This window comes from Pleurodeles waltl, chromosome 6, assembly GCF_031143425.1.
Source record: "Pleurodeles waltl isolate 20211129_DDA chromosome 6, aPleWal1.hap1.20221129, whole genome shotgun sequence".
NCBI classification, from domain to species: Eukaryota; Metazoa; Chordata; class Amphibia; order Caudata; family Salamandridae; genus Pleurodeles; species Pleurodeles waltl.
This window is the reverse complement of record NC_090445.1, coordinates 597,839,005-597,983,183: the sequence shown is the minus strand read 5'-3', so window position 1 is coordinate 597,983,183 and position 144,179 is coordinate 597,839,005.

The following is a 144,179-nucleotide window of genomic DNA, read 5'->3' as shown; positions in this document are numbered from 1 at the left end:
GCATCATGTATAGTCCAGGACAATGTGGTACCACCAACTCCTACACCAGCATTCGTCTTCAATCCTAGGCAAGACAAAACTCTATGTAATAACCCCCTAGACGCCACTAAGTACCAATGGACATCTAGCCCAGCGTAACTACCCATCCTGGACTCAGAACTGGTAGCAATCGCAGAACATTTAGAACAAGAATCTCAGGAAGATGGCCCATTCTGTCAAAGTCCAAAACTTCACTCATTCCCAACGTACAACTGTGAAAAAGAAGAACAGGACCTCTGGGATATAGAACAGGTATCCATAAACGGACCAGCAAAAGCAGAAACAGTGACAGCCGCACAGAAAGCCCCCCATAAAACAACATTAAACAAAGTACTACCAAGTGATAATCAAGAGCCCGACTCAAAATCCCGAGCCCCAGGGGCAGTCAGATCAGAAGAAATGTGGGCCGCAATCCTAAATTCAATGCAAGCAACGGTCATGGCGCTGCAATTTCATTCAAATAAAATGGACATTCAAGTTGACCTGCTAAACACCCTGGCAGTATTTGTCTCCGGGATCGACAGTAAGTTGGAAAAATTAAACGCACTTATAACAAGGGCGCAAGTCAATCACTCCAATGACTTTACAATCTGCTCCTGTAAAGAGGTAGTAGAAAAGATATCCTAACTGCCGCAAATCTTAGAGGGAATACTTCAAGAAATCCGCTCCACCAGGAAGGATGAATATACATGTATTAAACCGCTCGCCACCATTCTGAAACCCACCCCGAGGGAGCCGAAACAAAAAGAGCAGCAGCCCCTTCCCTCCCTGGCGCCCGCTCCATCAATTTTAAGTGAGGAGAGAACTTTGTCTGACAGCCGCCAACTAGCAAGCGCTCGAATGGAACCTATGGTGAATCATCCTCCGCTACAGCCCATCAATAAGCCCAGGAATCCTGAGTCTACCACAACCCGGACCCTCTCAAAAAGAGAACGAAAGCGGGCAAGGGAGGGTAGGAAGTCCGCCCAACTTTATCAACTCAACTCGTCAAAGGATCCACCTAAAGACCAGGCGACGTCAAATGGTGGTTACAATAGAGACATTATCACCCACATAAGTACAAACTCTAACACAATAGTAGATGGGATAACATTCCCCGCCTCAGCAGACACTACCCACTTAACAAAGTCCCCCCGAGACCACACGAAACAATTGGCACCACAACAAACATAAGACCTAGCCCCACAAGGGGTCAGCAGAGCAAAAAATTAAAACCAATTGCGCCTGCGCTGTCCCCCCAATTAACACTGGTCAATGTGGACAGCAAGACTGCAATTAGTCAGAGAGAAGATGACTATAAGGTTCAAGACCGGCACATAGAGCAAAATCAGTCACTTATAACAGACACGAATACCCTCCAGTTACTCTGGATTCCAGAATTCACCTCCAGGTCCTCCACAGATGTTCTTAATCGATCTTCTATCTTAAGAATCATAAAAGCCTTACCGGATCTTCAGTTTGTGGCCTCGAAGGACCTCACAGCTATCAAATTTATTCAAGCAAGAGGCAACCAACACACAGATCAAACACTTACCATCTTCTCGGCTCCAGATATCCCAAAGCGGATCATGAAAAAAAAGGACCTTTTGAAAGACTGGGGCATTGAGGTAACCATCTACAAAGGACACCGCTATCCAACCCCGTTACTAGCCCCACAATACCTGGGAACCTCCAAAGGCGCATGGTCGGTTCTGAAAGGAGTACATCAGGCCAGCAGACCCATCGAAGAAAGGTGCAGTGAGGAGAACCCACCTACACACCCGCTGACAGTCCAAGTATGGAGAGAAGAAGGGAGGGAAAGAGTGGTTTTGGGTCAACAAAAGTACCCAGAAAGGGAACGGGTAGCGACGGTTTTACCCCCAAGACCGATGGGCAACAATCGAATTGGTAAGGATCAACCCGCACACGGCATTTTATCCATCTGCTCCTGGAATATCGGTGGCCTTCGGTCAAAACTGGAGGATCCCGCAGTAATACATTTTTTCAGCACTTTTGACATCTTACTCATAGAGGAATCCTGGGCAATGGAATCAATACCGATAATCGGATTCATGGAATATCATAACCCAGCAACGAAAACAAATAGGCCCGGTAGGCCAAAGGGAGGCCTTGCCATCTACATTAGTACCAGCCTTTTAGTAAAAATCTCTGAGCGTAAGGAGGAAAACCAACCTTTCCAATTTCTCCAGCTAGACGATTGGGGGAAAAACACACAGGAGCCATTGATTCTGGTCAACACATACATCAATCCTAAAAATAAAAAAATCGAAGCAAATACATTTTTAACGCAACTATTAAGGATAAAAGGTACAGTAAAATCAGCATTCTGGTTAATATCGGGCGATTTCAATCTCGGCTTATTTCACATCCCCAGTGAGGATCACACCCAAACAATGGCAAGAATGCCTAGCCAAACCCTCCCCAAAAAACTCAGGAAAGACAAAATAGGGGAGAGTTTTATACGCACCTGTGAATTAGTAGGCCTCTTCGCGCTAAACGGACGGAAATGCCCCGATATCCCACCGGCATGGACAAGATTCTCCGGGAAATCAGTCTCCTATCTAGACTACACTTTAGTGTCCCCTGCTTTATATAAGTTAGTAAACACCTTCACCATCATAGACCACACGGAAAGCGACCATAAGCCACAGGTATTGGGGATCTGTGCATCACCGCAAAAACCGGAGAAAGTGGCAGCCTTAAACGGGACACTAGGCACCGAAAATCTAAAGCGACTCAAATCGTCCTCAGACACCATCAAAACCCAGGCAGAAGAGGCCCTACGAAACCTAGAATCAAATACCACAAGTGGGGCAAAGCTGACAACAGTCTGGGAGAACTTTGCCCTAGATCTCACTAAAAAAGATTCCTTATGTAACACAAGAAAGGGAGCGCAATTGAATCATCGCCAAAGTTCACTTCTACCGCTGCCAGTGCGCAAAAGGAAAGCAGCTGTAGGGAAACTACTAAGGTCTCTACGTAAATCCCCAGATAATGTATCAATACTAACTGCCCTGAGAGCGCAAAGGAAATTGTACAAAAGGGATCTATGGACCTTTAAAAAAGCCCAAAAAGAGGTCTTGTGGGCCAAACTACATTTTGCGACTAAAACATCTGATTCCAAAAGATTTTGGAAAATCATCAATATAATAGACAATGGCGCAAAAGCAGGCAATAACGCAAACATAACAGAGGAAGTATGGGTATCCCATTTAAAGTCCCATCTAAAAGAACGGATCATCGAAGAAGGCCCTCAAATTCAGTCGCACATAATTAGCTGGGATCCCAACATCCCGGAACCTTTGAAATTTACGGCACCAGAATTACTAAAAATCATTGGGAAGTCACGAATGGACTGCGCTCCCGGCCCCAATGGCCTACCGCAAGCACTATTTAAACAAGAAACAGAAAGATGGGCCAATTTCCTGGCAGCAATGTTTAATGACGTGATCACAACAGGCAACGTCCCGGCATCCTGGAAAGGCTCAGTAATCCACCCCATATATAAGGGTGGGTGCGTGCTCTCCCCAAGCAACTACAGACTAATCTCTCTTTTCGACGTTGACCTAAAATACTTTTCCTGCTGTGTGCTAAAACATCTAGAAGCCTGGATCACAGATAACAATATTCTACCCTTCAATCAAACCGGGTTCACCAAGCACCAAGGAACATTAACAAAGCTTATGGGGCTAGGCTTGATTATAAACAGAGCAAAAGCAAAGGGGACTCCAACCTTTTTATGTTTTGTTGATTTTAAAGCTGCTTTTGACTGTGTCTCCCTGTTAGGGTTTGTGCACAGCAAAGAGCATGTCCCCTCTCACTGCACTAGTGGGTTCTGTAATAGCTCCCTTTTAAACTTACTATTGAAAGCCTTTCTTGTTATCTCACCTTCCCCCCCCCCTAGGCTTCTGTGTATGTTGTTTAATGTGCAGTTTTGTTTACACATTGGGCCTTGCTTTTACCAAGGCTTCTTTAAAACACTCCGCTCTAGGCCATGTGTTAATTTAACTCATTTGCATAATAACTGAAACTCTGCACACCTTTCAAGAACATGTGCAGCATGTGAGGACCACACCCAGCTCTTCAAACCACACCCAGCTCTGCACACCTTTCAAGAACATGTGCAGCATGTGAGGACCACACCCAGCCTGTCTATAAAAGGCAGCCCCCAGCCTCACCCAGTGCTTGTGCTCGTCTACCTCCCGCTTACCTGAGGACAGATCCCTCAGCGCTGGCACTCCTGCTCTCTACAGACTTTCATTGGCTTCAATGGGCGCAGCTGCTGGCTCTTCCTTCTTCCGGTTTCCGGTTCCTCCTTGCCTCAGCCTCTCTCCTACAAGCAACCTGCAAAAGAGAAAGAAGACAAGGTTAGACTGATCAGTATCTCTTGCCAGCAACAAGTAAGTGCAAAACTTTTATTACCTGAAAGAACTTTGACAACAATTTCTGGATTCGTGTATAGACAATTTGAAACAAGATACCTTCCACGAACATTGTGATTCAAACTCTTTGTTACAAGAATACTTTGCGGAACTTTGTGAGGCAAACAGTAAATCAAGGACTTGCACAAATTACATGCTGTATTTTGACGTAAAAGTACAGTATTTGTTTTATAAAAGATTCTGGAAATATGGGAAAAGTGAGTCTGCTATTGGGAATTTAGGCTTTAGTTATATTAAGATGAATGTTTGATATTGGTAATTCTGATAACGGTATTTGTTTAATGTTTTAGAAGCTTTAGAGTAATAGAAAGCACATCCCAGAGCAGTAACACATTCCAAACCTGGAAACTAGAGACCAGGATCCAAGAGGTACTTTTAGAAGAACATTTTTAATAAATAAAGGGATAGTCAGGAACCCAGTTAGGAATAGGTTGTACTTATCTGTTCTTTGTTTATGTTTCATTAGGCACTAGTTTCTACAGAAGTCAGAGAGGGCCGCAGATTTGTGCAGCACTTCAACAGTGGAAACGCAAGAACGGTGTTGTCTCTTTATTTTATTTTATCCACTTCCCCCCTTCCCTTGAGCTTCTGTTCTTAGTGCACTGTTTTAAAAACTAGTGTGCTGGAACAAGCAGTTTCAGGGTGGGGTCGGATTGTCTTCAACCTCCATCAGAACTGAACAAGGACTCAGGTGAGCTGGGCTTTGACAGAAGCACAAGCCTTTAAAAAAAAAATTTTTTTAAAAAAATTCAGTTCTGGTGGACGATGAATATCGGGGAAGAAATAGAGGGCATTGATGTCACGGATATGGCGCAGGCCCTAAATGAGGATTTGGTTCATAATGAATCAGTGTCTGGCATCTTGCAACATATGCAAGAGGAAATAGAGAGATTAAAGATGGAGAATACCTCTTTAAAACAGGATTTAAGCAGGTATAAATTTAGGGTATCTCAGTGGAACACAGCTTTTACGCCTTTGTTTAAAACCTCCTCAGAGACAGGGGCGCCATCAAAACATACAACTTTGCCTCCCCCAGTTGAGGTCGCTGTTAATCTTCCTAATGCTGTGCCCTTAGCAGCACCTGAACGTTTTCATGGAGATAGTAACAAATTCCATGTTTTTATCAATCAATGTCAATTACACTTCGTTTGTAAGCCACAACAGTTCCCTACTGATGCTACGAAAGTGGCATTCGTCTTGTCTTATTTGGGTGGCACAGCAGCCAATTGGTCAATTCCTTTCGTGGAGAGAGATGATCCCATCCTCCATAATTGGAATCAATTTAAACGTACCATGACCAGCCTTTTTGCAAAACACACTTTCATGCAGGCAAGTGATAATGAGCTTTTAAATCTTAAACAAGGTAACAAGGATTTATTGACCTATCTCACTAGTTTTAATCGTTTACTCACCGAGACACAGTGGCCAGAAGAAAAGCGTGTCTCCCTTTCCTATAAAGGTTTGAGAGACGAGTTAAAAGACGCGCTGGCTCATATCGTTGATTTGCCAGAAGACTATTCGGACTTTGTAGATTTAGTTGTGAAATTAGAACATAGACTAGGAGAAAGAAAGGGAGATAAATACAAACTGGAATCACGGTTAACTTTTATTAGACACGAGAAGAAAGACCCAGATAATAAACTCCCTGAACCTGAGCCTATGCAAATAGGGACACTCAGAGGTCCACTCACATCAGAGGAAAAAGGAAGAAGGAGAAAACTTCAATTATGTTTATATTGTGGAAGGGCAGGTCACTTTGCCAGAGAATGTCCAGTAAAGCCTAAAACTCCACGAAAGGGTGCTGTTTCCTCCACCTCCTTAACTGAATCGGGAAACGATTAAGCTCGACAAGGGGAGAGGTTACTTGTTCGAGAAAACATCTTAATCAAACCTCTAATGCTGCAGCCTTCATGGTACCGCACATACCTAGACATTTCATAATTCAGGTCGTTTTAATTGTTACTACCCAAGTGAGGCATTCTCTCCCTGTCCTACTAGACTCAGGCGCGACAGGAAATTTTGTGGATAATAAGTTAGCTGAAAACTTAGGACTTCCTATGTGCCTAAAGCCTTGTCCAGAAGCAGTATGTGCAGTGGATGGGTCAGAATTGACCTCTGGATTAATCACAAAACAAACAAGTCCACTTGTTATGGTCTGTCAGAACGGGCACACAGAGGTGATTAGCTTTGATCTGATAGATACTCCTAATTTTGGTTTGATTCTCGGGGTACCCTGGTTAACAACTCATAACCCAAAAATTGATTGGGTGAATAGAACTGTTACTTTGGATTCCTCTTTCTGTAGAACCAATTGCTATCAAGAAGCAGGTACAGAACAGAGCACAGTATTACACTGTGCTAGTGTTACACAAGATGAACCAAGTCTCCCTCCTGAATATTCTGACTTCAAAGACATCTTTGATCCAGTAAAGGCTAGTGCGCTGCCCCCACATAGGTCTTATGACTGTCGTATAGATCTTATCCCAGGGGCCCCTTTACCTAATAACAGAGTATATGCTTTGACTGACGAAGAAACCAAATACTTAAGAACCTACCTAGATGACCTACTACAGTCTGGGTTCATCCGTCATTCCACATCTCCGGTGTCATCTCCACTCTTTTTTATCCCGAAGCCGGATAAATCCCTGTGCGCGTGTATCGATTATAGAGGACTAAATAAGGCTACAATAAAGAATAAATATCCTCTTCCTCTAATACCTGTGTTGTTGGATCAATTAAGACATTCTACTGTATACACTAAACTAGATCTGCGGGGAGCTTACCACCTGGTCCGAGTAAAAGAGGGGGATGAGTGGAAGACAGCTTTCAAGACAAAGTTTGGTTTATTTGAGTACACAGTAATGCCCTTTGGGTTATGTAATGCCCCTGCGGCCTTTCAGTTCTTTATAAATGAGGTCCTACACGAATTCCTGGACGTTTGTGTCATAGTATACATAGACGACATCCTCATTTACTCTAAGAACTCAGAAGAACATACCCAACATGTTCGTGCAGTATTATCAAAGTTAAAAGAAAATCATCTTTTTGCTAAGTTAGAAAAGTGTACTTTTAATGTCAGCAAGGTGGACTTTTTAGGATACTGCCTGTCACCTCAAGGAATAACTGTGGATGTAAAGAAAATCAGTGCTATTGCTGATTGGCCAGAACCATCCTCTGTAAAAAATATTCAGAAATTTCTGGGTTTCGACAATTTGTATAGGAGGTTTATTGCACATTTTGCAGACATTGCGGCCCCAATAACTACCTTGTTGCGGAAAGGGCAACGATTTCTTTGGACTGATGAGGCGGCACACGCCTTTCAACTCCTAAAACAAAAGTTCACTTCAGCCCCAATTCTGAAACATCCTGATCCTGACTTGCCTTTTTTTGTTGAAGCGGATGCTTCACAAGTAGCTTTAGGAGGAGTTCTCTCTCAACGAGATGCAGTAGATGGCCAGTTACATCCTATAGCCTTCTATTCCAAAAAGTTATTACCAGCTGAACAAAATTACACTGTGGCTGAAAGGGAACTACTAGCTATCAAAGTAGCCGTTTCAGAATGGAGGCACCATTTAATGGGAGCCAAGTACCCAGTTACAATCTTTTCTGACCATAGGAACCTACAGTTTTTTGGATCACTTAAAGCACTAACACCACGTCAGATGCGCTGGTTAAATTTTTTTAGCACATTTGACTTTGTAATAACCTATAGACCAGGTGCACAACAAATTCAATCTGATGTGTTATCTAGATACGGACATACCTCAGACATGAAACAAGATAAAATAGGAGAACCCATTATTCCTCCCCAAAAGTTTTTGGCACCAGTACAACAGAAGGATTTCATCACAGATCTATATAATGCACACATGCAAATAGCACCTCAGGATTGGTTAAAGGATTCCCATAACACAATACAACGAGGTTTATTGTATCACGACAACATGCTGTTAGTGCCCACCTCTGAATTACAAACACAGGTGATAATTTGGCATCACGCCTCACCATTGGCAGGTCATCCTGGTTGGGTAAAAACCCTGGAAAATGTGCAAAAACACTTTGGGTGGGACACTATAAGAAAGGACATTAAGCAATTTGTCACTACCTGTCCAATTTGTGCAAGACATAAATCTTCTCATAAGGCCCCTGACGGCTTGTTAATACCAATGCCAACACCCAAACAACCTTGGCACACTGTGAGCGTAGACTTTATTGTAGGTTTACCACCTGTAAAATCTTTCACAACAGTGTTGGTTATAGTGGATTTTTTATCTAAAATGGCACATTTTGTACCATTACGGAAATTACCCACGGCGGCAGAATTTGCAGATATTTTTATAAGGGAAATTGTGCGTTTACATGGTTTGCCAAGCAAAGTGGTGTCAGACCCAGGGAGCCAGTTCAACTCTAAATTTTGGAAAAAATTATGTAAAAAACTGAAAATAGATGTGGCATTATCCACTGCTTTCCACCCAGAGACAGATGGACAGACTGAACGACTGAACCAAACCTTACTTCAAACGCTACGTTGTTTATTGGCTGATTATTCTAGTGAATGGTTGTAAGCTCTCCCTGTAGTGGAGTTTGTCTATAATAATACTGATCATTCAGCTCTACTTTGCTCACCATTTTATTTCTTGCAGGGGTATCATCCAAGAGCTATACCCATTTTGTTAGAAGATTCTCTGTTACCTACAGTAACGGATAGACTAACGAGGTTAGGTGACATACAAGACAAAGTCAGGAAACATTTATTAAAGTACAAGGAAAGCATGAAAAGACAAGCAGACAAACACTGATCTGAGGCCCCAATGTATAAAATCGGTGACAAGGTATGGCTCTCCACAAAGAACCTAAACATAGAGGGATCCCGAAAGCTGCAACCACGTTTCATTGGACCCTTTAGTATAACTGCCATAGTAAACCCGGTAACAGTAAAATTAGATTTACCAAAAGAATATCCAGTACATACTACATTCCATGTGTCCTTGCTTAAGCCGTACAATCCAAAAACCCGACCTGAACCACCACCTCCACCCATACCAATTAAGGGAAATCTAGAATATGAAGTGAAAAGCATAAAAGACTCAAAAAGAATTAGTGGACGTCTGTTTTATTTAGTAGAATGGAAATGATATGATGAATCTGAGAATTCATGGGAACCAGCATCATATGTACATGCCCCACAACTGATTAGACGGTTTTATTTAAAAAATCCAGGAAAACCCCGTCCTGTAGGAGGGCCTTTGAGGGGGGCAACTGTTAGGGTTTGTGCACAGCAAAGAGCATGTCCCCTCTCACTGCACTAGTGGGTTCTGTAATAGCTCCCTTTTAAACTTACTATTGAAAGCCTTTCTTGTTATCTCACCTTTCCCCCCCCCCTAGGCTTCTGTGTATGTTGTTTAATGTGCTGTTTTGTTTACACATTGGGCCTTGCTTTTACCAAGGCTTCTTTAAAACACTCCGCTCTAGGCCATGTGTTAATTTAACTCATTTGCATAATAACTGAAACTCTGCACACCTTTCAAGAACATGTGCAGTATGTGAGGACCACACCCAGCTCTTCAAACCACACCCAGCTCTGCACACCTTTCAAGAACATGTGCAGCATGTGAGGACCACACCCAGCCCTGTCTATAAAAGGCAGCCCCCGAGCCTCACCCAGTGCTTGTGCTCGTCTACCTCCCACTTACCTGAGGACAGATCCCTCGGCGCTGGCACTCCTGCTCTCTACAGACTTTCATTGGCTTCAATGGGCGCAGCTGCTGGCTCTTCCTTCTTCCGGTTTCCGGTTCCTCCTTGCCTCAGCCTCTCTCCTACAAGCAACCTGCAAAAGAGAAAGAAGACAAGGTTAGACTGATCAGTATCTCTTGCCAGCAACAAGTAAGTGCAAAACTTTTATTACCTGAAAGAACTTTGACAACAATTTCTGGATTCGTGTATAGACAATTTGAAACAAGATACCTTCCACGAACATTGTGATTCAAACTCTTTGTTACAAGAATACTTTGCGGAACTTTGTGAGGCAAACAGTAAATCAAGGACTTGCACAAATTACGTGCTGTATTTTGACGTAAAAGTACAGTATTTGTTTTATAAAAGATTCTGGAAATATGGGAAAAGTGAGTCTGCTATTGGGAATTTAGGCTTTAGTTATATTAAGATGAATGTTTGATATTGGTAATTCTGATAACGGTATTTGTTTAATGTTTTAGAAGCTTTAGAGTAATAGAAAGCACATCCCAGAGCAGTAACACATTCCAAACCTGGAAACTAGAGACCAGGATCCAAGAGGTACTTTTAGAAGAATTTTTTTTATAAATAAAGGGATAGTCAGGAACCCAGTTAGGAATAGGTTGTACTTATCTGTTCTTTGTTTATGTTTCATTAGGCACTAGTTTCTACAGAAGTCAGAGAGGGTTGCAGATTTGTGCAGCACTTCAACAGTGGAAACGCAAGAACGGTGTTGTCTCTTTATTTTATTTTATCCACTTCCCCCCTTCCCTTGAGCTTCTGTTCTTAGTGCACTGTTTTAAAAACTAGTGTGCTGGAACAAGCAGTTTCAGGGTGGGGTCGGATTGTCTTCAACCTCCATCAGAACTGAACAAGGACTCAGGTGAGCTGGGCTTTGACACTCCCGCGGTAAATTGTGGGCCAAACTACTTCAGTGGGGGCTGCCACATTCTATTTTAAATGCCATCATAATGATATACTCTGATACTTGGGTGAAGGTTAAACTTGGGGATGGCTCTCACCTATCCAGGGCAGTCAAAACAACAGTGGGGGTGAAGCAAGGCTGTGTATTGGCCCCAACACTCTTTAACCTGTACATAGCAGACCTCCCCACCAAGTTAAATGGTCACTCATCTAACTCTCCCTCACTGGGCGGCCAACAAGTATCCAACCTACTATATGCAGATGACCTATTACTAATCAGTAATACCAGAATAGGAATGCAGAAATTGTTAAAGGCATTAGAAGAATACTCAGGCTCCAATGATTTAGAAATTAATCATAAAAAATCTAAAGTGATTACCTTAAACCGCAGGCCATCCACCCAAGGTAAATGGCATATGAATGGGAAAACCCTAGAGGAAGTAACATCATACAGATACCTAGGATTGGTGGTGGATGCTAGAGGTAATTACACGGCACAAAAAGAAGCAATAAAAAACAAAACGCAGGCCCTTACTTACGCCTTTTGTAAGCTAGCAAATTCAATCTGTGGTCATACTCTGAACCCATTAACAGCTGTAATGAGAGCAAAGCTTCTTCCAACTATCACCTATGGGACTGAAATAATGAGGGGGATGGAAGTAGGTCTTCTGGAAAAGCTTCTGATAAAAACCTATAAACGTGTTTTTCGGCTACCTGGGCGTGCATCGCCAGCCCAGGTCAGACTGGAATTCATGCTGGTCAAACAGTCGTTAGCCCGTCCGGCGGCATACATTAAATGCTGCTACAAATTGAGCCGCGCTTCAAAGGGGTCTTTAGCCAATCTAGTCTGGCAGGAAATTATCCTAGAAAGAGGGAACTCCAACTGCATAAAATTCCTAGAAGAGAGTAAGAGTCTTGTGAAATTAGATGAGGTATGGAACAGGTCCTTACCCATCCCCATTTTCAATAAAGTAGTGAATAAAGCGAGTAAATTAAAGAGCCGGCTAGAAGACAAGACCTCATTGTCCCAAAGGGGACATAGTTGGTTGATCCTTAACTCCTACAAAACATTTAAAGAATCACCACTTATGGCGGGCCCGTACTCACGGAAAATCAAGCAATCCTTTCTCAGACTTAGGCTGGGTGAGGTCCCTACCTTAGACCTCATGCCAAAATGGATGAAGGAGCGGCAAGCAGACTCCCAGGAGTGCCGTCTCTGCCATCTAGCAGATGAAAACCTGATGCATGTGGTCTGCATTTGTCCAGCCCTGGCGGCCGAAAGGAGACTCTTGCTGAAAAAATAATTTAACGTCTTAAGAATTAGATCCTGCAGACAAGCACTAATTGCAGCCTTTAACCCTCAAAATACTATATTGAACATTAGGCTGGTTCAATTTCTGGAAATTTTCACTCATAAAACCACGACCTCTCGAAATGTCCAGATAGAGGGAGGGCGGAAACGATGGCAAAATTCATATAATCTGCTTTGTATATCCTACAGAAGGGAAGGCTCCTATGTAGTTCACAGAGTTGCTTAGCTCGTGTCATAATAAAGTCCGGCTTCAACAATCAGACGTAAGTAGGGGTAGATAAAATTGATGGAAGGCCTCCCCCACTTTGTCTTATTTTTACCAATGTCTCAGTTGTCTGCCACTGTTTTCGTTAAATATCTCGGGGGAACGATATCTCATATTGCTTTTCATTTTAAACATAGGATTTTATCCGGCGTTGTATTAATTTTACATTAAAAAAAAAAGATTGTTCTGTTGTCTCATTATTAATACTCATAGCACCAGTATGTTCCTTTCTTAAAATCTGTATATAGAAGAAAAACTCACTAACCACTTCACCTAAAGCTGAAGAACTGTAATTGCCTTTTTGCACTAAAATTGTTCTGTTAAATGTTTATGTGGAAGGAAAGTTTTATGGTTTTAATTAACTAATAAACTTGTGTTTTACTACTACTGTGGCCTTTTCAGCATACTTATAGAGAGATGTGAAAATATTGTTGTGGATCACCTGTTAACTCTGTACATCGCTCATTCTGTTGAGTTATTGTTGACAAAGGCTAGAACCCAGAATGTGACAAGCAACTGCCTTACTAAATAAGAGCAAATAATACTTGCAGCTGAAAATGTGACTGTTAAGCGCTGTGGTGTTCTAAATCCTTCTATCTTATTACCTGTACCTGATCATGGAAATGATATTGAATGTGAAGTGGAACATGATTGTCTTGATGTTACTGAATTGTGCACCAAGCCGAGACCAGACATACAAGATGAACCACTACCAGAATTTGTTTTTGTGCTCTATGTAGATGGTTCATGCTTACAAGACAGTGAAGGAAGCTTGAGAGCAGCTTATGCTGTCTGCACTCTTCCTGGAGTTATTGCAGCTTCAAGGCTTCAAGGAGTATTCTCTGCACAAGTCGCTGAATTGATTGCTCTTACTAGGGCATGCTGCGTCTCTGATCATTTGAAAGTGACAGTCTTGACCAACAGTCCGTACGGCTTTTGGGTAGTTCATGACTTCAGACAAATATGGTTCCAGAGAGGGTTCATGGTGCCCTCTGGGTCCCTGATCTGGAATGGGGAACAAGTGAGAAATCTCCTCAATGCAATACAATTCCCTTAGCTAGTTGCAGTGCTTAAATGTCCTGCACATTGCACTGGCACTGATAATGTGACTTTGGGCCTTAATTATGCAGATGAAGTTCAAACTACTGTTCACACAATGTTTGTACTTTCAACAGAGAGTACACTAATGAGGGAATGGATGACACTAACTACAACCTTTTGTTGACTACAGCTGATACCTGGGAGGAGGTAAAGAGGCTTCAAGAGGAAGTGTCAGAGGAAGAACAGCAAGGTTGGGTCAGAGCAGGTTGTGTCAAGAGAGAGATGATGACATTTGGGTCTCGATGGATGTCTTCCAATGGCTAGGTATTTCCACGGTCCAGCTCATGTTGGCAAGGATACCAGGGTGAGGTTGTTTAGACAGACCTGTGCAATCTTAAATTCAAGTTGATGACCGAGGCTTGGTGTCAAAGGGTAAAGTGTGTCAATAGAATAATGCAGAAAGCAAAAGGCAGTCACACTGAGTCACATAGGGCGATCAAAAGGACCTTTCGAGAGGATGCAGTTGGACATTATCAAGATGCCTGAGTGCAATGGGCTGAGATATGTCCTGGTGATATTCTGTATCTTCTTGCGTTGGGTCGAAGCATACCCAACCAGGAGTAATGATAGTCTCATTGTAGCAAAACTGTTGTTGAGGGAGCTCAAACCCAGGTTTGGCTTTTGGTCTCATTTCAATAATGAGGTACTGAGGTTGCTGTGCACAGCAATGCAAGGAGAACAGAATTAGCACCTTAGCTACAGAGCTGAGGCTTCAGGTCTTGCTGATTAAGTGAATGTGACACTGAAATCCAGACGGGCGAAAGTGTGTGCTTCAGCATCTCGGAAATGGCCTGATTCTTTGTCTCTTGTGTTGATGAGTCTTCGGAGGGTATTCGATCGAAAAACTGGACTGTCCCCCCACAAGATCATTATGGGGGGGATGATGAGACTGCCAGTGATTCCTGCAACTGCACTTGTAAACATTACAAATGATTTGGACCTTGACTATTGCAAAGGCCTAGCTGGCATGGTATTTTGTGTCTGATCAGATTGTGTCTACGTACTCTCTGTATCAGGAACAGTTCCATGACCTTAGTCCCGATAACTGGGTCTTAGTGAAGAAACACATAAGAAAGATTTGCTTGGAACCCCTTTGGCATGGGCCATACAAAGTGATCTTGGTTACAACTGCTGTAAAGCATGGAGGTCTCCCCAACTGGATCCATGCTTCCCATACTCGCAGAGCTGAATGACCTCTAGATACCACAACACCTGTTCCGGAAGTGACGGTGATTACAGAGAGATGAACAGGAGCAGGTTAGCCAAGCTGTCAGGGGTCAAACATAGCCTGAAGCAGCACATGATTGGTCTGAGAGGGGTCTGGAGCAAGCCACTGCTGAAGCTGAAGTTGAAGCTAAGCAAACTGACTTCTGTCCTGTAGTAGTGAATGATTCAAACTCAGATTCATACCTGGACGAATTACTTAGTGTTATGAGAAAGTGACTGGAAGCTGGAGACCGATGGCCAAGAAGACAAGAAAAACGTGTGCCACAAACAATTCCTGAAGATACTGAGAATCTCATACTAAGTGGAAGTGAGGTAGAGGGTGAGACAGTGAGGAGATTGAAGAGTACAAGAGCACCCAGTCGGAGGTACTCTTCACCTGACAGGACCTATTTTGCAAATGATGCAGATAAAGAATTCTGGAAATATTGGAGTCACCATTTTAGTTCGACTGAACCTCCAGGATCTGAATATTGTCCTCAAATTGTAACTTGAATTTTTACTGCCATCAATGAGCTTGAACTGTGTAGTTATTAGAAATATTTATTTTGACTGTGATAAGGAATTGAGAAGAAAAAGGGTTGTTGTCTAGAGGAACAGAGTAGGGCTGAGGTAGTCTCACAAGGATTTGTATATATGTTACTGATAAACATTTGAACTTTTGAACTTTGTTTGCCATTTACACCAGTGGGAATTAATGGAGAAATATTCTGTTGTTGCTGTATTGAACCCAATTATAGATCTTATTTTAGAGAAATGATGGTGCCAACTCAGAAAAGTAAACACAGGCATATAGTAAGTGCAGTATTGCTTATTTTCCTTGTAGTATTAGTAGCGTTGCTAAGAGAAGCATTTTCCCCTACACATTCTGTTGAAAAAAAATTACCCCCTAGTGTTTACCCGTAAACATTGAGGGGGTCATTACAACATTGGTGGGTGGCAATCGGCGGCCGCCAAGTTGTAACCGCTGTGCAGCCGCACGCAGTGCCCATAATGACATCCCCGCTGGGCTGGCCGGCGGAAACAGAGTTTCCAGTGGGGATGTTGGCAGGTATGTGGGCCACAACATGGGAGCCGGCTCCAAATGGAGGCGGCGGTGTTGCGGGCGCGGTATTGCGGCTGTGTTGCGGCCGGTGTTGCACCCGTCGTGCTTTTCACTGCCTGCTATGCAGACAGTGAAAAGCTGCACGGGCCCTGTCAGGGGGCCCCTGCACTGCCCATGCCAGTGGCATGGGCAGTGCAGGGGCCCCCAGGGGCCCCGCGACTCTGCGTACCACCAGCCTTTTCCTGGCAGTTCAAACCACCAGGAAAAGGCTGGCGGTAGGGAGACTCGTAATCCCCTGGGCAGCGCTGCAAGCAGCGTTGCCATGGCGGATTATCACTGCCGGGGCAAATGTGGCGGTAAACCGCCGGCCCCGGCGGTGCAACCGCGGCGCTACCGCCGCGGTCGTAATCCCCTCTGAAGCACCGCCAGCCTGTTGGTGGTGCTTCAGCCACAACAGCCCTGGCGGTCTTGGATCACCAGGGTTATAATGACGGCCTAAGTCCTAGAGGTAAGAACTGTTACATGTAAGATGGGAAGGCTTTACACATAGATGAATCAAGGGGAGATTATTCTACAAATGTATATTTTAGATTACTGTATAAGTACATTAACACAATGAATGCAAGGGATTGTTCTGTATGTACACAATTACCTGCTTTTGTGGTTGACGGCATTACATACCACATATTCCGTTGATTTATGGAATTTCTTGCAGCCTTTTATTGAGCATATTTTATCATGAGGGAAGTTTTCAATACTACTTCTCGAATTACGATTTGGTGTTACCAGAAGTCCCTTTGTTTAAGTATCTGAAGAAAAATCCTTATTTTAAAAGAGCAGAAATAGCAGGAAAATACTTTATATAATTATGCACACAGACACAATATGACCTGTTCTATGACATATATAAAGGAAAAATGTCTGAATTTAGTAGAAGGGAATTTGAATCCAGATCTAACACAGATAAAGATCTCAAAACGCAACACAGGTGGAATAAAAAGGAGACTGGACATCATCTGCAAAGAAATTTACCAGCTCTAGCCTGAGATTGGCAACACAAAGGGAAACAATGCGCACACATTGATCAGAGTTATCTAGACCCATTGTGTATAGGGAATAGTGATTGTGAACATGGTTTTGATGTTAGAGGCAAGAGTGAATTATTTCTGGATGGGAAGAATTCTGTGATTCCTGGAGTGTACTTTATTTGTGGACAGTATGCTTATTTCAAGTTGCCAAAAGGATGGCATTGTACATGTTATCTAGAAATAGTGTTTAAGAAGATTTATCATTTTGAGGATCCTGTTTGGAAAGTGAAACCTAGAAATAGATGAGGAGCTAGTGGTGCAGACGTAGTGGGAGACATTGTTGGTACATTGATTTCATCTGTAGGGATGATTCTGAATGACCTGGAGATTATAAAATTGTCTACAATAGTAGACAAACAAGCTACCAGTACAGCATATTCTTTGTTGTTTGTAAACACAGGCAAGGTAGTGATAAGGCAGTAATGCTGAATATGTAACTGACAATGACTGTAACAAATCTTATACATGTCCACGGGTACCCCAGCCAATGCCAGTAGGCACCATGTGCCACAGCAACCCAGTCCTACACCAGAAGAAGGCTCCAATGATGACAGCAACTCTGGATGTCTGGATCTGGATGAACTCCCCGGCCCATCTGGGTCTACTGGTAAGTCAGACACTACAGCCAACACCCAGTCCACTACAGGGCCCCCCACATCGGACTCCAATACCACAGCAGCCACCCAACGTCCCCAAACCTCTATCCCCAGGACAATCAACAGTGTGCCCACCTGTACAGGGACCCAAGTCGACAACACACAGGCAAGACGATAAAGGTCCTGGTGTGGTTGGGAGTGGGCCCACAGTTCAGGAGACACAGGCACAGGGGGCTAGGGCCAGTGGGAGGAAAGCTGTGCACTAAGGAGTGGGCCAACCCAGGGAACCGACTGCCCAGGAGGCACTGTCACATGTCTTGGGATCATACCAGAAATCCCAGGGCAGGATGGGCCAGGTACTTACCATCTTGCAGGAGAACCAGAGGCTGCAGGGGGAACACCACCAGGAGGTCATGCAGCAGTTGCAATGCCAATGTCAGGTTTAAATGGCAACATGGCCTCCATTGCAGGGGTGCTGAGTGATATGGCTACTATTAGAAATGGGGTCTTTGGTTGACAGTCAGGTTACCCCCTGTTCAAGCAAGGACCCTCACTCTAGTCAGGGTAAAAGAGAATCACCCTCAGCTAACCCCTGCTTACCCCCTTGGTAGCTTGGCAGAGCAGTGGGCTTAACTTCAGAGTGCTAGGTGTAAAGTTTTTGTACCAACACACACATTAAAAGAATGAAAACACTACAAAATGACACAACACAGGTTTAGAAAAATACAAAATATTTATCTAAACAAAACAAGAACAAAATGACAAAAATTCACAATACACAAGTCAAGTTATCAATTAAAAAGCAAAAAGAGTCTTTGGGGGTCATTACAACATTGGCGGTAAAAGGCGCTTACCGCCGTGCAGAAGACCGCCAATACACTGCGGCGGCAGCGGTAGTCTGCCGCAGCTATTATGACACTCATCTCGGAATCCGGCGAAATTCCGACACCCACAACAAAGGTCAGTGTTAAACTGGTGGAAACAAAACCTCCACCTCCACCTCCACACCAACAGAAACACACCCATGCTATTACGACACACAAATCCACGCGGCGGTCTTTCAACTGCGGTATTCCATTGGTGGTACACACGGCCGCACTCAAAATACACACACATCTCCAAAACACCGCCACATTGTACAATTCAAAATACACACACCTGAGACACATACAAACACCACTCCCACACACCCAACACAATATAAAACACACACCCACATCACCCACAAACCCCTACGACCAAAAATCCGAGACGAAGGCCAGAGAGATAGCACAGATTAGACAATCCCACCACATAGAGGCACACAACACCATCACCCACACCACATCCACGCACAAAACACCACACACCACTACACATCACCACATACATCAACACTCACACCGCCCCACACATCAAATCAAATCAAATCATTAACATTTATAAAGCGCGCTACTCACCCGTGCGGGTCTCAAGGCGCTAGGGGGGAAAGGGGGGGTTATCGCTGCTCGAACAGCCAAGTCTTTAGGAGTCTCCGGAAAGCGGAGTGGTCCTGGGTGGTCCTGAGGCTGGTGGGGAGGGAGTTCCAGGTCTTGGCCGCCAGGAAGGAGAAAGATCTCCCACCCGCCGTGGAGCGGCGGGTGCGAGGGACGGCAGCAAGTGCGAGGCCAGCGGAGCGGAGGGGGCGGGTGGGGACGTAGAAGCTGAGGCGTCTGTTGAGGTATTCCGGTCCCTTGTTGTGGAGGGCTTTGTGTGCGTGGGTGAGAAGACGGAAGGTGATCCTTTTGCTGACTGGGAGCCAATGCAGGTGTCTCAGGTGTGCGGAGATGTGGCTGTTGCGGGGTACGTCGAGGATGAGGCGGGCCGAGGCGTTTTGGATGCGTTGCAGGCGGTTTTGGAGTTTGGCTGTGGTCCCGGCGTAGAGGGTGTTGCCGTAGTCCAGGCGGCTCGTGACGAGGGCGTGGGTCACGGTTTTTCTGGTGTCGGCGGGGATCCAGCGGAAGATCTTACGGAGCATGCGGAGAGTGAGGAAGCAGGCGGAGGACACGGCGTTGACTTGCTTGGTCATGGTGAGAAGAGGGTCCAAGATGAAGCCGAGGTTGCGGGCGTGGTCTGCGGGGGTCGGTGCGGTGCCGAGGGCCGTGGGCCACCAGGAGTCGTCCCAGGCGGACGGGGTGTTGCCGAGGATGAGGACTTCCGTTTTTTCAGAGTTCAGCTTTAGGCGGCTGAGCCTCATCCAATCTGCGACGTCCTTCATACCCTCTTGTAGGTTGGTCTTGGCGCTGGCGGGGTCCTTGGTGAGGGAGAGTACAAGTTGGGTGTCGTCGGCGTAGGAGGTGATGATGATGTCGTGCTTGCGTACGATGTCGGCGAGGTCCTTGGTGAGGGAGAGTACAAGTTGGGTGTCGTCGGCGTAGGAGGTGATGATGATGTCGTGCTTGCGTACGATGTCGGCGAGGGGGCTCATGTAGACATTGAAGAGTGTCGGGCTGAGCGATGAGCCTTGAGGTACGCCGCAGATGATCTTGGTGGGTTCTGAGCGAAACGGAGGGAGGTAAACTCTTTGGGAGCGGTTAGCGAGGAAGGAGGCGATCCAGTCCAGGGCCTGGCCTTGGATCCCGGTGGAGCGTAGGCGGGTGATTAGGGTGCGGTGACAGACGGTGTCAAAGGCAGCCGAGAGGTCGAGGAGAATGAGGGCGACTGTTTCACCGTTGTCCATCAGGGTTCTGATGTCGTCTGTGACTGAGATGAGGGCGGTTTCCGTGCTGTGGTTGGTTCGGAATCCGGTTTGTGAAGGGTCGAGCAGGTTGTTGTCTTCCAGGAAGGTGGTCAGCTGTTTGTTGACGGTCTTTTCTATTACCTTGGCTGGGAAAGGTAGAAGAGAGATGGGGCGGAAGTTTTTCAGGTCGCTTGGGTCAGCCGTAGGTTTCTTTAGTAGGGCGTTGACTTCAGCGTGCTTCCAGCATTCGGGGAAGGTAGCAGAAGAAAAAGAAGAGTTGATGACGGTCTGGAGGTGCGGGGCGATGATGTCGTCGGCTTTGTTAAAGATGAAGTGCGGGCAGGGGTCCGAAGGGGCGCCGGAGTGGATAGAGTTCATGATGGATTTGGTTTCTTCCGTGTTGATGTGGGACCAGTTGTTGAGGGTGATGTCCGGGGAAGCAGGTTCAGTGGTGTATGGTTGGGTCTGGTGTCCGAAGCTGTCGTGGAGGTCGCTGATCTTGCGATGGAAGAAAGTGGCGAGGGATTCGCATCACACACACCACCCCATGTCACGCCAAAGACACCCCCGCTTCTCCGAGGAGGAGCTCAGGGTCATGGTGGAGGAAATCATCCGGGTAGAGCCACAGCTATTTGGCTCACAGGTACAGCACACCTCCATAGCCAGGAAGATGGAGCTATGGCGCAGAATCGTGGACAGGGTCAACGCCGTGGGACAGCACCCAAGAAATAGGGAGGACATCAGGAAGAGGTGGAACGACCTACGGGGGAAGGTGCGTTCAACGGTCTCCAGGCACAACATTGCTGTTCAGCGGACTGGAGGCGGACCCCCACCTCCTCCCCCACAACTAACAACATGGGAGGAGCAAGTCTTGACCATCATGCATCCAGAGGGCCTCGGAGGAGTCGGTGGAGGATGGGACACTGGTAAGTCAAATCTTAACTAACATATCCCCCACCCTACATGCATGCCATCACACACCCCCACCCTCACCCCCCCATCACTCCAAATCCTCACTAATGTACTAATAACACAAACCACCCATCCCAACACCAAGCCCTGCATGACACAACTAAGCATGGACACCCAGCACTAAAGCATGCCCACTGCACATACCCAGAACACCCCCCAACCATCATCACACAAGCCCCCACACAGGAATGCTTGCACTGGGGTACACAGACACCCACCCATTGCACACCATCACACACACAAATGCATTAATCATGGTATTATGCCCCTGCAGGAACCCGAAGGACCGTCACCACACCAGAGGGTCCAGACAACACCACTCCACCCCCAGAAGAGGCCCACAGTGACGATAACAGCTCTGCCCTACTGGATCCTGATGGCCAGCCCGGACCATCGTGGGCCTCGGGACAGTCGGTTCCCCTTGCACAGGCACAGCCCAACACTGACCTTCCACCCTCTGGTAACACCAGCACAGCACTCACCCAGCGGGCCCAAACCTCCGTACCCAGGACAGGTCAATCAGCGGTGTGTCCACCACTACAGGGAACCCAGGGTAACCCACCACCCCAACAACAACAGGGACCTGGGGGCAGTTGTAGTGGGCACACAGTCCAGGGGACGAAGGCACAGGAACACTGGGGAACTGGGAGGGCTGCTGCGCAACAGGGGGCGGACAGGCCAAGGGAACCCACTCTCCACGAGACCCTATCCTCCATCATGGGAGCATACCACCACTCCCAGGAGACAATGGCGACGGTCCTGGACAAGTTGCAGGAGACCCTGCGCCTGCAGGAGGAACAGTATTTGGGGTTCAGGGAGGAGCTCAGGACCATCAGCTCCACCCTGGGCACCATCATAGGGGTGCTGAAGGACATACAGCAGACCTTGAGGGACACCGTGGCACTCCAAGGGGCCCCTGACACTAGCCAGGATGATGAAATGCCCACCACCTCCGCCGGCGCTAGTGGACAGGACGCCCCGCCACAGGACCACCACACCAGCACCCCACCCCCTGCAGACGGACAACCACCACACAAGCGGTCCCTGAGATCCAGGAACAGGACAGAGCAAGATAGCAAGACCCCCGCCAAGTAATGAGACCACCCTGATTGTCCTCCCACTGTCCCACTTTGTTACCCTGTCCATACTTAAACTGCCCCAGCTCCACTTCCTATGCCCAGATGGGCAGTGCACCTGTGAGACTAATAGACTGGACTCTGCCATGGACATTCCTATGCCATCACCCATCCTCATTTTACAACACCCTCCCATTTCTGAGCACTTCAATAAACACCCTTGAAACACAAAACAATCTGGAGTCAGTCTGTGATTTAGTAAATATGTATTATCAATGACAGTGTCATAATGCGTTTCCTATTGTAAAGCCAACATACCTATGTCACACATCACAAGTCCTTGAAGGATGCAAGCAGATGACACACGTTGGTAACCACACCTGTGAAACCGTAATGGAAAGGTACAACTCAATGGTAACAATGAAAATGTTCTCACCTGTGTCTCACTGGAAATATTGCTGTATGACTGACTCCCTGTTGTTGTTGTCTACTTCCTCAGCTTCCTCCTCATCACTGTCCACAGGCTCCACAGCTGCTACAACACCGTCATCTGGACCATCCTCCTGCAGAAAAGGCACCTGGCGTCGCAAAGCTAAATTATGAAGCATCGAGCAGGCGATGATGATCTCGCACACCTTTTTCGGTGAGTAGAATAGGGAACCACCTGTCATATGGAGGCACCTGAACCTGGCCTTCAGGAGGCCGAAGGTGCGTTCGATCACCCTCTTAGTCTGCCCATGGGCCTCATTGTAGCGTTCCTCTGCCCTGGTCCTGGGATTCCTCACTGGTGTCAGTAGCCAGGACAGGTTGGGGTAACCAGAGTCCCTCAATAGCCATACACGGTGCCTCTGGAGTTGAGCCATCATATCAGGGATGCTGCTATTCCGCAGGATGTAGGCGTCATGCACTGAGCCAGGGAACATAGCATTTACCTGGGAGATGTACTGGTCTGCCAAATAGACCATCTGAACATTCATAGAATGATAACTCTTCCTGTTCCTGTACACCTGTTCACTCCTGTGGGGGGGGGGCAGAGCTACATGGGTCCCATCAATGGCACCTATGACTTTGGGGATTTTTCCAAGGGCATAGAAGTCACCTTTCACTGTAGGCAAATCTTCCACCTCAGGAAAAATGATGTAGCAAGGAAATGGAGCACTGACAGCACCTGCATGTCAGGGGGGATTCCAGTCGGATGGCGGATTGGTGACATCAGGTCTGGCTCCAACTGGGTACATAGGGGGTCATTCTGACCTTGGCGGTAAAAGGGCCATACCGCCGGTCAGAACTCTGCCATACTACCGCCGCGTCCGCGGTAAACCGCCACGGTCATTCTGACCACCAACTGTGAATCCGCCAAAAACCCGACATCCAAGGAAGGCCGCCGCATCAGCGGGCCGCGGAAAACTGGAGATGACCAAACCTCCACCGCCACGCCAACACAAACACGCCCATGCCATTCTGACCCACCAATCCACCCGGCGGTCTTTCAACCGCGGTATTCCATTGGCGGTACACACCGCCGCGGTCAAAATACACACACAGCTCCAAAACACTGCCACATTGGGCAATTTGAAATACACACACCTGACACACATACCAACAACACTCCCACACATCCATACAAGTATAAAACACACACCCACATCACCCACAAACCCCTACGACCGAAGATCAGAGACGAAGGAGAGAGAGACACATCACAGAATAGAGAGCTACATCACACAGAGGCACACTACACCATCACACACACCACATAGAAGCACAAAGCACCACACACCAACACACTCATCACCATATATACCACCCCACACCTCATCCACACCACCCCATGGCACCCCAAAGGCACCCACGCTTTTCGGACCAAGAGCTCCGGGTCATGGTGGAGGAAATCATAAGAGTTGAACCGCAGCTCTTCGGCTCACAGGTGCAGCACACCACCATAGCCAGGAAGGCGGAGCTATGGCAGCGGATCGTGGACAGGGTCAACGCGGTGGGACAGCATCCCAGAAATAGAGACGACATCCGCAAACGCTGGAACGACTTAAGGGGAAAGGTGCGCTCGATGGTCTCGCGACACAACATCGCAGTGCAGAAGACTGGCGGGGGACCCCCACCCACTCCTCCCGAATTCACAGCATGGGAGCAAGAGGTACTAAACATCCTGCATCCTGATGGCCTCGCTGGAGTACACGGAGGAATGGACTCTGGTAAGTACAATCTCAACTACTTCCCCCCCCCAGCATGCTAACCCCCACCACCACCCTCACCCCCAACCCCCCATCACACATCCTCCCTGAGAATGTCTCCCCAGCACAACCCACCCAACACCAACCCCTGCATGCCCCCACAAACTATGGACACCCATCACCCAAGCATGACCACTGCACATACCCCCCCCGAACACCCCCACAACACCTCCCCCAAGGGAATGGCAGCACTGGGGGACAAGGGCACCAATCAATGGCACGCAATAGCACACACAGAAACAATAACCATACTCTCTTACCCCATGCAGGACCCGAACGCCAACACACCGGCCAGGAGGGTCCAGAAATGTCCATCCCCCCCCCGGAAGAGGCACCCAGCGATGACAGCAGCTCTGTCGACCTGGAACCTGACGACCAGCCCGGACCATCGGGGACCTCTGGACAGTGGGTTCCCCACACACAGGCCACAGCAGACCCAACCCCCTCTGGGAACAACAGCACAGCTCCCACCCAGCGGGCCCATGCCTCTGTCTCTAGGACAGGTCAATCAGCGGTGTGTCTGCCACTACAGGGCACCCAGGCTAACCCACCACCCCAACAACAACAGTGACCTGGGGGCAGTGGTAGTGGGCACACCGTCCAGGGGACAGAGGCCCAGGGAAACAGGGCAACTCGGAGGGCTGCTGTGCGACAGGGGGGGGAGGAGAGGCCCAGGGAACCCGCTCTCCAAGAGGCCCTCACCACCATCATGGCAGTATACCACCACTCCCAAGAGACGATGGCGACGGTACTGGCCAGGTTCCAGGAGATCCAGGCACAGCAGGAGGAACGCTACCTGGGGTTCACCAATCAACTCACAAACATCTCTACCGCTATGGGGAGCATAGTCCAGGCCCTCAACCGTATAGAAGACACGTTGCGGGACCGTGTGGCACCACACAGGGCCCCTGTCCCTAGCCAGGAACAGCCTACCACCTCCGCCGGCGCTAGTGGACAGGAGGCCCCACCACAACGACAGGCCACCAGAACCCCACCTCCTGCTGAAGAACCACCACCCTGCAAGAGGAGCCTGAGATCAAAGAAATCGACAGAGTAGGATGTCAAGACCCCCGCCAGCATGAGACCCCCCCTGAAGTCATCCCACTGTCCCACATTGCCACCATGTCCAACCTTGAACTGCCCCTGCTCCATCCTTCCACAGGCATATGGACAATGCACCTGTGAGACTGAGAACTGGACTCTGCCATGGCCATTACTCCACCCCCACCCATCACCGTGTTTATATCATGTAACATTATCTAGCACAAAAAATAAATCACTCAATGCACTTAAATCAAACAGGAGTCAGGCTGTATTATTTACAAATGTATAACACATTACCGATCAATTATGTTCTGTTAACTTTGTGCTGAACACATACCGAGATCAATAAGCATTAGTCCATGGGCTAACCAAGCAGTAGTCACGGAGTGGGTCATACAGCACTGAAAAGGGAAGGGAAAATCAAACATCAGTTTTAAAGAACTGGGGGGTCATAGACAAAGCTGAGAAGCAGGAGGCTTGCAGGAAAAGTAAAATGGCGTGCTTGATTCTCACCTGTGTGCTACTGAAAATACTGTTGGATAACTCTGTCCCTGTTGTCTGTGTCGTCCTCTGAGTCTTCCTCCTCTTCACTCTCCGCAGGCTCCACAGCTGCTTCAACACCACCATCTGGACCATCCTCCTGCAGGAAAGGCACCTGACGTCGCAATGCCAGATTGTGAAGCATACAGCAGGCCACGATGATCTGGCACACCTTCTTTGGTGAGTACATCAGGGATCCCCCTGTCATATGCAGACACCAAAAACCTGGCCTTCAGAACCCCAAAGGTCCTTTCTATGATCCTCCTAGTTCGCCCATGGGCCTCATTGTACCGTTCCTCAGCCCTGGTCCGGGGATTCCTCACTGGGGTCAATAGCCAAGGCAGGTTGGGGTAACCAGAGTCACCTATTAGCCACACACGGTGTCTCTGTAGCTGTTCCATCACATAAGGGATGCTGCTATTACGCATCACATACGCGTCATGCACTGAACCAGGGAACATTGCATTCACATGGGAGATGTACTGGTCAGCCAAACAGACCACCTGGACGTTCATAGAATGGTAACTCTTCCTGTTTCTGTACACCTGCTCATCGTCTTTTGGGGGGACTAAGGCTATATGGGTCCCATCAATGGCACCAATTATGTTGGGAATATGTCCAAGGGCATAAAAATCACTTTTCACAATGGGCAAATCAACCTCCTCTGGGAATATGATGTATCTCCGCATGTGTTTCGTCAGGGCAGACAACACTCTAGACAAAACCTTAGAAAACATTGGCTGAGACATTCCAGATGACATGGCCACTGTTGTCTGGAATGAGCCACTTGCAAGAAAATGGAGGACTGACAGCACCTGCACCAGAGGGGGAATTCCTGTGGGTTGGCGGATGGGGGACATCAGGGCTGGCTCCAGCTGGGCACACAGTTCATGGATAGTGGCACGGTCAAGTCGGTATCGTAGTATGATGTGGCGTTCTTCCATTGTCGACAGGTCCACCAGCGGTCGGTACACACGAGGATTCATCCTTCTCCTCGCAAATCCCAGCGGACGGTGCCTAGGAAGGACAACATGGAGCACAGAGTCAAGATAATTACTGGTACGTTCACCACTGCTTGCATGGCACACGGTTATCTAGGTATTGAAAGGCGTGTATGTGTGGCAATGCCAGGCCTAGGCCTGTGTGTCGCAGTAGAGATTATGCCATGTGGGCCCTTGAAATGGCGGCTGCCTGACCTGTGAAGTGGGACAATGGGATGTGAGGTCACTGCGCTGGCGGGGCACACCGTGGCGGTAGGCGGTCGAAGACCGCTATACGGAGCCGCATTGGACAACATTGAAGCCTATGGGTTTCAGGAGCCAATGACGATGTGCACCGGCGGTACGCACCGCCGCGGTACGCACCGCCGCGGTACGCACCGCCGCGGGCGTGACCGCCATTTTCTATCTGCTTAATCACTCGAGACCTGATCATCCACAGGAGAGGACCTATACTGCAAGTGCTGCTGTGAACTCGGTCTGGAAGTGACAATGGCTGCTGCGACTGGGGAAAGGGCCCCTGCCTTCACGTCTGAAGAGTTGGAGAAGCTCGTGGATGGGGTCCTCCCCCAGTATGCCTTACTCTACGGTCCTCCAGACCAACAGGTGAGTACACCGGGTGCACATGGAATGGGCGATGCCTGTGTGGAGTGGGGTGGATGTAAGTTGGTGGGGTGGGGGGCGAATGAGGAGTGCAACGCACGACAGATGAGAGCATGTGCTATATTGCAAGGTTGGGGAGGGGGGGCCAATCACATCTAACATGCAGTAAGTTGATGAATGTATCCTTCCCACCCTGTACATGTCACATAGGTCAGCGCCCATCAGAAAGTCGAGATTTGGCGTGCCATCGCCAAGGAAGTCCGGGCCCTGGGGGTCCACGTCAGACGGGGCACCCACTGCCGCAAGAGGTGGGAGGACATCTGCCGCGGAACCAGGAAGACCGCCGAGTCACTGCTAGGGATGGCCTCCCAACATAGGAGGGGTGCCAGTCGTACCCTGACCCCCCTGATGTCCCGGATCCTGGCGGTGGCCTACCCTGATTTGGATGGGCGCTTGAGAGCATCACAGCAGACACAAGGGGGTGAGTATCAGCACATTCAGCTATCTTTCTGCGCAGTGGAGGCGTCTGGGTGGGGAGGAGGGTTGGGGGTGACATTAGGCCAGGGCGCTTTCTGTAGTGTAGTCCTCTCCCTTAGGCATGGCCCTGTGCTCCCGGCCCCCACCTCCGTAGGGTGACAAGTCCAGCTATTGATGGTCCAGCCTCACACATGTGCGCGTTAGTCGTCTCCTGACCTGTTGTCCGAGTCAGAAGTACTGAGTAGTGTGCCCCGAATGCGCGGCTTAGTGCATGCGGCTCCTGTGTCTGTCCTCTCCGCCAACGGTGTTGACATTGCATGCACTCAACCAGGTCTTCTCTTTATCCCCCCACCCTTCTTCTTCATCTTCTTGTGCATGTGTGCATTAGCATCATCAGGCGGAGGAGATTTGGCATCGGAGCACGAGGGAGCTGCAAGCCACAAGGCCCCGGTGGGCACAGGAACAGACACCGAGGGCCCAAGTGAGCCGGAGGGCGAGGGGAGCACCACGACGGGGACCGCTGGTGAGAGCAGCGACAGCGACACGTCCTCGGATTGGAGCTCCCTAGCGGTGGCGGCAAAATCCGGGCCCCCCGCCTCTACAGGTACAGCCGCCACCCAGCGCACCAGCCCCGCCCTCCCAGCAGCCCCTCAGCCTACGCTCCGTGCCCGCTCACCCAGGAAGGCGGGCGTCTCCTTCGCCCCAGGCACCTCAGCCCCTGCCCCTGTTACCCCTGCTGCCCTCAGTGAGGAGGTCATTGATCTCCTCAGGACACTCATTGTTGGGCAGACTACCCTTTTGAATGCCATCCAGGGGGTAGAAAGGGAGGTGCATCGGAGCAATGCCTACCTGGAGGGCATTCATTCGGGTCAGGCTGCCCATCAACGATCGTTCAATGCTCTGGCCTCAGCACTGACGGCAGCGATTGTCCCTGTTTCCAGCCTCCCTCTTCTGACTGCCTCCACCCTGTCTCTGTCTCCTGTTCCTCAGCCTATCCCATCCACACCATCTGACCAGCCTGCACACACCTCAACACCCAAGGGCAGCTCATCCAGACACAAGCACCACAGATCCCACAAACACTCACCCAAGCAACACACAGATGCAGACATCCCAACAGTCACTACCACCCCTGTGTCCCCCTCCTCCTCGTCTCCCTCCTCCCTCCCTGTGACGTCTCCACTCACACCTGCATGCACACCAACATCAGCCAGTGCTTCCATCACCACCACACCCTCCTGTACAGTCCGCACGCATGCAGTCACCACCCCCACTGCCATTTACACGTCCCCTGTGTCCTCTCCCACTGTGTCTGTCACCACCCCTTCCAAGACACACAAACGCAGGCAGACACCCACCCAACAGACATCCACCTCACAACAGCCTACAGCACCTGCACCTTCACCCAATGACAGCACACCTGACTCTCCTACAACCACATCCTCTTCCTCCACTTCCATCTCCACTTCTCCTACCTTTTACCTTGGCCCTAAAAATGTTTTCCTGGCTAATCTTGACCTCTTCCCCTCCGATGACCTACCCCCTCCATCTGCAAAGAGTCCCAAGAGCACCACAGCCACCAGCAGCCCAACTTTGGGTGTCACTGTTGTGCATGGGTTCTGGAGCCCACCCTTTGCCAGCAGTGACACCTCCATCAGCAGCAAGGACACATCCAGCCCCCCCCCCCCGGCAAGAGGACCAGGAAACACAAGGGCCGCCGTGCGAAGACTGACACGGCTGCCCCCAAGGAGCAGAGTTCGCCCACTTCACCAGCCACAACGTCTAGGGGAGGCAAGGGCCCGAGAGCCCCATCTAAGGAGCGTAAGGGCAGCAGGGCGGAGACGTCAGCCAGCAGGAGCGCAGAGCAGGTGGGCCCCACATGCCACATCCCAGCTGTAAAGGAGGACACCAAAGGGCCCAGGACTCCGTCACCGAAGGGCCCAGGAACATCACGGCCGGAGGGCGTCTGAGCACGGAGTCCAGGTCAGGTCTGGCTCCCTCGAACCTACTGGATGTGCACCGCTGAACAGGGCCCGCCGTGAATATAGGCACCGCTGAACAGGGCCCGCCGTGCAGAAGAGCACCGCTGAACAGGGCCCCGCCGTGAAGATAGGCACCGCTGAACAGGGCCCGCCGTGCAGAAGAGCACCGCTGAACAGGGCCCCGCCGTGAAGATAGGCACCGCTGAACAGGGCCCGCCGTGCAGAAGAGCACCGCTGAACAGGGCCCGCCGTGAAGAAGAGCACCGCTGAACAGGGCCCCGCCGTGAAGATAGGCACAGCTGAACTGGGCCCCGCCGTCTCAAGCACCGCTCCGCTGGGCCCCTTCATCTCAAGCACCGCTCCGCTGGGCCCCGCCGTCTCAAGCACCGCTCCGCTGGGCCCCTTCATCTCAAGCACCGCTCCGCTGGGCCCCGCCGTCTCAAGCACCGCTCCGCTGGGCCCCTTCATCTCAAGCACCGCTCTGCTGGGCCCGCCATCTCAAGCACCGCTCCGCTGGGCCCCGCCGTCTCAAGCACCGCTCCGCTGGGCCCCGCCGTCTCAAGCACCGCTCCGCTGGGCCCCGCCGTCTCAAGCACTGTCTATGGTTCACTGTGCCCACCATGCCTCCTCCTTGACCAGTGGAGACTGTTATCCACTTGAGAGACTGTGGCTTTGCACTCCCCAGGATGGCAGAGTGGGCAACCCACCCACTGTTATCCACTTGAGAGACTGTGGCTTTGCACTCCCCAGGATGGCAGAGTGGGCAACGCACCCACTGTAGAGACTTGAGAGACTGTGGCTTTGCACTCCCCAGGATGGCAGAGTGGGCAAGCCACCCACTGTAGAGACTTGAGAGACTGTGGCTTTGCACTCCCCAGGATGGCACAGTGGGCAAGCCACCCACTGTAGAGGCTTGAGAGACTGTGGCTTTGCACTCCCCAGGATGGCAGAGTGGGCAACCCACCCACTGTAGAGACTTGAGAGACTGTGGCTTTGCACTCCCCAGGATGGCACAGTGGGCATGGTGGCCCCTTCGTGGATCTTGCATCGTGGACTCATGTGGCTGTGGTGCCCCCCTCTTCCCTTCCCCCTGAGGTGCCTGTAGTATTTTCATCAGATGCCCCTGCAGTGTTCTCTCCAAAGGACTCAGGTCTCCTGTGTGGGCTTTGCCCTTGTGTCGCTACACTGTAGCCCACGGACTGTTCCATTTGACTTTGATGTAGCGGACTAATTGCCTCGGTTCTCCATGGCAGTGTGTATAGTATTATTTTGTTAGGGATATTTTGCATAGTTGCCGATACATCTCAGAGTCTATTTTTTATATAAAAATTTGGTTCACAATTTAATTATGTCTTTGCATTTTTCAGGGGGGTTTGGGTGGTGTCACTGTGCATTGTTGCTCAGCATTGGTGTGTACATAGTTTGGGGGGGTGGGGGTCGCATATGTGTGTGCCCGTAAGCTTTCCTCCTCCCCCCTCCCGTGTGTCATAGGTGCAGTACTCACCGTTGTCGTCTGCGCCGGAGTTCGTACTCGTGGTAGATGAGCAGGTAGACGAGTGCAGGTAGGATGTTTAATTCGGGTTCCATGCTGTCCTCCGTACTCGTGGAGTGTGTTTTGGTGCGCGTTTTCCCGTCCGTAGTCTGTTTCCGCCGTGTTTTTATCGCCGGGGCTCCCGCCCCGGAAAAGGTGGCGGATTGGTGAGTTGTGATAGTGTGGGCGGTACATTGTCTGCCGCCTGCCTGTTGGCGGTGACCGCCGCGCTGTTTGTCTGTACCGCGGTGGCGGTCGGAGTGTTAATGTGGCGGGCTGTGTTGGCGGTTGCCGCCAGGGTCAGAATTCAATTTTTTGGACCGCCGGCCTGTTGGCGGGTTGGCCGCCGCTTTATCACCGACCGCCAGGGTTAGAATCACCCCCATAGTTCCTGGATTGTGGCACGGTCAATCCGGTAGGTGACGATGACATGTCGTTCTTCCATTGTCAAAAGGTCCACCAGCAGACGGTACACCAGAGGATTCCGCCATCTTAACACATGTCCCAGCTGACGGTGCCTACGTAGGACAACAACGACGAATCAGTCATTTTTCATCCAGGTATGTACCCACACTTACACACAAGACTACACCACTCACAAAACCCTTCCTGTATGTGTGTTGAGTGTAGGCCTAGCTATGTGTGACGCGGAGGTAAATATAGCCATGTGGACCCCTGAAATGGCGGCTGCCTGACCTCTAAACTGGGACAATGGGATTGTGGGGTAACTGCGCTGGCATTGCACACCAACACGGTAGGCGGTCGTAGACAGCGGCGAAATGCTGCATTGGTTAACATAGGACCCTATGGGTCCAGGGAGCCAATGAACAGGTGCACCGGCGGTGATGATGCGCACCGCCGCGCACGTCACCGCCGCGGACGTCACCGCCATTTTACATCTTTTCCATCACTAGATACCTGACCTTCGACAGGAGAGGACCTACACTGCAAGTGCTGCTGTGACCTCGGTCTGGAAGCGACGATGGCTGCTGCGTTTGGGGAAAGGGCCCCTGCCTTCACTGCTCAGGAGTTGGAGAAACTGGTAAACGGGGTCCTCCCCCAGTACACGCTAATCTACGGGCCTCCAGACCAACAGGTTAGTACTGAGGGAGCACATTGTATGGGCTATGCCTGGGTGGAGAGGGCTGGTTGGAAGAGGGAAGGGGCCAGAGTTCATAGAACATTAATGCATGTGAATGAATGGGCCACATGGCCAGAGTAGGGAGGGGGCCACTCACATCGACGGTGCAGTTGGTAATGACTGTTCCTCTTCCCTTGTGCATGTCATGTAGGTCAGCACCCACCAGAAGAGGGACATCTGGCGTGCCATCGCCAAGGAGGTCCGGACCCTGGGGGCCCACCAGAGACGGGTCACCCACTGCCGGAAAAGATGGGAGGACATTCGCCGCTGCAGCAAGAAGACAGCGGAAGCTCAGCTGGGGATGGCCTCCCAACGTGGGAGGGGTTCCCGTCGCACCATGACCCCCCTGATGTTCCGGATCCTGGCGGTGGCCTACCCGGAGTTGGATGGGCGCTTGAGGACATCACAGCAGACACAAGGGATGAGTACAACCTCATTCTGTGGACTTTGCGCGCAGTAGAGGGGTCTGGGTGGGGGAGGAGGCCTGTGGATGTACCTAGGCCAGCCAGAAACACAAAGACTAAGCCCCTCTGTAATGCAGCCCATGTGGCACTCTACCCCACCTCAGTAGAGTGCCAAGTACAGGTATAGTTGCCCCTGTGGCATCCATGTTTGCAGATGCCCACCATTCCCATGTAGGCCATATCCCAGAAATTGCATATGCAGAGGGCAGGAGCACGGCGTAATGCAGGGGGCTGCTGTGTCTGTCTTGTCCGCCAACGGTAGCGGTATGCCATGCACTCAAACTGTCTTTCTTCTGTGTCCCCCCCCTTTTTTTGCTCTCCCTGTTCTTTTGTACATCAGCATCATCAGGCGGAGGTACAGTGGCACCGGAGCACGAGGGAGCTGCATCCCACATGGCCATGGAGGGCCACACCACAGACTCTGAATACACCAGTGGGACGGAGGGCAAGGGGAGCTTCACGTCGGCCACCGGATCACCAACCAGCGACACGGACTCGTCCGCTGATGGGGGCTCCCTTGTGGTGGCAGCACCATCTGTGCGCCCCACTTCTACAGGTACAGCCGCCACCTCCCCTACCAGCACCGCCCTCCCAGCAGCCCCTCAGCGTTCGCCCCATGCCCGCTCACCCAGGAGGGTGGGCATCACCTTCGCCCCAGGCACCTCAGGCCCTGCCCCAGTCACCCCTGCTGCCCTCAGTGAGGAGGCCATTGACCTCCTCAGGTCACTCACTGTTGGGCAGTCTACCATTGTGAATGCCATCCAGGGTGTAGAACGAGAGTTGCAACACGGTAATGCATTCCTGGAGGGCATTCATTCTGGTCAGGCTGTCCTTCAGCGAACCCTGCAATCTCTGGCCTCAGCACTGATGGCAGCCATTGTCCCTGTGTCTAGCCTCCCCCCTCCAACCTCCTCCACCCAGATCCAATCCCCTGTACCCCAGCCCATCCAAGCACATCTACAGACCAGCATGCACACAAGTCAGCACACACAAGTAGCTCAAGCAAACATAGGCACCACACAACCGACAGGCACTCATGCAAGCCTCACCCACGTACAGACACAGCAACTTCCACTGCCTCCACCGTGTCCCTCTCCTCCTCTTCTCCCCCCTCCCTCCCAGTCCCATCTACACACACACCTGCATGCACCACATCTACAGGCACCATGATTCGCACAAGGATACCCAGCACCACAAGCCGCTCACATGCACTCACCACCTCCACTGCCATTTACACGTCCCCTGTGTCCTCTCCCGGTGTGTCTGTGACGCCCCCTCCCAAAGTACACAAATGCCGGCAATCACTCACCCAACATCCATCCACCTCACGACAGCCTCCAGTACCTGCACCTGCACCTGCACCCAAAACACCAAAAGTGACATCTCCTACAACCACCTCCTCTTCCTCCACTCCCATACCCCCTCCAACTACCCATCCCAGTGTTCGTCAGAAACTGTCCCTCTGTAAAGTTGACCTTTTTGCCCCCACCCCTGTTGTGAGTGTCACGGCGGAGAAGGGCGGCATCATTCCCGGCGGTCGAGACACAACCGCCAGCACCGTCATCACTGGTCAGGAGACCACCGCCACCGCCGGAGTCATAGCCCAGGAGGGCCCAAGTATCGTCACTGGTCAGGAGACCACCGCCACCGCCAGAGTCACAGCCCAGGAGGGCCCAAGTATCGTCACTGGTCAGGAGACCACCGCCGGAGTCACAGCCCCGGAGGGCCCAAGTATCGTCACTGGTCAGGAGACCACCGCCACCGCCGGAGTCACAGCCCAGGAGGGCCCAAGTATCGTCACTGGTCAGGAGACCACCGCCACCGCCGGAGTCACAGCCCAGGAGGGCCCAAGTATCGTTACTGGTCAGGAGACCACCGCCGGAGTCACAGCCCAGGAGGCCCCAAGTATCGTCACTGGTCAGGAGACCACCGCCGGAGTCACAGCCCAGGGGGGCCCAAGTATCGTCACTAGTCAGGAGACCACCGCCACTGCCGGAGTCACAGCCCAGGAGGGCCAAAGTATCGTCACTGGTCAGGAGACCACCGCCGGAGTCACAGCCCAGGAGGGCCCAAGTATCGTCACTGGTCAGGAGACCACCGCCGGAGTCACAGCCCAGGAGGGCCCAAGTATCGTCACTGGTCAGGAGACCACCACCACCGCCGGAGTCAGTGCCCAGGAGGGTCCCGGCTGCCACAGCCCAGGTGGGCTATGAGGTAACGTCATGCCACACACCAATGCCCAGTGTAGGGAACGTCATGCCACACACCAATGCCCAGTGTAGGGAATGTCATGCCACACACCAATGCCCAGTGTAGGGAACGTCATGCCACACACCAATGTCCGTACCAGAACAGCCATGGCAAAGCACCGCTGAACAGTCCAGAACCGCCATGGCAAAGCACCGCTGAACAGGGCAAAGACCGCCAAGGTGAAAACCGCTGAACAGGGCAAAGACCGCCATGGTAAAGACCGCTGAACAGGGCAAGCACCGCCATGGCAAAGCACTGCTGAACAAGCCAAAGACCGCCATGGGAAAGCACTGCTGAACAGGGCAAAGACCACCATGGTGAAGACTGCTGAACAGGGCAAAGAACGCCATGGTGAAGACCGCTGAACAGGGCAAGCACCGCCATAGCAAAGCACCGCTGAACAGGGCAAAGAACGTCATGGCAAAGCACCGCTGAACAGGGCAAAGACTGCCATGGCAAAGCACCGCTGAACAGGGCAAAGCCCGCCATGGTGAAGACCGCTGAACAGGGCAAAGACCGCCATGGTGAAGACCACTGAACAGGGCAAGCACCGCCATGGCAAAGCACCTCTGAACAGGCCAAAGACCGCCATGGCAAAGCACCGCTGAACAGGGCAAAGACCGCCATGGTGAAGACCGCTGAACAGGGCAAAGACCGCCATGGCAAAGCACTGCTGAACAGGGCAAAGACCGCCATGCAAAGCACCGCTGAACAGGGCAAAGACCGCCATGGCAAAGCACTGCTGAACAGGGCAAAGACCGTCATGGTGAAGACCGCTGAACAGGGCAAAGACTGCCATTACAAAGCACCGCTGAACAGTCCAGAACCGCCATGACAGAGCACCGCTGAACAGGGCATGCATCGGGTAAGAATGAATAGACCGCCACATCAAGCATCCTTATCCCATGTGCAGCTGGGACAGTGACAGGACAGGAACCTTCACGGGGAGACTAATCCAGTCTGGGCACGAGTCACCCTCCAGATCCAGTGGAGACATGCATCCACTACCTCTGTCCTGCACAGGATGAAGCACTCTGGGCACCAGTCCCCCTCCAGAACCAGTGGAGAATGTTATCAACTTGAGAGACTGTGGCTTTGCACTTCCCAGGATGGCACAGTGGGCAACCCACCCACTGTAGAGACTTGTGAGACTGTGGCTTTGCACTCCCCAGGATGTAACAGTGGGCAACCCACCCACTGTAGAGACTTGAGAGACTGTGGCTTTGCACTCCCCAGGATGGCACAGTGGGCAACCCACCCACTGTAGAGACTTGTGAGACTGTGGCTTTGAACTTCCCAGGATGTAACAGTGGGCAACCCACCCACTGCAGAGACTTGAGAGACCGTGGCTTTGCAGTCCCCAGGATGGCACAGTGGGCACCTCACCCACTGTAGAGACTTGTGAGACTGTGACTTTGCACTCCCCAGGATGTAACAGTGGGCATGGAGCCCCGTCGTGGATCTGGCTTTGCACTCTGCCGGCTGAGGTGCCCCTCCTTCCCTTCCCCCTGAGGTGCCTGTAGTATTTCTATCTGATGCCCCGGCAGTGTTCTCTCCGATTGTGGTCAGGTATATTTGGTGGGCCTCACCCATGCATTTTTGGACTGTTGGTGCACGGACATTGTTATGTACATATCTGCACTACTTCTCGTAATGTATATATTTCGGCCTGAATTTCGTATATATCTGTATATTTTTGCAAACCATGTATATTGCAACATTACAAGGTTTAAATGGATTTTGCTTTGCCTTTTCATTCTTCTGGGGGGATTGTAGGTTGTTACTGTGATTTGTGTGGATGCATTGGTGTGTACGTTGTAATATGCGATGGTGGGGGTGGGGGTGTTTCGTGGGTGTCCCCCTAACTTTTGCCTCCCCCCTCCCCTATGTCGTAGGTGCAGTACTCACAGTTGTCTTCGGCGTCTACGTAGATGGTGGTCGTGGAGGAGCAGAAAGACAAGCGCAGGGAGTATTTGGAGTTCGGGCTCCATGGAGTCCTCATTCCTCGTGGGATGTGTTCAGGTGAGCGTTTTCCCATTGCAGAAGCTGTTTCCGCCGTGTTTTTATCCACAGGGAATCCGCCCCGGAAAAGGTGGCGGATTGGCGGGTTGTGATACTATTTGCTGTACATTGTCTCCCGCCTGTCTGTTGGCGGTGCTCGCCGCGCTGCTTGTCTGTACCGCCGTGGCGGGCGGTGTGTTAAAGTGGCTGTCTTTGTTGGCGGTTTCCGCCAGGGTCATAATTCCCTTTTTTTCTCCGCTGCCCTGTTTGCTGTATTACCGCAGCTTTAACACTGTCTGCCAGGGGTGTAATGACCACCTTTATGTAGTTTAAAACACACACTAACACTGTTAGCATGAAAAAGTACCTCGGGTGCATCAAAAATAACCCTGCACGGGCGAGTGTGCGTCAAAAAGGGCTTGCGAAGCATCGAATCCACTCACGGGCAGGACCTTGCATCATTTCTCTTTTCGTCAGGTCGGGCGAGTCGTTCTTTCTCTCCGCAGGAGAGCGATGCGTCGATCCGGTCAGCACTCTCGGATCGGCGCAGGCCTTTTGTTGTTTTTACATGCCCAGTGGTACTTGCGTCGGGAATCCAGCCACACGATGATTTAAAAACCATGCAGCGCTGGTTTCAATCTCCGAGTCTCTGTCGGCGATGCTGAGCGTTGTTTCTCCTGCTCTGTGCGTCGATTGCAGGCGAGCGTCGATTTTCAGCCGCAAATCGGAGTCATGTTGATCTTTTCCTCGCACTGCACTCTGTGCGTGGATTTCCCTTTCTTTAGGCTGCCAGCATCTCCTTTCAGGGTCCCAGGAACTGGATGGGCACAAACAGGGCAGAGTAGGAGTCTCTCCAGAGACTCCAGGTGCTGGCAGAGAGAAGTTTTTGCTGTCACTGAAACTTCAAACAACAGGAGGCAAGCTATAAATCAAGCCCTTGGAAAATTCTTCTCAAGATGGAAGGCACACAAAGTCCAGTCTTTGCCCTCTTACTCTGGCAGAAGCAGCAACTGCAGGATAGCTCCACAAAGCACAGCCACAGGCAGGGCAGCTCTTCAGCTCTTCTCCAGGATGAGGTTCCTCTTGTTTCCAGAAGGGTTTCTAAAGTCTGTGGTTTTGTGTGCCCTTCTTAAACCCAATTCCTTCTTTGAAGTAGGCCTACATCAAAATAAAGACTCTTTTGAATGTGAAATCCTGCCTTGCCCAAGCCAGGCCCCAGACACTCACCACGGGGTTGGAGACTGCATTGTGTGAGGGAAGGCACAGCCCTTTCAGGTGTGAGTGACCACTCCTCCCCTCCCTCCTAGCACAGAGGGCTCATCAGGATATGCGGGCTACACCCCAGCTCCCTTTGTGTCACTGTCTAGTGTGAGGTGCAACCAGCCCAACTGTCAAACTGACCCAGACAGGGAATCCACAAACAGGCAGAGTCACAGAAATGGTATAAGCAAGAAAATGCTCACTTTCTAAAAGTGGCATTTCCAAACACAAAATCTTAAAATCAACTTTACTAAAAGATGTATTTTTAAATTGTGAGCTCAGAGACCCCAAACTCCACATGTCCATTCGCTCCCAAAGGGAATCTACACTTTAATCAGATTTAAAGGCAGCCCCCATGTTAACCTATGAGAGGGACAGTCCTTGCAACAGTGAAAAACGAATTAAGCAATATTACACTGTCAGGACATATAAAACACATTGCTATATATCCCTGATACTCAAAGTACGGCCCGGGGGCCGCATGCGGCCCTCCTGACCTTTACATGTGGCCCTCTGGTATACAGCAGCACTCTGCTGCTGTTTACTAAGATAGATGCTATCAATAAAAAAGATGTTAAAGAAACAGGCTAGTGTTTATTTAAAGGATAATTTGTGTTAGAGAAAGGAAGTAACTGTTAAGTCCTGCATCACTTAACTTTAGGAGCACCTTCATTCTTAAAGCCAGCTTGGAGCGAAGTGTAAACATATGATTAAGGGGGTCATTCAGACCCCGGCGGACGGCGGGAGCCGCCCGCCTGGAGGGAACCGCCATATGGCCGCTCCGCGGTCGAAAGACCGCGGAGGCCATTCTGGCTTTCCCGCTGGGCTGGCGGGCGACCGCCAGAAGGCCGCCCGCCAGCCCAGCGGGAAACCCCTTCCCACGAGGAAGCCGGCTCCGAATGGAGCCGGCGGAGTGGGAAGGTGCGACGGGTGCAGTTGCACCTGTCGCGAATTCCAGTGTCTGCTGAGCAGACACTGGAATTCAAAGTGGGGCCCTCTTACGGGGGCCCCTGCAGTGCCCATGCCATTGGCATGGGCACTGCAGGGGCCCCCAGGGGCCCCACGACACCCCTCACCGCCATCCTGTTCCTGGCGGTCGGAACCTCCAGGAACAGGATGGCGGTGAGGGGGTCGGAACCCCCCATGGCGGCGCAGCAAGCTGCGCCGCCATGCGGGATTCCCAGGGCAGCGGAAAACCGGCGGGAGACCGCCGGTTTTCCTGGTCTGACCGCGGCCAAACCGCCGCGGTCAGAATGCCCTGCGGGGCACCGCCAGCCTGTTGGCGGTGCTCCCGCATCCCCGGCCCCGGCGGTCCATGACCGCCGGGGTCGGAATGACCCCCTAAGTCTCTTCAAAATTCAAAAAGTGTATTTTATTCACATGCAGAACCTTTTCAGTTTAATACATCAGATTATATCAGCGCATTGAGAAGTATTATTTTAAAAGTGATAGTTTTCAAACATGAATTTAGGAACATCAATTCTTCCCCCTTCCCTGATGACAATGCCAATAGTGAAATGTGGCAAGTAGGTTGTCATGTGCACCCTTCAGATTACCTGGCTTCCTTTTAAAAACATAGTTTTTTAAAATCAAACATGGGAGAAGGTTTTGTACATTGGACATCCTGAAGGCATGTATTTTTTAAGGTCCTCTTTATGTGATAACGAAGGGAAGAGAAATTAACCTATTGTTTAGGCTCACACAATTTGGTAAAGTGGGGAAGCTGGGATTAATCCCAGGTTTTCTGGTTTTACATTTTGCAATACAGCAACTACATGTATATGCTTTGCTTCCCCTACACCCACCCTACCATCAATTCCCCCTCACATCACAATCCCCAGCCTGACCACACCCCACTGGCATCAATGCGGCTCTCAGACACATCACAGACAACACCTTTTGGCCCCTGGGAAAATGTTTGTGAGTACCCATGCTATATATCCTACCTTAACCATACACTGCATCCTGCCCTTGGGGCTACCTAGGGCCTAACTTAGGGGTGTCTGACATGTAAGAAAAGGGAAGGTTTAGGCCTGGCAAGTGGGTACACTTGCCAAGTCGAATTTACAGTTAAAACAGCACACACAGACACTGCAGTGGCAGGTCTGAGACATGATTACAAAGCTACTTATGTGGGTGGCACAAACACTGTTGCAGGCCCACTAGTAGCATTTGATTTACCGGCACTGAACTCATCCAGCCAACCCAACACCTGGTTGACCAACTTCTGAAGGGTGGCAGGGGCATTCTTCATCCCAAATGGCATCACTTTAAATTGAAAGTGTCCATCTAGGGTAGAGAAGGCTGACCTCTCCTTGGCCCTCTCAGTTAAGGCAATCTGCCATTACCCAGATGTTAAATCAAACGTACTGAGGTACTTGGCAGCTCCTAACCGGTCAATGAGTTCATCAGCTCGGGGGATGGGGTGTGCGTCAGGCTTGCTGACGGCATTGAGTCCCCGGTAGTCCACACAGAACCGGAGTTCTGAGTGGCACCGGGTGCAACAGCCTTTGGGAACAACACCACTGGGCTGGCCCAAGGACTGCTGGAGTGCTCAATAAGCCCTAGAGCAAGCATTTTGAATACCTCATCCTTAATGCATGCCCTGACCGTGTCAGTCACCCTGTAAACATTATGTTTAATGGGTGTACTGTCCCCAGTGTCCACATCATGTGTGCACAAGTGTGTGACTCCTGGGATTAGGGAAAACAGTGAGGTAAACTATCCAAACACGTGGTGACAGTCACCTTGCTGCTACTCAGTCAGGGAGGGGGAGAGGATCACTACCTCCACTGACCCATCTTTTTCTCCTGCAGACAGGAGGTCAGGAAGAGGCTCGCTCTCCTCTTCTACCCCATCATCTGTTGCAAGGAGCATTGACAGCTCAGTCCGCTCAAAGTGTGGCTTGAGGCGGTTGACATTCAGGACCCATAAAGGGTTCCTTGGAGACCGCAAGTCCACCAGGAAGGTGACTTCACTCTTGCGCTCCACCACCTCAAGTGGCCCAGTCCACTTATCTTGTAGCACCCTAGGCTCCACTGGTGCCATCACCCACAGTTTTTGTCCAGGTTGAAACACGACCAGAGTGGCATTCTGGTCATACCAGCGTTTCATGTCCTCCTGGCTTGCTTCCAGGTTCTCCTGAGCGAGACTCCTAAAGCGGGCAGTCTGGTTTCTCAGAACCAGCATGTAACTGAATACATCCTGGGGGGTTTACTAGGAACTTTCTCCAAAGCTTCCTCAACCAGACTCAAAGGTCCCCTCACAGGGTGGCCATAAATCAGCTCAAAGGGACTAAACCCAAGTCCCTTTTGAGGCACCTCCTTGTAGGCGAACAGAAGGCATGGCAAGAGGATGTCCCACTTCCGCCTCAAGGGCTCTGACAGGCCCATGATCATGCCTTTTAAGGTGTGGTTGAATCGCTCAACCAGACCATTACTTTCGGGGTGGTGAACTTATAGGTTACCCCACACTCCTTCCACAGAGACTTCATATACGTGGATATGAAGTTGGTACCCCTATCAGATGCCACTTCCTTAGAGAAGCCCATGGGGGTAAAAATCCCCATCAAAGCATGACCCACCACAGGGGAAGTGATTGATCTCAAAGGAATAGCTTCTGGGTACCGGGTAACATGGTCCACCAGGATAAACCTGTTACCCATGGCTGTCTTGGGACCCAGGGGGCCCCCAATGTAAATGCCTATCCTCTCAAGGGGAGTACTGACAACAGGCAAAAGCTGGAGGGGAGCCTTACATTTCCTCCCACTCTTACCACTTGCCTGACAAGACTGACAAGACCCGCAATGTGCATCTGAGTGCCTGCGAATTAGGGGCCAGTAAAAGTGAGTGACAAGCCTCTCAAAGGTCTTGTCCTGCCCCAAATGTCCAGCTAAAGGCACATCATGAGCCAACCCCCGTAGTTAGACCCTTAAGCATTGGGATACCACCAGCACATGGGCTGACCCAGGCTCAGAAACCTTAGGCTCGCTACACAGGAGGTCATCCTCCCAATAAATCAGGTGTGATCCTGCCTCCTTGCCAGCCACCTGGTCTGCAGCCTGCTACCGCAAACCATCCAGAGTAGGGCATGTCTTCTGTGCTGCACAGAATGCTTCCCTGGTGGGCCCCCCTTCCTGCTGCCACAGCAACAGCGACAGCTCAGGGACCTCCCCCAGTTCAGCCACATGTTCCCTTGTAGGCTCTGAGGTGACACCCTCAGGCTCCGCCTCCTCCTGGACCGTGGGAACTTCTGGGAAAGGTTCCTGCCCTTCCTCTTCTTGGCAGTCCCCTAGGCCACTGTTTCAGGCTCCAGGGGCTCTTGATTACTCTGATGGCTGCTGTAGGAAAGTACCATCTTGCCTGGCATGTTACCCCCATATTTCACTGTAAATATGTTGTTTTAGTCTATGTGTCACTGGGACCCTGCCAGGCAGGGCCCCAGTGCTCATAAATATGTGCCCTGTATGTGTTCCCTGTGTGATGCCTAACTGTCTCACTGAGGCTCTGCTAACCAGAACCTCAGTGGTTATGCTCTCTCTGCTTTCCAAATTTGTCACTAACAGGCTACTGACTAAATTTACCAATTCACATTGGCATACTGGTACACCCATATAATTCCCTACTATATGGTACTGAGGTACCCAGGATATTGGGGTTCCAGGAGATCCCTATGGGCTGCAGCATTTCTTTTGCCACCCATAGGGAGCTCTGACAATTCTTACACAGGCCTGCCAGTGCAGCCTGAGTGAAATAATGTCCACGTTATTTCACAGCCATTTACCACTGCACTTAAGTACCTTATAAATCACCTATATGTCTAACCTTCACCTGGTGAAAGTTGGGTGCAAAGTAACTTTGTGTGTGGGCACCCTGGCACTAGCCAAGGTGCCCCCACATCATTCAGGGCAAATTCCCCAGACTTTGTGAGTGCGGGGACACCATTACATGCATGCACTGTACATAGGTCACTACCTATGTACAGCGTCACAAATGGTAACTCCGAACATGGCCATGTAACATGTCTAAGATCATGGAATTGTCCCCAATGCCAGACAATTCCTTGATTCCCCGGGTCTCTTTCACAGAACCCGGGTACTGCCAAACTGCCTTTCCGGGGTCTCCACTGCAGCTGCTGCTGCTGCCAACCCCTCAGACAGGTTTCTGCCCTCCTGGGGTCCAGGCAGCCCTGGCCCAGGAAGGCAGAACAAAGTACTTCCTCTGAGAGAGGGTGTAACACCCTCTCCCTTTGGAAATGGGTGTGAAGGCTGGGGAGGAGTAGCCTCCCCCAGCCTCTGGAAATGCTTTGATGGGCACAGATGGGGCCCATCTTCGCATAAGCCAGTCTACACCGGTTCAGCAATCCCCCAGCCCCGCTCTGGCATGAAATTGGACAGGGGAGTGACCACTCCCCTGACCTGCACCTCCCAGGAGAGGTGCCCAGAGCTCCTCCAGTATGTCCCAGACCTCTGCCATCTTGGAAACAGAGGTGTTTGTGGCACACTGGACTGTTCTGAGTGGCCAGTGCCAGCAGGTGACGTCAGAGGCTCCTTCTGATAGGCTCTTACCTCTCTTGGTAGCCAGTCCTCCTTCCTAGGAATCCATACCTCCTTTTCTGGCTATTTAGGGTCTCTGCTTTGGGGATCTCACCAGATAACGAATGAAAGAGCTCACCAGAGTTCCTCTGCATCTCCCTCTTCACCTTCTGTCAAAGGATCGACCGCTGACTGCTCAGGATGCCTGCAAAACCGCAACAAAGTAGCAAGACGACTACTAGCAACCATGTATCACTTTATCCTGCCAGCTTTCTCGACTGTTTCCAGGTGGTGCATGCTCTGAGGGTAGCCTGCCTCCTCTCTGCACCAGGAGCTCTGAAGAAGTCTCCCGTGGGTCGACGGAATCTTACACCTGCAACCGCAGGCAACAAAAGACTGCATCACCGGTCCTCTGGGTCCCCTCTCAGCATGACGAGCGTGGTCCCTGAAACTCAGCAACTCTGTCCAAGTGACTCCCACAGTCCAGTGACTCTTCAGTCCAAGTTTGGTGGAGGTAAGTCCTGGCTTCGCCACGCTAGACTGCATTGCTTGGTACCGCGTGATTTGCAGCTGCTCCGGCTCCTGTGCACTCTTCCAGGATTTCCTACGTCGCAGATTGGATGAGGCTCAGCCGCCTAAAGCTGAACTCTGAAAAAACTGAAGTCCTCATCCTCGGCAACACCCCGTCCGCCTGGGACGACTCCTGGTGGCCCACGGCCCTCGGCACCGCACCGACCCCCGCAGACCACGCCCGCAACCTCGGCTTCATCTTGGACCCCCTTCTCACCATGACCAAGCAAGTCAACGCCGTGTCCTCCGCCTGCTTCCTCACCCTCAGCATGCTCCGCAAGATCTTCCGCTGGATCCCCGCCGACACCAGAAAAACCGTGACCCACGCCCTCGTCACGAGCCGCCTGGACTACGGCAACACCCTCTACGCTGGGACCACCGCCAAACTCCAAAATCGCCTGCAACGCATTCAAAACGCCTCAGCCCGCCTCATCCTCGACGTACCCCGCAACAGCCACATCTCCGCACACCTGAGACACCTGCATTGGCTCCCAGTCAGCAAAAGGATCACCTTCCGACTTCTCACCCACGCACACAAAGCCCTCCACGACAAGGGACCGGAATACCTCAACAGACGCCTCAACTTCTACGTCCCCACCCGCCCCCTCCGCTCCTCTGGCCTCGCACTCGCCGCCGTCCCTCGCATCCGACGCTCCACGGCGGGTGGGAGATCTTTCTCCTTCCTGGCGGCCAAGACCTGGAACTCCCTCCCCACCAGCCTCAGGACCACCCAGGACCACTCCGCTTTCCGGAGACTCCTAAAGACCTGGCTGTTCGAGCAGCGATAACCACCCCCTTTGTCCCTAGCGCCTTGAGACCCGCACGGGTGAGTAGCGCGCTTTATAAATGCTAATGATTTGATTTGATTTGATTTGTGCACAGCCAAGCCTGGGTCCCCGACACTCTAACCTGCAGTGTACAACCTTCTGAGTTGTCCTCCTGCGTCGTGGGACTCCCTTTTGTGACTTCAGGTGGACTCCGGTTCACTTTTCTTCTAAGTGCCTGTTCAGGTACTTCTGCGGGTGCTGCCTGCTTCTGTGACGGCTCCCTGACTTGCTGGGTGCCCCCTCTATCTCCTCATCCAAGAGGCGACATCATGGTCCCTCCTGGGCCACAGCAGCATCCAAAAACCCTAACCGCGACCCTTGCAGCTAGCAAGACTTGTTTGCGGTCTTTCTGCGTGGCAACACCTCGGCAAGCTTCTGCATGACGTGGGAAACCCATCTTCTAAAGGGGAAGTTCCTAGTCCTCTTCGTTCTTGCAGAACACCAAGCTTCTTCCAACAGGTGGCAGCTTCCTTGCACCCTCAGCTGGCATTTCCTGGGCTCCTGCCCACTCTCAACATTGTTGCGACTCTTGGACTTGGTCCCCTTGTCTTACAGGTACTCAGGTCCGGAAATCCACTGTTGTTGCATTGCTGGTCTTTGTTCTCCTTGCAGAATCCCCCTATCACGACTTCTGTGCTCTCTGGGGGTAGTAGGTGCACTTTACACCTACCTTTCAGGGTCTTGGGGTGGGCTATTTTTTCTAACCCTCACTGTTTTCTTACAGTCCCAGCGACCCTCCACAAGCTCACATAGGTTTGGGCTCCATTTGTGGTTTGCATTCCACTTTTGGACTATATGGGTTGTGTTGCCCCTAAACCTATGTGCTCCTATTGGAATCTATTGTAACTTTACATTGCTTGCATTACTTCCTTTTGCTATTATCTGCATAATTTTGGTTTGTGTACATATATCTTGTGTATATTTCTCATCCTCATACTGAGAGTACTCACTGAGATACTTTTGGCATATTGTCATAAAAATAAAGTACCTTTATTTTTAGTATATCTGTGTATTGTGTTTTCTTATGATATTGTACATATGACACAAGTGGTATAGTAGGAGCTTTACAAGTCTCCTAGTTCAGCCTAAGCTGCTTTGCCATAGCTACCTTCTATCAGCCTAAGCTGCTAGAAACACCTCTTCTACACTAAAAAGGGATAACTGGACCTGGCACAAGGTGTAAGTACCTCTGGTACCCACTACAAGCCAGGCCAGCCTCCTACATTGATTGTGCAGCAGTGGGATAAGTACTTGTAACTACTTACCACTTTGTCATTGTGTACTTTTCATAAGAGAATAATATACAAAACAAGTTCAGTGTATGTACACCTAACCAAAAAGTTTTGCTTTTCTCCTCTTACACTTTCTACTAAGTGCTGAAATGTACTCTAAAACTTCTAAAAAGTTTCTAAAAGTTTGAAAAAGTTTTTTTCTCTGTTCTTTAAAAAGTCCTGAAACTTTTTCTTTCTTCTGACTGTCTCTAAACCTTCTTCTATCATGTCTGATGTAGGGGCTGCTCCTAAAATGGTCAATACTACCTATGACAATTTAAATTTCAAGAGCCTAAGGAGTCTCTGCTTAGACCGAGGTTTAGTGATAGGAAATAACCCTACAAGAGAGTTTCTATATAACATGCTCATTGTGAATGATGTGTCCCTAGCAGGCACTTCAAATGAGAAGTTAATAGATGGCTCCCATTCTGACTCATGGGAACTCCTTGAGGGAGGTGGGGAGGGTTCTGTTCCAAATCTGCCCCTTAGCAGACCACCTAGTAATGCTGGTAGTAATGGAGGCTCCCATCATAGTAGGGGTGTCTTCATTCCTGGAGTCCAGGTTGTTAGAGTCCAGTCAGTTAGGGACAGATCTCCCTCTGTTGTGTCCAATTTATCTTCTTTGTCCAAACATTCCCAACCCACCCACCCTGAAGACAACATGTTAGAAAGGGAACTCAAAAAGTTGAGAGTGGAAGAGACCAGACTGAAGCTTAAATACCAACAGCTGGCTCTAGACAGGGAATCCATAGACCTGGAGAAGGAGAGACAGAGATTGGGGTTTGGACCCCATAGTGGCAGCAATAGCAGTATTCCTGATAGTAATCCTGTTAGAGAGCATGATTCCAGGAATCTGCACAAGATAGTCCCCCCTTACAAGGAGGGGGATGACATTAACAAGTGGTTTGCTGCACTTGAGACGGCCTGTATGGTACAGGGGGTCCCTCAAAGGCAGTGGGCTGCTATATTGTGGCTATCTTTCAATGGAAAGGGTAGGGATAGGCTCCTTACTTTTAGAGAAAGTGTTGCTAACAATTTTGCAGTTTTGAAGGATGCACTCTTGGATGGATTTGGCTTAACCACTGAACAATACAGGATTAAGTTCAGAGACACCAGAAAAGAGTCCTCACAAGACTGGATAGACTTTGTTGACTGTTCAATGAAGGCCTTGGAGGGTGGTTACATGGCAGTAAAGTTTCTGACTATGAAAGCCTGTATAATCCTATTCTGAGAGAGCATATTCTGAATAACTGTGTGTCTGACTTGTTACACCAATATCTAGTTGACTCAGATCTGACCTCTCCCCCCAAGAATTGGGAAAGAAGGCAGACAAATGGGTAAGAACAAGAGTGAACAGAAAAGTTCATATGGGGGGTGAGAAGGATGGCAAGAAGAAGGATGGTAAGTCTTCTGACAAGGGTGGGGACAAAAGTAAAACTGAGTCTTCATCAGGCCCACAAAAATCCTCTGGTGGGGGTGGTGGGTCCAAATCCTCTTCAAATCAAGTTAAAAAGCCTTGATGTTATTTGTGTAAAGTCAAAGGCCATTGGGCAACTGATGCCAGTTGTCCAAAGAAAAACACAAAACCTCCCACTACCACAACCCCTTCTGCAAACTCTAGTGCCCCTAGTAATAGCAGTGGTGGTGGGAGCAAACCTACTAGTAGCCAATCCAAGGGAGTAGCTGGGCTCACTTTTGGTAATTTAGTTGGGGTTGGTCTTGTTAGGGAGACCACAGAGGCTGTGTTAGTCTCTGAAGGTGCCATTGATTTGGCCACCTGTGTTGCTTGTCCCCTTAATATGGATAAGTACAAGCAACTTCCCCTAATAAATGGTGTTGAGGTTCAGGCCTACAGGGACACAGGTGCCAGTGTTACCATGGTAATAGAGAAACTGGTACACCCTGAACAACACCTACTTGGTCAGCAGTACCAAGTGACAGACGCTTATAACAACACTCTTAGCCACCCCATGGCTGTTGTGAATCTCAACTGGGGGGGGGGGGGTTACTGGTCCAAAGAAAGTTGTGGTTGCTTCAGATTTACCTGTAGACTCTCTACTAGGAAATTATTTAGAGACATCAGCTTGGGCAGAAGTGGAGTTGGAGGCTCATGCAGCAATGCTGGGCATTCCTGGACATATTTTTGCTTTGACAAGGGCTCAGGCCAAAAAGCAAAAAGGACAGGGTAACTTGGATCCTGGAACAATGGACCAATGGACCAAGTGCTCCCTAAAGCTAGGAGTAGCAAGGGTAAAACCCTACCCACTATCCCTCCCTCTACAGATGATTCTCCTTCTGAGGAAGAATAATTTCCTCCCTGTGCAGAACCTTCACCAGATGAGCTGGCAGCAGACACTGCTGAGCTTTTGGGTGGAGGGGGGCCTGCCAGGTAAGAGCTGAGTGTGGCACAGCAATCCTGTCCCACATTAGAGGGTCTCAGACAGCAAGCTGTCAAACAACAAAATGAGGATGTCAGTGACTCACATAGAGTTTACTGGGAGGACAACCTCTTGTACACAGAGGCAAGGGACCCAAAACCTGGAGCAGCCAGGAGATTGGTCATTCCCCTGCAGTACAGAGAGTTCCTTCTAACTCTGGCACATGACATTCCTTTGGCTGGGCATTTGGGCCAGATCAAAACATGGGAAAGGCTTGCCCCCCTGTTTCACTGGCCTAGGATGTCAAAGGACACAAAAGATTTTTGTAAGTCTTGTGTGACCTGCCAAGCCAGTGGCAAGACTGGTGGCACACCAAAGGCTCCCCTCATTCCACTACCTGTGGTTGGGGTCCCCTTTGAAAGGGTAGGGGTTGACCTAGTTGGCCCCCTTGGCCCTCCTACTGCTTCAGGCAATAGGGTTATCTTGGTGGTTGTGGACCATGCCACAAGATATCCTGAAGCAATTCCTCTAAGGACCACTACAGCACCTGCAGTGGCAAAAGCCCTCCTGGGAATCTTTTCCAGGGTCGGTTTCCCAAAAGAGGTTGTATCAGACAGGGGTAGCAACCTTATGTCTGCATACTTGAAAGCTATGTGGAAGGAATGTGGTGTAACCTACAAATTCACCACACCTTATCATCCACAGACAAATGGACTGGTGGAGAGGTTTAATAAAACTCTCAAAGGAATGATAATGGGACTCCCTGAAAAACTCAGGAGGAGATGGGATGTCCTGTTACCTTGCCTCCTGTTTGCTTACAGGGAGGTACCCCAGAAAAGAGTGGGCTTCAGCCCCTTTGAACTCCTCTTTGGACACCCTGTAAGAGGTCCACTAACACTTGTGAAGGAGGGTTGAGAACTTGTGTGAAAGCTCCCAAACAGGACATAGTGGACTATGTACTTGGCCTAAGATCCAGAATGGCTGAGTACATGAAAAAGGCCAGTAAAAACCTTCAGGCCAACCAAGAGCTCCAGAAGCAATGGCATGACCAGAAGGCTGTTCTGATCCAGTACCAACCAGGACAGAAGGTGTGGGTATTGGAGCCTGTGGCCTCAAGAACACTCCAGGACAACTGGAGTGGACCCCATCTAATAGTTGAAAAAAAGGGCAAGGTCACCTACTTGGTTGACCTGGGCACTGCCAGGAGTCCCCTTAGGGTGATTCATGTCAACCGCCTAAAACCCTACTATGACAGGGCTGATCTCACCCTGCTCATGGCAACAGATGAGGGACAGGAAGAAGAGAGTGACCCTCTCCCTGATCTCTTCTCATCCACTGAAGAAGATGCTTTAGTGGAGGGAGTAGTTTTGGCAGATTGTCTGACTGCAGAAGAGAAAGACAACTGCATAAATCTCCTTGGACAGTTTTCTGAACTCTTTTCAACTGTGCCAGGCACCACATCTTTGTGTGAACACACAATTGATACTGGAGACAGCATGCCTGTCAAAAGTAAAATCTATAGGCAGCCTGACCATGTCAGAGACTTCATAAAACAAGAGGTTCAGAAAATGCTTGATCTAGGAGTGGTTGAACCTTCTGAAAGCCCATGGGCGAGTCCTGTGGTGCTTGTACCAAAGCCTCACTCAAAAGATGGAAAAAGGGAGATGAGGTTTTGTGTTGATTACAGAGGTCTCAACCAGGTAACCAAAACTGATGCTCACCCTATACCCAGGGCATATGAGCTCATAGATACACTGGCATCTGCCAAGTATCTAAGCACCTTTGATTTGACTGCAGGGTATTGGCAGATCAAATTGGCTGAGGATGCTACACCTAAAACTGCATTTTCAACTATAGGAGGGCACTACCAATTTACAGTGATGCCCTTTGGTTTTAAGAATGCACCTGCCACTTTTCAGAGGTTGGTGAACACAGTCCTGCAAGGGTTGGAGGATTTTAGTGCAGCATATCTTGATGATATAGCTGTCTTAACTCCACCTGGGATGAGCACCTGGTCCACCTTTGGAAAGTTTTGGAGGCCCTGCAAAAGGCAGGCCTCACTATCAAGGCCTCAAAGTGCCAGATAGGGCAGGGAAAGGTGGTTTATCTGGGACACCTGGTAGGTGGAGAACAGATTGCACCACTGTAGGGGAAAATCCAGACAATAATGGATTGGGTTCCCCCTACAACTCAGACCCAGGTGAGAGCCTTCCTAGGCCTCACTGGGTATTACAGGAGATTCATTAAAAACTATGGCTCCATAGCAGCCCCACGTAATGATCTCACCAGTAAAAAGATGCCGAAAAAGGTATTGTGGACAGCAAGCTGTCAGAAAGCTTTTGAGGAGCTCAAACAGGGCATGTGCTTTGCACCTGTCCTAAAAAGCCCATGTTACTCGAAGAAATTCATTGTTCAAACTGATGCATCTGAATTAGGGGTAGGGGCAGCCTTATCACAACTGAATTCTGAGGGCCAGGATCAACCTGTTGCTTTTATCAGCAGAAGGTTGACCCCTAGAGAAAAGCGTTGGTCTGCCATAGAGAGGGAGGCCTTTGCTGTGGTCTGGGCACTGAAAAAGTTGAGGCCATATCTGTTTGGCACTCACTTTATTGTTCAGACAGACCACAAACCTCTACTTTGGCTGAAACAAATGAAAGGTGAAAATTCTAAATTGTTGAGGTCGTCCATATCTCTACAGGGAATGGACTATACAATGGAACATAGACCTGGGAGTACCCACTCCAATGCAGATGGACTCTCCAGATATTTTCACTTAGACAATGAAGACTCATCAGGTCATGGCTAGTCTTATTGTCCTTCGTTTGGGGGGTTGGGGTTGTGTAGGAAAGTACCATCTTGCCTGGCATGTTACCCCCATAGTTCACTGTATATATGTTGTTTTAGTCTATGTGTCACTGGGAACCTGCCAGACAGGGCCCCAGTGCTCATAAGTATGTGCCCTATATATGTTCCCTGTGTGATGCCTAACTGTCTCACTGAGGCTCTGCTAACCAGAACCTCAGTGGTTATGCTCTCTCTGCTTTCCAAATTTGTCACTAACAGGCTAGTGACTAAATTTACCAATTCACATTGGCATACTGGTACACCCATATAATTCCTTAGTATATGATACTGAGGTCCCCAGGGTATTGGGGTTCCAGGAGATCCCTATGGGCTGCAGCATTTCTTTTGCCACCCATAGGGAGCTCTGACAATTCTTACACAGGCCTGCCAGTGCAGCCTGAGTGAAATAACGTCCACGTTATTTCACAGCCATTTACCACCACACTTAAGTAACTTATAAGTCACCTATATGTCTAACCTTCACCTGGTGAAGGTTGGGTGCAAAGTTACTTAGTGTGTGGGCACCCTGGCACTAGCCAAGGTGCCCCCACATCGTTCAGGGCAAATTCCACGGTCTTTGTGAGTGCGGGGACACCATTACACGCGTGCACTGTACATAGGTCACTACCTATGTACTGCGTCACAATGGTAACTCCGAACATGGCCTTGTAACATGTCTAAGATCATTAAATTGTCCCCCCAATGCCATTCTGGCATTGGGGGGACAATTCCATGATCCCCAGGGTCTCTTTCACAGAACCCGGGTACTGCCAAACTGCCTTTCCGGGGTCTCCACTGCAGCTGCTGCCAACCCCTCAGACAGGTTTCTGCCCTCCTGGGGTCCAGACAGCCCTGGCCCAGGAAGGCAGAACAAAGGACTTCCTCTGAGAGAATGTGTAACACCCTCTCCCTTTGGAAATAGGTGTGAAGGCTGGGGAGGAGTACCCTCCCCCAGCCTCTGGAAATGCTTTGATGGGAACAGATGGTGCCCATCTCTGTATAAGCTAGTCAACACCGGTTCAGGGATCCCCCAGCCCTGCTCTGGTGTGAAACTGATCAAAGGAAATGGGAGTGACCACTCCCCTGACCTGCACCTCCCAGGAGAGGTGCCCAGAGCTCCTCCAGTGTGTCCCAGACCTCTGCCATCTTGGAAGCAGAGGTGTTTGTGGCACACTGGACTGCGGGCTTTCTCGACTGTTTTCAGGTGGTGCATGCTCTGGGGGTAGCCTGCGTCCTCTCTGCACCAGGAGCTCTGAAGAAATCTCCCGTGGGTCGACGGAATCTTCCCCCTGCAACCTCAGGCATCAAAAGACTGCATCACCGGTCCTCTGGGTCCCCTCTCTGCACGACGAGCGTGGTCCCTGGAACTCAGCAACTCTGTCCAAGTGACTACCACAGTCCAGTGACTCTTCAGTCCAAGTTTGGTGGAGGTAAGTCCTTGCCTCCCCACGCTAGACTGCATTGCTAGGTCCCGCGTGATTTGGAGCTGCTCCGGCTCCTGTGCACTCTTCCAGGATTTCCTTTGTGCACATCCAAGCCTGGGTCCCCGATACTCTAACCTGCATTGCACATCCTTCTGAGTTGTCCTCCGGTGTCGTGGGACTCCCTTTTGTGACTTCGGGTGGACTCAAGTTTACTTTTCTTCTGAGTGCCTGTTCAGGTACTTCTGCGGGTGCTGCCTGCTTCTGTGAGGGCTCCCTGACTTGCTGGGTGCCCCCTCTGTTTCCTCTTCCAAGTGGCGACATCCTGGTCCCTCCTGGGCTACAGCTGCATCCAAAAACCCTAACCGCGACCAATGCAGCTAGCAAAGCACATGTACATTGTACATTTGACATTAGCAAGCAGCTGGCATACCATGGCAGACATGGCTTAGTGAGAAACAGTAGGTGTGCAGATGGTAGTGTCTGAGTTAATTTCTGCTATTGTTCTAGGAAATGGTTTGATATTGTGGTTCAAACTGCACAGTGTTAGTCCGAGTGAGTCATTGTGTTGTGTATGCTATATGGGCTGTTACTGCTGTAACTGACCCTGCGCTGCCTTTCTTTCTCCCCCACCTTCTCTCCTTTTCTCAACCCGTCTTTGTGTGCATTAGCATCATCTGGCGAAGGAGCAGTGGAACTGGCTAGTGGAGGAGCTGCAGCCCACGGGACCCAGGAGGCAGTGTCCACTGACGCCAAGGAGACCAGTGGGTTGGAGGGCGAGGGGAGCACCATGGGGGAGACAGGAGCTCCAACACCAGACTCTGATTCTTCCTCTGATGGAAGCTCCCTGGTGGTGGCAGACCCTTCTGGGACAACCCTAGCTACATCATCTTCCGCCACCCCCGTACCAGCATTGCTCTCACAGTAGTCCCCCACCGAGTTGCCAGTGCCCGCTCACCCATGAGGGTGGGTGTCTCCTTCGCTGCAGGCACCTCAGCCCCTGTCCCAGTCAGCCCTGCTGCCCTCACTGAGCAGGCTATTGACCTCCTGAGATCTATCTCTGTAGGGCAGGCACCCATAGTGAAAACCATCCATGGGCTGGCATCCCAGATGCAGCAATGCCTACCTGGAGGGCATTCATGGTGGGTTGGCTGCCATACAGAGATCGTTTCAGGCTCTGGCCTCCTCTTTGATGGCAGCTAGTGTCCCTGGTTCTTCCGTCCCCCCTCCAATTACCTGTTCCCAACCCCAGAGCCCTTTCGCCTCACACATCCCAAGCACACAATCAGACCAGCATGCACTCAAGACAACAGACAGGTCTTGCAAAGACAAACACAGGCACCAGTTACACCATGAGCACACACACACAGCCAACACCCAGGTGCACACACAACAACAGCCACTGCCTCCATTGTCTCCCCTCCTCCTCCTCCCTCACAGTCACATCAGCACTCACATCTGCAAGCACTGCATCTTCAGTTCCGGATCCTGCCACCTGTACAGCCTTGCCCACAGTCACCACAACAGCAGACAGGCAAATTAGCATCCCATTCACCACATGCACAGTCACCACAGCCACCATCACAACCACATGCAGCACACCCACCTAAATTACAGACACCACCAAAGCATACATCTCTCCCATCCTGTCTGCCCCCCCAAAAACATATAAATGCTCCCACTCAGACACTCAACAGCTATCCACCTCACAGACACACACACACTGTACATGCACCTGCAACCCAGTCCAGCACACCTACTCCTCCTACAACCACTCCCTCTACCTCCATTCCGAAACCTCCTCCCACACTCCGCACCACTGTACCAAAAAAGTTTCCTTGCCTGGCTTGACCTCTTCCCTCCTCTTCCTACCCTGTGTTGTCCATAAAAGGAGGGTCCTGCTCCCCCAGCCTAGTATCTCCAGCTCCCAGTCCTCTCATGGCTCCCCTGGTGTTGCTTGTGTCCCTCCCCTGCAGAAAAAGCTCACACTAAGGGGCACAAGACAGCCACTCCAACCCTCTGCTCCAAGCCCACTCCTCCGCCCCCTAAACAGTAAAGCAAAGGTCTGCCCCTCCCAAACCCAAATCTAAGGTCTCACCCTCCCAAGAACCCCCCCCCCTCACCCTCTGAAGTGCGTGCCTTGCTCAATGATGTCCCTGCCCAGTGGAGTGACTTGGGCTGTCAGGAGTCAAGTTGGGCCTATTTCTTTGCCCTGTGGGATGGCATGGACAATCGGACCGGCCAATGGCCCTTTATGTATATAGTTCAATTTGTTATGTGTGACCACTGTTCCCACCGGAATACAGTGGTTTGACCAAAGGTATATGTCCTGGCTCTCTTTACTTCTGGCTTATGTTGCTGTTGGATTTATCAGCAGATTGTTCTCTGTGTGTGGTATGTGTGTATGGTGTGTGTTGTGAGTGTGGGTGTGTCACTCTCCCCTCCCTCCCTTGTGTGCTATGTGGCTGGACTCACCGTCATTGTCAGGGTTGCTGCTCCTGGACTCCTATCGCATGGTACAGCATCGGCAGGGCTTCCAGTTCGGGTTCCACGGTAGCCGTGGACTCCTCTATGTCCCTGGAGGCGAGTGTCTCCTTTCATATGAGTAGTTTCTGCCAGGCTTTTCGTGGCGATGGTCCCGCCCCAGATATCCTGGTGGTCTGCTATGTCATAATATGGTGGGCAGTGAATAGTGTTCGCCAGTCTGAAGATAGCAACGGCCGTGGTTGGTGGCAAGACCGCACTGGCAGGTCTGGCGGTTCATGGGCTGTATATGGTAGGGATGACCGCCAATGTCATAATGAGGGCCTTAGTGAGGTATCACACTTCAGAATTGCAAAAAAAAATATATATATTTTTGCTTTTCTAACTCCTGAAATGTACAGCTCATTTACAGGTATTAACATTTTGTTGCATGTTAGAAAAAAATACATCACACAGCCTTTCCTTTCCCACTCTATATACCCCAGCAAGATTGTCACATAATTCAGTTTACTTGTTTTTCTCTGACTGCAAAGTGAGAAGAGTTTGTAAACACCAACTCCCATGTTAAAAAACATAAACAACATTTTGTCAGAAAACATAGCATAGCACTTGACCTCTGACTTTGAAGCACAGCAAACGTGACAAGATAAATATAGAATTTAACAGCATCTTTATTGCTTGGACTTTCACGACCCACCAAAAATCATCTTGGCGACCCACCAGCGTGTGGTGACCCACAGTTTAGTGAACACTTCTCTTGTTGATCTCTTCTAACACTGCAGTAGTAGGTGCCCCCAAGATGGTTTGGGAAATCGTCAGTACTATACAAATCTTCTGTCTTGTTGGATCCTGAAGGGTACCCAAAGCTTTTCCCTCAGAATGCTGGAAGGCTACTGCCTTCCCCAGTAGTTAAGCAGCACAAGTGCAGTGGTGGCAGCATACTGTGTAGTGATCAGTAGGATTAAATGGGTCATTTTTAATCTGTGTCACTGGAGGCTAAGGTTCCACTGCTGTGTGCTTATTCACCTTTGCCCTACATCGGTTTGGTGTGAAGTGCTGCTCGCATGATAAGTATGTCTGCGCTGAATGTATGTGTGCCTGGGAATGGTACAATACACAGAGAATGAAGCACTGCACAGTGCGAGAATGTTAAATGCATGGGCTACCTGTCTGTGTACCTATGAGTGGTACGATATAGGAATGATGTAGAGCTGTACAAAATGCTGGGTGTATGTGTGCCATTGAGTCATATAATACATGGAGGATACAGTGCTATGCAGTGCATGCATGATGAATGTATGTGCTGGATGTATGTCTGCCTATGAGTGGTACAATACATGAAGAGTACATCCCTGTGCAGTGTGTGTGGCAATATACATGCACTGGGTGTTTGTGAGCCTTGTTGCGGTACTATACAAGGAAGGCATTCGTTTCCACTTCGGAAGACCCAGGCATGCATGGTGAAACATGGAGAGGAAAAAGAGAGGTCCCTCCAGACAGATAAGTGTATTGCTGCATTTCAGTAAGATGGGAGGGTCACACACTGGATCAGGGCGAGTCAGGCTTCCCTATATACTTCAAAGGGTGCTCTTTGATTCAGTGAGAGGTCACAAGGAAAGGGCCTAGGCACATCAGGAAAGAGATGGGACTGAAAAGAGAATCATAAAGAGTAGAGCTAGGGGCCATGAGCTCAACTTTTGACGCACACATTCCTGGGGCTGACATCAAGGTGGGAACTCTAGTCACTCTCTTGGTCTGTGTTGTGGGCCTTTCAGCTTTGGAGACAATTCTGATGTGACAGACTGTTTTTGAAGAGGAAGAAAGAGCAGAGTGGACACTTCAAAAGGAGCAGCACCCCAAAATAAAACTTCATAGAGATAGACCTTAAATTACATTTTGTGTCTGGAACTGAACTATGAAAAGGGGAGTCTGAGACCCCTAAAATTGTAATCTGCCAATCAGCCAGTTGGGCTATGTGCGGAGTGGAAGCTCTGTGCTGAACAGAGTCGGCGACCCAGTATGCCAGGAGAGGGATGTCACAAATTTAGCTTTGTGCCCTGCCACTAGGGCTGAAGCCTGTGCATAGTGCCAAGTTGGTGACCCCATATACAGGGAAGGGCCGCCGTGAAGATTACTGTTGTGTGGTAAGGGCCGTTGCCTTGGGAGGTAGCGGGCAGCGACACTTGAAGGATTTTACTGCCAATTGGCAGGATCCTTGTGCTGTGCCATATGGTGACCCAACAGGCCAAAGGAGATCATGGGGATCATCAAGAACTGTGACCTGATCTCCCACCACCTGCTGGAGAAGTGAGCATGATGTGGGAGCACCTGAGTACCATGACAGGATCATCGCAACTGAATGCCCATCAGCAGAGAAAGTGGATTCTTACCCGAAGGAGGAGCCTCAGAGAGCCTCCAGTCACTTCAGGAGCACAATCACAAGTGAGAGACTCTGCATCCGCTGAGCAGAGCCCCTTTGGCTGCATGAACTGACTCACCAGAACTCACCTGTAACCCCTTGTAGATGGGTTGCTTCATGTCTGCCAGTGCGGGCAAGAAGTTTTGGGCCTATTGGCACCAGGAGAAACTTGATGCTGTTAGCTTGGTAGCGCTATAGCACTATTGACTTTAAATTGGAGACAAACACTCAGACTGCTAGTGAGGCATACACTGGATGTTTCCAATAGTGAAAAAGTGAAGTGAAGTGGGAGTGAGATAGGAAATTGCAAAAGAAACATCTGAGTCCTGACCTCAAGGGGAGGGCTGTTGTTTGTGAATGTTGCATTTTTACTTTAGGTTGGTTGCGGTAGAAAACAAAATACTTCTCTTTTTCTCTGTTTCATGCATTTTGAGTTGTGAGCCTGTGTTCACTATCGTATAGCCACACCACCACTTGAGGGGCCCTTGGAGTGATCAGACCATGCATACCCTGAGAGTACAGTGCAGAAGGTGTACTTGACCCAGTCACACAGAGTCTATAGTTAGTCAGGCCTCAGGACATCAGGAGTAAAAGGCCTCAACCCCTATGGTTGGCCCCAGTAACCCCTTCTTGTCCTGTGGCCCTCTGAAAAGGTTTCTGACCATGGCCGGAGTGGCCAGCCGGCAAGCGGGCAATCCCCCTGGAGGCTGGAACCCCAGGAAGCCGGTTTAGACACCTGGAGGCGGTTTTGGCCTCCAGGAGTGGTGATACACGTTACTCCATCCTGGCGGCAACTTGTCAGAGTTGATCATTTTGTTTTGATGTTTTGGAGCTGGTTCTCGCTCACATTAGCACGTCTGCACATGGAGGCTGAATTTATCATTTTTGGCGGGGCTGCTTTAAGTTCCCAGTCCGCCCTTGTTCTGACATCTTCAAACTGTGGCATAGTTTGGAGAAAACTCACCCAGGCTGGACATAAAATGTTAACTGTTCAAGCTTTAAGGACCTTTTTTTAAATTTCATCTTTCTTAGTAGTGTGTATTGATTTCCTGTTTCACGTGTAAGGCATTTTTCCAGTGGAATGGCACAGGTCCTTTGAGATGTCTATTTGTGCACACAAAATGAATGATTGGTACTAAACCTTTTACAAGCAGCTCAGGGCATGCTCAGGGCACACTATTTAATGCTCATTATTGTTTTTGTCCATTTTCTCTGAAAATACTTTAAAAGCTGTGTATGAAATATGTACAAGTTCTGTAGCTCAAGGTCGGAGACACAAGCATTATTGGCAACAGGTATAGAGTTAAGAAAATGAACTTTGACTTTCAGCGCCTAAGCAGACATTCTAAATTGTCATTTGTGTGGTGTAGATTGTGACTTTGTGAGGCATGCACAAGCAGATGAATATCTAGACAGGACAGGCGAGGCTCAGACTGGCACAGACTGGTATTTAAGACCTAACTCATAGTGTTGAGATCCAATTCCTCTCGAGAACACACGAGGAACAGCCACACAAAATAAGTGAATACCCACAGTCATTCAGAAAGTTGCATCCAAAATCCACATTGTCTTAATGGCATGAACCAGCTGTTCATCAGCCACCAAGAAATAAAGCACCTCCTTAATCTACCAAGAAACTCCTTTCTCTGCTTTTTGGTCTTGCCAGAGACAGCACATACTCTTTCGCTTTTGATGAACTTTTGCTAACATTAAAAAAATAAACTTAAAGGGGAGAGAAAGGGGGCTTAGAGCCCCGCCATTACTTACCATTGGTTGGCTTCATTGTCACTCTCATTTTCCATATCCCGTCCTTTGCAGTCACTTACTGCTGACAAATCTTGCTCTTCTGAAAAATTGCTCTTAACAAAGAACTTCCAGGGCTAGGGAGGGTGGAGCTGGAAAAGCTTTCTACCTCTCTGTAAGTCTGACCTTGAACCTCCTTACCTACCAGAGGCTTGTCAAGTGCAGTTCCAGCTGAGAGTGGAGTACGGAGCACTTGCACTTTCCCAGGACCAGCACTCTAATGCATTGAAGTCATCCTGCACAGACATGTTTCCGAACTCTGTTTACCAGACAAGCCTTATTTTAAACCGTGTGCTCATAGTTTGGACTCAAAATGAACTGTGGGAGTTGTAGTTTCTACTCAGTTCAGTAAGACTAAAACTACTGATTGACAATAGCACATATTGTAAATCAATGCCCAGGTTTGGAAAAAGTGGCATAATGAAACTTGAGGGGCACCCCCTGCAAAGTACATCGAGACCCCTCAACCCCATTAGGAGCTCTCAGGCAGGAAACCGCCACATGTGCACAGTTTGCTGTGCTGAGGGGGCCCCCTATAGCTTTGGGGCCCCCACACTGTAGGGGCCGAGGGGACCATTGTTATGCCAGTGGCTGTAAACATTCAAAATCCTGCGGGCTTGTAATGACCAAACTCCTGTTGTACTGGGATATCCATCTTCCCCCATCAGTGAAAGCTGCTCGAGATCAGTCCATAAATGCGGACTGTGTCAACAAAGAAACATAACACTTAGAGATACAATAGGGCTTTGGGAGACAGCAGCTGGCAGGCAGTCTGTGCCTGGGCTATGTTTGGGCTACATCCATTAAAGGATGTAGCCCAAGGGATTTATAGACAGCCATTTTACGAGGGCTAGCCACCATTTTGTGTGAGAACGCATGGTGGCATTCCTGGTAGGTAGCTGAGGGATAAAAATTTGTATTCCTAGGGAGGAAAGTCTAGGATCAGTGAGGAAAAGTGCATCAAGGGGAGAGGCTCACAAGCTCAGATACAGAGCGGTAGCAGAGTTTGATATTTGCAGAGTGAAGAGTGCATAATTTTCAGCTATGTTGTCAGCTGAAGACAAGGTCAAGGAGGCCATGAGGCTGCTGGCTGAGGCCGGCGTCCTTGATTTGTTGTGGGAGGTGACGGGCAACCTCGCCCAGTGAGATGTGTGTCAAGCGGTGTGGCGGCAGCGGGGATTGCTTTCTCACCTTCTCGCAATCGAAAAGGAAACCAGGAGGAACAGGTGAGTGGCTGAGGCTGCTCGTGGGTACGCGGAGCAACCAAGGCCAAAGGCACGACAAGGGTCAGGGAGGGGTAGGGGTTGTGGGATATAAGTGGCAGGCGGTTTGGAGTGGGGACTGGAATGACAGCAGGCCCAGGGGAGGAGAGAGAGAGGAGGAGCTCAAGGAAGTCGGAGCGAGGACTTAGGGGGCGAGGCGGGTGGAGAGAGGATCAGGGAGGAATTAAAGGTCCGCAGCAGGAGCTTGTGGAGCCGGTTGACAGCCCTCCAGTAATAAATGACCCTGACCAGTCACTAGCTGGGTCAGAGCACAGAAAGGCAAGGCTGGGGCCTAATACACGATCAGAGCAGGTTTGTCCTGCAGAAATATTGTCAGGACAGGAAAGTAGTTTGGAGCAGGAAGGGGGACATGGGTAGGGGACCCTGAGGAGGTGATATTGCTGGGGGAGCAGAGCCCAGATAGTGTAGGGTGGGCAGAGGGTGGCGACTCCCAAGAGGACAGGCCATTAGGGGTCTGGGTAGGGGGTATCGCTTGCAAACAGGAGACAGTGGGGAAGAGCAGAGGGAGAAAATAGGAGTGGGTTATTTGTGGGAGGGGGGCAAGGGTAGGAGGGAGTGCAGACCAGGCAAGTCCATGGTGACGCTAGTGAGCATGCTTCCATGGAGTGATGATGAGGAGGGAGGGGGAGGGATGGCAAGCAGCAGGTGGCCCTCTAGGTATGCATACACTTAGATCAAGAAGGGTAAGACTTTGGGGCAGGGAAAGGTGGGGTTGGGGAAGGATGGATTGGGCGGTCCTTTAGCCAGGTAGGGGAGACATCGGTCTCACAACATTTTTTACAGATGATCTAAACAGGAGGTGTGGCATATTCGGGAGAGCATTGGTGGGCTCAACAACCCGAGTCAAGGAGTCCGCTTGGCGTGGAGCGGCCAGCCGGGAAACACCATGGGATCCATAGGTGAGCACCCCCCAAAAGTTGGCAGTGGCCTCGCATGGGGGAGTGGCTGGGTGCGAACGAGCATGTTCCGCCTGTGTGGTGAGTGCGGAGATAAGAAAAAAGCACAGCAGTCTGAGCGAATTTGGTAAGGCCTATCAAGAGAGATGGAGTTTCCCCCGCCGAGTAGATGCGGGCATCACGTGATATGGCCGGTACAAGTGGAACCAGGTTGATGGAAAGGAAAAGGGGCAGGCAGTTGCCCAAAATTGGATCTGGTGGAATGGTGGAGGTCCAAGGGAGATGGGTTGAAGACATGGATTATCATGTGTATAGCCCAAAGGAAGGGGAAATAATGGAGGTGTAGAGTGAGACGGAGGAAGGTCAGTTCGAGCTGTGGGAGCGGGAGGTGCAGCTAACGTTACCTGTAGTAGTATCTTGTAGGGCAAAAAAGTAAATGGCAGGGGACAAAGGAGAGGACAGCCTAACAGACACTGGCAAGGCGGCAGGCTTTGGTGCGGACACCGACCTTGATGCCAAGTAACAGAAACTGAGCTGGAATTGGAAGCAAAAAGGGATTGATGTTGGATGCGGGGAGTTTGGATGAGATACAGCTCAGGAAAGGTACATACGACAAGGACACAGATGTGGGGCCTGAAAACGGAGGCCAAAGCAAGACTTTATGGGTAAAGGATTCTGAAGCTTAGGTGGATAGGAAAAAAGGGAATGTGGACATAGTGGAAGGGCAAGGGAGAGAGGAAGTAGGAAAGGACGTACAGGAGATGGGAGCAGAAGGTAAGGAGAGCAAGGAGTTTTTTTTAAAACTCCCATATGCTGGTCACGAAACTTTTTGGAGCACATTTGATGCTAGCCACTAAGGAGAAGATTTGGAAAGGGGAGTATGTGGAGATATTGAAACTGCTACATAGGGATTTGAGGGCAAAAGAAGGCTCAAGGGAGGAGGAATATGAACTGGCAAAGCTCCCACAGGAGCCAGTAACTATACAAAATTGATATACACATGCGTATATTGTGAAAAATATCATGAAAGGAGCGTAGCTCACCTCAAGTACATAGACATCTTTAGAAAGGCTCACCTCTCATTCGGTATGAATTCATGGTCTCAGTATGACAAGGAGTTTAGGGTGTGAATGGGAGCTCACCCGGAAGCAAAATGGGGGAAATAGATATAGATTTGTGGCAGCAGACAAAGAAAAGTTTGGTAAGACGTATTTTACAGCCAGTGGGCTGCCAATACAGTACAAGCCCTTTCAAGCACATCCGACCCGGGGAGAGATGGGGTCAGGAACCAAAAACCAGGGAGGTAAATTGGGAGCATGCAAGGATTTTATTAAAGGACTTACACAAGGAATTACTGCAAGTTTCACCATGAGTGCTCAAAGTGTGGGGGCAAGCATGCAATGATCCAGTGCTACAGTAACCAGGGAACAGCCCAAGGGGGACAGACAGGGCAGTAAATTAGTGGGGGACAACATCCAGCATCTACCTAAGGGTGGCAACTGGGAGGTCAAGGGAACTTTAGAGGGGGGAGAGGAGGTCAGGGGTCTGGAGGGAAGGGCTCTTACTCCAATTAAGGTACACAGGCTACTTCACTGGTTGCGGCTATTCCCTGAAAGGGGAGAAGCTGCTCAGCTGGCGGAGGGTTTTACACAGGGTTTTAAGTTGGGTAACGAAGGGCCAAGACAGAGACGCAGGGCTGAGAATTCAGAATCTGCGAAGACACATGCACACGTAGTGAGTGCAAAGCTAGCAAAAGAAATCGCTGAGGGCAGGATCGCAGGACCTTTCCAGGATTGGCCGATGGACAATCTGATTATTTCTCCAATTGGGGTCATGCCCAAAAAAGAACAAGAAAGGTATAGATTAATTGAACACCTTTCCTGGCCAGAAGGGAGGTCCCTAAACGATTTAATTCCGGGTGAGGTGGCATCCGTATCACACTCCTCAATAAATGTGGCTATGGCATTAGTGCAGCAAGCGTGATGAGGCACACTTATGGCAAAATGTGATATCAAGTCAGCCTTTCGGTTGCTCCCAGTTCACCCGGACGACTTTGAGTTGTTAGGCATATGGTCTGAAGGTCTGTGGTACATTGACAAGGCTTTACCTATGGGGTGTGTGATATCATGTGCACTTTTTGAGGGCTTCAGCTCTTTCTTAGAATGGCTGTTTACACACAATACTGGTCACACAGAAGTAACGCATTACTTAGATGATTTTTTCTTTGTCACACCTTCTGGTTCCACCGTTGGCCAGAAATTGCTGGACAGCTTTCAGGAACTCATGAAGGATGCAGGGGTGCCTTTTGCACCAGAGAAGACAGTGGGTCCCACCACATCCATTTCCTTTTTGGAGGTTGAGTTGGATTCAGTGATCATGGAATCCTGCCTGTCACTTGAGAAGAAAGTAGCGATGCAGTTGTTGTTGGACAATATTCTGGCTCAACAGTGAGAGAAGTCCAAGAGTTATTGGGCCACTTCAATTTTGCCTGTAAAGTAGTTAGGGCTGGAAGAACCTTCTGTAGGCAGCTAGGGCTGGCATTGTCAGGGCTGTCATTGCCTCATCATCACCTAAGGCTATCGGCAGGTGTTAAGGAGGATTTGCGCATGTGGCGAGTATTTCTAAATACATTCAGTGGCATTCCTATGTGTAAATCACAGGAAACAGGGTGGGAGGCACAGATATTTTTGAATGCCTCAGGCGGAATCAGTTTTGGCATTTATTGGCAAGGAAAATGGTGTACAGAGGAATGGCCACCAGATTGGAAAGGGGGAGGACAGAGTATTGCCTTTTTGGAGCTAATCCCGTTAGTGGTGGCAGTATATTTGTGGAGTTCCTTCCTGCTGCACAAGTGAGTACTTTTTCATGTTAACAATTTGTCAGTGGTACAGATTGTTAATAGGCAATCAGCTAGGGACCTGCAGGTTCTGAAATTACTGAGAATGTTTATCTTAGCGTGTCTGCGATATGATATCATGTTCGAAGTGAAACACGTACCTGGTGTGGACAATGACACTGCAGATGCCCTGTCTCATTCACAGTGGAAAAGGTTCCCCTGGCCTTGCCACACCATTTTTGAAATGTAGGTGAGAAAGAATACTGCAGATGGTGGTAGGGTCATTGGTACGGTCCACAAGGAAGGCTTATGAAAAGGCATGGATCTAATTCATTGGGTCGGGGGCGGTCAGGAGAGATGTAGGTAGGGACAGATTGGACGATGTGTCTCAATTTATTTTAGGTGTCATAGTGAAAGGGCAGCCAAAAGTGACTATTGCAGATAAATTAGCAGGCGTGGCTTTCATGGGCAAACTATTGTGGGTCTATTCACCATTGGTAGAAGAGCTGGGTGCACGCATATTGGAAGGACTGATAAGGGAGCAAGGTCAGGTTAGTCACACACAGAGACCTATAACTTTAGATTTGTTAAGGAAGGTGCTAGCAAAATTACTGCAGATTTGATTTTCAGTGCAAGAGTATATAATTTTTGTCACATTGATGGTGTGGGTGTTTTTTGGAGCATTTAGAGTGTTGGAAATGCTGGGATCCAATCAAAAGAATGCGTTGCTGTGGGAAGACATCTTCATCCAGTCACAAGGGGTGTCAATATTCGTGAGGTCTTCCAAAACAGTTCATAGGGCACAAGGTGTGTATGTATTACTGCCAGGGCTGAAACATAGGGAAGGTTGAAGTCTTAGAAGGTAGATTTAGGGCCAGATGTATCAACTGATTTTGCACTCGCAAACTGCGAAATCGGCCGTTTGCGAGTGCAAAATCGTGGTCTGCAATGCATCAAATGCATTTGCAGACCAAAAAATGAAAATCGCAAAAAATATGATTTTCTGCGTTGCGACCTGGATTTTGCGAATCGCAATTTGCGATTCGCAAAATCCAGGTCGCAAAGCAATTCTGCAAAAAATTGCAAATTGCGATTTTTCACAGAATGGTATTTTGCACTTGCAAAATACCATGACCTGCAACCAGGTGGTAACCTGGTGCAAAATTTAAAAATGCAGTAAAACTGCATTTTTAAATTTAATATGTAAAGCACACATGCCCTTTTGGCATGTGTGTACTTTACATGTAAAAAAAAAAATTTGGGGTGCAGGAGAGGGGGCCTTAGGCCCCCAGCACCCTGGCCTTTTGCATTTCCCAAATTGCGATTTCTGAAACAGAAATCGCAATTTGGGAAATGCAAAAAATTCACAGCTATGGGCCAACGGGCCCATAGCTGCGAATGGGGCCAATATCGCAATTTGCGATTCGGTAATTGCATTTGCGATTTTTAAGAAATCGCAATTACCGACTCGCAAATGTGATACATGGCCCTTTGCGAGTCGGTAATTGCGATTTCTTAAAAATCGCAATTACCGAATCGCAATGGGCAAGATTCATACATCTGGCCCTTAGTCTTTTCACACATGAACGGCAAGAGAGTTACAGCCTTTCAGCTTCAATATCTTAAGGAAAGCTGTAACATGCCTAGGAATGGCAGCACATGAATTCGGGACCCATTCTTTTAGAATAGGAACTGCTACGGCGGCGGGGAGGGGTAGGTGGTCTCAGGCGGGAATAAAGCAGTTGGGAAGGTGGTCTTCCGAGTGCTTTCAGAGGTATGTGCGTTAGATCATAGGGAAAGTGAAATTTCAGAGGCATTATTTGGCGTTCAAATTTGCTTGTTTTGAAGGTTCAGCACTGGGTCCTTTATTGGCAAAATTAAGCCATTGGATGGTGGTATATTTGTTCATCAAAGGGGCAGCGCAAGAAGCCATGCTTGAGTGAAGCATCTGGTATGGTCGCCTTGCATGGGAAAGGGGGGGGCATGAAGTGGAAGAAATTGTAGCTATTGTTGAATAAGCTAAAAAAGAGTGCCTTGTGCCCAGATCTATTGATTTTTAATTTGTGAGAAAATGACATTGTACTGGAAAAAGGTTTAGCACTGGTGAAATTGATGAAGCGGGACTTGTTGGGAACAGAGTTTCTACCTAGGAGGCTTTGGAGGGGTGCTTACAAACCAGCACCTATAGATAGAGCTCATATGATGCTTAATAGGGAAATGAGGCATTTCTGTAGGGAACGCGATATAGGATGCATAGCACACACATGCATACACTATGATACAGCAGATTTTTTTCATGCAGATGGCGTTCATTTGTCAAGATTTGGCGCAAGGCTATACCTATTGGAGATTAAGGATTTTGTATCAAGGACACTGAAAGGGGTAGTGTAGGGTGAATTGGGGGTGGCACAAAATAGGTCATGGATGCCCATTTTTCTGATGGCGGATGCCCAGAAGGCTGGAGGGGCCTTTACAGAAGGTCAGTGGAGTTTTCAGAGGGGAACCAGGCCCTAAGAGAGGAGTTCAACAAATTCTAAACAGAAAGAGAGCAGGTATTAATGTTATTTCCACAGGAAGGCATTTAGGAATATGCACGAGTTTAAAGTTAAGTGGGAGAAGTTCAAATGTTATGAGTAACGAAAGTTAGTAGTTCATGGGATAGTGTACAAGGTGAAAGGGGAGGGTCATATTTTAGGGATGGAGGTAAGTGGTAGGCAGATGTTGACTGTATAGTGAGGTATATAGTTTTGTAAGGCTGAACTGTGATGCGCACCTGTTTCATTTAAACAGTCTTTTGTACACACAATCTGGAGTCAGTGGTCTGTCTGGGCTCATTTCACCCAATAAGGCTTTGGGGGACAGCGGCTGACAGGCGGTTTGTCTCCCGTGGGTATTGGGAGGAGGTAGCACAGTTTAGACTACTGAGGTACGTTTGGACTACATCTGTTAAAGGATTTAGCCCAAGGAATTTATAGACAGCCATGTTACAAATGATAGCCACCATTTTGTGTAAGAACACACAGTGGAAGCCCTGTTAGGTAGCTGAGGGATAACATTTTTTAATCACCCTCCTCCATCCCCAAGGGTCAAATGTTATGTTATGAGGTATGGTTGCGGTAAGGTAGCGTTGTAGGAACAGGTGAGTAGGGAAGTGGATTTTGTATTGGGTTGTTGCTTGGAACAGGTGTATGATTTGCAGATGCCCAGAAGGTTGAGGGGCCTTTACAGAAGGTCAGTGGAGTTTACAGAGGGGAAAAATTACCCTACGAAAGAAGTTCAACAAAATCTAAACAGAAAGAAAGCAGGTATTAAGGTTATTTCCACAGGAAGTTGGCATTTAGGAATGTGCACGAGTTTAAAGTTAAATGGGGAAGTTCAAGTGTTATGAGTAACGGAAGTTAATAGTTCACGGGGTAGTTTGCAAGGTTTAAGGGGAGGGTGGTATTTTAGGGGTGGAGGTAGGCAGATGTTGACTTTATAGTGAGGGCTGAACTGTGATGCGCACCTGTTTCAATAAAGCAGTCTTTTGCAAACACAATCTGGGGTCAGTGGTCTGTCTGGGCTCCTTTCACCCAAAGGAGAGCTTTTGTCTTTTTTCTGCAAAGTTCAAAGGAAGTGTTTGTGTTTTTCTTTAAACACAAACATGTATTCAGCAGCCTCATTTTTATTACCTCCATTATGCTCCTTTTGGGTGAAAGTAGAGCTTGCTTAGCAGGTGTGGTGGCACCCGAGGCGTATCAACTAAACCTTGCTAATTCTAAATCGAGGGGACACGTACTAGAAGTTGAGTAACTCTAAGACCTCCGACCTCAGTGTCTCACTGACAGCAAGGAATGCAAGCTGCTTCACGAGTTGAGCTTACGGATCATTTCGTGAAAACAATGAAAATTAAACAAGCTGGAAACTCTACAAAAGCTCCTTTTAAAACACTCAATGATTTAATTAGAACACATGCCTGTATGCACATTTCCCTGTTACCTGGAGTCCACCTGATAACTGTCCTGACTTTAGTCTTCCTTCTTCTAAGGCCATTTTTCAAATGAAGAGTGCTTCTAGGCCTGATAGTGGCTTTCAACACAGTTTACCATGAAATTCTCATTTTCAGGCTGCATGAAATGGGGTCTATGGTAAATGGCTCAATTTCTTTTTGACTTCCTGAAAGATCAAACTCAAATCATTTCTCTGAATTGTTTTAAATCTCGTCCCATGCTTGTTGACACAGGGGTGCCTTAGTGCTCCACGCTTAGCCCCACTCTATTCAACATCTGTCTTGCCCCCTTGGCAGAGATCATCAAAGCATGTGGGTTTGTGACTATTTCATATGCCTATGACACAAAATTGATCATCTCCTTTGGCTAGGATTTAAAAGAGGTGAAATCCGGTTTATCTGACTGTATGAAGAAAATAGCTCTCTGGATGTCGAGTAATTGTCTTCAGTTAAATGGAGACAAAACTGAGATACTTATCTTGGGTAAAGCTCAGGAGTTGTGGAAGAAGGATTGGTGGCCTCCCAAAGTAAGGCCAGCCCTGTCCCTTAAACAAGTAGTAAGAAACCTAGGCTTAAAGTTAAGCCTCACAATGTCCATAAAAGAACGTCTCCTCGATCTGTTGATCTTGCTTTGCCACCGTGCGACTATTGAAAAAAAACATTTCCTTGGCTCCCTCGAACTTCGAGAAAAACTCTAGTTCAAGCATTGAACACAAGTTGCCTAGATTATGGCAATGTTCTATTGATAGCAGCTAATGAGACTTTGCTGTCTAAACGGCAGGTAGGTCAGAATACGGCAGCCAGGTTAGTTTGTAATGTTCCTTCTGGTTCCCCCTCTGCTCCGATTTAGAACTTACTGCACTGGCTTCCCATTAGGAAAAGGCTCATCTTCAAGTTATGCTGCCTTACCCACAAATCACTCAATGGAAATGCTCCATCCTATTTGTAAAACAGACTCGGATCTTTTAACGCAGCCAGACTGTTAAGATCTAAAGACAAAGCTTTTTTTTTACAAATTCTGTGTATTTGTCTTGCTAGATTCGACGAAAGGTCTTTTTCCTATCTTGCTCCGGTCATCTGGAAAAAAACTACCTCTGCAATTCCGTCTATGTACGGGTTTACGAAAGTTTAAGGAACTGCTAAAAACATGATTATTTTAGCAGGATTCCTCAGTTTTAGATAGTTTTGCTTGTCTGTATTCAGCTGAGCGTGGCAATTCTGCAAGCAGAAACGTGGAAGTAAAGCTTTCTGGTAATTGTGAGTTAATACAGTAAATTTTACCTTGGCAGTGGAACGAGGGGGATGTTGTAACAGGTTGCAATCACTCACTCGTATGGTGCGTTTAGTTTTGCCCTGGTACCAAATCATCAGTTGTTTCAACCCAATGCTATGCTCGTATTAGAGAATCAGCATGCAGAGTTGTGCGGGATTAGGATGGGGCTTTAAGGGGCTATGCAGGGAAATGACTAACCACTTTCTGATGGGCTTCAACTCAGTCCCAGCCACCAATGGCCGATAGCTTTCAGCAGGTAAGTCTCAATCGAGTAGAAGGCTAGAATTTTAAGGCAGCCAAGACTAGGGGATCTCCCTTTCCATCCAGTTGGGCCTTTCTTTGCTTGGCTCATACATTTCATACTTTCCAGCTCTGCCTATGCAGTTCTTTGACTATTTGTGGCTTTTTGAGTTCATTTACTGTTTTTGTCCACCTCATAATTTTTGTTTTAGTCCAGGCAACAGTAAACACTGTTTAGACTGCAGATGAGACACCCAGTGTATTTTGTTGGTGCCCTCAGTCATGAAATGTGCCTCCTCAATGGCAATTCTTGGTGTTGATCGACAATGGGTTGAGAATGGCATCATGAAAGTATGTGTACCCTTGTCCTAGAGGTACATGAAGATACAAAAGGTTTCTAACCTTACCTCCTCCATGACCTACAGGAAAGGACTCTTTATTGTGTGGATGGATCAGAAGAGACTTGGGCCTCATTATGACACTGGCGGTAAATCCCGCTTACCGCCAGGCTGACAGCCGCCAACTTACCGCAGCGGTGGCGGATATTCGTTCACCATATAATGACACACATACACCAATCCAACAGAATTCAGCCACATACACAAATCCGCCAGCCCAAAGGTCAGTGATGAAGTGGCAGTCCCAAAGCCCATACCGTTATGCCAACAAAACAACACTCATCACATTATGACCAACGAATCACCACGGCGGACATTCAGCGGTGGTAAACCATTGGCGATACATACCGCCACACTCAGAATGGACACCCACAGCCAAAACAACACTCCATTGGCCAATACAAAAAATATACACCTGGCAACCATACACACACCATACCCACTCACCCACAGCATTATAAAACACATACCCACATCAGCCACAACCCTTTACAAACAACAATTGCTGCCAGGAGACTGAGAAGAAGAGCACAGAGACAACTAGACACACACACAACATACACCCATACACCCCTCACGCACTCCACATCACACCCCACACCACATTACTCAACACACCCTCACCAACACACATCACACAACACCCATGCCACCACAAAGGCACCCCCGTTTCACTGAGGAGGAGTTAAGCATCATGGTGGAGGAAATTGTCAGGGTAGAGCCACAGCTCTTTGGAGCACAGGTACAGCAAATCTCCATTGCAAGGAAGATGGAGCTATGGTGGAGAATCGTGGACAGGGTCAACGCCGTGGGACACCACCCAAGAACAAGGGACGACATCAGGAAGAGGTGGAACGACCTACGGGGGAAGGTACGTTCCATAGCAGCAAGACACCAGCTCGCCATACAGAGGACTGGAGGTGGACCCCCACCTCCTCCCCCACAGCTCACAGCATGGGAGGAGCACTACTGGCAATACTGCACCCTGAGGGAATCGCTGGAGTAGCCGGGGGACTGGACACTGGCAAGTCAACATTTACTACTTATCACCCCCCATACCTGCATGCCATCACACCCCCTCACCCTCACTCCCATCATCCACAAAATCCCACACACAGCACCTGCACATATGACTAACCACAATGCCCAGCCCTGCATGCCATACCAATGCATGGAAAGCCCTCCCAGCCCTGCATGGACACCCATCACCAAAGCATGTGCAGCATAGGGAAACTAACATACCTACAGTACATCACCATACACAAGCAAAAGCTGGCAGGGCAACTCCAACCATAGAGTGAAAGCCACGGAAGTAAAAATGTAAGACACTTGAATCATAATACATCATTTACATCCCCACAGGTACCCCAGCCAATGTCAGTGGGGAGGAGGTGCCACCACTATCAAGTCCCTCAACAGAAGAGGCCCCCCAGTGATGACAGTAACTCTGGACTTTTGGGTCTGGAGGACCTACCTGGCCCATCAGGGACCACTGGACAGCTGGTCACCCAAGCCCACTCACAGACCACTACAGAGCCTCCTCCTTCAGAATCCCACACCACAGCACCCACCCAGCACCCACACTTCTGTCCCCAGGACACGTCAATCAGCATTGTGCCCACCTGTACAGGGACCCCAGGACACACCTCGCCCACAAGACAGTCAGGGACCTGGGGTCAGTGGCAGTGGGCACACCATTCAGGGGACAGGGGCACAGGCCAACAGGGACACTGGGAGGACTGCTGTGCGCCAGGGGGAGGACACAACCAGGGAACCGACTCTCCAGGAGTCACTCTCCAAGATACTGGGAGCTTATAAACATTCCCAGGACACAATAGGCCAGATCCTTGACAAAGTACAGGAGAACAGGTGGCTGCAGAAGGGACAGTATCAGGGGATCAAGGAGGACTTGCAGGCCATTAACAACACCCTGATCTCCATTGCAGGGGTGCTGGCAGACATGGCCAACATCATGAGGGAGGCAGTGTCATACCAGCGGGCCAATGCCACTAGCCAGTCAACTGAACAGCCTTCCACTTCTGCTGCCGCTAGTGGCCAGGAGGCCCCGCCACAGGACCCAGAGGCCCCCAGCATCCCTCCCCCTTCAGAAGATGAACCACCCCGCAAATGTTCCCTGCGACCCAGACAGAAGCCAGAGACACTTGCCAAGACCACCGCCAGGAAATGAGACTCTCCTGGTTGTCCCCCTTGTGTCCCACACTGTCACCTTGTCCACCCTGAACTGCCATTGTTACCCTTCCTATGTCCCTTTGGACACTGCACCTGTACTACAAACAGACTGAAACAATACCCTAGACTTTCCTCTATCATCACCCTATTCCATTGCACTTTCCCCTCAATTTATTAGCACTACAATAAACACCCTTGGATAAAACCCAACTACTAGTATTTAATGTATTGAAAATGTGTATTGATTCAAACAGCTACATGCATTGCAAATAAACTGTACATATTGAGAGCATAGAATGAATGACCTGTTGCTGGCTGTTGTGATCACATCAAGACATTGTTGTTATATCACCAACATCTGTAAAATGATAATCCATAGGTGACAGTAAGTAGAAGAAACAAGTGGGGATTGCCAGCATGCCAGTGCCACACAGAATACAACAGTAGCCATAGAAATGTGAAGTTGCACTGTCTCACCTGTGTGTCATTGGAAGTACTGACGGATCACTAATGTTCTGTTGTCCACATCCTCATCCTCCTCATCCTCACTGTCCTCAGAGTCCACTGCTACAAACAGGGGCATCTCCAGTCTCCTCCTCCTGCAGAAAAGGAACATGGCGTCTGAGGGCCAGGTTGTGCAAAATGCAGATGCCACTACTATCTGGCAGACCTTCTCGGATGAGTAGCACAGGGATCCACCTGTCATATGGAGGCACCTGAACCTGGCCTTCAGGAGGCCGAAGGTCCTTTCAATTATCCTTCTGGTTCGCCCATGAGCCTCATTATAACGTTCTTCAGCCCTTTTCCTGGCATTCCTCACAGGGGTCTGTAGCCATGATAGGTTTAGGTAGTCAGAGTCACCTGCAAGTATTGAGGGACAACATTTAGCCACACAGTATTCTATTTCACTAACAGCAGAGGCATACACCCACATACAGTGGGTGGGAACCGCCAGTGGACGCCATGTAGGCCAACCTCCAGGGGCTGCTGTGTGGGCTGCCCCCTCCAGAACCAGTGGGAAAGACACCCACTCGAGAGACTGTGGCTTTGCACTCCCCAGGACAAAGCGATGGGCATGTTGCCCCCTCCAGAACCAGTGGGAAAGACATCCACTCGAGAGACTGTGGCCTTGCACTCCCCAGGACAAAGCAATGGGCATGTTGCCCACTCCAGAACCAGTGGGCTTGTTCCAGCATCCGGCTGAGGTGCCCCCACCTCCCTCTGAGGTGCCTGCCTGTTTGCAAACTGATGCCCCTGCAGTGTACTATCCGGATGTGGTCAGTGATCGAGTTGGGCCTTAGACTGTGCCTGTGGCCATGTGGGCCCTTTGAACATTGGACTGGGCAGTGTCAATTTGTGTACATGTGTACATATCTGTTTCATTGACAAATTGAATTATTGATTTTGAATTTGATCTGATTGCAATCACTTTCGTCCATTCCTGTTTTCCTTACATTATTCTGTCGTTTTTCAGGGACAAATTGATTTTCGTGTGCAGCTGGTTGTGTGTATGGTGTGTGTGTGTCGACTGTATGTTGTGCATGTGCGTCACTGTCGTTTTCCTCCCACCCTCCCTTGCACACAAGTCAACACACAAAAGTAGCTCAAGCAAACATAGGCACCACACATCCCACAGGCACTCACACAAGCATCACACCCATACAGACACAGCAACATCCGCTGTCTCCACTGTGTCCCCCTCCTCCTCTTCTCCCTCCTCCCTCCCAGTCTCGTCTACACACACACCTGCATGCACCACATCTACAGGCACCATGATTCACACAAGGAGACCCAGCACCCCATGCCGCTCACCTGCACTCACCACCTCCACTGCCATGTACACGTCCCCTGTGTCCTCTCCCAGTGTGTCTGTAACGCCCCCTCCCAAAGTACACAAACGCCGGTAATCACTCACCCAACATCCATCCACCTCACTACAGCCTCCAGTACCTGCACCTGCACCCAAAACAGCTAAAGTGACACCTCCTACAACCACCTCCTCTCCCTCCACTCCCAGACCCCCTCCAGCTACCCATCCCAGTGTTCGTCAGAAACTGTCCCTCTGTAAAATTGACCTTTTTGCCCCACCCTCCCCTCCAATTCATCAGTCCCTTCGTAGCGCCTCAGCCAAAAAGCCTCCAATACCAGTGGTGGCTATTCAAGGCTTGTGGAGTGCACCGGCCACTAGGGCAGGCAGTAGGACCCGGAGCCAAGGCACTGGCAGCCCACCCCCTGTAAAGGCTCTAAAATTGGAGAATGGACGACGGGACCGTGTTAAGACTCCTGGTGGGACAACAACTGACATGGGTTCGAAGGGGATTGGTGAGTCAGCTGTGACTCCAACAAAGGTGGGGAAGGTCCAGAGGAAGTCTGCCCAGCCTGTTGTGAGTGTCACGGCAGAGAAGTGCGCCATCATTTCCGGCCGTCCAGACACAACCACCAGCACCGTCGTCACTGGTCCAGAGACCACCGCCGGAGTCACAGCCCAGGAGGGCCCAAGTATCGTGACTGGTCCAGAGACCACCGCCAGAGTCACAGCCCAGGAGGGCACAAGTATCGTCACTGGTCCAGAGACCACCACCGGAGTCACAGCCCAGGAGGGCCCAAGTATCGTCACTGGTCCGGAGACCACCGCCGGAGTCACAGCCCAGGAGGGCCCAAGTATCGTCACTGGTCCGGAGACCACAGCCGGAGTCACAGCCCAGGAGGGCCCAAGTATCGTCACTGGTCAGGAGACCACCGCCGGAGTCACAGCCCAGGAGGGCCCAAGTATCGTCACTGGTCAGGAGACCACCGCCAGAGTCACAGCCCAGGAGGGCCCAAGTATCGTCTCTGGTCAGGAGACCACCGCCAGAGTCACAGCCCAGGAGGGCACAAGTATCGTCACTGGTCCAGAGACCACCGCCAGAGTCACAGCCCAAGAGGGCACAAGTATCGTCAGTGGTCCAGAGACGACCGCCAGAGTCACAGCCCAGGAGGGCCCGGCTGGCACAGCCCTGCAGGGCAATGATGGAACGTCATGCCACACACCAATGCCCAGTGTAGAGAACGTCATGCCACACACCAATGCCCAGTGTAGAGAACGTCATACCACACACCAATGCCCAATGTAGAGAACGTCATGCTACACACCAATGCCCAGTGTAGAGATCGTCATGCCACACACCAATGCCCGTATCAGAACCGCCATGGCAAGGCGCCGCTGAACAGGGCAAAGCACCGCTGAACAGGGCAAAGACCGCCATGGCAAAGCACCGCTGAACAGGGCAAAGCACCGCTGAACAGGGCAAAGACCGGCATGGCAAAGCACCGCTGAACAGGGCAAAGACCGCTGAACAGGGCAAAGACCGCCATGGCAAAGCACCGCTGAACAGGGCAAAGACCGCCATGGCAAAGCACCGCTGAACAGGGCAAAGAACGCTGAACAGGGCAAAGACCGCTGAACAGGGCAAAGACCACCATGGTGAAGACCGCTGAACAGGGCAAGCACCGTGTAGGAATGAAAAGGCCGCCACATCAGGCATCCTTATCCCATGTGCAGCTGGGACAGTGACAGGACGTGAACTTTCACGGGGAGACTCATCCAGTGTGGGCACCAGTCCCACCCAGTACCAGTAGAGAACTGCATCTACTTGAGAGACTGTGGCTTTGCACTCCCCAGGATGGCACAGTGGGCAACCCACCCACTGTAGAGACTTGTGAGACTGTGGCTTTGCACTCCCCAGGATGGCACAGTGGGCAACCCACCCACTGTAGAGACTTGTGAGACTGTGGCTTTGCACTCCCCAGGATGCATCAATGGGCATGGAGCCCCGTCGTGGATCTGGCTTCGCATTCATCTGGCTGAGGTGCCCCCCCTTTCCTTCCCCCTGAGGGGCCTGTAGTATTGCGATCTGATGCCCCGGCAGTGTTCTCTCCGATAGTGGTCAGGTATCGTTTGTGGGCCTCGCCCATGCATTTTTGGACTGTTGGGGCACGGACATTGTTGTATACATATCTGCACTACTTCTCGTATTGTATATATAATTATGAGTGATTTTGAAATATATATCTGTATATTTTTGTATGACATGTATATTGGCACATTATAATGTTTGACCGAATTTCGCATTGTCTTTGCATTCTTCCGGGGGGATTGTGGGTTGTTACTGTGATTTTTTGTGAATGCATTGGTGTGTATGTTGTAATATGCGAGGGCGGGGGTGTTTGGTGGGTGTCCCCCTAACTTTTGCACCCCCTCTCCCCCGTGATGTAGGTGCAGTACTCACCAGTGTCTTCGGCGCCCACGTAGCTGTTGGTCGTAGAGGAGCAGAAAGATAAGGGCAGGGAGTATTTGTAATTCCGGCTCCATGGTGGCCTCCTTCCTCGTGGGATGTGTTCAGGTGAGCGTTTTCCCATAGCAAAAGCTGTTTCCACTGTGTTTTTATCCACGGTGAATCCGCCCCGGAAAAGGTGGCGGATTGGCAGGTTGTAATAGTGTGGGCGGTACATTGTCTCCCGCCTGTCTGTTGGCGGTAACCGCTGCGCTGCTTGTCTGTACCGCCGTGGCAGGCGGTGTGTTAAAGTGGCTATCTTTTTTTGTCCGCCGGCCAGTTTGCGGTATTTCCGCAGCTTTAACACCGTCCACCAGGGTTGTAATGACCCCCAATATTTCGTAAAACAACCAACATTGTCAAAGACCTTCAAAACAGATGGTGGAAAAAAAGAGTGATAGAGAGCACGTTTTCATCTGTGTGTGTATTTAAAATCAGTGGTGAAATCTGTCAAAGACCTTACTATACCCAAACAACATCACCTCTACCCAACTATTTATTACAGAGTGCATTTATCAGGGGAGTGTAACACCCCAAACCCCCTCCTTGAATTACGCCTGCGTAGAGAGACAGGGACTTGAGGGGGCTTCCGCTCTTGTTGGGGGAGTAAACAGGATGGGTACAATCAATGCAGTGATTACAGGAAATAGTGGTCTGACTGCCACTCCCAGCACCTACCTGTGCTTGTGCATGTGAAAGAGACCCGCAGCTTTATGCAACCTTTTATGGTCGAGCCTGTGAGAGCATGTGTAAGTGCATGTGTCTCGCTTGCAAGACACTTATGTTAACAAAAAGTGGCATGGAGCCCACCCGTTGCTTGCCATTTGTTTGCTACGTGGCACTCTTCTTTATAGCTTTGTAACTGGTCAGTTCAGGCCTAGCATCAGTTCCATTCCTTTCTGTGCAGCAGAGACCAAGCTCTGATTGACTCAACTTAATCAGTGCCTATCCGCTGCTCCTGACGTGACTTAGATACTACTTTGTTCTTTTTAACTTCTAGTGTTCTGCAAACCGAAGGTGTGTGATTGTTACGTCAAACAAAATTTCAAAGTTGTATTTTCTATTGTTGACTTTCTTTTATTTTGCCAAATCTTCTTTTCTCACTTTGCACTCATTTATTTTTGCTCGTAGTCACTGTTCTCAAATGATGAACAATATTCTTGCTCTAAATATTGCAAAGTGGCATTATTTTTTTATGTGTAATTTCCAAAACTATGGTTTAACACATAATTGTGCAGTACACCCCAATCCACCTCACACCAATCCAATCTTCCCCACTCCAATCAGTGCCAGTCTTCCCCACCTCACCCCACAACAATCTACCCCTCAATCCAGTCCACTCTAGACCACTCCAATCCTCCCCACTCCAATCCAATCCACCACACCCCAATCCTCTCAACCCACCCTACCCCACATCCACCCCACTCCAACCCAAAACATTCAGCACTACTCCAAAACAATATGCCCCAATCCAGTCCAAAACGATCTGCCTTACTCCAATCCAAAACAATCTGCCCCTTTAAAACAATCTGCACCACTCCATTCAAAAATATTCTTCCCCGCGCCAATCGAAAGCAATCTGCCCCACTCCAATCTCATCCACTACTATCCAAACAATCTGCCACATGCCAATCTGCCTCACTCCAATCCAAAGCAATCTGCCTCACTGTGATCCAAAACTATCTGGCCCACTTCAACCAAAACAATCTACCTCATTCCAATCCAAAACATCTGCACCATTACAATCCAAAACAATCTGCCTCACACCAGTCTGCCAACTCCAGTCAAAAATGATCTGCCCTATTCCAATTCCAAACAATTTACCCCACTCCAATCCAAAACAATCTGCTCCACTCCAATTGAAAACAATCTACCCCACTCCAACCAAAAACAATCTGCCTTGCTCCAATTCAAAACAATCTGTCCCACTCCAGTAGAGAACATCTGCCCCACTCCAATCCCAAAAATCTGCCCCTCTCCAATCCAAATCAAGCTGCCTCACTTAAATCCAAAACAATCAGCCCCAATCAAATCTGTTCTTCTCCAATTCAAAACAGTTGGCCCCATTCCAGTCTTCCCCACTTCAATCTGCCCCACTCCAATCCAAAACAATCTGTCCCACTCCAATCTGCCCTACTCCAATCCAAAACAATCTACCCCACTCCAATCAAAAACAATCTGCTCTACTCCAGTTCAAAACAATCTTCCCCACTCCTATCCAAAACCGTCTGCCACACTCCATTCTGCTCCACCCGAGCCAAAACAATCTGCCCCACTCCAATACAAAATATATGTCCCACTCCAATACAAAAAATCGTCCCCACTCCAATCCAAATCAATCTGCCCCACTATAATCCAAAACAATCAGCCCCACCCTAATCTGCTGCACTCCAATTCAAAACAATCAATTCCACTCCAATCCAATCCAAACAATCTGTCCCACTGCAGTTCTCAACAATCAGCTCTACTCTAATGCAAATCACCCCAGACCACTCCAATCCACTTTACTAGTCTCAAGTCTGCCCCATCCAATCTGCCCCGCTCAAATTCAAACAATCTGCCACACTCCAGTCTTCCACACTCCAATCCAAAACAATCTGACCCGCTCAGTCCAAAACAATCTGACTTGCTTTATTCCAAAACAATCTGCCCCACTCCAATCTGCCCTTGTCCAATCCAAAACAACCTGTTCCACCCCATTCCAATCGAATTCACCCCACTCCAGTCTACCCCACTCCAGTCCCCCCACTCCTATCCGCCTCACCCCATTTCAATCCACCCCACTCTAATGAAATCCACACCATCCCGTCCACCCCACTCTACTCCAATCCAATTCACCTCAATATCTCAATCCACTCCACCCTATTCCACCCTTCCACTATATTCCACTCGAGTCTAAAATACTGCAGTCTACAATAACTTTGCCACTGAACCACTCACCTCTACTCCCCTCAACTCAACTCTACGACATCCTACTTCCCCAATTTCACTCCACGACACGCTACACCAACAAAGCCACTCTATGACACTCCATGTCACCAACCTTTAGCCATGCTGAACTGCACCAACACTGGTGCACAACATGTCTCTTGTATAGGCAAGACCTATTGGCTTTGCCGATGCTTGTATCACTCATGCATCCTTTCCCTGCAAGCCAGAACTAAACGTTTTGTTTCTGTGACCATTATCAAAGATGCAGGGTGGGAGAGGAGGCTTCGAACACCACAGCTTTTGCCAGTAGTTAGAGACAGCTGTGACGTCCTACTGTATTCTAAACCTGCTGTAATAAGCATTGGCAAAGCCAAAAGCTCTCGATTATGAGAGCAATTGGCTTTGGAAATGTTTTGTAGCGATGCTATACATCAGCGCGGCTAAAAGTAATTTGAAAAAAGCGCGATGACGTGACCAGCGTTACTTTTAAAAAAAAGTAATGATGCATTTGACCAGGTCATGTCATAACACTTTCTTTTTAGCAGTATGCTTATGTGGCAACATAATTAATTAATATGTTATTTAGCAAAAGTGCACTAAAGTCTTCCGGTTTATGTCCCTTCTCAAACAAATCTTCACATTTTCACCTCTTTATATTGTTCAGGACATCAACAGAAACAGACTGTCATTAATTGGAAAGCCCCAGTGGGTGGGGATCTGTAGTTAAAGTATTTCCATGCATCACTTTTTATCTGTCTTCCTTTAGATGGTTGACAGCCCAGGGAGGCTCATCTGTTAAGACGAAGGAGCATCGCCCCCCCCCCCCACCAGAAGCAGAAGCTGCAAAACCTTTCACAATGAGGGGATAATAAACCATGTTTACTATCCCTTTGTTGTGAAAGGAGCGGGGGCCATCAGGGTGACGAGCAGTGAAGGGAGTGCACTGTGCACTCCCCTCAGTGCACATGTGTGTTTGGCCGGCCACATGCGCAGTAGGCTCTCTCCAGCCCGACACTGTGTTGCTGTGCTGGAGAGAGCCTGCACAGGCTCCCAGTCTACCTGTGAGTGCCCTGGCTGGGCGCTCCCAGCCAATCCTGACGCTGCTTTGAGAAGCATCAGGACTGGCCGCAGAGGAGGCTGGGAGCCTGTGCCTGCAGCGAGATGGAGGAGAGGAGCGGCGCGGCGAGGAGCGAGGTAAATTTTTGTTTTATTTTATTTTATTTTGTTTTTTTAAATTAATTTTTAGATCCACCCCCCGTGTGCCGCACCCACCCCGCTCCTTATGAGTGAAGCGAGCCACGACTGACAGCTTTAAATCGCCCTGCTGCAGGTCTTGTGCTCTGGGGTGTAGACCCCAAGGCTGTCATTATGACCCTGGTGGTGGGTGATAAAGTGGCAGTATTACCGCCAACAGGCTGGCGGTAAGTACCGGCAAATTATGACTATGGCAGTGAGCCAATGTACCACACCAACCGCCAGGGGGGAAACAACAGCCACCACGGCGGTAGCTGCCAATGGCCATGCAGGAGACAAAGTACCTTCCACCATATTAAGACACATGAAACTTCCACCTTTTCGGTACGGTACCAATGCCAACAAAAGCCTGGCAGAAACAGAGCTCAGAAGTGAAAGGACTCACCATTGGAGACACAGGGAAGAACCCGAACTGCATGTTTTCCCGATGATCTTCTACGTTATGCTCCACCTGGAACACCAACGCCAAAGAAGACGATGACGGTGAGTCCCTTGGGATGGGCTGGGGTACAGGGGATTGGGTCTTGGTGGAGGAAGTTGGAGGGGGATGCTAGACACAGGGACAATGGCTGCCATCAGTGCTGAGGCCAGAGATTGCAGGGTTCGCTGAAGGTCAGCCTGACCAGAATGAATGCCCTCCAGGAATGAATTACCGTGTTGCAACTCTCGTTCTACACCCTGGATGGCATTCACAACGGTAGACTGCCCAACAGTGAGTGACCTGAGGAGGTCAATGGCCTCCTCACTGAGGGCAGCAGGGGTGACTGGGGCAGGGCCTGAGGTGCCTGGGGCGAAGGTGATGCCCACCCTCCTGGGTGAGCGGGCACGGGGCGAACGCTGAGGGGCTGCTGGGAGGGCGGTGCTGGTAGGGGAGGTGGCGGCTGTACCTGTTGAAGTGGGGGGCACAGATGGTGCTGCCACCACAGGGGAGCTCCCATCGGAGGCCGAGTCTGTGTCGCTGGTTGGTGATCCGGTGGCCGAAGTGAAGCTCCCATCGCCCTCCGTCCCACTGGTGCATTCAGAGTCCGTGGTGTGGCCCTCCATGGCCATGTGGGATGCAGCTCCCTCGTGCTCCGGTGCCACTGTACCTCCGCCTGTTAATGCTGATGTACAAAAGGACAGGGAGAGCAGGAAAAGGGGGGGAGACAGAAGAAAGAGAGTTTTAGTGCATGGCATTTCGCTACCGTTGGCGGACAAGACAGACGCAGCAGCCCCCTGCATAACGCCGTGCTATGCACATGCAATTTCTGGGTTGTGGCCTACATGGCAATGGTGGACATCTGCGCACATGGATGCCACAGGGGCAACTATACCTCGACTTGGCACTCTGCTGAGGTGGGGTTGAGTGCCACATGGCCTACATTACGGAGGGGCCTTGCCTACCTAACTCGCCCTGGCCTAGGGACACCCACAGCCCACCTCGCCCACCCAGACACCTCCACTGCACGCAAAGTCCGCAGAATTAGGTTGCACTCACCCCCTTGTGTCGGTTGTGATGTCCTCAAGCGCCCATCCAACTCCGGGTAGGCCACCGCCAGGATCTGGAACATCAGGGGGGTCATGGTGCGACGGGCACCCCTCCCACGTTGGGAGGCCATCCCCAGCTGAGCCTCTGCCGTCTTCTTGCTGCAGCGGTGAATGTCCTCCCATCTCTTCCGGCAGTGGGTGCCCCGTCTCTGGTGGGCCCCAGGGTCCGGACCTCCTTGGCGATGGCACGCCAAATGTCCCTCTTCTGGTGGGCGCTGACCTACATGACATGCACAAGGGAAGAGGAACAGTCATTACCAACTGCACCGTCAATGTGAGTGGCCCCCTCCCTACTCTGGCCATATGGCCCATTCATTCCCATGCATTAATGTTCTATGAACTCTGCCCCCTTCCCTCTTCCACCCAGCCCTCTCCACCCAGGCCTAGCCCATACAACGTGCTCCCTGTGTACTAACCTGTTGGTCTGGAGGACCGTAGAGTAGCGTGTACTGGGGAGGACCCCATCCACAAGTTTCTCCAACTCCTGTGCAGTGAAGGCAGGTGCCCTTTCCCCAGACGCAGCAGCCATCGTCGCTTCCAGACCGAGGTCACAGCAGCACTAGCAGTGTAGGTCCTCTCCTGTCGAAGGTCAGGTATCTAGTGATTGAACAGATAGAAAATGGCGGTGACGTCCGTGGCGGTGACGTCCGAGGCGGTGCGCATCATCACCGCCGGCGCACCTGTTCATTGGCTCCTGGGACCCATAGGGTCCAATGTTAACCAATGCAGCATTGCGCCACGGTCTACGACCGCCTACCGCGACGGTGTGCAACGCCAGCGCAGTTACCCCACAATCTCATTGTCCCACTTTAGAGGTCAGGCAGCCGCCATTTCAGGGGCCCACATGGCTTCATTTACTACTGCGTCACACATAGCTAGGCCTACACTCAACACACATACAGGAAGGGTTTTGTGTCTGGTGTAGTCTTGTGTGTAACTGTGGGTACATACCTGGAGGAATAGTGACTGGTTCTTCGCTGTTGTCCTTCGTAGGCACCGTCAGCTGGGACATATGAGAAGATGGTGGAATCCTCCGGTGTACCGACCGCTGGTGGACCTGTTGACAATGGAAGAAAGACATGTCATCGTCACCTACAGGTTTGACCGTGCCACAATCCAGGAATTATGTACCCAGTTGGAGCCAGACCTGATGTCACCAATCCGCCATCCGACTGGAATCCCCCCTGACGTGCAGGTGCTGTCACTGCTCCATTTCCTTGCAAGTGGGTAATTTCAGACTACTGTGGCCATGGCATCAGGGATGTCCCAGCCTATGTTTTCCAACGTGTTGTCCAGAGTGTTGTCTGCCCTGCTGAAACACGTAAGGAGATACATCATTTTCCCTCAGGTGGAGGATTTGCCTACAGTGAAAGGTGACTTTTATGTCCTTGGACATATCCCCAACGTCATAGGTGCCATTGATGGGACCCATGTAGCTCTGGTCCCCCCCACAGGAGTGAACAGGTGTACAGGAACAGGAAGAGTTATCATTCCCTGAATGTCCAGATGGTCTGTTTGGCAGACCAGTACATCTCGCAGGTAAATGCTATGTTCCCTGGCTCTGTGCATGACGCCTACATCCTGTGGAATAGCAGCATCCCTGATATGATGGCTCAACCCCAGAGGCACCGTGTATGGCTATTGCGGGACTCTGGTTACCCCAACCTTTCCTGGCTCTTGACCCCAGTGAGGAATCCCAGGACCAGGGCAGAGGACGCTACAATGAGGCCCATGGGGGGACTAGGAGGGTGATAGAACGCACCTTCGGCCTCCTGAAGGCCAGGTTCAGGTGCCTCCAAATGACAGGTGGATCCCTATTCTACTCAGCGAAGAAGGTGTGCGACATCATCATCGCCTGCTCCTTGCTCCATAATTTGGGTTTGCGACGCCAGGTGCCTTTTCTGCCGGAGGATGATCCAGATGACGGCGTTGTAGCAGCTGTGGAGCCTGTGGAGCCTGTGGACAGTGATGAGGATGAAGCTGAGGAAGAAGAAAACGACAACAGGGAGTCAGTCATACAGCAATATTTCCAGTGACACATAGGTGAGAACATTTTCTGGTTTAACATTACATTAACTTTCACACGTCTACCTCTATCCTGGTCCTCCATTTCAATCACTATTTGTTAACTGAGTTGTACCCTTCCATTTCAGTTTCACAGGTGTGGTAACCTACGTGTCAACTGTTTGCATCTTTCATGGGCTTGTGATGTGTGACATAGGTATGTTAGCCTCACAATGGCCATTATGACACTGTCATTGATAATACAAAGTACCAAATCATAGACAGACTCCAGATTGTTTTGTGTTTCAAGGGTGTTTATTTAAGTGCTCAAAAAATGAAGGGGGGATGTAAAATGGCGATGGGGGATGGTGGAGGAATGTCCATGGCAGAGTCCAGTCTATTAGTCTCACAGGTGCACTGCCCATATGGGCATAGGAAGTGGAGCTGGGGCTGGTCGAATATGGACAGGGTAACAAAGTGGGACAGTGGGAGGACAATCAGGGTGGTCTTATTTCCTGGCAGGGGTCTTGCCATCTTGCTCTGTCCTGTTCCTGGATCTCAGGGACCGCTTGCGTGGTGGTTGTCCGTCTGCAGGGGATGGGGTGCTGGTGTGGTGGTCCTGTGGCGGGGCGTCCTGTCCACTAGCGCCGGCGGAGGTGGTGGGCAGTTCATCATCGTGGCTAGTGTCAGGGGCCCCTTGGAGTGCCACGGTGTCCCTCAAGGTCTGCTGTATGTCCTTCAGCACCCCTACGATGGTGCCCAGGGCGGAGCCGATGGTCCTGATCTGCTCCCTGAACCCCAAATACTGCTCCTCCTGCAGGCGCAGGGTCTCCTGCAACTTGTCCAGGACCGTCGCCATCGTCTCCTGGGAGTGGTGGTATGCTCCCATGATGGAGGAGAGGGCCTCGTGGAGAGTTGGTTCCCTTGGCCTGTCATCCCTCTGTCGCACAGCAGCCCTCCCAGTTCCCCTATGTTTGTGTGCCTCCGTCCACTGGACCGTGTGCCCACTACCACTGCCCTAGGTCCCTGTTGTTGTTGGGGTGGTGGGTTACCCTGGGTGCCCTGTAGTGGTGGAAACACCGCTGATTGACCTGTCCTGGGTAGGGAGGTTTGGGCCCGCTGGGTGGGTGCTGTGCTGGTGTTACCAGAGGGTGGAAGGTCGGTGTTGGGCTGTGCCTGTGCAAGGGGAACCGACTGTCCTGAGGCCCACGATGGTCCGGGCTGGTCATCAAGATCCAGTAGGGCAGAGCTGCTCTCGTCACTGTGGGCCTCTTCTGTGGGTGGAGTGGTGTTGTCTGGACCCTCTGGTGTGGTAACGGTCCTTCGGGTTCCCGCAGGGGCATAAGAGCATGATTATTGCATGTGTGTGTGTAAAGGTGTGCAATGGGTGGGTGTGCGTGAACCCCAGTGCACGCATTCCTGTGTGGGGGCTTGTGTGATGATGGTTGGGGGGGTGTTCTGGGTATGTGCAGTGAGCATGCTTCAGTGAGGGGTGACCATGCTTAGTTGTGTCATGCAGGGCTTGTTGTTGGGATGGGTGGTTTGTGTTATGGGTACATGTGTGAGGAGTTGGAGTGATAGGGGAGGGGGTGAGGGTGGGGGTGTGTGAGAGCATGCAGGTAGGGTGGGGGATATGATAGTTAAGATTTGACTTACCAGCGTCCCATTCTCCACCGACTCCTCCGGGGCCCTCAGGATGCAAGATGGTCAAGACTTGCTCCTCCCATGTTGTTAGTTGTGGGGGAGGAGGTGGGGATCTGCCGCCAGTCCGCTGCACCGCAATGTTGTGCCTGGAGACCGTGGAAAGCACCTTCCCCCGCAGGTCGTTCCACCTCTTCCTGATGTCCTCCCTATTTCTTGGGTGCTGTCCCACGGCGTTGACCCTGTCCACTATTCTGCGCCATAACTCCATCTTCCTGGCTATTGATGTGTGCTGTACTTGTGAGCCAAGTAGCTGTGGCTCTACTCGGACGATTTCCTCCACCAAGACCCTGAGCTCCTACTCGGAGAAGTGGGGGTGTCTTTGGTGTGCCATGGGGTGGTGTGGGTGAGGTGTGGGGTGGTGTATGTGGTGATGAGTATGGTGAGTGTAGTGGTGTGTGGTGTTTTGAGCGTGGATGTTGTGTGGGTGATGGTGTTGTATGCCTCTGTGTGACGGGGTTGTCAATTGCTGTGCTGTCTCTCTTGCCTTCTTTCAGAATTTCTGGTCGTAGGGGTTTGTGGGTGATGTGGGTGTGTGTTTTCTATTGTATTGGGTGTGTGGGAGTGTTGTTTGTATGTGTATCATATGTGTGTATTTGTAATTGTCCAATGTGGCTGTGTTTTTGTATATGTGTGTGTATTTTGAGCGCGGTGGTGTGTACCGCCAATGGAATACCGTGGTTGAAAGACCGCCGCGTGGATTCGTGGGTCGTAATAGCATGGGCGTGTTTCTGTTGGCGTGGAGGTGGAGGATTTGTTTCCGCATGTTTATCACTGACCTTTGGTATGGCGGTGTTGTGTGGGTGTCTCAATTTCGTCGGATTCCGAGATGTGTGTCATAATAGCTGTGGCAGTCTTTCGCGGCATTGTATTGGCGGTCTTCTGCACGACGGTAAGCGCCTTTTACCGCCAATGTTGTAATGACCCCCATTGTGTTTTCAACTGCCTAGTACCCTTAACAATCAACACTCCTCTGCCTCCCCACCGCTGCTCTTAAGCCCTCATCATGCCCTCCTTGTTGTATGAAGTATTTTAAATGGATATGCCAGTGTGATTGTTGGAAAATCTGAAGGTCACACCCCTCCAGACTTTCCGACCAACATATGCCTCTGTCTTTTTATCTCAGTGGTGGAGAGTGGACACGAAGACTGCCAGCATCATCCACTAACTGATGGAGAGGGGCAGTCAGTAATTCCTGACCCGTCCTCAACTCTCTAGTGCTTTTTGCTGCAGCCACATACCTTCTCTGAGTCAGGAGCGTGGCTTCTGGGGAGGTGTTTGGGGTGTGACACCCCTTAAATAAATGCATTCTTAGTCTGGTAGTTAGGTCTGGGGGCTTGAGTTGGGGCTGATTTGTTTGAGACAGTTTTTTGTCAAGTGGACCAAGAATAAAAATAAAAACAGTGATGTGAAACCAGATAACCTGGAATCAGGACCAGCTCCCTGATTGTCCTAATTATGTGATCCTAAGTAAACATTTGATTTCAGAGCCTCCTTTTATTTTATTATCACATATGAGAGCACTTTTAAGTATTTGAGCTCAGAATGTGAGCTATACACGCACCACTTGTGATTGAATTAGAGACTTTAACATTATCTTATCTATAACAAGAATCTAGGCTATGTGTACGGTTTTCATGACTACTTTAGAGTTTGCATGAAGGGGCTGGTGGCTATCCACAAACTACATTTTATTAGGCATACTACCAAATGATATTCACAAACTGCCCTTCTAAAGTACTAATTTGTTTTTGCAGTAATACTTACAAAGTGCAATTTGTGAATAGCATTTTGTAGTATGCTTGTAGTATTATTGGAGTACTACAAAATGTACTATAAAATGCAGTTTGTGGATACCACCAGGCACTTAAATTTGGGGAAGATGTGAACGTTACACTTTTGGAGTAAATATACACTAGGATTAGTTAATAGCCAAAAAGAAGTAAATATACTCAGAAGTGTAAATTGGTCAAAGGTATAAGTAAACTTTGTGAATCAGGCTTATATAATGTCTTCTTGTTTACTCAAAAAAATAGTACGTTTGCACTCATAAAAGTATTCTTTGAATGGGTGCAAATATGCTACTTATTGGAATTCACAAACATTGGTAGTAGTAGACTCTGAAAGCTGTGCCAGTCTCAGGTTTTCATGCATACTACTGGTAATAAAACACCCAAAAGAAGATGGGATGAATACTCTAACCAGTAGTGGTAGACGTTAAAAGATTTACCTCAAGGTGGCATTTTTGTGCAAAGCACGCTCCAACAATTTTAGTAGAGAGTTTTGCGTCCAAACTATAGGTGGTCGCATGGACTCGCTCATATACCACCCATGGAAAACTCCTTGACGCATAGTAGCACCAAACAACGCACTATTTGCATTTCTTTACAAACAACTTTCCAGCACAAAAATGTTTTTTGCGCTGGAAAGTAAGTACTGCATCAACATTTTGTGCTGCTGTGGGTGCCTTTTTGGCAATGCAACGTGTTGATAAATCTGCTCACTTGAGTCACAGTGTGGAACTGCGTAAGTCATAGCAATATGGAGGTAAATGGGTGGGCGATTGTATCGGTGTGTATTCATAAGCACATTTGATTGTCCATTCACACGTGTTAATGTGTGTGCATGTGTGTTTGTGGGTGTGGGTGCATGAATGACTGCTATATGAGGTACAGGCTTGCATCTTGCCATTATGGTTGGCAATGGAACGTTTGGGGAAAAATTACTGAGCAACACATTGTTGCACAATACAGAAGTTACAAGAAATTATTAAACACTTAGGGGGTGATTCTAATCCTGGCGGGCGGCGGAGGCCGCCCGCCAGAATTCCGCCCCCATAATACCGCTCCGCGGTCAGAAGACCGCCCGCCAGCCCAGGGAAAAACTCCCTTCCCACGAGGATGCCGGCTCGTAATCGAGCCGGCGGAGTGGGAAGGTGCGACGGGTGCAGTAGCACCCGTCGCGTATTTCAGTGTCTGCAAGGCAGACACTGAAATACCTTGCGGGGCCCTCTTACGGGGGCATGGGCACGGCAGGGGCCCCCAGGGGCCCCGCGACCCCCCCTACCGCCATCCTGTTCATGGCGGCTTTCCCGCCATGAACAGGATGGCGGTAGGGGGGGTCAGAATCCCCCATGGCGGCGCAGCAAGCTGCGCCGCCATGGGGGATTCTGAGGGCAGCGGTAAACCGGCGGGGACCGCCGGTTTACCCTTTCTGACCGCGGCGTCAGAATGCCCTGCGGGGCACCGCCGGCCTGTCGGCGGTGCTCCCGCCGACCCTCGCCCCGGCGGTCGAAGACCGCCGGGGTTAGAATCAGGGCCTTAAACATTGTTGAAATGAGTGCTGACAGCAGATAAAGACACCGAAGGGGCTCAAAAAATGATTTGTGCAAGTGCACGAGGAATCGCCTTTACTGAACTCTTGCCAGAAACATTACTTCATCAGTGGAAAAAACGAGACAAAACATGGCAGAGTCCAACACTTGTTTTACCATATGTGGTGCTGGAACCTCAACAGCCTATCCAGTATATTTGTTGTCGAAGTAGTTTATGTGCTCAATCTATACTCTCGAATCCCCAAGGAATACTTTCCAACATTTAAAAACGAAGTTATCTTAATTTATTACTTCCTACAGTCTGGCTTGTCAGTTGTTATTCTTAAATCATGTTACTCTAATGTTCATTTAATGACACTTCCATTTTGTTGTCAATTTTCTCAATGTATTTATTTCCCATATGGGCACTTCATTAAACGCATTGCTCTGAATCACAGGTGTTATACTCCTCATTCTTATTGTTTTGCCCATACCTGATGTAAAACAGATTCACTATTATTGCAATGAGAGGGTCAAACATGGAGAAGTCCCTCCAGGTTGTTCGTTGACTACAGTTTGTTGTTTTCCTTTATAAGGGTGTGGAAATATAATAATGTTTTATGTTTCAGTTATGTTCAGATACAAATCTAGTTTATTGGTGAAATATATTTACTAAATCTGCAACACTTTCAATATGTTTCAATTGCTTTAGAAACATCTTATTCATTTCCCAAGTTTAGGACAGGAGTAAGAAATTTACTTTCAACGGTTTCAAACTTTCAAAGGTTTTATAGTCTTGTAGTAAGTTATGATAATCCAATAATACCACCCTTAACTTCATAAACTGTGAATATGTTACATTTTGTTTCAATGCTAGATGAAGAAATATATAATAATGAATATTATTAGGTTACCTTTATAAATTGTGTTAGATCTCATTCGGTAGGCCACAGGGTGGACAAGGACGTACTTGGCCACAACAGTAGTCTCTGAGTTTGTGTGCCATGATGACCCATGGACTTTCCTATTATTACTATGGTCAAAGTATACCCTTTCCGCATACCTTTCAGTTTAGCAAGATGACAGTCAACGGCTTCTCAGGAAGGTAGTTTGAAGAACAGAGGCTTATAACTCAACAGTCAATCATCTGACACAATAGCATACTGTCCAGCCCAGTGCAGAAAAAGAAAAGTAGTTTAATATCACTCAAAGACAAAATACTACACACAATAATGGAGATAAGCTACAGGATTCTACAATGCTATGGGCAAAAACCTATGCTGAAAGTCACGCCACCCACTATAGTATCCCAATTCCATGTTGCCGGTTCCTGTCCTGTTACTGAGATCAATCTAGAACAGTGGCTGCTGCTCCCACACTTCTACGATGACCTAGCGAGGGAGGCTTATGGCAAGAATCGGCTCAGGAGCGAGTTCACTACTTGGCTATAGGAGCGCAATCTCTCAATGCAAGGAACTACAGGTCAGTTAATTTCAGTTTGTATTTTGCCATCAGATGGCACTTTTTATGCCGGTTGTAACGCAAGACACAGGGGGTCATTCTGACCCTGGTGGTCTTTGACCGCCAGGGTCGCGAATGACGGAAGCACCGCCAACAGGCTGGCGGTGCTTCGAAGCCCATTCTGACCGCGGCGGTAAAGCAGCGCTGCCCTGGGGATTCTGACCCCCTTCCCGCCAGCCTGTTTCTGGCGGTTTTCACCGCCAGGAAGAGGCTGGCGGGAACGGGTGTCCTGGGGCCCCTGGCATGGGCAGTGAAGGGGCCCCCTAACAGGGCCCCATGAAGCTTTTCACTGTCTGCTTAGCAGACAGTGAAAAGCGCGACGGGTGCAACTGCACCCGTCGCACGCCCGCAACACCGCCGGCTCCATTCAGAGCCGGCTTCTGTGTTGCAGGCCTCCTTCCCGCTGGGCCGGCGGGCGCTAACATGGTTAGCGCCCGCCGGCCCAGCGGGAAGGTTAGAATGGGGGCAGCGCTATTTTGGCCGCATGGCGGCCAAATGGCGGTTCCCGCCAGGCGGGCGGCAACCGCCGCCCGCCTTAGTCGGAATGACCCCCACAGTCTCTTCATCTCTCCCTACAGCCTTGTGATTTACCTTTCTGCATGAACAGGATTCACTATTGAGCTCGTTTTGGTGGGCCCTTTTAAGTCACACAGTGGCATTTCTGTCAGCAGGAGCAGGGTCACAGTGGCAGCCCTGCAGGCAGGCAGGCTTGGCTCAGCAGTCGTCCAGCATTGACAGTTGCAGTCTCAAGCTGCAAGAGGAGAAATTCTTTCCACTACGGTGGCAACAATGTATTGGATCTCAATTTATCAGTGACAGAAAGGTATCTCAGAACACAGGGAAGTTAGTTGCCAGATGACAAGCTGATACTTTTGTTGTTGGGTTGTTGTCACTTCATGCAGTTCCGCATAGGAACAACACAAGGAAGGCTGGGCGACCCCTCTGTTTTGGTCAGCAGCAGACCTCAATGAAATTTAAATTATGCTGGCATAATTTCATGTTATGCTTGCTACGCGAAATTGCCCAAATTACGCAAATATGTGCGATTCATGGTAAAAAATGTAATAGAAACACACAGGCATCACTGACAGAATGCCAATGGCTGTCGTTCTCGGTACTTTGTTTAAATGCTCTCTAAAGGCAAAAGTTGACGTGAGGGCGTATTTCACCCTAAAATATATTGCGGAGTGACCAATTTGCATTTCACTTAATTGCACATAATATCACATAATTTTGATGACATTTTGCATAATTAGGTGAAAGGTAATTACATGAACTAGCACACTCCTTGTCAGCTGCAGGTACACTCCCGTAAACAAGTTGGCGTCTTCTCGGTGTTCCACTCAGCGGAAACACAGCTGGACTTTAACACCCAGACAGTCTCGCCTTGTGGTGGGCCAGGTATTCTCCTTTCCTCTCTGAGAAGACTGGTAGGCTTCTGGAGTTACGAATACTCACAACTTCTTCAGCAAGCTGTGGAGACTTCAGGTGATCTCATCTTAGGGAGACTGGCTGCCATTCAGACAGCAGCCTTGGGTCACAGCAGTTCTTCAAGTACTTTGTGGAGCACTCTCTTCGTTGGTCAAGACAAACATTAAACTGGAACAGAATTAGATGGGTTGGATGCCACCTTCATACTAATTTTCCATAGAGGGGATGATGATCACTATCTTATGTGCTGGGACCGATATTAGGTGGTTCCCATTGAAATGTCATTTTCTGCCTGCACTACACATAACGCATTTGTGCAAGGTGATGGTTCACACAGTAGTTAGTGATAACGCTGCCTACAAGCAGGAGTATCATAAAGAATTAGCACAATGAAGTGTGATGACTGCCCCTAGCTGTCTTCAGTTTTTCTGAAGTAGCAAAAAGAGGAAGACAAAGGGCAGGCCTTGTTTGATACTTTACCACCCTTAACACCAGAAACCACTGACTCACCTCCTCTTTCTTTCAGTTCACCAAAAGGTAGTGCACAAGAAGGTATAATCATCAACACCCTGCTAAAAGTTCCTCATAGACTTTCTAAGGGTAACCCTGTTGCTATCCTCCCTCACTTAAGAGTTGGTGCTCCAGAAATACAGGCTATACACTTCCAATGTCTGGACAATTGTTTTCCAACCTGCATTTTGTTCTATGTCACACCATGGGGTATACAAAATAGATCATAGTGATACCAGCAATCAGACTTTCACCACAACAATCTTGCTACTATCTACACAATACACATGCATGCTCTATATGTACATGGGATACAAGCCCAAGGTAAGGGTGCAACATCTCAAAGGAACTTTATATGAAGGGGGCTCCACTCTTCTTGAAATTGAACGACTGCCTTAAGTGAAAAATCCAGGACATGTCCCTTAGTCCTTTGTTAGCTCAGAGGACACTTTTGGGGGTGGAGCCAGGTGCTAAGGAGCATGGTGATGGCTCTTTAGAGATCCACCAAAGCCCTCTTGTGAAACTAAATTGTTCAGCTGTGGAGAACCACTACGGACAAGTTGCAAGTAGTCTCCAGATTTGATGGCAGCGACTGAAATGATGTCGCTCTACAATATGTGACATAAGGACTGACGCTGCCCAGCAGAGGGAATGAGAAGCAGAAAGGACCACCCAATTCCACAGCCATTTTTACTAACTACAACACACAAAGAATAAACATGACAAGCAGAGAGAAGTCATGGCCCCTCACAGAACAGTAAACAGTGATACATGGTCTGATATTAAGGATTCTTGCACTCTGGAGAGCCCAAACTGAACATTTGGAAAAGGTATATTTATATATATGGAAAGAGATTTAGGCCCTCATTACAACCCTGGCGGACGGGGGAGAAGTGGCGGTAATACCGCCAACAGGCCAGCGGAAAAAAACTGGAATTATGACCATGGCGGTGACCGCCATGGTCATCCGCCACTTCTCCACTCCGACCGCCAGGGCGGTGACGACCGCTGGAGACTTCGGTCTCCAGCCCGGCAGCCGTCACCAGACCGCCGGTGGTATCACGACCCTGCATACCGCCATGGATTTTGGGTGGTTTGGAACCGCCACGCAATCCATGGCGGTAGGCACTATCAGTGCCAGGGAATTCCTTCCCTGGCACTAAAAGGGATTTCCCCCACCCCACTCACCCACCTGAGTCCTCCCCGCACACCCCGGCCACCCCCAACACACAACACCTCCCCACCCCCGTCCCCTAACGGACGATCAACTTACCTTGTCCTTTGATCCACCGGGAGGGGACAGGATCCATGGGGGCTGCTCCACCGCCAGCTCCCCGTCACCAGAACACCGCCACACCGGATCATGGGACGTGATTCGGTGGGCGGTGTTCTGATGACGGGGCGTGGAGGTGGAGCAACCTCCACTTCCCGCCGACTGCCAGTATGGCTGCTCTCCGTCCGAAAAAGAACGGAGGGCTGCCAGCAGTCATAATATGCCACGCGGAAAACCGCCTGCACTGGCGGTCATCAGCACGGCGGTTCCTCAAATACCGCCGAGGTCGAAATGAGGGCCTTAGTCTCTCACAGGGCAAAATGGGGAAATAATAACTGAAAGACGAGAGAACTAGACAGAGGGCCTTCAAACTAGGAACAGCATGAATGCTTGGGGGACAAGAAGTTGTGAGCCCCAGAATGGACTCTCTCCGACAAGGAGAGAGTTAAAACCCTAGGCAGTGAAATGAGCCTATAAGTAGCACACAAAAATGACAAATGAAAATCAATGAAATGTTTAAATTGACAAAAGTGGTGAAATATGGACAAGAACTCCAGCAGACAATACAAGTTAGTACCGAGAAGGGGACAGGAATGTTTCTATGTTACCCCCTTCTACACACCAGAAGGCTTAGCAGCAGGAGGGTTGCAAATCACATGGTGAGGCACTGTCATTTAAACTCAAGTACAAGGTTTCATGACTGTGGAAACAACACAAGCAACCCAGTTTCAAAACCAGCACAACTATTGTTTATAGAAGCAGTCACAGGCAAAACCCAGAAAACAGTAAAAGAACACAGGACAATAGGGTAGGAGATTACATTAGGAACTATATCAAATTAACTGTAATACACAATATGTAATGTGGAAGACCACATGAACAAAACGTTGGTCAAAGTCTTCTCTATATGGAAAATTATATTGCTAGCTGCAATACGCCACTCCTACTAGCAGAAATCAGATCAGCTCTCATTGAACATAAAATGTCTGCATTGATATACTAGGAGCAGGGTCACTGCAATATGCAAAGAAAGATGATGAAAATTAAAGACGGAAACAAAAGAAACAATCTTCACTTCTCAGGGATTCTAAAGAAACTAGAGAAAGACAACATGATGGAATTCCTAGCTTGCCTCTTCACAGGACTTACTAAAATAAAGTTCATCCCACAATTGGGTGGCAAAGCAACTCCCTCCTTGTGACAGCAATGCTGGTTCTCACAGAACAAAGGGAGCCGGAATGGACCACAGGGGCCTTCAGGCTCCCCCTGCAATCCCCAGCATTGTACCTGGGCACCCTGGGGTGCGCCCAGGTCACATAGCTGGGCCTCTGAAAATCGGGTGCCCAGGTCCGTGATTGACTCTGGGGATGGGGACCATGCAGAACCCCCTTCCCCCAAAAAGTGCTGGGGAATGGGGACACCAGAGCTGAGATTGGCCTGGGGAAGGGAGTCATGCGGCCCCCTTCCCCAAAAATTAAAATTACATATTTAGGCCAGGTGATGGGATGCCCGGTGCCGAGATCAGCCTGGGGGAGGGTGTATGCGGACCTGTAGCCAACTACCACTGTGCATGGCCAAAGGCTGTGCGCAGCATGGGGTTGGGTGGTTAGAGGTATGGGTCACAGGGACTAGCTGCAGGCCAGACCCTGTGGTCAACCTCCGCTGTGCACGGCCATTGCGGGTTGGGTGAATGTATTGGTTGGCTGCAAGGCCTGGCTGCACGACCGAAGGATGGGGTTGGGTGGTAAAAGTAATAAAAATTGCTTTATGTTAAAAAAAAAAAAACTAGAGAGTTAAAAAACAGACAAATTGACTGAAAACCAAATGTTACAGGGACATTATAGTTAGAAAATAGAACCCATAGAAATTCAATAAAAAAAAAACAAAGTTTACTGAGACCTCATAGTTGGGCTCAGATTTTAAACATACAAAACCATAGAAATGTATTAGGTATAGTTAGTTATCTCAAGTAACCATAACTCATGCCTGTTGGAAAGTGAGTTATTGGTAGTGGTAAGTATGAACCTATTACTGGCAATAAGGTCACTAACCAAATAAAGGTTCAGTAAAGGTCCCAGTAAATTAGGCTCTTGCTCAACCCTTGGTAGCTTTAACCGAGCAGGCAGGCCTAACTTAGGAGACAAGAGTGTAAAGTATTCAAAAACACCAATACAGTAAATAAGTGAGACACAACACACAATAAAATCCCACATTAATTTATAAAAATAGCTTATCTTTTTATGACTAAATAGACACCAAAATGACAAAAATGCAATGAGGGAACCAGAGATGTGAATTTTGAAAGAATAAACACTTTGTAGTGCTTAGACACACAAAGTACTAACTTTACCAAAATTCTCCAAACTTCTCCAATCTTGAGCAGGTATTTCCTGAAGTCCTCCTTAGAGGTGCAAAAAGTCTAAAACACAAGTCCAAGGGTCTGGAACCTCCTGTATGGTCCTTCGAACCAGAGATATGGATTTTTAAAGAATACACATTTCCTAGTGCTTAGAAACACAAAGCACCAACTTTACCAAAATTCTCCAAACTTCAGGAGGTGTTTCCTAAAGTCCTCCTTGTAGGTACAAAGGGTCAAAACACAAATCCAAGGGTCTGGAATCTCCTGGATGATCCTTGGAAAGTTGGACCACAATTCCCACAATGCACTTGGCCAAATCCTTAAAAGTCCACTTGATGCACTCCAGACTGGGGACTCTTGCTGGAGATGATGCAGGTGAAGCTCTGTTAGCCTATAGCTGCATGGAATCCACTCCTGAGTCTTTCTTGAAGCAAGGCACCGTACCAAGGGCTGTAGTACCAATTTTTGCAGCAGACACAGTTCAATCAGAAGTGGAGGCGAATGGTGCAGGTCCAGATTCCATCGGGCAGTCCTTCTTCCTATTGTAGTTTCAGACAGCAGATCTGAGAGGCTCTGCACCTCTCACATATGTTTTTCAAGCTCCTGGGCATCAGGCAGGGGGGCACCTCGGCCAATAGAATGCAGAGTGACGCCCAGACGCATGATCACTTCTTCCGAAGTGTGGCATATTCCTGTACAAGAAAGCACCATTCTTCCAAAATCCATGATGAATTAAATTTCAGCAGAGCAGTAAGAGCTGACTAAACCAATCCTCAGTGTGGCTCATTTCAATAGCTCTCCTCCTCCTAACATCTGAAAATTCCTTCCTTAAGCCTGGTATCTATCTGGCTGAGGGGTCCAGAAGGTGGGGGTTAGGTGATCTGGTATTCCCTCCTGTCCTGCTTTCCTTTGAGGCTGTATGTTTTATTACCCTTCTTCCTGCTCTGGCATTCCGATGTTGCCCCAGAGCTGCCCCACACCAGATAGGTTCTCCCCTGCACAGCCACTTATCACTCAAGCAGCTCTGCTAATCCTTTTAGCACTGACCAATCAGTGAGGACCTTCAGAAGGCTGGATTTTGGCTTACGGAAAGAAAAGCCTTATAACTTATTTTCATTACATGTTGTGATAAATTCACCAACGCCAAATTGCTGGATTTATCAAAACAAATCTTTAAATTACTTTTCTACACTTTTCCTTATTATATTTCCAATAAAATACAATATTGCAATGATGGCCTATGGAGCCCGGTATCTACAAGGGAGGGAAAATGAAATGATCTGTTTTTCCCTCACCAGAGTTTATAAAACATATTTTTAAGGCTTATAGTTACATGACCCCCCACCCTTGGGACACCGGAGGGAGACCCTGGGGTGCCTAATATGTGACCATAAGGTAGATCATCATACTTAAAGTGCCCAGAGCACCAAAGTCGAATTAGGACACCATTTAGTGTCTAGTGGGAGAGCGCTAGTGGGAGAATGGGAGAGTGTCTAGTGGGAGAGCTCTGCTCTTCCGGTAGGCTGCTCTCAGCCTCTTTTTCTGTCCTCTCCCTTCGTGTTGCTTTTAGTGTTCTGTATTGTGCCTTTTTCGCTTTCTGTTGCTTTTAGTGTTCTGTATTGTGCCTTTTTCGCTTTCTGCGCTCTCTTCTATCTTTTTTCCCCTTTTTCTTGTTTGATCTATCATTCATTCCTCTCACTCTCGCTTCTCCCTCTCCTCTCACTCTATCTCCCTGCCCCTGCTGCCCCCGTGGCCCCACCGCCACCCCTCTCCTTCGTGCCGTTTTCCTGCTCCCACCTCCTAGCTGTCCTCTCTCCCCCACCTAAGGCAAGTCTGTCTGCGACCCGACTGTGACCAGCGCCAGGACCCCTGGACCTGCCACCCGCCACCTCTACACGCTAGCAGCTCTCATCGCACTCAACCCAGTAGCAACAACAACTACAAACAGGCATCACCATCTGACACCCACAGACACTTCAGCTGCCTCTGCTGTCGCCAAACCCACACCACCACCAAGACCTTGGAGCCGGCACAAGCCACCCGCAACAAAATATCGACTCCAAAAACTCTGAAATGTATTCTCCTCAACATCCGCTCCCTCCATAAACACAGTACCGAAATCTGGGACCTCCTTGACAGCACCACCCTGGACTTCGCTTTCCTCACTGAGACCTGGACAAACATCACCTCAGGCCTGGACATCGTCATCACCATTCTCCAAGGATACAAGATCACCCGGAAAGACCGCCCCAGCCACCCTCGGGGAGGGGGGAACTGCCATCGTCCACAGGTCCAACCTCCGTCTGAGCACACACTCTGAAGACTCTGAAGACTTCACAAGCCTGATGGAACAGCTTCACTTTAAACTACAGACTAGCCCAACATCCTCTCTCAGGGTAAACCTCATTTACTACCCACGCAGACCCCACGCACCCTTGGCTGACTCCATCAGTGACTGCATCACCTCACAAGCCATCACAGCCACCAACCACAACCTGCTGGGAGACCTCAATTTTCAACTCAACAACCTACAAGACCCCAACACGGCATCCCTATTAGACAACCTCTACAACATAGGGCTTCTGCAGATCGTGCCGGAACCAACACACTCAACAGGGCACACACTTGACCCCATCTTCACAACAGGACCTCTGTTACCTTCAGCCACACCTCCAAACTCCCATTTACAGACCACCAATGCATCTATTTCACTTTCAACACACCCACAGTCATCAGACCCCAGCACCAACCATCACATAGAAACTAGACAAGAATCACCGATGACCAGCTCACCGTCGCCCTCGCCACCCCCCATCAATTGCACACAAAGACGACCCGAACACCACAGCACGCACCTGTCACAAATGGATCGCCGACTGCACCAACACCATAGCTCCCCTCAAAAAGAACAACAGCACCCATGCCAAGAAATTCAGCTGGTTCACCCCAGAACGCCGAGAATCCAGACACACTTGTCGCCATCTCGAGAAAATCTGGAGAAACACCAAATCCACAGAAGCCCAAAGCAACTTCAGAGCTGCCACCACCGCACACTCCCAACTCATCAGAAAGAAAGCTATACAAGATAGAATCTCCTCACACGCACACAACAGCAAGGAACTCTTTAACATTATCAAGGAGGTCGCCCAACCCAACAGTGAAACAATGGACATCCCACCCTCACAGGACCTCTGTGACAGACTCAGCACATACTTCCACCACAAAATAAAGACCATCTATAACAGCTTCAGCGAGGACAACCCACACACAGAACCCCTCTACCAAAACCCGACAACAACAAACCAACAATCACCAACTGGACCCCCTCACCACCGAAGACACTCTGAAAACAATGAAGTCCATACACTCCGGGGCCCCCACTGAAGCATGCCCCCACCACAACAGAGCCGCAGACACCATTGCCCCCAAGCTCCGCCTCACCATCAACCACTACCTAGCTGCCGCCTCCTTCCCCAACGACTGGAAACATGCCGAGATAAACCCCCTCACCTCCCTACTACCATTTCCTGTGAAAGCTGTCAACAGCCAACTCACCACTTTTATCAAAGACCACAACATCGTCGACATCTCCAAATCGGGATTCAGGAAAAACCATAGCATCGAAACGGCCCTCCTGGCCGCAACAGATGACATCCGCTCCCTGTTGGACAAGGGAGAGATGGCGGCACTCTTGACCTTTCTGCTCCATTTGACACAGTCTCCCACCACACCCTGAAATGAAGACTTCAGAAAGCCAGCATCAGAGACAAGGCCCTCGACTGGATCCAATCCTTCTCCTCTGGCAGAACTCAATGAGTGAGATTCGCCCCCTTCCTCGCAGACCCCACACCTACCACTTGTGGAGTGCCCAAGAGATCCTCCCTCAGTCCCACACTGTTTAACATCTACATGGCCCCGCTAGCCGCCATCGTCAGAAGCTACGGAATCCACAGCGTCTCCTACTCCGACGACATCCAACTCATCCTCTTCCTATCCAACAAACCCAACACAGCCAGACACAACTTCTGCAAAGGCATGGAAGCAGTCACCAACTGGATGAGAAACAGCTGCCTTCAACTGAACGCAGACAAGACAGAAGTACTCATCATGGGCCCTCAACCCGACGCTTGGAACAACTCCTGGTGGCCACCCACTCTTTGAAACCCGCCCACCCCACAAGCCAAGCCCGCAACCTCTGGATCATCCTGGACTCCAAACTCAACATGAAGCACCAAATCAACTCCCCTCCACCTGCTTCCGCACCCTCCGCCTCCTACGCAAGACCCTCGAATGCATCCCCCTCGAACATAGAAAGACCATCACACATGCCCTCATCATCAGCAGACTGGACTACGGCAACGTATTCTCCGTAGGAATCAACATGAAACTCACTCGCAAACTACAGAATATCCAGAACGCCGCCGCCAGACTGGTCCTCAACCTGCCTCGACACTGGCACATCTTGCAACACCTGCACACACTACACTGGCTTCCCATAGCGAAAAGAATCACCTTCAAGATCCTTACCCACGCACACAAGTCCATCCACAACACCGGACTAGCCTACATGAACCAGCGACTCAACTTCCACATACCCCACATGGCCCTACCCTCAGCCCAGCTTTCTCTTGCCGAAGTACCCTGCATCAGGAAAACCAGAACAGGGGGATGCTCCTTTTCCTACCTCACAGCCACCGACTGGAACACCCTTCCACTCCACATCAGACAAACCACCTCCCTCCTCAACTTCATGAAGGCGCTGAAGACATGGCTTTTATAAGAACCACCTCACCGGTGGACGCTACACTCCCCCCCCCCAGTGCCTTGAGACCCTTGCGGGTGAGTAGTTGTGCTTTACAAACAACGATTAATTGATTGCTTGATTTTCATCTGCAGAGTCTGCAGAGTCAGGCTGCATTCAGGGGTGGCTTGCGAGAGGGAAAAAGAGTGGGGTGGCGCGGCACAGGGCCAAATAAAATATTTGAATTGAAAAATCTTACCTTTTTCACCACGCTGCTCTGCGCTGCTCTGATCCACTCTGGTCCTCCAATGCAGGCACAGGCTCCCAGCCTGCCCTGTGTCCAATCCTAATGGTGATTTCATGCTGCTGACAGCATAAAAGCAGCATTAGGATTGGATGGAACACCCAGCCAGGGGGCTCCCAGGCAGAGTGAGAGGCCATGTCTGCTGTCTCCAACCCGGCAACACAGTGCCAGTTTGGAGAAAGCCCAGTGCGCATGTGTGTTTGGCCGTCCCGAGACGGCCGGCCAAACATACATGTGAACTGTGGGGAGTGCTGTGCACTCCCCCTTCGTGCTCATCACAGCCCCATTGCCCCGCCCCTTTTGCCATGAAACAATAATAAACATAGCTCATTATAGTTTTATAGTAACATTTTAGCAGCTGCTGCTGCTGACGTGGGGGCGATGCTCATCTGTCATAGCAGAGGAGCCACCCCTGGCTGCATTTAAAAATGACAGAAAACCTCCAGCATTGCACACATAGCAAAGGGCAGCAATTCTGTTGGGCCTCTACTTCCATACCCTATTATGAACCAGAGTCTTATAGGTAGTTGGCACCCCCTTTCCATATTATTTACTGGGGACTTATAGCAGCTGTCATGCAAATGGTATGAATTTGACTTTTAAAGGCAGGCCTGCATTTAAAAGGACAGAAAGCACACAGCAGCGCACACATGCAAGTGCAGACATTCTGCTGGACATCTAATCTCCATGCCCTATCATATACTAGGGTTTATAGGCACCCCTTTGTCCAACTATATACTAGGGACTTACAGAGTCTGTCAGGCCAATTGGAAGGGTACCCTAATGCCTTGTGTACTCTACTACATGTGTGTGTTTCAACGTAGCACTGATCTGGGTCTGGCTAACAGAGTCCAGGGCACAGTCAGAGTCAGTTACCATCAGCACCAGTCAGCAACAACAAAATGGGGGTGAACAGGGCAAAAAGATGACTTTGCAACAGTGCCCAAAGGTAACTATAACTTGTGCCCCAACCATGCAAAGTTTTTTCGTCAAAAATTTGACTGCAATAATTACATTGATATTGTCAATGATATTCTAAAAAATGGTCATGAGTGCCGTAATTTATGGGGTAATTAGCAGTGCATGGTGAGGGCACGAGTTATAGTTACCTTAGGGCACGAGTTATAGTTAGTTGAGATAACTCTAACTATAATAGGTGAATTTCAATGGTTTTATACATCTAAAATGTGAGCTTAATTATAATGTCCCTGTAACCATTGTTTTTTTCAGTGAATTTCTATGGTGTTGTTAACGTAAAGTAATTTTCATTACTATATATTTCACCAACCACCGCCGCGCATGGCTGCCTGCTGCCAACCCCTTATAACCACCCAACCTTGCAACGCGCAGGCCTTCGGCCGTGTGGGGTGGGGTTGGCCACAGGGACTGGACTGTGACCAACCCCCTATTACCTCCCAGAGAATATTTGCAGACTTTGATGAACAATATTTTGAATTAGATATTTTAGGACGATTTGAAAAGAAAAAAATGTATTTGTCAAGTAAAAAGAGTGTGATTACATTTTAATATATACTTTTAAAAAGTAATTAAAGCAAGAATGTGCACGCCTAGACTACAACCCTCAACCTTCAGGGTGAGGGCCTGAGACATTAATCTCCAGGCCACAGATGCTCTTTGATATGCAGTTTCAAGACATACATATGACATTCAGCCAAGGATTCTGATGGCAAAAATACATAAATGTTCCATCACTAGGAACATTTAACAGTCAAAACACTAGTAAATAAAATGCATGAGATACCAGGATTTGAACCTTCAACCTACTGAGTAATAGTTCAATAACTTTACAAGTAGGCCAGAAGTGACTTTTTTTTCTAAAAAAAGTAACTATAACAATTGAACCAAACATTTTACTAGTGTGATAGTTTGTTGTCATTATATGGATAGACCATTGCAACAACAGTCTCTTGCTCTCTCTCTCCCTCTCCCTCTCTGCCATCCAGTTATGGGATGGGAGAGAGAGTGACAGGACCAGGAGGGGAGCCTCAAGGCGCCGCAAACCTAGCCTGCTCTCGAATCCTGCTTTAAATAGAAGCTCCCTGCTTACGGGAGAACTTTTTAAATTTGTTTCCCTGCTTGCATGGATACAGATGAAAACTCTGCCTTCTGCAAGAAGGAGCTGTTTGACTGCGCCACTTGCAGAAAGTTGGGTTAAATTTTCTTTTGCTGTCAGCTTCCACCAAGCTAAAGCAAACAACTTCCTTCTGATGGTGACCACCTCGGAGGTAGCAGGAGCCAGCCCTGGGGGGTGGCGGTCCCTAAGGCCATTTATGGCTGCACAAAGGGGGCTGCTCGGCCCCCCTCCAATGTTTATTTTAGCCAAGGGGAGACGGTGTTCTCTGGGGCCAAGCGTACCCGTCAGACGCCCTTCATTATTTTCTGTGAGCCACAGGGAGGTGGCGGTCCCCAGGGCTGTGGGGGAGCCACATGGGCCCCCCACATTAATTTAAAAAATGTTGCTCTTGGCTTGGGTCTCCTACACCTCACCCATATGTTTCTGTGCCAGGAACAGGGTGAGAGGGCTGCACAGCATGTATAGGATGAACAGGAGTGAAGTTATGATCCCTGGTCCATCTTGTAACAGAAAGATCAAGATCAAAAGGAGCTTTTCTGTTGGGACAAGAGTTATGGGTATATGGAAGAGGTCATTTACCGACTGTGAAGGTAAGCAGTCCAGGTTTCGAGCCTTGTTTTATAGAAAAGACACAGTGTGTATGTGCGTCAACATTATTCGGACAGACAATCTGTGTCTTACTACACAGACAGAATAGAACCAGATCAATCCCCCTCAGCCTGGTAGCCTTGAAGATGGGTGCATGCATGGAATGTTGTTTCAGAGGGTTTTTATATCCATATGTCAAAGATTTGGGGAACTATTTCTTGGCCTCTTTTGCCTCTGCCGAGGACACACAACTTCCCATATTCTGTTCTTGGATTTCTGTCCCAGGAGCTTGTGAAGTGGATGCCCTCCCTACACCTTGGCCTCCTTGGCTCCTTCATGCCTTTTCCTCCAAAGCTGCTTCCAAGAATTCAGAAGGAAGCAGGATCCATGCAGGATGTGAGGTTCACTCCTCACATCTACAGCTCCACCTTAGAGGATTTCATTGTCCCCCTTTCCTCTTCGAGTACTGGGGTGTCTTTCATGTCTACATCAATCACTATTAGTTTGTCGGTTCAAAGTACTGGGTTACATAACAGGGCAGCTATTCAAAGATTGAGATACTCGACTCTTCAAAGGGTGGGTGGAGCTAACATCTGTATTTCCAATTCTTTTCCTTGTCCAACTCAAACGTATTTATTTAGTTAGTTACTTTTCTTAGTAAACAAAAGTCAAAACAATTCACTGTCACTCCGGAAGGACTCTCTTGGTGCTTAAAGTTTTGATTTAGGAGAGCTACAAAGCATAGAAGTAAATATGTGAACAGCCAGAATCATACCAGCAGATTTAAACATGATTCATTTTTTAGGGTCAAGTCTAGGTCGCATGCGCTTGCGCATGCGTTTCACTTGCGACAAGTGTTAGGAGTTAGAAAAGGGCTCAGAGCCCCATCCACGTTATGTCAGTGTCTTGCATTGGTTTGTGGCCTTGCCTGTTAACATCTGCTTGCTTTCATTAGTGGAAGGCATGCATACGTCATGCCATTTCCGGTGGTTAGCCCTCCTCGAGTGCAGTGACCAAGTACTGAAAACATGCAAGGCTCGCTGTTTTCCATCTGGTTTGTGGATTACTTTTTATCTTTTTTCACAGCGCGATCTCGCTTGGCAGAAGCCTAGCGCTTTCCATGACATCGACCCTGTTACATAGTTAATTGCAGTTTTGTTGGTTACGTAGATCATTGCACTTTTGCCGATAGGTTTCACCACGAGTGAACTGTAGCAGCGCGATCGCACTCTTTTTTTCCATTTAATGTGGCAAGAAAAGTCCGGTTGGGAGTTTGCAACTGCTAATAGCTCTAACTCAGAGAAATGTGAGACCAGTTGCATTGCAAATGGTTGTTTCACTGGCAATCAATGCAGCCTCTGAGTAATTCTAGAAACTGAGACACATTTCTTTAAACTAAAGACTGGACTTGCAAGGGTATTCTGGATTTTTTGTAAACAGTTTATGAATTTAGAAGCAATCCCAAAAATATGAAAATGCCATTGTTTAAAGGGGGTTTGTACAAATGCCTTACCTCTTTGTATTTTGCAGGACAAAAGCAAGAATGGCACGATCAGTCGTAAGGATAGAATCTGATAAAGACAAGATTTTAAGATGGTTGAAAATTGGTTTTCTAAGTTTAATTCGGTACTGACTGTACTTCCAAGATCTTGTACAGCTGCCAGTATTTGGGGAATGATCCCAGCTTTCCAGGTCACAGAGTGGGCTCCCATAGCTTTATTTTACTGAATACAGGATGGATCTCTGTTTTAATGGGATTCAGCATGAGAAAAATTTGAGCCATTAATTGTACTGTGGCATTCGAGGTTGCTGGGAGAACTGTCAAGGGGTTAGTTGGATAGTCATTTAGATTTATGGTGATCTGTATATAATCAGCTCATACACAGGCTTTAACTTTAAATTGTTTTAATTGTTTTAGAGGAGATGCAATATGAACAGTGCACCTGATTACAATGAATGGTCTGCCCTCAGGGCAGCTGCAAGCTTGGAGCTGCTCTGGATGGCAGTACATTCAAAGAAATATGAAGTGGCAGCTTTAATCAGCTGCTATGTTTTTCATTGAGCGCGTGACACCCACCAACATTTTAAGGGGGCGCAGAGGTCCTCCTGCAGGCGAGTGCAGTGAGTGACTGCCCCCTCTTGCAGGGATATGTCTGGGGGTTCATTGTATTTCCTTTGTCCCCTCCAGAGGCCTGCCTTCAGGGGGCACACTAAAAGTGCACCACCTTTTTGTGACACACTATCAGTGTGCCTCTTGAAGTTTCCTTTGCCTTTGCCTCCACATCCGTAATATGGTGTAGGTACAGAGGCAAAGAGATGCATGCAAATGAGGGAAGCCCTCTCAAGATAGCACTGATGCACTATGTGCACCAGTGCAATCAATAGTAACAGAAGGGGTCACATACGCTTCTGTGGCCCCTCCTTTAATAAAAGAGTTCCTCAGGCACACAAAGTGGGCACACACACCCGTTTCACTCCTAGGACACTTTGGGGGTCATTATGACCCCGGCGGTCGGTGGTATAGTGGATGTATTACCACCAACAGGCTGGCGGTACCTACCTCCACTATTGTGACATTGGCAGTTTGGCAAAAGCCAAACCGCCAAGTCGACACACCGACTGCCACAGAGATAACAACTGCCGGCTGGAGACAGCCCGGCGGCCGTCACTAGGCTGCCCATGGCATTTTGACCCCACCCACCACCATGGTTTCAGTGGTTTCTGTACCGCCACTGAAACCATGGCGGTAGGCACTATTAGTGCCAGGAAACTTCTTCCCGGGCACTGATAGGGGTCTCCCCTGCCCCCTCACCAGAGTCCTCCCCCACCCTCTCCCGCCCCCGCACATTTACACACATACACGCACATACATACACACCCATACACACACGCATACACACATTCACCTATGCATTCATACATTCATACACACTCACAGCAACACTCACGATCAGACATCCAGGCACACACGCAATCTCACGACACAACATGCATGTACACTTACACCCATTCATGCACACACGCATTACACACACATGCACACATTCACACACAGCACACACACCCTCACACACGTACACAACACCCCCCACCCCTCTCGCCTGTCGGAGAACCCAACTTACCTGCTTGAGCCACCTTACCCCCGTATGCCGCCATGACCGTAGGCGGAATTCCGCCAGCCTTCTGGCGGAATTCCGTCTACAGTCATAATGCCATGGACGGTCGGTAGCCACGGCAACGGTATGTAGACGGCTGTCACCGTGGCGGTAGGCGGCATTTACCGCCAATCTCATAATGAGGGCATTTGTGTAAAAGACAATGGGCCCTATTTTGAGTTTGGCGGACGGGAAAGCCGTCCACCAAACTGCTGACAGGGTGGCCCTCCCCGCCTGAGTTATTAAAAGTTTCCTGCAAGGTCGGCGGGCGGAATCCTGAGTTTCTGCCCGCTGGCCTAGTGGGAAACAGGGTACAGCATTGTCTCCAGCTCATATTCGAGCCAGCGGCAGTGCTGTAGCAAGCAGGGTGCACCAGCACCCTCGCAATGTTCACTGTCTGCAAAACAGACAGTAAGCATTGCAACAGTGCTGGTCAGGTGGACCCCTTTACTGCCCATGCCAAGGGCATGGGCAGTGCAGGGGCCCCCCTGGGGCCTCCTGTACCCATTCTCCGCCAGCCTTTTCTTGGCAGAACTACCACCATGAAACTGCTGCCAGAGAAGGTGGTCTCAATCTCCAGGTGGATTAGGTCCACCACCATCCTCCAGACTGCCGGGATCTGAGATCCTGGCAGAGCTGGTGGTTCCGTGGTTGTCCGAACACAAAGGTTGTAATGTGGCAGTAGGACCGCCGTATTGGCGGCATTCCAGAGCACCACCGTGGGTGTGGCGGTCTATAGACCACCACACTCGTAATAGGGCCCAATGTGTTTGTAAATAAAAGCAGGTTTGGAATTACGTGTTAACAAAGTAAATGAAATATGTTCGAACTCAGATTATATATTATCATGTTGTAAAAGTGACATAGCTTCTTGAATGTGTTGAGTTAATTGTGTGTATTTATGAAGAAATGATTGAGATGCGTGAAAAAGGGTGTTGGACTGAAGGAAATGGAAAAGAATTATTATTAATAATTAGTTGATTGTGTAAATAAATGCCTTTTTCTTTCCAGGTTCTCCAAAAGAAGGTTCTATTATTTATTGTAAGATATTTATTATGCCAAGGGGAAGAGTTTATAAAATTAGTGAGAAAAAGGGACTTTGGAAAAAACAAGGGTTCTAGGATTTTATACAAATGTGCAATAGAGGGATAAGAAAGAAAACTCACCTTAAATGAAAAAGATAGAAATTAATTACAAGAAAAGGGGGAAATAATTGAAGATTCAATGAAAAACCATAAAGGTTTCGGTAACACAATTGTCTTGGAGCAAGTGGGAGAACTGTTTAAGACAAAAAGCTTCATGAAACTAAGAAAGATTGGGAAAGTTTACACCACCATTATGTTTGGGATGTTCCCCTTCTTAACAGAATGTATTCTATCCCAACAGGATATAAATAGAGGGTTCCATTTATTATAATATTTTTTTAATTTCTGAAGTACCTTATCAAACTTTAATTTAAGAATTGTTTTAATAGACCTAGGGATCCACAAACCAAACATTTTTATCTTTTTTTGACACCATTAAATCCTAGCTCTTTAAAGTCTTTCTTTATACAACATTTATTGAGAGGTTAAATCTCAGATTTATCTAGATCCAATTTATAACCTGAAGCAGTAGCAAATTGGTGGACCTCAGATTGGAAGGCAGGAATAGAGTTAGCAAGGTTAAAATATAAAGAAGAATATCATCAGCATATACCAATAATTTTAAGTGGGAATATCTAAATATCTAAATATTTTTTAAATTCTTAATAGCACTGGTTCTAATGCTAGTATCAATAAAATGGGTCATAGGGGACAACCTTGATGTACTCCTCTATGCAACGAAAAATAATCAGAGGTCATACCATTTGCAAAAATTGCTGCTTTAGGAGTGTAAAAGAGTAAAGAAATTAGGTTTAGGTTTTATGAGCTAAAACCACACCACTTTAAATATTCAAACATAAATTCCCAACTAACTAGATCAAAAGGTTTCTCAGCATGCAGCGCTGCCCTGGTGGATTATGATCTCTGCCACCGCCAGGCCTTCGGGATCATGGATCCTGGCGGTACTGGTGGATCCCTGGCTGTCTGATTGCCCGGGCCTTTATGTGGCGGTCCTGTCCGCCACTGAAGGGCTGGTGGTCTAAAGACCACCAGCTTCGTAATGAGGTCCCCAATGTTTTTGGAGGAAAAACATCCTTTTATAAATCCAACTTATTCTGGGCTTATCATATGGGGGAGTAAGAGATCCATATGGAGTGCTAGAATTTTGGAAAAGATTTTATAGTCAGCATTAACTAACGAGTTGGACCAGCCATTTTTGCATTGTTGAGAGTCTTAAATGTCTTTGAAAATTAAATAAATAAGAGCTTCTTGGAAAGTATGGGAGGCAGTCTGGGTAAGCGTAAAATAGTGATAGACTTTAAGGAGCCATGGGAACAGAAGTGTTGAAAAGTGTGATTAAAATTCAGATGTAAATCCATCTGGTCTTTGAGATTGATTGGGTTTTAGTTTTTTGACAACTGTTGTAATGTCTTGAAGGGTATTATCAGATTCCAAGTGGGAAAAATCCACATCCCTGAATTTAGGTTTAGGAATAAAATTTAAGTAAGTAGAAATATGTGAAGTTAAGGGATTCATTTGTGCCATTTATAAAGATTTATAAAAGGTAGCAAATTCTTTCACAATATCTTCATCTTTAATACATATTTGGTTATTTGAGTTTCCTTTACGTTCTTGTTTGGCCATTAAATAATTAGCTAGGAGTTTGCCGGTCTTATTCTGACATCTGTAACAGCTAGCATTTTGTTTGAGAATTATTGAGGAAGCCTGATCGGTAGATAATTTATTACACTGAAATTTTGCTTGTATAATATCTTGAAGCAAGTCAGGAGATTTGAAATGGTTTGATTAACTTCAGTAGGGATTTAGAAGTGTTGTCAGCTGTTTACAATGCATGTAGTGAAGAATAAAGGGGGTCATTTTGACCTTGTCGGACGGCGGAGGCCGTCCGCCAAGGTACCGCCGCTGAATGACCGCACCGCGGTCAAAAGACCGCGGCGGCCATTCAGACATTTCCTCTGGGCCGGCGGGCGCTCTCCAAAAGAGCGCCCGCCGGCCCAGAGGAAATGCCCCTGCAACGAGGACGCCGGCTCAGAATTGAGCCGGCGTAGTTGCAGGGGTGCGACGGGTGCAGTTGCACCCGTCGCCTATTTCAGTGTCTGCTTAGCAGACACTGAAATACTTTGCGGGCCCTCTTACGGGGGCCCCTGCAGTGCCCATGCCATGGGCATGGGCACTGCAGGGGCCCCCAGGGGCCCCGCGGCACCCCCTACCGCCATCCTGTTCCTGGCGGGAGACCCGCCAGGAACAGGATGGCGGTAGGGGGTGTCAGAATCCCCATGGCTGCGGAGCGCTCTCCGCAGCCATGGAGGATTCACAAGGGCGGTGGTAAACCGGCGGGAGACCGCCGGTTTACCCTTTCTGGCCGCGGCTGAACCGCCGCGGTCAGAATGCCCTCGGGAGCACCGCCAGCCTGTTGGCGGTGCTCCTGTGGTCGGTGACCCTGGCGGTCACCGGCCGCCAGGGTCAGAATGACCCCCAAAATCTTTTGACGAGGCTTTAAAAGGGTCTCATATTATACGCACTGAAGTGTCTTGAAGAGTATTGAAAGTAAAGAACTCACTAATTAAGTTTGTGAATTATGTGATAAACGTGGTGTCTAAAAGGAGGGAACTATGGAATCTCCATCTTTTTGGGGAGGTTGAATTGGTAATAAACCAAAGTAAGCAATAGTAGGAGCATGATCAGAAATCAAAATAGAACAAATTTCTGTGTGAATGAGATTTTAAGCTAGAACTTTGGAGGTAAAAAGATAATCAATTCTGAATTGAGTCCTGGGTACTGGGGAAAAGAAGGTATATTCTCTTGTAGTGGGGTTAGCGATTCTCTATGAGTCAATCAATGATTTTTGCTATATAGATGAACAAAAGGATTTGTCTATTTTAGAGGGGATAAATTTGACTTTAGCTAGTCTATTCAAAATTGAATCTGCAATCTGGTTGCAAACACCTCCCATAATAAAATATTTACTTGTAATATGCAAGATTTGTTTAGTGATATCAGACCAAAAATAATTATTTATCGTCAGGGACTATAACATTAAAGATTGAGAGAGGGATTTGGTTGATTAATAGATCAACTGTATTCCATCTACCCTCTATATCAGTGGATTGTGATACAGTTGTAATATTCCATTTTTTTTTATGAGAATTATAGTAACATTTTTCAACTAAAACAGGAGGAGGGAAAAATACAGAATAACCCAATTTGTCTTTAACTTCATAGCTTCTATATCACTTAAACAAATTATGTGAAAAGTGCAATGTCCATGTGTAATTTTGACAAGTGTGACTTATCTTTTGATTGGTTTATTTACACCTTTGGCATTCTAGGAAATTACTCTAAATAATAACTATTAGAAATTGGTATAACGAAGCAGTGCTTACAGAGGGATAAACAATAAATTGGAGAATGAGATGAGAGCTTGAAAGGAAAAATGTGAATTCTGTAAAAGAGAAATTGCAAAAAGAAGAAGGGAAGACAGTAATGAGAGAAGCAGAAGATAAGAAAAAAGAAAAAGATTGACTAAACAGATAAAAAACATGCAGAAAAAGACAGTGCAGGTCATAAAACTGAAAACTGTGAGACATACCTAGGGGAGGAATATCCATGAGAGCACAGGGTGCTGGGGAAACCACAAAAGACAAGACGGACATGGGGAAACTCCAAACAGTCAGAACATCAGGATAATACATCATGGTGTGGAAAGATGCTATAAAGAAAACATATTGGTAACCAGGAAAAGCAGATTTAAGAAGCACATAAAAGCTAAAAAATACTCTATAAACTTATAGAAGAACAATCAGAATTTAGTTATTCCATGAAATCTTCTCTACATTATTTGACAAAAGATTTAAATTTCACAGGATCATCATATGTCGTTGTGTTATCTTTATAGGTTACTTTGAAAATTCAAGGATGAAGGAGGCCATATGTAGCACTGATAGCTCTATGCTGTGGGTGGTGATCAAGACATTGTTTGCATCTCTTTGCTGTAATTTTTGCAATGTCTTGAGAGAAATCAACTTTATGCAGAACCTTAATATTTGCTTCTTAATTTTTGTTGCATTGAGAACCGTGATGATCTCAGTGTGTTCCAAAAACAAGATGATGTCACCTCTGGGTTTAGAAGTAGTTCTAGGACCCGATCTGTGAGCACATTCAATGTTGAGAAAGGTAGATGGAGGAAGATCCAGAACTTCCAAAATGAATACTTTAAAGAATTGAAGGGGTCAATGCCCTTCATATTTTCTAGTAAACCATACATTTTCAGATTATTTCTTGGGTTCCTATTTTCAAGATCTTCAGTGTGTCTTTTTAAGTCATTTATTTCTGATTGCATCTTATGGGTTGTGGATGTAGAATCTTGGATGTCACTGACCTATTGTTCTAAATCAGAGACCCGTTTATTCATAAGTGACCATTTATCCCTCAAGGTTGCGAAGTGTCCTAGTAGTAGTAACTTCCATGAAAGGTTTCAATGTTTGTATTTCCTCTAGCACTTACTCCATTGAGATAGGAGAAAGTTTCACTGAGGAAGGAGGGTCTTGCTTTGGGTGCTTATTTGTAGAAGAAGGCAAGGATTTGGCTGACATTTGAGAGTTAGGAATTACCACAGGTGAGGGATCTGCTAGAAAGGCCTATGCAATCCACCATGGATACTGTAGATTTACCACTTGGAGTTAAGAAGAGATTGTGGCTGTGTGAGAAGGCAGAAGTAAATATATCTGGAGGTTTCCAATGGCATATTCTCCTAATAAAATGAGTAACCAAGTGAAACCTGAGTACAAATGTTCCAGTGAGTATAATAATGTGCTGAAGAAGAGGCAAAGCAAAGTGTAGAATGAAAAAAACAATATTCAGTATCACATCACCTGTAACAGCATTTTTGAGAAAATAAAAACTTATACTGTGATATGAGGAAACCATACAACACATAGCTAAAGAGAGCTTCTCAAAGGAAATGTATTATGATGTGAGGAAGTTAATGCATGCTGAAAAAAGTATTGGTAGTCATGATAAAATAGTAACCTACGAAAGTCAAATTTCTCACATGAAGTCGCTGGAATGGCTTAAGGACTTAAGAGGTGGACTGAAGATGAGCGGGGATGACATAGCAAAGAGGCTCTCTATGAGGAAGTTAAAAAATCCTGAGGTCTTTTATAGCACTCCAACAAAGCAACAAAAAGGCAGCCATTAGCAAGAAAAACAAAGTATAACTTTGAAATTGCTGAAAGCAACAAGATGTTAGTACATATGGAGAGTTGCTTGCTTACCCTGAGGATCCAGAAACAGGGCGTTTTTTGGAGTAAGAGTCAAATATTATATGATTATCAAATACCGTATCAAGGAAAGCATAAAGTGGTGGCCATTCACTGAAAAAGTGCTATGTTGCTCTAAAAGGGCCAAGAAACCAAGAGGGTAGTAAGTAAATAGCAAATTTCACTTGCCCGTACCTTTCAATATCAAGGCACTTCCTGGTGATAAGAATTGAGCCTTCTGAAGTAAGCACGCATCATGTCGTAGATATCTCAAAATGACGGCCGTAATGTGCACAATCACCAACCTGCACCAAAGTTGCCAAAAACAAAAAGGAGTTAGCAAATAAAGGGCCTGAATGATCACCACAATATTGCAGATAGATATTCCTTCATTGTTAGTCCTTGAAAGATTAGCTCTCCACCTGAAATAGGATTTCATGAGGACCATCGGATTGGAGCTCTGTGACTATGCAGCTATCTTGTTTGGTGACCAGACCACAACCCCTGGAGACTGGTTTCGAAAGCCCAAGGATAGTGCCTGCTCCTCTGTCATTTTAACAAGCTCCCTGAAGTTAAGTACAGCAGGTACAGAGAGGGGGGGCTAAGAGAGAGAGATAGACTGAGAGGGGGTATGGGGAAGTTGTCAGAAAGAGAGGAGATAGAGAGAAAAGATGAAAGACGGAGCAAGGAGGGGGAGGGAGGAGGCTGGTTTGTGCATTTTGCCAGTCAAGCCCTGAATAAAGTCCTTGTCATATCAGATAATCTATGCCCACCCAGGGCCTGCAGTGTGCAGGCCTGCCGATGAACGTGACTACTGGCTCACAGAGCTGCCTGTGAGAAGAAATGCCTACCTGATAATGACCAACGTAGGGAGAGTCATAAGGGCAGCTAACAAACCGCACCAACTCAATATTGTTTGTTAAGAAGGATGTTTAAATATGTGTATATTGTAAGCCCATACAGTGGCTTTTTGTATTTCAGATCACCATTTCTCCGCTGTCTAATAACATAATATCACCGAGGGAAATCAGTGATCCTTGGTTAATTGCAGCATTGTCCTCCCACCAAATGGAATGTGATAGGAAGGACACTATTAGCAAGAAGAAAACCAGACATAGGGCATGATGGAATGATGCGCACCCCATGCACGTGCTTCACTGGGTGTCCCAGATGCAGGAATACCAAGGCATCCTGCTCAGCAGGAGTATGCGTGGGCTGCTCAGTTGAGGTGCAATGGTAGATTCGGTTTCAGTCCCCAGTATTACAACTGCTAGGAGTGCTATGGAATATTGGCAGAGCCTCTCACCAGCAGAGCTAGTTCTAGGAGTTTTGGGTCCCTAGACAGGAAGGCAATGTGCGAGGCCTCCTCTATTTTGCATACAAAATAACATAACAGGAAAGTACAACTTCCAATAAGTGACATCAACTGACTAGTATTCCTCTGGCATCATTAAAGCGAGTATGCAAGGAATAACTTTCCTTGTGTAAATATCACTAACAAAACCAAAACAACCACAATAAGTATGTATATTTTAATGATTTATTAGGTGGAAATTCATTATATTAGCCACACTGGTTGGAAACGTTTGGCAAAGATTTATACAAAACAAATATATTTAACGAAATGCTAACAAATTGTTTCCAGATTAGTGCATCATTATGCATCATGGTTACATAGCACAAACCTAGCCGAACGGCAGCAGAGAGCTATACAGGGTCAAAGTCAAAGACAAAGCAACATACGTTATGAGGAGTAGCTTAGCTGTGGACTTTTACTGCATCGTGATGTAGTGTTCTTTAAAGGGGTGAATACGAAGCTGTTTTCAAAATTTGAGCAAGATTGGAATTGTCTGGCTGGATGTTAGGATATTGTTCCACATCTAAACTGTTCGACAATGGATATACCGCAGTGCCTCTGTGTGGTCACCAGGACAGTTAAGTCCAGTAGAGCCGCCTCTCCCTAAGGCCTCTTCAAAGTGCACCATGGCTCCCTCCTGTGGGCCCAGTTGCAACAAGGCACCTCTCTCTCAATTGGATGGGTACTGGTGTGCTGTGGCCTGGCTTTGTGGTTTGGCCCCAGGTTGGTGGGCAAAGTGTGGGGCCATGAGCAGTTGCCCATACTGCCCATGCCTAGCACCTGCCCTGCTTGCAAGCCTTTTTCAAAAGTGCTGGCTGTAGGTACAATGCAATGCACAGGAGGACCTAAGCACGAGCCCCAGGAGTGGAAAAGCTGTAGGTGCTACAGGGAAAGATTGTTGTACTTTGGAAAAACACCATGTGAGTTCAGCAGCATGTTTAGTTCTCAAGGCTGAGGTACCCTGACAGTCAGAAGCCGGGATTTGCTAGGAGTGCTTCAAAGCAAAATTGAGGTGCATTGAGTGCCAAGCCTGCAACAGTCATTGTTTGGCATACAGATCAATGATAACAAAATCCCAAACATCTTTCTTCACTCTGTGCTATATTGTTTATATTATTCTATGACCGTTCAACTGTAACTAAAAATTCAAACACAGATGAGAATCGAGCTGTCCCTTCTCCTTTGACAGGGTGGTGGTGCAAAAGCTGCTTGGCTCTATAGCTCAGTGGCAGCCTCTGCTGAGCCCTGATTGACAGCCCTGCAGGAGTTTTCTTCAGGTCAGATTCTACCAAGCTCTAGTGGTTCGACGCAGCATGCACTACGTTGTTGCCATGGGAACCGTTGCTGTGTATTTGAAAATAAAAGATTAACCAGGACCAGCAATGGAGTTTGGCCTTCGGAAACCACTCCTGGTGGTGGAATGGTTGCGCTGACACATGGCCATTCTCCTCTGCCCAGGGGTCGCTGACCATTCGGGCAGGCAGTGACACTTACTTTTCAAGCATTGAGTGAATGACATGTAAGGCTGGGCTTCGTACTAAGCCAACGACATGTTTGCTGATGATGGATAATTCAGAATCGATTCTGGGAAGAGCAGAGCTCCAACAGGGAACTTTACCGTGCACTGGGGCAGACACCTTTTCCATACTTCCTTGTAAGAGCAATATCCAGCGGAGCTGGGGGGCTCTAAAAGTGTTGGGGTGGAAAGTTTAGAGTCAAGTTGGACGCTCCTGCGATTAAGCCCAAATCAAATTAGGGGCTATTGGTGGATTTTGCCCATGCAAACATTATTTTAAGAAAACGGGTAAAGGGTGCGTTTTACAGCATAAATTATCATAAACTTGCCAATTTTAATTAAAGTTATTACAGTGATATATTGTATAGCACAAATGTCAAGGCAACTAAAAACCAACAAGTCAAAAGATACCCAAGGCATAACACCTATTTCTTTTTTTGCAAAATACCGTATAACTCCCAAAGCCAAGGCAACATTCACCCAAAAAGGCATAGGGGTTTCGTATCAGGAGCACATCTCTCCCGCTTTATCAGTCGGTCGAGGTCAAGGATATTAGTTGCTCCCTGGTGCTCGTCAACCAGTTTCTTAAATGTTCTTTAGGGCTTTACCAACAATGCTGCATTTTTTTTTCTCATCAATGTGATTCAAACGTTTTCCGTCACATTTCTTTTCAGCTATTTACTAAGTGGTTTCACCAAAGAATGAGCGCACACACTAAGGCTATTTGTATGTGCTTTTTCACAGAAGAAATCACATTTTATCGCTTTGTTCATTCTAAGCACAAGGTAAAATAAGCATTTGCAATGCAATCGGTCTCGCATTTGCTCCAGTTAGAGCTATTGGCGTTGTAAATTCCTAACTGGGCTTTTTTTTGCCACTTAAATTGAAAATGTAAAGTAAAACATTGGTGGACATAAGTGAGCCAATTCAAAGCACTGTGGGTGCCATGAGCATGAGCACGAAGGAGAGACACAAAAGGAAAAATAAGTTTGCTCACAGTCAAACGTATTGGCAATCATGCAATTATCCATGTAGCAGGGTCAGTCTGCAAGGGGTAACAAAACCTCAGCAAGGTGGGACAAATGTAAAGCATTTACTAATGATAACAAAGGACTTTTGAAAGTCATGCTTAGGAACAAGTGAAAGTGATGGGTGTGAGGTGGGCTGGTTAAAATCCCACTAAATACTAACAACAGGTCAAAGCGCTTGTGCGCTCGATCTAAAAACGTGAGTTTGATTTGATAGCGTTATTTTATAAGGCGTATCTCCCAATCTTGTGCAATGATCACAGATATACTTTACGCCTTTTCAAGGCCATCAGGGGAATACATAAGGTAGGGCGGTGACAGATCTGTTGCTCAGCTCGAGGATCTCTTCCAGATTTAGATACAGATTAGAGAAGTGCATATTTAATTAAAACTGTTGCACTTAAGTACACATTAAAACCTTTGTAATCCGGCATAATAAAACAATTAATATGTTGGAATCAAGAGTTTTTCACGCGAAGTAGACAGGTAGCAATGCCTTGTTTTTACGTGTGTTAACTATGTGGTCATTTCGAATGGGCTAACTACTTCATTTATGTGCAGTTTCTATAAATAATTTGTTTCCTACACTCGCTGGTGTGGGCCTTTACATTCACGGTAAATACCAGTAAAAATTTAACAACCCTTATATTCATGTGTATGTGCCCGGGGTTTACGCCCTGCATACGTGCTCTTCTATAGATTCTTACTCCAGCTTAAATGAAGTGGGCCTTTGATCAATTTTCTTTTGACAAGTAACACCGGGCAGACAGATAAGGTGTAAACCGTTGCTTCCTTTCCTGTCCCACAAAGCCTGAATTTCTCCCCTTAAGCTTTTCTAGACCAAGAAGGAATCTGGTCCAGGGTTGGTTGGACACCAAGACGCGGGCAGATAAATGCTGCTAATTTCAAATGAAATGGGTATCCTCGATCATGATAAGGCTGAGGCTTTAAAACTTTATAAGAATTAACTAATTGACAGACGTGCAATTTCTTCGCCACAGTACATTTATCTTCCTGCAAGGAAAATAACCTGGTGATTCGATTAATATGTCTCTTAAATTCTTTCAACGAGATTTGTAGATTCTTATGTTTCATGCGTGGAGGGAGTGATTTTCTTCTTTTAGCATACTGCAGTGATTCAGAATCTCATGTCTCCTGTTTGAAACATACTGTGGCGCAAATAGTAGTTTATTGTCAGTTAACCATTTGTGCTGCAGCTTTTAGGCGATTCCTAGGAGTGGTCCTTCCCTTGCTCTGTGAGGTGTGGTGAATTTCGTCATGTGACATGTTTCCGTTTTTTGCAGGGGATAGGTTGGAGTGTCCTTTGACGGCTTTCAATAAGTCAGTTTCAGTACTTGATTTGTAGGTATTTGATTTGTGGGCATATATTCGTTTCCTGTGTGGCCGATTTGACTAGATTACCATTGTTGTAAATGGTGAAACGGTGTGAGTCGGAGATAAATGGATTAGAATACTCCTCGACTGATTTTGTCTCTTGATCAGCAGGCAGACCTGTCTTAATGTCAATAGGCGAAGTCTACTATATCATCAAACATTTAGGTGGGAATAGGTTACTGCTGCTTGCCACCCGCGGCTCCCTTTTTACTGTTGTTCACCTCATTCACCACTTTCTGTGCACCTTGTTCCTGGGACTGTGCAATGGAAATTGGTCCTGGCGTGCAGGATGTACTTCTCGTAGGGCGACCTTTGGTGAATATAGGAAATGGTTTTCTTTGAGGGTCCTTGCCCATTTGTGTGGTTGAATGAAGACCATAGTTTCTTGTCTTGCACAGTCTTTTGCACTGTCTCTTTGTTATCGATCCTGGAGGTCTTAGTTCATCCGTTCTGTATATCCTATTGGCTTGTTTTGGGTTTCTCTACTTCATCTATTCTGGACTTTGTGTGTTAAACCCTGACTGAAGCCTGGTCAGTGGGATGTGTGTCGATTTCCCTTTATCTTGCATCCTCTAGTCGGTCTGTTTGTTCATTGGCACGTTTATGCTCTAAGCGGTTGTTTGATCGTGACTGGGGAGGTTGTCACTGTTGCTGTGTGATAGAGGGCTTTGGGGACTGGTTCCTGATTTTCGTTTGTTTGAGGGAGAGGTGCCTTTAGGAAAAACACAGTTGATTCTTCCAATTGATGTAAGACTTCCCTCTCCACCACACTGTATGGTTTCAAGGGCAAGGCGATACATGTTTCCTTCTGAACTACATCTACACAGGACAATTTTGCTTCACATTTTGATTTGCAATCTGCGGAGTAGCATAGCTTAACACTTTGTGCAGATGCTGAGTAATGGCAGTCATTGGTGACTTCTGTGGCTTTACACTTAGGGTACAGATTTTTAAAGACAGTCTTTAGCTCATCCATCAGACTGTTAAGAAACTGTGTCACTGCACCCCAGAATTGATGTGCATTGACACAAGATGAATTTGGTCTCCAAGGGGTCATTATGACCCTGGCAGTGAGTGGAAATGTTGTGGCAGTACCGCCAACAGGCTGGCGGTACATACCGCCACATTATGAGAATGGCGGGTTGACTGCAGCCAACCCGCCACTTCTCCACTCATACCGACATGGCGGTATTAGCTGCCGGGCCTGAGATGTCAATCTGCAGCCTGGCGGCCGGCACAGTACTGCCAGCGGCATTATGAGCCTGCCTACCACCATGGTTTTCGTAGGCCCTACCGGTGACAGGGAAATCCTTCCATGTCACTGGTAGGCGGCTTCCCCACCTCTTAAACACACACCGGACTCCACCCGGCCTCCTCCTTCCAAACCCCCAAACACTTCCAATCATCACTCACCCGCCCCCTCCGATCATCACACCCCCACACCCCCCCCCCCCACCCCTTCGATCATCACACAACCCCCCACCCACTCTGATCATCACACACACACCCCACCCGCTCTGATCATCACAAACATCCCCCCACCCCCTCCGATCATCACACCCTCCCATACATGCACACACCCGCAGACACGCACCACACATACACTCAATCACTCACACTGGCATACACGCATTCATACACACATACCTGCAGACATGCTCATACACATTCTTACACACAATCACACTGACATGCAGACACGCACTCACTTCACCATTCTTACACGCATTTACTCACATGCATACAACTACGCAAAAAGCACAACACACACAGATGTATTCACACTACACACTCACACATTCATGCACACAACCAGACACATACACACACAACACCTCCTACCCCCTCCCCTGTCGGAAGCCCGACTTACCTTTGTCGAGGAGGTCTTCCAGCAGGGAACAGGAAGGGGCGTTGCTACCGCCAGCAGCGCTTGCCAGCAGAACACCACCAGACCGTATCACAGGTCATGATACGGCTGGCGGCGTTCAACTGGCGTGGCGGAGCTGGTGGTAGCAGCACCAGCTTACAACCGTCCGCCAGCCTTTGTAAGATCTTGCTTTTTATGAGTAGCATATCTGAAACTATTTGTCTATGAACTGGCGCCAAGCATGTAATACAGTGTTCTTTTTTTTTTACTTGTGGACTGGATATACCAGCCTGTTTCCCGTGTCTATCTGTTGTTTCCTGCATGTCGAAGTGAGTCCATCGATTCTGCATGAACCAAGTTTGTTGTTGATCTTGAATTTTGCTGATTATAATAGGACTAGGTAGCTCCAAATTTGTGTATGTCTCTTCACCCTTGCACTCTTCGCTTTGTGACACATCTGCATGTTTATCTGTTCTTTTAAAGAGATTAAATATGGAGTAAAGGTGGTGGTTGTTCATGTGGCCCTGTTTTGAATTTAGCATGTCTCTTAGGATAGGTGGACTGGACTTAAACATCTTGGGCCAGATGTAGCAAAAATAAAAATTGCGACTCGCATTTTGTGAGTTGATGCGACTCGCAAAATGCGACTCGCAATTTGGAATGCCAGAAAAAAAAACAATCCGATTTTGCAACTCGCAGCCGGACTCGCAACGCTGTGTGCGAGTCCGCAGATTGCGAGGTCGATGTTTGCGAGTGTGCAAAAAACGAACTCGCAATTAGCGAGTAGGTGTCGCAAATTGCGACTACCTTCAAAATTGCTTACAGGTGCAGCAGAACACTCCAGAAAGCACACCAGAACACTCTGTAAACACTTCCTGGCACATGATGATGACATCACAGCCAGGAAGTTAACAAATACACCTGGGAGGAGGCTGGACCACACCCTTTTATAACTGCCAGTCTTCACACTGAACAAGCAGCAGCAGCCATGGAGGGAACCCCACGAAGAAGAAAACTCAAATTTTCTGAGAGGGAGCTGGAGGTGCTGACAGAGGAATGCTGTCAGCACCATGATGAGCTTTTTGGGAGAGCAGCCCTCACTGTTCCTGAGGCCACCAAAAAGAAACTCTGGCAGGACATTCAAGAAAAAATTAATTCCCTGGGTGTCAGCCACAGGACAATTGAGGACATAAAGAAGAGGTGGTATGACCTCCGCTCCCGGACCAAGGAGAGGGTGGCAGAAAGGCACCGGGAGATGAGAGGCACTGGAGGGGGACCATCATCTGTGCCACCACCCACACCCCTGGAAGAAAGGGTGGAGGAAACATTGGAGCAGGAGGCAGTGTGTGGATTTGGGGACCTGGACACCTCAGAGCCCAGTACATCAACCAGTGAGTACCATGTGATAAGCCTGTACCCCTATCAATGTCATACCCCACCCACCATGTACACAGGTGCATGCACAACCAAGATAGCTCCATTACAGGGTAGAAAAAGCCTGAATGATGCATTATGGGAAATGTAGTCAAATAGGCAGTTCATAGGCAAATGTTTATTAGGAATTGTGCAATAGATACTAGACACTGACAGTGTGTTCCCCATGTCCCACAGGTCTCCAGCAAGACACCCCCAACACCCCAACCACCCAGGCCCAGGAGGACACCCCAGGACCCGCCAGCACCCCCACCTGCACAGTCAGCAGCATTCCTGCATTAGTAACGCCTGCTGCAACAATCACGCCAGAAGCTGCCCCAGCAACTGGCAGGGAGGATACAGGTGGGAGCACAGGGCAGCCACCGCTGCGCAGGCGTCGCAGGGCAAGACCATCTGGATCCGGGATACTTCCTCCAACCAGCAGTGAGGCACATCTGCTGCGGGGTCAGCGCCTGCAGAACAGAATATTGGGCAGGATTAGTGGTGTGCTGCACCGCTTTGTTAGACACAACCATGCAAGCATGCAGCACCTCAACAGACGCATGGACATGATGTGCCAGAACACTGGGGACATTGCCCTTGCCATTAGGGAACTGGCGGGCGGACTGCTGGGCCAGGCAGAGGCTGGGCGGCGCAGAGATCGCCAGACAATGCAACGACTGGACAGGATGGCCACATCGATCGGCAGGCTAGCCATTAATACAAGAGGCCTGTCGAGGAGGACAGTTGGCCTGCAAATAGAGATGGGCCATTTTGCTGGGGATGTTGCCAGGGGCCTGGGACGTCTCACCCACATAATTGAACTTATGGAGACACGGGAAATGTCAAGGGCCACCGGGGAAACACCCCAAGACAGTGAGGAGGGCTCAACAGTGAGCAGTGTATCTGCCACTGACAGCAGGGTGCTGAGGAGTGGTAGGCAAAGCACCACGGACGCAGCAGGGACCAGCCAGGCTGGCAGGAGGGGCAGGAGAACATAGATGACACCCAGGACCAATAAATGTGGCACATGGTGTTAATGTGCCACATGACTGGTTGGCATTTTCCTGCCCATGGACAATTTCAACTTGTATATAGTTTCTCAATTACAGTAATAAAACAGTTATTTTTGTTCCACTTAACAAATGGAGTTTTTGGTTAATAGGTGAGTATGGTGGGAGTTGACACGTACCGTCCAAAATATTGTGTTGCAATGTGTTCCCGTCTCAGTCTGCCTTGATTAGCTAGACTCCTATCCCCATGATGGCGATGTGGTTGTTCTTGCTCTTCATCATCAGGATCTGGGTCTGCAGGGGTGAGAGGTAGCCCACGTCGGGTGGCTATGTTGTGGAGGATGGCGCATGCGACCACAATTTTGAATGCAGTAATGGGGGTGTATTGGAGTGCACCTCCACTGCGGTGGAGGCATCTGAATCTTGCCTTCAGGAGTCCGAAGGTGCGCTCTATCAGGTTCCTGGTCCTCTTATGCGCACTGTTGTATTGCCTCTCAGATTCAGTTCTGGGTGTCAAAAACGGAGTCATGATCCAAGGCCTAAGAGCATATGCACTGTCACCTGTTGGGCACAAAAAGTACACTGTTAGGAAGTCCAGATTGTCGTGCACAGTGACCTGTGTGTATGTCTGCAAGTGTCTGTGGCTCTACCTAGGAGGTAACCGTCTCCGAATTCCCCACGTTCCAGGCGTTGATGTATCCCACTATGCCTAAAAATGTATGAGTCATGGGTACTGCCTGGAAACTTAGCTACGATGTCCGTGATGACATAATGGGCATCACAAACGACCTGTATGTTGAGTGAGTGGGTACACTTTCTGTTGCGGAAAATGTGTTCCAGATTAGCAGGGGGGCATATTTGAATGTGTGTCCCATCTACACACCCTATGACATGGGGAAAGTGGGCAATGCGGTAAAAGTCCAGCTTGGTGCTGTTGATTTCTGCCTCATTCCTTGGTAAGTATATGAAGTGAGACATGTGCGTGACTAAGGCATCTAGGAAGGCCCTGAGGAACCTTGACACTGCACTTTGGGATACCCCACCTGCCACAGCAATGACCCCCTGATAGCTCCCTGAGGCCAAGAGGTGCAGTGAGCATAGTACTTGCACATGCGTAGGAATGGCGCAGCCACGCAGAGTCTGGTGTTCTAGCTGTGGTTTTAGTAAATCAATTAATTCTAGGATGGCTGCGCTGCTAAGGTGGTATTTGTCATAGATCTCCTCTTCAGTTTGCTGAAAAAGAGTCTGCCTGGTTCTATATATCTTCTCCTGTCTGTGGCCCCTCCTCCTCCTCTGCTGGGCTGCGTAGACTCTCCTCCTCACTGCTATCAGGTATATCTCCGCCATCTTGAGTAACCCAGATGGCTTCTGGGTCCCCTTTTATACTTTGGTAATGGTTACCACCTGCTCTGAGTTAGTGGTAAATGGGACATGCAAACTGGGCTTTTTGCGACTAGTCGCAATTTGCGAGTTGCAATTGCATAAGGTTTGCGACTCGCAAATTGTGACTTGCTATTTGCGGGTCGCAAAATGGGGTCGCACCGGATGCGACTCGCAAACGGGTCCCATCGCTTTTTGCGAGTCGGAAATGGGCTTTTTGCATCCCATTTCCGATTTTGCACTGTCGCAAATTGCGATTCTGCCCGTTTGCGAGTCGCAAACGTTTGCTACATCTGGCCCTTAGTCTTGACTTGACCTTTTTCTCCTCCTACTGGGTTGTATTTGTGGAGCGTATCTAAGCCTTCTGGGTCTCATTCTCAACTTTCTCCCCTTTCTCTTCCATGTGCAACCAACAATTCTAAAGCCTGTTCCACCGTACCCCTGTTGGTGTTTGCGGTCCTTGTAGTCCTTTTTGTCCTTCATGATTCCTTACCCCTCACAGTCACAGCAGTAATGGATAGATTGTTGGATTCCTGCCTAAACAGATGGCTTTTCAGAAGAGACTAGAGAGAGGAGATGGGGAGGGGGTGTGCAAAGGAGTAGGGTGTGTGCAAACTGCACCCCTTGCTAAGTGGGCCGCTTCCGCATGTTAATGCACTGTACTCTCTGGCAGGGGGCCTCATGCCCTGCACCACACAATACGACCACCTCATGACCACCCACTCCCAATGGCTTTTGAACCTCTGCACACAGCTGGCCGCAGCACCACCCTGGTTGCCAGACCTGTTGCACCCACATTATTCCACATGCCTAGGTTTTCAGATTTTTGGCATCTTGGGCCTAGACTCCGTCTTGTGCCCCGGGACGGAGGTTGGCAGAATTCAAGGAGAAGGAGAGCTGGCAGGAAGACAGAGAACAGTGCCGGCCACTGCAGTAGACAAACATTGGGGATGAGGGGGTGCATTACTGACCACTGACACTGGCTTTGTGTGAAAAAGGCTGCTTTATCGAAAAAGGTGCACATCACATCCAACAATTCCGGGCCTTTGCATTACAAAACTACCAACCACACTATACAAAGAGTTCACCTATATTGCTTACTCCCACCCCTAATATTCCCCCCTTGCAACTTTAGTATTGTAATACGCTATTTCCTCCAGGTTGAGCTGTGCCACAGCTAGAGTTAAACTCTCTTTCAGTTTAGTGTAACTATTAACCTCTAACTTGACTTCCAAACATAACTTTTAAGTTCCTGGCTCGTCCAGGAGTGAGCTTGTCTACCAGCTCCCTTTCAGCCTGGACTGCCGCTGTCAATAACCATAAACTTCTGAAAACTATGCCGACTGCACAGCCAACCACCACCCAGAAAAAGTCCTTTGTTAGACTTTTTCTGCCTTCCCCCAAAGTAGCCACTGCCTATGGGACGATCAGCATTTTCGCCAACACTTCCCTAATCTGTAACATGTATAATTCCATATCTCGAAAAGACAAATCCACTCCATCATCATGTAAAAACTCAGAGTCCCCATACCTTAAGTCTGAGTGCTCCACCCTACCAATACCCCTATCCCTACAAACGGTGCACATTTCTTTATTCAGTTGGTGCCTAATCCTCCTTGCCACAAATGCAGTACACATTATGTGACAAACCGACCACTTTCCCTGTATTTCTTTCAGATCCCTCTTCATCGCTTTCACTAACACCAACCCTTTTTCCCCAACATATCATTCTTCCCCAGGTGTAAAATCAATAAATGCCAGGACTGGCCCTTCAATATCAACCTGTTCATACATGGCAGGAGCTCCTGCCAGTGCATTCCACCATTTTCATTTTCAGTGCACCCAGTACATATCTGGATCAAGGCCCTGGTTCAACCCATAGCTGTTTTGCCTCACCTGCTTCTCTGCCCATTTTATGAAAGAGTGTCCCACAATACATGACGACAAGCCTGCGGACTCCGGGCCAGAAACCGAACCTGAAAAACACAAACAAAACAATTGGCACTAGCAATGTGGCAGCAGTCCTCACCACTCTGTCTAACGTAACTCCTGAAACAATCTGAGTCTCATCTGTCCATCCTCATTGTGCTATCCCTGCTCCAACCTCTCTTCCCCCTTAGGTTGCTATCCCTATTCGGAATCAGTGCGTACCAAAACCCGAAGCGTCCAGACCTAAGAATCCTACAGCTTTCCATAACAAAGGCAATAGTTGAAATGCAGTCACTGGCCTGCCATACTCATGCATAAAAATCTGGCCCTGCCCTGATATAACCTAGATTCATAAAGCCAAGCTCCAGCACACCAGACAAAGACCTTTCCTTGGGTTAACCCTGAGTCAAATTGCTGTCCCCTGCCCCCTCTGATCTGTTCTGGATCTGCATAAACATATCTGTATCCCAGCTGTATCCCAGCCAGGCTAATATGTGTATCCTCCCAAAGAAGGCCCTGACCCCTCTTGCCCCTAATAGCTCCAAGACCCTAAAAGCCCCAAAGAAAATCCAGGGCATCATGGACATCTTGATGATAAAAAGCAAAGTCTCTTCTGAACCTGTGAACACTCCGGGAAAAACTAAAAACACTTCCTCCAACAAACCCAATGTCGCTGGCTTCCTTTCAGCTCTCCCCTACCTACCTCTCTAGCACACCCTTCCAACATATGCCTGTCCCACTTCCCTGACGATGGTGCATATCCACATGACAGATTTCCCGTGAATACTATTCCAGCCAAATACCAGAAATGGTCACCCTCAACTGCCCTCTTTTTATGAGCATCAAAATGTATGCACAACACCTTTTGTCCATGTCCAACTCTCCTGTCTCCTGCACACTCCAGTATTAAAAAATTCTGTCCATGCCTAGGAATAAGCTTTTTGCATGGGAACTGCTAAAGAGTTTATGACCAACTACAAGTTCGAGTGTGAGGCAGAGTGCCCTCTTTCTGTTTTTCCTGTTTAAGAAGGCTCCCTTGAGCCAACAAACTGACGAGCTCTGGTAGGAGCACCTGCCTGCCAATGAGTGGTACATAAGCCTGAGAGGACTTTTGGCAGAATTTTCAGCAACCCCACACACAAAGCCGCTCTCTGCTGATGAAGGGCTGAACCCAGAAACACGTGTCCAGCAATTTACAGCACTTGCTGCACCTACTAATGTGAAACATTTAGATTACTTTATGGATACAAAACAAACTTGTACTGCATTCCCCATGATGCATTGCGGCTCACTACATGCTGGAGTGTGAGGCAGAGTGCTCCCTTTCTCTTTTTCCTGTTTAAGAAGGCTCCCTTGAGCCAATGAGCTGACAAGCTCTTGTTGAAGCATCTGCGTGCCAGTGAGTGGTACATAAACCTGAGAGGACTTTTGGCAGCATTTCCAGCAACCCCACACACAAAGCTGCTCTCTGCTAATCAAGGGCTGAACCCAGAAACGTGTCCAGCGATTTACAGCACTTGCTGCAACTATTAAGGTGAAAAACTTTAGATTACTTTATGGATGCAAAACAAACTTGTACTGCATTTACCATGATGCATTGGGGCTGACTGCATGCTGGAGTGTGAGGCAGAGTGCTCCCTTTCTCTTTTTCCTTATTTAAGAAGGCTCCCTTGAGCCAATGAGCTGACGAGCTCTGGTTGAAGCACCTGCGTGCCAGTGAGTGGTACATAAACCCGAGATAACTTTTGGCAGCATTTCCAGCAACCCCACACACAAAGCTGCTCTCTGCTGCTGAAGGGCTGAACCCAGAAACACATATCCAGAGATTTACAGCACTTGCTGCACCTACTAAGCTAAAAAACTTTAATTACTTTATGGATACAAAACAAACTTGTACTGCATGATGCATTGGGGCTGACTACATGCTTGAATGTGAGACGAGGCAGAGTGCTCCCTTTCTGTTTTACCAACTGAAGCATCCCCTAGCTCACACTTTTCAGAAGTCTTGACATGTTATGCCTCCATGGCTAGCCGATGGAATCTCTCCCACTGTGAATAAGACAAAGCATCTGCAATTTCATTGTCCACACCTGGCACATGCCAAGCTCTAATAGCATTGTCATGCCGTAAGCACCCCAGCACAAAAACCCACAGCAACTTCAATACCTGGGTATCATTGGCTGACTGTCTGTTCACCACCTGTAACACTGATATATTGTCAATCCAAAACAGTACCCTTTTATGGGCCAAATCGTAACCCCATATAATCACCACTACCACTAAAGGGAAAAATTCAAAAAAGGCAAATGCTGTGTCTGCCCCTCTTCCACTACAGAGGCCCTTCCTCCACACCGTCTTCCATCTCCATACAAGCTAAATCCCTGTCTCCCTGCCATGTCTGAAAATATTTGTGCATCCCATTCCACCTCCTGCCATGTGGTCAAAAGTATCCCATTAAAGGATAGCAGGAAAAAACACCAGATTCGCAAGTCATCCTTCACCCCACCAACAAACTCATGTGCAGGTGCAGCAGCTGCTGCCCAGACAACCACAAACCGTATCTCCTGCAAAAGGTCCTCCCTGCTTTACCACCCTGTAAAACAAAGTTCAGATGACCTAAAACAACCTGTATTTTTTTCACCATGTCTTTCTATTTGCCCAGCATGTCATCAAGTAGCAATTGCATTGCAAGTTTCTTGTTACAATTGCTTCTGAATCTGTCTCAGTGCCCAAGAAAGCTAAGACTGTGCCGGGTCACACTGTTCTTTCTGGTGCCAGTGGCACCCCCAAATCCTCCATAGTCTCCTGCAATCTTACCAACAAACATTGACATGCCGCTGATCTGGGTTCACCTACTATGAAAAAGTAATCTAGGTAATGTGTGATATGTCTATGCCCACTGAGTCAAGAAAATACCCATTGTAAAAAGGTGTTAAAGCACTCAAACAATGCACAGGATTTGGAACAGGCCATGGGAAGAGCCTTGTCCACACATCACTGTTCCTCAAGTTGTATGCCCAAAAGCTCAAAGTCATCAGGGTGTACTTGCAGCAAATGGAAAGCCGACTTGATATCGCACTTGGCCATAAGTGCCCCCGTCTGACCTCCTCCACCAAGGCTAGGGCCACATCCACTGATGAATATGACACGGAGACTTGTTCCCATGGGATAAAGTCATTTAATGAGCGCCCTTCCAGCCATGAGAGGTTTTGAATCCCTTTTCCTTTATGGGGACCACACCAGTTGGAGACACCATCAAATTCCTCATGGGCCAATCAGCAAAGGGACCCACTACTTGGCCTGCATGACCCTCTTTAATCAGTTTGTCCCTTGCCCCCTGTATATGGGCATTTACGGGTTTCAGGTTGTCTGCCCACTGCTGCACTCTTGGCCCCTCATAACCTAATCAAAACCCCAACGTAAAACCATCCAACAATAATCTAGCGTCTTCCCATCGCTTGTATTGTGCCAAACAAAAACCCATACTTTCCAACTTAATTGGAATAGGAGCCTTTACTCCCATGGCTATGTGTGCCCCTACCTGGCCAGAAATTGGCAGACTGTATGTTCTGCTGTGCTGCTGCACACCCTTGATGCTGTTGCCATTGCCCGGACGTGCACCCTGAGGCACCCCCTGACTCGTAGCAGTTAACCAAGGCATGCCAACCTGAACACTCTGAGCATTAATGCCTTGAGTTATACACTTCCAGGTGCAGAAGCCCTTCTTGAAATACCAGAAACCTTGCATTTGACTTTTAGATTCCCCTGATGCACTGTTCTGGCCCTTTTCTGTCAACCCCACCCCTTCCTAGGTGGGATGACTCTGAAAGTGGCGAATAACTATCGACAAACCACTGGCCATGAAGACTGTTTTTCCAAATTACGCCAGCCCCATCATGTGCTGCCACAAGTCCAAATCAATTTCCTCCTACTGTACTTCTGGGTCCAAGGCCATCCGTGCCCAAAATTCCTCATGGTTTTGCACCCAGGCATAGCCCCTATAGTTTATCAGAGCCTTTGTGATGACATCCTTATACTTGAAAAGAGGAACTGATTTCTGAGGGTACTTTTCACAGAACATGCTGGCGTAAATGAGTAAGGCCTCTGCCCAATTTTCAACCTTGATCAGCACTGTAGGCCGTTTGACCAATTCCTATTCTTCCTCCTTTGAGCTCTTCTTAGCCTACAGCTCCATATGCAGTAACTTCAACATCTTCATGTATTCCCCTTTCCAAATCCTTTCCTTAGTTGCTAACATTAGATGTGCTCCCAATTGTTTGGTGGTTCCCATGTATGGCAACTTCTTCACCTTCAGTTCCTTACTTTCTAAGACCCCTGGCTTTCCTGCACTGTCCGGCTTTCGGCTGTCCCCTTTTTTTGTGTGTCCACCCCCATTCTTTCCCTGTCCCTATAGCCACTTGCATATCAGCCCCTGTCTCGCCGTCCTCTTTTGACGGGACCTGGTGTTTACCCTCAGCTGATGCCAACCCCTGACCCCTCTCCACTGTTCCAACGCCTGTGTCTTGGACATAAATACCTTTCCTGAGGAGGGCATCCCTGCACACTTGAGGCTCCTTAGCCTCTACAGCAACCAACATCCTCCTTGCTTACCTGGCCCCAAGGTCGTTGCCAGCTCCGAAGCCTGCCGGTTTGCCGTTCGCAGATGCTGTGGCACCTTCACATATCTGCCATGTTGTTACACTGCACCTGCAATCTGTAAAACATGAGGCACAGTTTATTAAGTTTCCTCCCGACCTGTATCCTTACCCTTGGTGCCACCAGTGTGCTTCATCCGCCCTGGGGGCTCCTCCCGCAACTTTCCTTACTCCAGGCTGTTCACCTTATAGTCCAGCATTGTGTTATCCATCAACTCATATGTGTTTGCCAGTGAGGGACCTGTGTGTGCTTCCGGCTGAGCATACACCTCTGGGTGTACCAAACAGGTGTCATCCTTGCTTTGCTGAGGGGCTGTACACTGCCCTCTCTGCTGCTCCCACAATGGGGAATTTTGTGTCCTGTGTGCTCTGATGAAGTTACTCCAAACCTTCCAACTCACAGCATCACAGAGGCCTCACCTGAGCTCTGTGCATTTGTCCTTGAATTGTCCCTGGTGGCACTCCAGCTGCACGTCTGAGGCCACGCCATCGCTTCGACATGGGGCCAGGAGCCCCATAAAGCTCCTCTGAGTCCACGACATCACGCAAGAAGACATCATGCAATGACAAAAAGAGGCCCAGTGTGCTGTTCATGCCCCTACCCTGCAGCACTACTTCTGTCTCACTCACAGCACAAAATGTGTCCTGCCTTTTGCCATGCTCATAAAGCATATTACTTGACCCTACCACCTCCTCAGAAATGACAGACTCCTGCCCCTAGCCAACTCACCCCAACTTGCTATATACCCACAAAGGGGGTTTGCCCTATAGCATACTACCCCCATTGAGCATAATCCAACTGACTACCACCTCATGTATTCTCCTGCTCATCATCCTCTTCATCACTCCATTCAAGCAGAGCAGCAACCAGTGCTGGTGTTGGCCCTGGCATGCTCCCTTCCCCTGTCTGATCACTGCTGCTTGCCTCTTTGATCATCTGCCTTCACTCACCCTTGCACGTACTGCATCTCAATACCCCCCCAGTTGTGCCCGTCCCCCAGCTGGGGCCCTCTCTAGACAGCCAACTTTATCAATAGATATGAGGGGCCAACTTCCCTCTCCAGAAGCCCCTTTAACTAGCAGGCTCTCCTCGTAATGCCACTTGACCTGTTCCTTCATATTTATTTCATTTGGGTATTTCATTTAATCCAGAATGACATAATCATGGCAGTTTTCCCACCCTCATCCACCAAACTCCTGCCTGCTGTTTCCAGCACTCTCCTCTTCCCCTCCTCCCATTCGTAACATGGCAGAAAATCAGTAACACACGCACTGCTGCCCCCTGAAGTCCCACTCTTCCCCTTCCCATTACCAGCTGAAGCACACACATTCACCAAAGCCCCACCCACTGCCAGCACATGTGAGGCCTCTCCAGCACTCAGAGAAGGGCCTCGCACCTCTCTAAATACCTCACCCACCTCCCACCCCTCTGGAACCTCAACTCAGCACATTTTCAGGACAGATTCTGTCCCTGACAGCTTCTGAGGCTCCGGGAGAGCCCCTGTCCATGTACTCCTCCCACCAGGGGCCACTCTCCAGACACGGGAGAAGCAACTTCTGCTTGCCTTATACAACAGATTATGGGTGCAGCAGTGAACAAGCCCAGACAGTCTCTGCGACCCCCTCTGCCACTCTACACTCTGCACTCCTGCAGCCAGCAGATCGAGGAGACCTGCCTCGGGCAGTAGACTCATGGTCTGGACTACTTTATCCTCTGCAGACATGATCACCAATGCTATGCCTCACCACTAATTAATTACATCAATATAGCATGATACTAACCACACTAGGACCAGCCTGCTGACAATCAAAGCCAATTAACCAATTCTGCCAGCCTAGTACAAGCACAGAGCTATTACCCTAGTACCAGCCACTGTGTCACCAAGAACAAAATGGTGGCAGGGAACTTAAAATGTCTGTTGGGCTATGAAATAGTCCAAGGAACCTGGGGCAGACTGCTCCACTTCCCCAATTGTGCCATGGGGGGAACCTTCACAGGCGGTGATGTGGCTTTGTGGCCCCTGATGTTGACCATACAACATGGGTAACCAGGTTAGAATCCTGGCATTGGCTCAACATCCTGTAAATTATGTAAGCATGCATAAAATGTTTTGTGTTTGTTGTAAAGTGCTCTTATGTTCTTGGGCAAGGTGTGCACTATGTAAAACTGTCAAAAGTAACATGTGATTTCTGCCTATTACCGATACTCTAATCTCATTCTCCAAAAATTGAGAACAAAGCATTAGCATTTGATGTAAGAATGATACAGATGTAGTGGCTGAATTGCACAGCTGGAAATGAGAAAATATGGATCAATCCGGACTGCCCTGCTTGACCAAATAGTGCAACCTTAGTCAAATACTTTACAGAGTTTCCTTTTTGTTCATTGTCCTCTTCAAAAATGTGAGCTCAGGATGTGCACTAAGATCTAAACATCTGTAATGGTGCTCCATCTGTAATAAGAATATAGGCCCCATATAGGGTACATGATAGAAATTGGGTTGTTGATTGACCGAGGTGTAAAACCTAGTCAAGCAGCAACCACAATCATAGTCAGGCTAAGTGTCAGGCAAACCCTAAACAAACCTGTGCTCACCCTCTGGTAGCTTGGCACAGTACAGTCAAGCTTATCTTAGAGGCAATGTGTTTAATATTTGTGCAGCACTTCAAACAGTAAAACAGTGAAAACACCACACAAAAAGATTCCACACCAGTTTAGAAAAATAGATCTTAATTATATAAATAAAATAAGACCAACTTGTCAATAATCCAATAAGTAGAACTTGAGATATGAATTTTTTAAGATAAAGCTGTAAAATAGCACTTAGAAGCAAGAAGTGCCAAGTGGGGATATCTGGTCGCACTGGATTGGGACAAAGTTTAAAGTTCAGGCCCACTGATATAGAGTACAGACCGACTACAGGGACCCAGTTGGGCCCGCTACAGAAAAGTACCTGAAACCCGGGTTGCAGAGCGATGCGTGGGTTCTGAGCCACGCAGTAGATGGGATGCATTGCTTTTTCCCATGCAACAGCAGCAATGCATCTGTTCAAGATGCAGTGAAGTTGTGGTGTGAGTTCCAACTTCGTTGTCATCAAGAAGCTGAGGTGCTGTCAAAATATTAGCTCCAATGAGTGCAGAGGATGCAATGTGAAGATTCGTCATTGAGGTTGCTGTCGACGGGGATGTGATGACCTTGTGCAGAGAAAAGAGCTGCAATGCTGGTTCTGAGGGCGATGCGCTGGTGTCAAGTTACGAGGTATAGCAGCGATGCAATACTGGTTGTGCCAGTTCTGACCCATGCAGTAGAGGTGAGTTGATTTTCTCCACACACCAGGAGTGATGTGTTGGTTTTGCTCCTACAGCAGAGGATGCATTGGTTCTGCTAGAGCAAGCACTTTAGCACTTACAAGGGTCCAGTAATGGGGTGGCTGCACTTGGCAGGACAGATTCACAGATGGTAGAGTCCAGGTGTAGGAGTAGGGTGGTTGGAAGTCTGTTATGTCCCTGAGACTCTAGGATCAGGAGCCCAGCTGACTAGTTCTTGGAGTCACTCTGGGTTCAAGTGATGCAGGTCCAGTCTTTCTTACCAAGGCAGGGAAACAGTGGCAGCAGGGCAGCACAGCAAGGCAGGAATCCAGCAAAGCAGAAGTTCACTGAAGTGGCAGTCCTTCAGCAGCAGAGCAGTCCTTCTCCCTAACAGAGTAATCACGGGTCCAGAAGTGTGCTGAGTTGGTGGGGTCAGAGTTCAGAGGTCCAGTACGAGTACCCAGTTTATCCTTTGAAGTGAGGAAGACTTCAGAGACTGGCCTTTGAAGTGCACACAGGTCCTGCCCTTCCTGCCCTGGCTCCAGGGGCTTATGCAGCCCTTTGTATGGGGGGAGGACACCGCCTATTCAGGTGTAAGTGAGGCTGTGGCCAAATCTTCCCTCCCACCCTGCCAGGATGACCAATTTAAGCCCTTAACATCACACCTAAGCTTCTATTGTGTGTGGTTGTCTAGGTGGAATATACAAAACCCATCTGTAGCCCTCCCCAGACAAGAAATAAGAGACAGGCAGAAGGCACTGAATGGCTAAAGTAAGAAAATACCAACTTTTTAAAAGTGGCATTTTCAGACTTGCAATTTAAAATCCCACTTCACCAGAAGTTGTGATTTTAAATTGTGATTCCAGAGACACAAAAATTCAACAGTTTATCTCTTCCTGATTGTGAATTATTCTTATAAGATGTAATAAGGTAATCAATGTTATATGGGAGATACAGGCCTTGCTGTAGTGAAAAAAGACTTTGGGTGTTTTTCACTACCAAGATAGGTAAAACTTAAAAGTGCATGTCCTGCCTTTTGAATACATTGCACCATGCCCTCTGGGTTATTCAGGGCCTACCTTAAGGGTGAGTTAAGTGTATTAAAAGGGTAGGTTTGGGCCTGGCCAAAGGGTTATTTTGGTAGGCTTACTGCACACACAGGCTCTGCCATGGCAGGCCTGAGACATGGTTACAGGGCTACTTAGGTGGGTGGCACAATCAGTGCTGCAGACCCACAAGCAGCAAATAATATACAGGACTGCAGGACATATAGTGCACTTTACTGGGGACTTATAAGTAAATTAAATATGTCAATTGGAGATAAGCCAATATTACAGTGTTTAGGAGTGAGAGCACAAGCACTTTAGCACTGGTTGCATGTTGCACAATGTGCTTTGTAGCAGAAACATTAACCCTTTTTCCTCCTGACAGAACTGATGGAGATGTCCTAAACTAGTTTGTTTCCTATTTATCAATTGATTTGAAACTCGTGAAAATAGGGTGCTCTGTCTCAAGGAACAACAATCTAAACCAAGCGTTTCTAGAGGGCTCAATTCTACACCAAGTCTGTATCTTGAACCACTTGGCGAGATCTTAGAAACACTGGAATTCTTTATTATCAATATGCAGATGATACCTTGTCTATTTGAAGATTTCACCCCCTAACAAAATCTGCCTACTCTCCAACACCCTTCACCCGATTAAAAAATAAATGGCTCAACACTGCTTAATGCTCATTTCAACAACAACTGAATTTCTGCTAATTTCACTAGAAAAATACAGCCTTCATATTCAGGATCAGTGACAATAATTCGATACCTGAACTGCAATCCAGCCTTTGTGGAGAATGCCAAATTTGTGGGCTTTATTCACAACAACCTTCTGAACTTCCAGAGGCGATACTCGGCCTAGGACAAAAAGCACACACCATCAGCTTAAACTTCTCTGGGTCATAAGGCAGTTCATTCCTTAGCAGGACTTGAAATCTGTGATCCAGTTTTGTTTCTCTACAGAATGGACTACGGAAATTCACTCCTCTCCATTCTCCATGTAGTGCACCTATCAGTCCTGATATCAGTGCATCGTTGAGCTTCCCACTATATGATAGGTCTCAAGAAATTTAGCATCATATCTCCTGTCCTACATACCCTTCAATTGCTCCCCATTGAAGGAAGAGCCCAATTTAAGACTCTGTGCATCGCTCATGATGCCTTACACCATCCACCAACACCCTAATATTCGGTTGAGAAACCAAACTTCTCTGGTGCTCGAATCGGAAACCTCTGAGTCTCTTCTGCCCAAAATATATATATATATATATATATAAATACAGCAATTATAGTTGTAGAGTTGACAGCTCCCACCAAGCAAAAGCAAATAAAGTCGGCTTCCATAAAGTGGAATTTTCATATGAGCAGGGAGCTGCTATTATAAGCAGCTCCCTGCTAGGGGGAGCAATGCAGAACGGGGAGCTGGCTAGGACTGCGGGGGCTTTGAGGCACCCCCGCAATGCTGTCTCTCTCTCTCTCTCTCTCTCTCTCTTTCTCTTTTCCATCCCATAGGGGGTTGGAAGAGAAAGAGAGAGAGAATGTCATTGCGATGGTCCCTCCATCGCAATTACTTTAAAGCATCAATCTGGCAACATTTTTGCTATGAATGTTATAGTTACGTTAGTATGCAGAGCAGAACAGAGTCAATTCTGGCATAATGGCCAAGGTCTTGTACTGTCATTCAGTAGGCTGAAAGTTCATATCCTAGTATTGCTTGGCAGTATGTTCACTTGTTTACTAGAGTTTTGACTGTTAAACCTTACTAGTGATGGAACGTTCACGTTTCTTTCCTATCAAATGTGTAGGTTGAATGTCATAGGTATGTTTGGAAACAGCAAGGTAAGGAGTCACCTGTGGTGTAATGGCTACATCCTCACACTGAAAGTAGAGGGTTCTACTCAAGGTGTGTGTGTGGTCTTTTCCCTTCTTTAATTTATTTTAAACTTCAAAAGTTAAAGGTTCATACTGAAAGGTGATCTCACTCATTTTAAATGACAAATACACTTTTAGTTTCCATTTGTTCTACAATATCTAATTCTTCTACCTATCTCATTCATCAAAGCCTAAAACACTTTCTCTCTAAATTTCTCAATTACTCTCTCTCTCTCTCTCAGGGTTGGGAGGTTAGGGCGGTTGATTTCAGGGCCAGGCTGCAGGCCAGACCCTGTGACTAACTCCAGAGCACATGGCTGAAGGCAGTGTGAAACGCAAGGTTGGATGTTTATAGGGGATTGGCCGCAGGGCCTTGCCAAAGGCCTTGTGTTGCGGTGGTTGGATTAACATATAGTAAAGAAAATTACTTTACGTTAAAAAAAAACAATAGAAACGTCCCTGTAACCCTTCACTAACAAGGGTTACAGGGACATTGTAGTTAGGAAACAGAATTTAAAAAATACAGAAATTCACTTAAAAAACCAAAGGTTACGGGGACGTTATAGTTTATAGTCGTGTCCTAAGGTAACTATAACTTGCCCCCTTGCCATGCTCTGCTAATTACCCCACAAATTACGGCACTCATGACATCTTTGATAACATCATTGATAACGTCACTGCAATATCTGCAGTAAAATTATTGATCTGCATGGCGAGGGTTCAAGCTATAATTACCTTAGGACGTATTATAGTTACTTGAGATAACTAACTATAACGGGTACATTTCTATGGTTTTGTATGAGTAAATTCAGAGCCTACCTATACCGTCCCTGTAACCTTTGTTTTTTTTTTAAGTGATTATGTATCTGTATGCATCTATACATATAGATACATACTGACTTTAAAAAAAACAAAGGTGACAGGGACGGTATAGTTAGGCTCTGATATATATATATTCTCTGATAGTGCAACAGGGATCTCTAGCTCTTCGCACAACTTCTAGTCTTACCTAGTGTAAAAGGAACTCAAAACTTCTTATTTGAGGGACACTTCATAGAAACCAAGGACCTCTGCTATGCATCTCCTTTGTTGACTTGGACTGTCTACATTCCAAACTGTTTATTGCGTATGTTTTGCTGGTTCTTATCCTTGTTTTATGATGACAGTTATCCATAATCATCTTCTGCTCCTGCTCTAATGCCTTTAGGCCAAGTTTGAGCTACATAAAAACTCAAACATCAATAAATGTGTCACTGTAAGACGCACAGAACAAGAACATGGGCACAGCGGGAGAATACTGGAATACAGGCAGCAGTACTGACAGCCAAGTCAGGCACTGCACGCTTCACTGATTATCAGTCCATCTATCTAATCTCCAGTCTTCTCCCGCTGTGTCCATTTTGTTCGCTCCGTGTCTATGACAGCTACTGCAACCTGGCCTCTCTTTTTAACCCTTATTTGCTGCCACATCTCCTTTGTGAGCGAAAATAGAGGCCGGGCTGCATCAGCAGTAATGGTGGAAGTCTGGTGAAGACTACAGCGCTGATGGTGACTCTACATTTCGATGGTCTGTCAGAAGTGGAAGAGGGAGTAGATGAAGGGCCTGGCAGCTTTCATTCCATTAGTCCTCCTGCGGTCCAGGCTCACAAAGTCCACCGACGCAACAGAAAAAACAATGCAGGAAACAACGTGCAGGCTGAGCAGAACTAGTAGCACGCACAAGGACGGGAGCAGGCAGTACAGATATGTTTTTCTCTTTTCAGCACACTATCAAGTACGTGTAAATTCGGGAACTATCTGCTGTAGATTCCTTTACCCGATATGCCACCTGCACTACCCACTTCACAAATGCCCCCACTGGCCAGCCCCTCACCCTGACCCCACTAGCCACCTCCTCACCAGGCTGCTGCCTGGTGCCCTGGTGTGCTGATTCCAGCTTGGACTACAGCAGTCGGCGTTCCAGAGTAAATATATCCAACCCTAATGTTACTCTGCTAATAGTGGCTTGATGATGAGTAAGTCCTTCCTGTCGCATTCAAATGAAGCCATTTTCCCCCTTTCCAAAAGAATTATCTTTACTTCATTACTAATGGCACCCACCTGTAGTATTGAGCTCCTTCTCCTCCTGCCTCCTCCCTCACGAATGGCAGGCTATCGGCCCCGCTTTTGGCAAGATCTGCTCCACTCAAAAGCAACTTTGCAATACCTTGCCATAGGATCCTATTGATGCTGCATCTGACTCTGGCATCCACTTGATTTTGGGAGGAGACCCTGTACTTAGGTTATAGGGTTGACAGGCACACTGCAGGAGGCTCCCTTTTATACCACTGGGACCACGGTAGTACCGATTGCTTTGTGTTTAACTATCAAAATTATAAGTTGACTTATACCAACGACTTATAAATGAAACACAAAACACAACAATAAATGGAGAGGAAAATACTTTACACATATACAATTATAGTTGAAGCCCTAAGAAGACTTGGTGACTGTGGGACCAAAGAGAAGAATCGGTATGTAGTTGAAAGTTGAGAGACATAGGCTTGCCGTTCTTCCTCTGCCCGAGGACAGGAGGTTTGAGAAACCCATGTAGTTGCCAACTGAACCTTGGGTATTCGATAGTCAGTCTGACAAACACACAAAAGGCGATGGGAAGAAAGTATGCAAATAGCCTAAACCACTGACAATTACTCTTAGTGGCATGCAAACCATTGTTTTACACCCACTGTCCTACTCTAGGGAGAGGCCCACCTTGAACAAATAGGCACTGACCTGTTTCTTCCATAATAGGTCTCACCAATGAGGTACAGTTCAGATCCGATGGTACAGCGAGCCAGAAAAACCATGCCTGGGCATACCTTTTTACACTAATGGTGTTATGTTAAGCACTTAAAAGTGATGGGAGGAAACCTAGCAAGTGGTTTAAATCAGGCGAAATCTATGGATAACATTCCAGTCCATCACTTTTCAATCACTGTGCCACTCTATACACAGGCCCACTTTATTCAAATCAAAACTGATCCTGCTCCTCATGGCAACAAACAGGCTATCCTGAACTGTCTCAGGAAGGGAACACATGAAGCCCAGCCTATTGTTGATCTTACTAGGCCTAATCAGAGAGGTATAGGTAGGGCTACTCAAATTAGGAGAATCTGAGGCTGCTGCGCTTACCACATCATTATAGATTTGCCACAGTTGACACATAATCCATCATCTGCTGCATCATCTGCAGATTTTAACAACAATATTGTTTTTATGTTACTAAAATCATTGTGATTTGTGCTGCTGCACAGTGGAAGGCCCTTCACAAAGGATGATTGGTAACTTTTCTGTTGCTTATTGCTGTATTTGAGTGTTAAGCTAGTACTAATGGTGTCAACCCTTTGCCCAGATAGTGTTTAACATGTGTAAAAATGACAAAATTATGAAATAATACTATCACAAATTACTATGCCTGCTCTGTCATATAATTTGATCCTCCCCTTCCACATAATTCCAGTGGCCCTGTGTATAGGTTGGTCCTATGGCAAGGGGAGGAAAGGACCCACTTCTTGGCATGCCCTTGGCCACTTACAGCATTACATCAGACATACAAAAGGTGATGGGAGGGAAGCTTGCAAAACATCTAAAACCACTGGCAATCACATTGGGTAGCTTTCCAACTCATCATTTTCACGCATTGTGCCCTTCTAGACAGCATTATGCAAACTGGTACTGGCCCTGCTGCTCATGGGAACAGTCATTGTGACAAAGCCTGAAGTCTGGATGCCTTCCATTGTTCTCCTATAATACCAACTTTACCACGGCATAGACAAGAAATCACTAACACTAGGTGGGAGAACTATGATGTTCTCCTCCCCCTAAACTGAAGTGTGAACACACACAAAATCTCAGCTTTACATCTGTACAATCCCTAGACAATGTTGTTGCAAGAGCTTCAATTTAGACATAATCACCTTTAGTCACTCTGCCCCATGTGGGTAGATTACCAACAGGAGACTTTGAGATTTGCTGGAAATAGTCTAAAAGCTTATAAAATGAGGTATCTTTGCTGGGGCATTTCTGTAGTACCCTTCCATGACTTGCCATGGCTGGTTCCAACATGTGTGTCAGCATATTGGTCTAATTGTTAACTAAAATGTGCAGCTGCTGCATATTAGTCCAGTATCATGGCTCACTTCCTGGATGGCGGTATATAGTATGGGTTTTGTGCAAATGGGACTTTCCTTCAGGGAACATTACATTTCATCACCCTTCATGAAACCTTGGATGGGTGAACAGGTGACATGATTTGAGGGGAACCCATTTGCCCCTCTTGGAAACATATTACATTAGGCTTAATTTGGGAAACCTTGCCCTACCCTCTTTAGGGCAATTCGCTGTTTGACCTTTAAAAATAACTCTTGGGCCCATTCTATGGACTTTGGACTCCAGTCGAGAGTTTGGCACAAGTAGAAAGTTACAAACATTGATTGATAGGGAAGACGAGGGGCGTGCTGGTATTCAATGCAGAATGAAAAGGCTGATTGGAGAAGTGATAATATTAAACATATTAGAACAGTGCTTTCCAAATGTTATAGAACCACAACCCTACCCACCTACATTTAATGTACATATGGTGGCCGATTTTTTGTGTCTTAATGCAACTAAAGCATTGTGTAGTAGAACCCTGTCATTTACACATTTACATTTTCAATTGAAAGAGCCACTACATTTGCACATACCTACAGTTTTAATTATAAAACTAAATTGCACATAGATGATGATGTGTGGAACTTAGGATTCAGTGAATATTCATAATTAGTGCATCACCAAGTAAAATGTCTTCAATTTTTTGATTCCTCTAAAAGATTTCTTTTCATCACACTTCAGAAGTATACAAATCTGCTTCATTGTTGCTTTCCTAAATGCTAAATGCACACAGATAGGTTGCAGGTATTTACATTTTGCTGTGTGTTACAAAAATGACATTCTACAGCCTTTCATTTCATAATCCCTATACCCAAGTAAGACTCTCATATAATTCACTTTACTTCCCATTTTCTGATTGCAAAGTAAGAGTAGTTTGTAAACACCAATCCCCATGTAAAAAAGCAAAAGCAGCAATCTTTCAGAAGACATAGCCCTATATTTGAACTCTGTCAAGAGATTTTAAAAGCATCTTTATATATTGCTTGGACTTTTGTGGCCCATCATAAATTGGCTCATGACCCACCCACAGTTTGGGAAACAATGCAATACAATATGTTCTGTAAGTTTTAAATATTTACCGACACTTTTAGGGCCAGATGTATGAAAACCGG